The sequence below is a fragment of the Engystomops pustulosus genome, chromosome 2 (assembly GCF_040894005.1).
Source record: "Engystomops pustulosus chromosome 2, aEngPut4.maternal, whole genome shotgun sequence".
NCBI classification, from domain to species: domain Eukaryota; kingdom Metazoa; phylum Chordata; class Amphibia; order Anura; family Leptodactylidae; genus Engystomops; species Engystomops pustulosus.
In genome coordinates, this window is record NC_092412.1 from 212,282,717 (window position 1) to 212,388,074 (window position 105,358).

The 105,358-nt window shown below is 42.1% G+C and overlaps 2 protein-coding genes across 3 annotated transcripts; both read right to left on the bottom strand.

The window, feature by feature from the left end:
* Window positions 1–12,646: 12,646 nt before the first annotated feature.
* Window positions 12,647–51,772, bottom strand: RNF43 (ring finger protein 43). 2 transcript variants are annotated; one of them, XM_072138034.1, is made up of 10 exons: window positions 51,070–51,772; window positions 22,043–22,165; window positions 19,285–19,359; window positions 17,986–18,117; window positions 17,781–17,882; window positions 16,441–16,614; window positions 16,241–16,343; window positions 14,950–16,014; window positions 14,454–14,686; window positions 12,647–13,363 (listed from the first exon to the last, which is right to left on the bottom strand). In XM_072138034.1, exons 1-9 carry the CDS (start codon window positions 51,295–51,297, stop codon window positions 14,640–14,642), a joined length of 2,049 nt encoding a protein of 682 aa, XP_071994135.1. In that variant the 5' UTR covers window positions 51,298–51,772; the 3' UTR covers window positions 12,647–13,363; window positions 14,454–14,639. The 2 variants fall into 2 exon arrangements, with proteins under 2 accessions (XP_071994135.1, XP_071994134.1); XM_072138033.1 differs by having other exon boundaries at window positions 14,950–16,017; window positions 51,070–51,771.
* A 35,309-nt stretch (window positions 51,773–87,081) lies between these two features.
* HSF5 (heat shock transcription factor 5) lies at window positions 87,082–99,309 on the bottom strand. Its single transcript, XM_072133161.1, has 6 exons — window positions 98,710–99,309; window positions 93,941–94,318; window positions 92,733–92,821; window positions 90,161–90,532; window positions 89,799–89,949; window positions 87,082–87,345 (listed from the first exon to the last, which is right to left on the bottom strand). Exons 1-6 carry the CDS (start codon window positions 99,224–99,226, stop codon window positions 87,278–87,280), a joined length of 1,575 nt encoding a protein of 524 aa, XP_071989262.1. The 5' UTR covers window positions 99,227–99,309; the 3' UTR covers window positions 87,082–87,277.
* Window positions 99,310–105,358: the final 6,049 nt, after the last annotated feature.

Sequence of the window (105,358 nt, forward strand, 5' to 3'; positions counted from 1 at the left end):
GCCAAGATTTCTGATCTAAACCCAAAAGAAAACCTTTGGAATATCCTTGGGGACAAAGTAATGGCCAAGAAACCCATAACAGCCCAAAAAGAACTGTGGAAGAGACTGGAAGAAGAGTGACTCAAAATCCCAGCAGAGCAGTGTGAGAGACTAGTGATGTCCTGTGGCTGCAGATCTGCTTGTACTTCCTACTGATTGGTGACTGTTCTAACCTTCAGAAAATGTACTTATATATTTGTGCTACATTTACTACTCTTCTCTGATTATGATCATCACATTTTTGCAAAATAAAGGTTATATGTTAGGTAATTTTGTTAAACGTTGCTCTAGTGGCATGATGTATCCCTTACAGAAAACCCTTCAAATGTTGATCAATGGAGATTACATTATTTCTGAAAAAAACATGTTATCATACATTAGCCCAGATATATCATTATGTGTGCCATGGCCGGCGCCAGCACCCGGCTTACCCGGGCAAGTGCCGGGGCCCCAGGGGTCCCAGAGGGGCCCACGGCACAAAATGGCAGCATAAGTAAGCTCAATTACATCAGCATACTTCGCCGATGTAATTGAGAGAAGCGCCGTACTCACACGGCTGACAGGGGGTGGCACCGCAAGTGGACCCTCACACAATATAAGTGCATCGGCGCAGCCGATGTATTTCTGCCGCGGAGCGTCTAATACTGTGCAGGACGCTGCCGACGTGATGACGTCACGCCGCCAGCGTCCCTGCTGCTGCACGGTAGACACTGCTGTCACTTGGAAGATGTTGAAGATGTGTGCAACGCTTCAGGTAAGTTAGCATTTATTATTTTTATCTGGTCACTTTTAATGTGTTTTTTATTAATTCATGGAGCCTGTCTGTGGGGTATATTAATTAATGGAGGGTGGTGTGTGTGTGTGTGTGTGGGGGGGGGGGGTGTATATTAATTTATGGAGGCCTGGGGGGGGGGGAATATTAATTAATGGAGCCTGGGTGTGGGGGTGTATAATAACTAATGGAGCCTGGGGGGGTATATTAATAATTGAGCCTGGAGGGTATATTTATTACTGTATTCTGGCTGGGGAGGGGTGTATATTAATTAATGGAGCCTGACTGGGGGGTGTATATTAATATTGGTATCTTAAGGTTCTGCGTTTTTAATGCCACGACATGAGTTCACTGCTAAGGGGCCCAGTGAGGCACTGTCGCCCAGGGGCCCACTGAAACCTGGAGCCGGCCCTGATGTGTGCGCCAGTTTTTTGTCTATATTTGCACTAAATACTTTGGACCTTGCACATGTATTTAGAAAGTGTTTGCTCCACTTCTGTCTTGCGGTTGTATTTTGTCCAACATTTTAGAAAACTTACATCTGCTTAGTAGGAGTTTGCGCCACATTTATTACTGAGCTGCGTCATAATTGCACCAAAAAAAAGTGCAATTGTGTGCACATCCTGAAAACAGACCAATTTAACCAAGCGCTGCGCCACAATTAAATAATGTGGTGCAAAGTGCACATTAGTGAAGCACACTGCACAAAGGCAGATTGCACCAGTTCTCAGAAATCTGGGCCAGTGTTCTCTAATTTTGATCTCCAGTGTATATGAAGCCACAATGTAGTAATCAGATATCCTAATCGAAAGATGAAGGCGGAACATTACCATGTATCTGCTTACAGAATAGTGTGTTCTAGTGATGCAGGTACATAATCTCTATCTGTAGAACGGTAAATAAGGGTGGATGGATTGCCATCACCTGGTACTTATATGATGTATTTTTAGATCTTATTCAAAGTGGATATGTTTAGATAGAGCAGCGTTTTCCTTCATGTCAGTCAGCTACCTACGGAATAGATGCTTTAGTAGCTGTAATGATAAGTGATTTTAATCCATTCATTTCTATGGAATTCTATCCGAAACAAAATATCATCTTTCCGTGAGTTCTGCCAGGATGCTCCATCTGGTGGTCATGTCATAAAATAAATCTGTCACAATTATTATTTCTCATAAGTTTGCATAATTATAGCAAATTGCTTTTCAGTATGATGCTGAATCAATTTAAATGAATAAAAAATATAATGATTTGGTTAACTCCTTTCTGGAACCAGGTGTTCAAGGTGACGTCCGATATGACAGGTATACCTGCTCCTGAAACCCCAGAAGTGGCTCTTAATTCTATCCTTCCGGCTACTATAAAGAAGCAGAAAAATTGCCTTCAGAGATTCGCCCTTATAGCAGCTCGCACAGTCATCCCCCATAGATAGCGCTCTACCTTACCTCCTTCCATCTCTGACTGGGCGCAGGGACTAATGTGCATCTACCGAGAATCTCAGAGCTTCAAGGATCTCTTGAGCTTAGATACGTGTGCAGCAACCGATACATAGCCTCCACCCCAGACCCCATGCTTCTTATACTCCTCTATTTTCCCCCTTCCCCGTCTCCTTCCCACTTTGTCCCCGTGTTCATCATCTTGTATCCCCCTGTGTCTTATATATAACGTACGTTTTGTATTCTGGGTCTATCCATGGTACCAGAAGTCCCATAGCCGGGGCGGCCTCTCTCTTCCCCATAGTTAGAACGCCAGGACTCGGGGAGAATGTCTATATGCCAGCCTTGACACATCAGTACTCCATCCCCGTGTGTTAGAAGTTCATGGCCCTCTCGTGGGCTCTCACAGCATACAGTCCTCAACCAGACACAGACTTTTAGATGGCTCCTTGAACGATATACACTCACCGGCCACTATATTAGGTACACCTGTCCAACTGCTCGTTAACACTTAATTTCTAATCAGCCAATCACATAGGGGCAACTCAGTGCATTTAGGCATGTAGACATGGTCAAGACAATCTCCTGCAGTTCAAACCGAGCATCAGTATGGGGAAGAAAGGTGATTTGAGTGCCTTTGAACGTGGCATGGTTGTTGGTGCTAGAAGGGCTGGTCTGAGTATTTCAGAAACTGCTGATCTACTGGGATTTTCGCGCACAACCATCTCTAGGGTTTACAGAGGTCAGAGGAGAATGGGCAGATTGGTTCGAGCTGATAGAAAGGCAACAGTGACTCAAATCGCCACCCGTTACAACCAAGGTAGGCAGAAGAGCATCTCTGAACGCACTGTACGTCGAACTTTGTGGCAGCAGAAGACCACACCGGGTGCCACTCCTTTCAGCTAAGAACAGGAAACTGAGGCTACAATTTGCACAAGCTCATAGAAATTGGACAGTAGAAGATTGGAAAAACCATGCCTGGTCTGATGAGCCTCGATTTCTGCTGCGACATTCGGATGGTAGGGTCAGAATTTAACGTCAACAACATGAAAGCATGGATCCATCCTGCCTTGTATCAACGGTTCAGGCTGGTGGTGGTGGTGTCATGGTGTGGGGAATATTTTCTTGGCACTCTTTGGGCCCTTTGGTACCAATTGAGCATCGTTGCAACGCCACAGCCTACCTGAGTATTGTTGCTGACCATGTCCATCCCTTTATGACCACAATGTACCCAACATCTGATGGCTACTTTCAGCAGGATAATGCGCCATGTCATAAAGCTGGAATCATCTCAGACTGGTTTCTTGAACATGACAATGAGTTCACTGTACTCAAATGGCCTCCACAGTCACCAGATCTCAATCCAATAGAGCATCTTTGGGATGTGGTGGAACGGGAGATTCGCATCATGGATGTGCAGCTGACAAATCTGCGGCAACTGTGTGATGCCATCATGTCAATATGGACCAAAATCTCTGAGGAATACTTGCAGCACCTTGTTGAATCTATGCCACGAAGAATTGAGGCAGTTCTGAAGGCAAAAGGGGTCCAACCCGTTACTAGCATGGTGTACCTAATAAAGTGGCCGGTGAGTGTATGTTCTTGTCTTTTTCTCCCCTTACAGGTTGCACCTGAACATGATATGTCACATACTACCTTAAAACTAAGGATGCCTATATCTATTTGGACATACAAGCTAATGGCTTCCTTGAACCTCCCTTCTGTTTCTGGGGGCCACCGCGGTTCTGGTGGTCTGCATCTCTGACGTCAATGGATTACCTGCACCCGCACACCCACCTTCTCCCCCCTGCTTCTCATACATTGGTTACTGGTACCTCGCTTATATGTAAAGCTCCACTTCCATCCCAGAGATTACTGTGAATGTAATATATCTGTGTTGCTTCTCCTTTTCTGAAATTTGCCCCTTTTTTATTGTTACATGTTTCTTGTTTCAAGTTTATTGAGACTCAATAAAATGATTGAAATATAATAAATTGGTTGTACAGCTTAACATCCATTACAGTGTATAAGGTGACAAGTGCTTGATGCAGACTCCAATTCTGTACTGTGAACATGCATCCTCCATGACATAACAATTCTGGACCATCTTTTATTACAGATTTTTTTTTGTTCTTGTTCTTCTTCCTAGAAAGTTATAACAACAATTGAGATTGACCGGTATGGGATGGGTACATCCAATCAGTGCTGCCATTGTCAGTCTGTAAAGGGAAACATCCTTTTGAGGATGTGAGATTGGTAACATAAATTATACAAAAAGAAAAGAGGATGTTCAAAAAAGAAAATGTAACACAAAAATCTTTATTAGTTAAGTAACAAAATGTTAAAAACACTTAAAATACACCAAACTGGGTAAATGGATCAAATATACACCCCTAGACAATGGCCCTCATTTATCAAAACTAGTGTAGTCTGTACAATGTGCAGTTTGCTTGTGGAGTGTGCAGAGTGCTCCGGATTCATAAAAACTGAGGCACGGTCATGAATCTGGCGCACCCTGTTTTGATACACTTTGTGCATGCTGCAGAATTGTGGTACATGTCAGTAATAAATGTTGTCAGACACAGAGCAGCCACGACACAAAACTGGCTCAGACACTTTATAAATACATGTACAAGCAGTTTGCACGTTCTTTTCAGTGCAAAGTCAGACTGAAAACTGGCGCAAAATAAAATATATAATAGTCATGAGGTTATTAGTGATTATTATTAGAAGAGGACTAGGGTTAGAAGGGAAAAGATGTGAACGTGTATTAAAATATAACTTTTCTTTTCCCTCCCACACTCCTGACACTATGCAGATTCTAAAACAGTTTGCTGATGTCACCTTAGGGGAGGATGAATGGCTGGTAACAGTCAATGTAGGAAGCCTGTACACAAGCATTGGTCACACTGATGGCTGTAGGGCAGTGACATATGTCCTGCAAAAGTACAACAACAAAAGTCACATGCGACAATCTTTTATATTTGAGGCTCTAAAACTTGTCCTCAAGCATAATTTCTTTGTATTTGATGCTCGCTTCTTCCTCCTCAATGGGGGCAGCCTGCGCACCCACCTTCACCAATCTATTCCTTGGGTGGTGGGAGGAGGAGCGGGTATTTTATGAGTATCTCCAGGAATATACAGACTCCATCATAAAGGTACATTGATGATATTGTATTTGTCTGGAAGTGAACTCGAGAAAAGTTAGAAGAATTCATGTCATGTCTCAAAAATAATGATATCAAAATCAAGTTGACCATGACATGCAGTAAGTCATCCGTTCCCTTCCTAGATATCAAACTCATCAAAGAAAATGATGGCAAATTATGGAAAATGAGTAGCAACTGGTTTTTATCGCATGCAGACAGTGGCCATCTCCATAGGATGATCAAGGCCATCCCCAAAGGGGAATTCCTTAGGTTGAGACTAAATTGCTCTACTCTGGAGCGTTTTAAAACCGGAGCAATATACGTGCACATTACTATACAGGAAGACAGATCAAAATTGCCTACAATACAGCTCTTCGCAATGTCAGAGATAAATTGCTACAGGATAAAGCCAGAAAGGAATATAATAAAATATGCTTCATTACAACTCTCCATGAAAGGTGGCCCGAGATGAATGAGATCTTGAATCGGCACTGACATGTACTGTTGCTGGTCCCAGAGATGGGAAAATATCTGGGAGAAAGAGCATCTAGTGGCTACTAAAAGGGCTGGACCATAGGTAACAATCTTGTGAGAAGTCATCTTGATCGCCAAGTACACAAAAGATCAGTGACGTATCCCGGATTCTATCCCTGTGACATTTGCCAAGCCTGTAGGTTCCTGACTAAGAAGACATCATTTGACTCTAGAGGCAATAAATTCCCCATTTATTGCCGAATCCTCGTCGGACAACGCACCGCGGGATCGCGACAGGACCGGGTAAGTAAATCTGCCCCAATGTGTAGATTTGATACATTTTACAAAGATTTGTTTATTTTAACTGTTATTAATATTTTGCTGTTTAACTATGAAAGATTTTACAAAACATGTTTATAGAGTTTTGCACATCCTCTTTTTTTAAATATTTTGATTGCTTATTCATTTAGTTACATACAAAATGGGTAATGTAGGTTAGTTCTTAATTTGAATTTGTATGCAAGTCGAAACTAATATATATTGTGTACTTATATTTTAACTCCACACAATGTATTTCTTTTGTACCTGTGACAATAGGATTTTCATAATGTTGGGTTGTCATGGGAACAAGGACTAACAATAAAGCTTCATTGCAGACACCTTTGATAACTCTTATGTTGATCATTGCAGCCTGGGGTTGAAGTACAGTAAATTATCATCATCCAGACAGCTTATACAGAGGTCACAGTGTCCACAGAGGTTCGTTTGTAACCATGGGTGGTCTGTAAGTTGGATGTTCGTAAGTCGATTGCACGTATGGATGTGCTGTCCTTGGACATTATGACCCTTCCTTGTGAGAATAACAGCCAATTTTCTATTTCTTTATACATTTCTAGAAAAAATAACAAAGGGGTAGTATAACACGGAATTATAATGTCTAAATTGGACATGTCAGGAGATTAAAGCGGTATTCCCATTTCAGACAATTAATGTGATTGTATGTACAGTTTCTCATCTCTGCTTGCTGTCATTTTATAGAAAGCTTCCAGTGGATAGAAATCTGACCATGGTCACACAGGTGCACAGCTTGTTATATCACAGAGAGTAATCAGATCTGTGTATTATAATGAGCCGCACACCTGTGTGATCATGGTCAGATTTCTGTCCACTGGAAGTAAACATAGAAGCTTTCTACAGAATTACAGCAAGCAGAGACCTAGAAAACCGTGAGGATTTAATACAGAAAGTATAGTGAAAAATTGTATATATTTTCATCATACAAACAATCCCATTAATTGGCTGAAATGGGAATACCCCGTTAACGTTAAAATATGCAATGCCTAGAACTGACTTTACAAAGACTATAAAATGAAATAAACATTGATTAAGATCCATTTTTTTTTATTATCATGGGTCCAGTTCCTTATAAGCTTTCTGTTATATAAAATAAAATAATCTTACAACAAAACTGACATATTCAATGGTTTGGGATGTATGAAAAAGTTATCTAAGGTGAACCTGGTATTAAAACATAAAATACTCTTGAGTGAGGTCAAGGTTTAGCAGCAGTGATATATGTATATTATAAAAGATGTACTATTCGTCCCACATACAATCATGTTACTGTGTACTTATTAACAGCACGGTGTTCTATTGCAATGAGAAAAAAAATCCTACAGTCAATAAATCTAACAGAGAAAAAAAAATCTAAATGTAATAGCAGAATCATACCACCCTGCCCTTGCACCTAAGCCAGAAAATCCCCAGGCCCCAGGGGTCACACGGCACACGTGGTGAAAGCCCCAAGCCAAGATCAAAAGAACAGTCTCCAAACAGTGTGCGCTGTGTAATGTGTGCTGGGGAACCTTAGTTAAACCATAATCTCCGGTTTAAAGTCCCAAGTTAAAACGAGATAAAAGGAGATAGGCAAACATTTAATTGTGGAGGATTATTTGTTGTGATAAGAGAAGGAAAATGTACTTTAAGAATGGTAGGAAATCATGAGAGTTCAAATACACCAACCTGTTCATTGCACGGCAAAGAGAAGGCGGCTCCTATATCCAGAACTGAATTATGGGTTATCCAATACTGTACCCAAGGTATCTGTTTGTGGTGATCAATTCAACAAACTGTGGGGCCTCAATCATGGCCTTTACTCATCACAGTCAAGGTCATACCCTACAACTGGACAGGCCAACACCCAGGTGCAAGCCGGGAGCATTTTGGCTTTTCCCCAAGGGAAGCCATTGATCCCTAAACCTTGCATTGCCTTGTGGCTCGGAGGACAGAGAATGTTTGGTCTCTTTTTAGAGTAGGGCTTGCGATAGACCCCATCCATGTTCCTTATTTTGTAAATGGGGTTTTGATGGGGCAATTTTAAACATAAAGCTTTTCTTTTTCAGCACAAGTTTGTTGAGTGCAGCTGGGCTGTGATGTTAGGTTCAGGAGGTTGAGACAAAGCAAAAGGACCATGTAATAAGTGAGATGGGGCATTGGTATTTACCAGTGCAGCAAGAGGGGCTCCAGAGACAACCCTCGCAGCGCATGCTCATTAGCATATTTTTACAATTGGCTTTTTGAGACAAAGGAGCCCCTAGAAACAGTTTTCAGGATTAGATCCTGCATCAGAATGGGAGGATTCTTCTAGTGGACCTGCTTTTGTAAGTAGAAAATAGAGGTAGATTTCCTTTAAGAACAATCGCAATAAATTCTTCCCATAGCGTATAAAAGTCACCAACACTCCACAACTCCTTTGTCCAAACACCAGTTCATTTATTGTGTGCTAGGAGCCTCATGGTATGGGTATTCAAGCCTTGCCAAACACTGCTTGGTATGTGAATCACCACTACTGGACTCTAGAGTAGTGGAGGTATTGTAAGTGGATTGGCCAATCACAGATCTCTAATAAGCCTTGGTCTACGACTTTCAGACAAATATCACCTAACTCACTGCATTGTGCCAATGGTAATTCTGTTCTTAAAGGGACTCCACCACCTCCTGACCATGCCACAATTTCAAGCAGCATTGCAAAGGGATCATAAACTTTCCAGACATCCCCTCCAGTCTTCTAGTGAGAAAATTCTTTATTTTATTTTAATGCAAATTAGCTGCTGGACGCATGGTGGACAGGTTTTCTTAGTGCCTTCTTTCTGCAAAATATGTCAGTCCTGGTGCAAATGTGTAGTGTTGGTTGCTACTGGGACACACAGAAAGAAGACGACAGGTGGTTCTGCCTCTAGTGCAACAAGAAGTTCATTTTTCTCAGAAAATACATTTTGAGAAAAGGAAAATCAGGAAAGCAATGTCTGGAAAATGTTTAACGTGCTCTATGTAATGTTATCTTCACTTGTTGAGGTTGGAGTTGCTAACTCTATTTGCAGTGTCAGCCTAAACTCTGCTGTTGCAGTGAAGTGAGATGTTATAGCTCCTCTATGGCATATTAGGTACTTGGCTACTTAGTTTTTTAAGAAGTTTAAAAAAAATATATATTTTTTTTGTTCCAGCATGACTGTGCCTCAGTTCACAAAGTGGGTTGGTGAGGAAGAACTTGACTGTTCTGGACAGAGCCCTGACCACTTCCCTTTTGTACACCTTTAGGAGAAATTAGACCAGAGATTACGAGCCAGGCCCTCGCATCCAACATCAAGATCTGACTGCAAAATTCTGGATGAATGGGCAAATATAGTCTAAAATCTTACAAAAAGTAAATTGTTTAAGCTTCAAAGAAATGGGGGGCAAGGGGGGAATGAATATTAATTAATATGGATTTAGAATATGTCATTACAGCTCCTGTAGATGTACCTATACACTTGTCTATATGTGTATGTACGTAAGGCATACTGCTCCTTGTAGAGTAGAAAAGTGAAATTCAGGTCCAGAACTGTAGATATAGTCTTTCCCAGAAGTGACACTGGTGGAGGTCTGGCAGTGGGCAACTGCATTGATGTCACTGTGACTAAGGAATTTTCCATTCTCTAATTGGAACATTTATTTTGGCTAATTCCTAGCTAAAACAGAACTTTGGGGCCAACTTTGTGCAGGTATCAGATGATCTCTTTTTGGAGATTATTACATTTATTATGCACCAAAATGCTTTTTACAAGAATGACATTTTTTTTGTAAATTGTCTTGTTACATGGTTTTAGTCATAAAGCTTATTGTGTATGGTACTATACCTGGAGTATTGGTCTAAAATTGTAATTAAAGTCAGTTTTGCAAATAGAAATATGTTCTCCTTTATACAGTGGGTTTGGAAAATATTCAGACCCCTTTAAATTTCTCACTCTGCTTCATTGCAGCCAATAGGCAAGATAAAAAGTTTTTTTTTCTGCTCATTAATGTACACTCTGCACCCCACCTTGACACAAAAAAATGAAATGTAGATATTTTTGCTAATTTATAAGGAAGGCACACACCTGTCTATATAAGACCTCACAGCGCATGCCAGAGCACACGTGACTCATGAGGTCTAAGGAACTGCCCAAGAAGCTCAGAGACAAAATTGTGGCAAGGCACAGATCTGGCCAAAGTTACGAAAGAATTTTTGCAGCACTCAAGGTTCCTAAGAGCACAGTGGCCTCCATAATCCTTAAGTTTGGAACGACCATGGCTCTTCCTCAACCTAGACGTCCAGCAAAGTTAAGGACTCATGGGAGAAGAACCTTGGTGAGAAGAATCCCAAGATTACTGTAGCTGAGCTCCCAAGATGCAGAAAGAAAGTTCCATAAAGTCAACTGTCACTGCAGCCCTCCACTAGTCAGGGCTTTATGGCAGAATGTGCCAACGGAAGCCTCTCCTCAGTGCAAGATAATGAAAGCAGCAGACAGTTTGCAAAAAAAGCACATGAAGGACTCCTTGACCATGAGAAATAAAATTATCTGGTCTGAGAAAACAATGATTGAACTAAGCGTATGTGTGGAGAAAACCAGGCACTGCCATACAGTCCCAATTCCTATTCTCAGGGCCGGATTAAAGGAGGGGCTCCTGGGGCTCGAGCCCCGGGGCCCCCACCACTTTTACTTTTTAAGGGGCCCCCACCAGTTTCCGTCAGTCAGCGACTCAGCTCAGCTCAGTTGCAGCCCGTGGCTGCCTGCAACGAACATAGAGGTCTAGGATGTTAGCTGTGTCAGTGAGACACAGCTGCCTTCGCTGGGGGGAGATCGCCATTTTCTACAGCGGACTGGCAACTAAAGTCTACATCGAGCTGGTGGTTGTATACTAAAGGGGTCTGGCAGGCAATATACTACAGGGGTCTGGCAGGCTACATGCTACAGGGGGCTGGCAAGCTACATACTACAGGGGGCTGGCAGGCTATATACCTCCAAAAACATTGTTGGAAGGGCCCCCACCAGTTTGCGCCCAGGGGCCCCCACCACCCTTAATCCGGCCCTGCCTATTCTGTATATATGGACACAGCACAGTACCACTACTCCTATTCTGTTTATATGGACTAAGCACAGTACTTCAATTCATATCCTGTGTATATGGTCACAGCATTGTACTACAATTTCTATCCTGTTTATATGGACTAAGTAAAGAACTGCAATTCCAATCATGTAAATATGGACACAGCTTAGTACTACAACTCTTAGCCTGTATATATGGGCACAGTACAGTACTACTACTCATTTCCTGTGTTTATGGACTAAACACAGTACTACAATTCATATCCTGTGTATATGCATGCAGAACAGTACTACTACTCCTATCCTGTATATATGGACACAGCTTACTACTACTACTCTAATCCTGTATTATATGGGCACAGTACGGTACTACTATCCTCTATGTATGGACATAGCACAGTATTACTACTCCTATCCTCCATATATGGACATAACACAGTACTACTAGTCCTATCTTGTATATATAGACACAGCTCAGTACTATTACTCTTATGTATATGGACACAGCACAGTACTACAATCCCCTGTATGATTTGCATGTATGGGCACAGCACAGTACTACTCCTCCTACACTAAACCACCCACAGGTCCTTATGGACCGATGCTTTACAAATAGCCCCATATGGCAGCGGTTGGTGGCCGCATTAAAAAACCAAAAGATTTATACTCATCTCAGTCTGCATACGCGATGCTGCCAGTAAACCTGGGTAGTACACCCCGACTACGCATCTGCGGTAGGTACGCAGCATACACTATGCGGACAGGGTGTTATTCCAGCTTCATTGAAGGACAGAGAAAAGGCACCAAGAGATCCAGATGCAAATCCGGATTGCCTCATAGGATTCATACCTAGGCAAGTATAGATCTAGCAGGTGGTTCCACCTGACAGGTTCTCTTTAACAAATCCAAGATGTCCCTGGTAGATGTCAGAATGGCACTGGTCAGATCGAAAAGACAGGACATGTGTATAGAGTACAGAGATCAGGGGCGTAACTTGAGGTGGTGCAGAGGGTGCGGTCGCAAAGAGGCTTTGGGGGCCCAAAAGGTCTCACTTTCCCATACGAGAAGATTAGTACTATAAATCATACATTATAGGAGCCCTGGCACAGACTTTGCACTGGTGCCCATCGGCTTCAAGTTACGCCACTGGCAGAGATATCTCCTGTAAGTCGCAACATTGTTATATCCTGTGATTAATAATAAGGATCTATCACTGTATGGTGGAATACTGGTACACCTGGGCTGGAGGCTGATCCCCTTAGCTACACCTCATCAAATGTATCAGCGAGAATTCCCACCTTCTACAGTAGTTGCAATGTGCAGCACAGCCGTGTCCTCTTTGCAATACTTTTGAGTAAATGAAGAGCAAGACATAAATCCATAGGAAAATTAGCTTCATTAGTTCTTCAAAGAACCACATTCTGTCTCATAAATATAAAACTTTTACAAATATACAAAGCATATTTTTTATACAATTTTTACAAGGCACAAGAGCTTACAATCAGTTCTTTTGGGACATGAGGCACAGAAAGTAGAATTTAAGTCATGAGACGTAGAGCTGGGATTCAGTACCTGAGCAATGTCTTTTGCTGTGAAGTTCCCATTTAGGTACCATATTTCTAGAATCTCAGACTACAAACACAAAAGCTGCCATATCACAGATAAGGTTTCAGTTATGGTTTAAGGCCAAAACTGGTTTTCAGTTTATAATTATAAAAGTGAATCAATAAGTGCAATTTTCTATCATCGTTAACACCTTGTGTCCAGTGAATTGGTTAGAATACAGTATATATTGCGCAGGCAATGCGGCCATTGGCCTTATGTTCTTGACATTCTACTTCCAATGGAATGGTTCAGTCCTGGAGAATAACCACGTATGGTATGCCCCGAAATCTCCAAGAAGGGTCTGCTCCGATTCAGCTTGACAAATGCAGTCACACATCAGTCCTGGTTAGGTTCTCCCTGCAGATAAGATTCTCCTTTACAAGGACGTGAAGAATGGGGCTGGTGGATCAATGTGTGATAAGTGGAAGAGGTGGTCTGTGAGGGTGAGGAACAGAGCTCTGTAGGGTCTTATCACAGGAAACTCTACAAAAATAAGACAAACATTAGGATAGCAACATACAAGCCTTATCTATACAGAAGACGGTGTTGATCTGCAATAACAGATACAGTCCTTCAACAAAAGTTTTGGGTTAAAAAAAACTTTTTTTTAACTTTTTTTGTTTGTTGCCTATATAGTACAGGATAGGGGATAAATGTCTGATTGTATTGGGTCTGACTGCCAGCCCCCCCCCAACCCTATAGATCCGTAGAATATTGGACCACAAGTCATCTTCTGCTATCCCCTATTGAAGACTACGGTCATCCTGTAAATTGTAGAGAAATAAATGGAGCGATGTGGATAAAAACTGATCAGTCCTGCGCTCATGCTCACAGCAGCCCAGATTTTTGTCCGCTATTAATAACTCAATGTGTAATAGGATTTTACAAATTGTCCAATAAAATCAATGTGGAACTGAAGATTCACATTTCAATTCCACTCTCCTTATATGGAGGCTGTAACAGAGAGCACAGACGCAAATGTGAACTGGGGCTAAGACTAGAGATTAGCTGACTTGCCGTTTGGCTGCATGACCGGGACATATTGCCTGATTGCATATTGCAGATCAGCCATTCCGGAAAATTGACACCCCCTAGCAACTAGCCATGGCTATTGTCAGTGTCCAGCATACACTCATCTCTACCCTAGACTGTAATTCACTTCTGGTCTCGTCACAGGGGAATAATGCCTGTCAATGGGATGCATTTATCAGAACTTGTATGCCAGATTTTTAGCGTACAAGCCCTGAACAAATCATAATTACTAGCAAACCGCCAATAATTGCAACTCCGGTGGCGGATTGGGAACAGGGACTTCATCATATATGATACATGTCCCTGAATGTGCTCAGTTATTGTTCGATTATTACACATCAATGACATCTCTAATACTTCTATTATCAATCACATTACCATCAGCCTTCTTTTAGGAACGTATCTATCACTTTTACCACTAACATGATTTTCATAGCTGCTTAACCCCATGAAGCTTCTGGCAAAGCAGCAAGGCATGAAATGAATATACAAGTTTTCAAAACTTTCTCATCAGGCTTAAGAACCGGAAGTGTAAACTCACATGCACAGATGTTCTCGGCTTGGTCAGCAGCTGCACAGACTCTGCGGAGATGAAACGGGTGTAGAATGACCTTGGAGACTAAGGGAAAATCTGGAAGCTTGGATGTGAAGGCAGCCAGCTGAGGACTAGCAGTCCACATACTGGAGCCTGTAGGGGTCCTGCCAAATGGTTGTAATGCCTGAAGTTTTACACTGCGTGTTCACATACAGCTTCAATCTCTTCAGTACCAGCACCTAGAAGAAAATAAAGTGTCTACTTATCACCATATTTCAAGAAATTTCAGAAAATAAAAGCACAAAACCATCCATCATATAAATAAGAATTGGAAACAAAGTCTCGACGCCAGGGAACCTAACAACCAGAAGTTTTCTCTTTGATTTGGTATGACTGCTATCTCTAGAAAGATGGAACAGGGTAGCCTTACAAGCCAATTTAGATGAAATAATGACAGCCCCCAAGGAGTAGAGCCATTTGCCATGTGAGCTTGCAATCTTACCTTGGTTATGATTAGTGTGATGGGGAGGGTGATACAAGTGCATCATTGCCGTGTTCTCTCGATTAGTGTTCACTCTTGTATGTGGTAGTCTGCCTCCATCTGTCCAATGCTGAACACCATGGCTTGTGTTGAAGTGGCGGGCGCTATAAGGTGGTACATGCACCTGTGTAGATGACCTTTTTTTTCGATGACTTCTACTTGGAGGTTCGCTCCTGTGCCCCCTAACAGCCAATGGGGCTTCCACTTCATTTGTCTCAAGCGCTGGTGATGGAGATTGCGGTGAGGACTGGTTATGCCTCATAGCCTCCCTGTTAGTCCTTGAATCAAGGTAGTGCCTAGCAGAATGAGTCCTTGGCTCTTTACGAGTCAACAGAGATCTCGATTCCCCACTATGACCATTAGCTGACCTGTGCTCCCTATGACTCCCGAGATCTGTCCTTACCTCCCCCCTAGAGGGCCGAGGTCTCCGTTTAGGTCTGTGGTTGTGGGATGAATTGGGCTGTTGCCGTCTATAGTGGTGATGCCTGTGCTGGTGGTAGTGGACATGGCTGGCATAGGAATTTTGGGTAGGCACAACAGTGTTAAATCCTGGGAGATCATTTTGAGGTAGAAGAATAGAGGCAAGTGCTGGAGGTGGTGAGTCTCCGGGATTGCTCTGAGAGCTGTGGCAACGAGAAGAGGATGAGGATCCTTGTAAGCAACGAAGACTGACATCTGTACAGTTCTCACTGGAGGAGCCATTAAAAGGTCCAGAGCTGCTATCGCTACCTGGGTCATCAGGTAAATATCCACTCGACACCGGGCAGAGGGGAGAAATGCCAACTTCCCTGGGTCCTTCAGGTGTACGACGGTGAGAGCGAGGCACAGCTGCTTCCCATTGAAGTCCAGTACCAAGAGTATAAGGGGATCGGGACAAGAACAGATTATTATTTAGTGGGGGATATATTAAAGGTGTTGTATGGGGATGAGGAGGATACTGGAAGTGAGCAGTTCCTGGGTGTCGTCTCCACAACTGAGGATGTGAGGGAGGTCGTACAGGAGCAGGACGTGAAGTTGTGTTTGGTTCTGCTGGAAAACGAAAAAGACTAAATTATACCTGCAACTATATAATTGGTTTAATGGACTTAACCCTATGGCTGTATCTGAAGTAATATAACACAAACAGCCCTAAAATAACCCTTTGACTTTTTGGATGAAGCTAGAGCATATTCTATACCATAGATATAGTGCAAGCTTAGACCCCATTCACAGTGCCGCAAGTCATCGAGTAATATAATACATGTTCACTTACCCAAGATGTCAAACATGCAGAGGGGGCAGGTGCGATTATCCCTCAGCCACGGATCCACACAAATCAGGTGGTATTCATGGGAGCAAGGTAAAATCCTTATTTCCTACAACAACAGGAAAGTCCAAAAATGTTATAATACACCCAAACATAAGAGAAGTACTGCAATGCTGACATTATATAAGACCTAGAATAATAATCACCTGGCCGTCTGAAAACTCATCCAGACATATGGCGCACATAGGTAAAGAGCTGCTGGTGCTGGCGTTTTCAACTTGACAACCATTTACAGTCCTCGGATCTCTTACTATTCGAGACTGATATTTTCTTGTGGCAAGGCGACTTATGGCCAGCGCAGTCTGTTGCTGCACAGAGTCCTATAATGAAAGTCAAAAGAACATAGATAAATACACAGTAAAATTCGTAGCTTCCATTGTACCCTAGAAACAGTCCTTCCCTAGATCATACTAACAAGATTTTCAGTGAACCCTCAACAGAGAGAGTAAGGGTGACTTTACACATAACGTACTACAGTTTTAGTTCCGCGCTGTCCATAAGGCAAGGTGAGGCCTTTGCCTCATGCGGCAACTTCCTCCTACCAGCAAGGTCGGCAGAATTTACTGACTCAGACAAATCAGCACTACAGAGACTGAAGTCAGGTCGCCACTTCAAAAGCTACATCACTACTGACCAAACAGTAAAAAGTTATAGGGTGAATCTAATAGGCTGTCAGAATCATACAAACATTCATAATACCCTATAAGCTCTCCTGCACACGAACACGTGCTGTGGTGACATAGCACATGCCTTCGTTAGAGGCTCCTTCTCACTGCGGTTGAATTGAGTTTCTAAATGCAATTCAAGCGCACTATGTGAACGCAGCCTCGTGGTCCAATTGGGACAAAAAAGCAGCCCTGGCAAACAGACCGTACCAGCCCACATACATTACAGTGTCCTACACGAAAAAAAGTGAGAGGGGGCATCATTTTAATGCTGGCAGCAGAATATCTTGGTGCACCCCTGGTTGTAGTGTAGATATGACAACAACATATGCACATTGTGGAGAAAAATCTGCAGCAGAAACACCTTTTCTATCCACAGTAATAGGTATCATGTCATTTAACGTTATGGATCCCAGGACGAAATTTGCCCCCCTGGCCATGGCGATAACATGGCATGAATCCAGGCGATTTTTTGCAATGGCTTCGGGATTACCACAGAGGTAGATCCCACAACCATTCTGCGACGTGTGCAGATACCCTGAAGAGCATACCAAGAATTATACTGATGGCTTTGTGGTGTAGAACAATGAAGAACTTTATTCCATAATCCTGATAAGGATTTGGGGGAAGTGGACACTGAAAAGCAGGAAAGATTGATATATTATCTGCAAATGTGTAGTCAAACTACTTAGGCAATGCGCTATAACGTGTATCACATACTCTATGGCATAATACACAAGATCTTTTTTCAGGACCGTGTTCCCCTTCATCCAGTAAATTGCCAATGAATGTACACAACAAAGTGTCCAGAAGCCAGTTACCTGTGTTGTAGTGCGCTTGCAATGAAGCCGGATCACAGAGTATATCACAATGATGGACACTGTTCCAACCACTGTGGCCAGAATCCAGACGTCATGGACAAACTGTAAGAACAAAAAGAATTATGAAACTTTCTGGAAATGATTTACTATGAACAAGTTCAGCCGTGTCCGCTGCCCCATACAACACCATATCTGTGGGCCTCACCAGCTTCGGTGCCTCCTGAACCTCAATTCTCACATAGGCTTCAGTGTTGTTGTGGACAAGGGACATAAGCGCCTCTGCATTTTGGTCGTCTACCAGCACCACAGGTAGGTTTAGATCGGAAGGTTTTTCCAACTAAAAATGAAAAAAACAAAACAAAAAACAAACAAACAATTCAACATTACATTTTTAGTGATGCAGCTGCTTTTCAAAGTGATACAAGAGATTCTATTAAACTGGAAGGATTAAAGGGAATTGGTCATCAGTTTGAATCAAACAAAGCTGCAGACAATGTTAGGTTGAAGCCTTATCTTTGTAACCATACCTTTTGGTAGCAGCAGAACTGTAAAAAAGTATTTATATTCCAGGATTGTAGCTGGATTCGGAGCACTCTGGTGCACAGGCATGAGATCTCATCACTGTACTGCTGCACAGCCGCTCTCCTTGTGTAACTGTTTCTGCATTCAAATAGAAGCTGCTACAGCAGGGGGTTCCACTACACAGCAGTATAGTAAAGAGAGATCATGGGATAGAAATGCATTTTTCACAGTCCTGCTTCTACTAACAACTCACACAAATGTATGGTTACATGAATCAGTAGGGCTGCTACGGATTCTCTTTAATTGCAGCTTTGTAGCATTGTCTGATGAGATTGAGAATTGCCCCAAACACTCTTCCCGTCTTATTTGAGTTTAAAGGGAACCTGTCAGAGTGATTCGGAGCACTAAACCATCCACTCACGGGTCCTTATGGTTTAGTTCCCCGAATCACCCTTTATGAAGTTTCTGACTTGGGTGCAATTTAAAAAAATTATACTTTACCGGGGCTTCTTGAAGCTGGAGAGGTATACCCTGGCTTCACTGCACATGCGTTGTGGCTATGACGCATGCGCAATGGAGCCGGGTACTCGTCTCGACATCACACAGCATTGCACGGCAGACAAAGCTGCATTTTTTTTGCATGGGGCCCACTTAGAGACCAGATACGGTCCAATTTGGGACCCTAAACCACAAGTCTATTTGTGGTCCTCTTTGTCCTTCCTCCATGCTTTATACTGCAGCTGAGCACATACAGAGCAGATTTCAATTGCATCAAGCACTGAATTATTATAATCTACCATAAACGCGAGGTATACAGAGGATTATATTATTGGCACACATATAGTGGGAGAATTGAGCCTCCATGAGGAAGGGAGGGGACTGGATATCTACTTTACACGTAGAAGAACTGAACACTTTTCAATAGCCCACAGATACGAAAAGTTGGTATCCAGATTTCACAAAGCAGTAAGGCTCCAATTACCTGGTGCACAGCATCCTTGTAGTCACTAATATCGAAGATTACAGCTTGAGAACCCCTGTCCCCTGCAAGCCGAACCTGAAATAAGAGCCATGAGATTACTGGAGGGCAGATACCACAGTACAAAGGAAGACAAAGGGACCGGGGAGAGAGGAGGGTGAGGAGTCAGAGCAGAGCGGCACACTTTTACGTATCAGATTATTCTATAGGGAAATCTGCTAGGGAAACTTTACTAAGCCTGCAAAATTTGCTATTAGATTTCATAGCACAAATCTCTATGCACATCATTTCTTTCGGTAAGCACTCAATATGCACCAAGCACATGGAAGGCGCACATTTCCAGGGAGGAGCCATTGTTCAGGCTACACACGGATGTGCAAGAAACTAGTGGCTTACACATCAACTATGTCACCGGCTCCAAGTATATGAGTTTAACCTCATTCACCGCCTTCAATGTGAAAAGATGCTTTACTCTAGCTGACTTCTACATTATGGTAACGCATATTTAAGAGGACATCAGTAACCTAAGGGTATCTAAACACTTTGCGTATTATTAGCGGATTTTCCATGCAGTAAATCAGCCGTGTGGTACAGTAGCACTGTGGTTAATGGGGTTTAGGACAATCTCATACAAACAAGGCATGAAAAATCCACAGCACAAACACCTTTATGCCATGGATTTAGGACCCAGTAGTAAGATAGTCCCACTAGTATGGTTCAAAAAGGTATATTTATTGTTGCAAATAACTATGACCTTTCCGCCTTTTATCTCAGACCAATTTGCTATGTGAGGACTGTAACGCTGCATATAGCGCGCCTCTGCTAGTAGCACCATACTACTGCACTATATACAGTCCTCACATAGCAAGTCAAGTTTATTTGCAACAATAAAGATACCTATTACCGGAGTGATGGGCTCACTATCTTACTACTGAATATGGGATTGGGTCTCTTCCCGGAGCACCTACCTCTTACGCAAAGTGTGCATCAGAATTCTTCCTTAAGGGAAGTTATTAGGATCTGACCTGCAATTTATTTCTGTGGAAATCAACCATTGCAATGCTAAGTTTGTGCTCCGCCACTCTTACTGCAGAAAAATCACGGCTTTATACACATATACACACGATCTTGGCAGGTTTCCGATTGATGTGTAATGGCTGCAGACTTACTGCTGGGGTAGATCCCGCAGCCATTACACAATGTCTGCAGATATCCCTTATAGATGATGTTGGGGCCTTTGTTTTAGTCCTACTTGATGATCCACTACAGGGAGACTGCAAGCAGGTAAAACCAAAATAGGAATTGTCTTTTTTGCTATATTTTCAGTTGTACCCTTAAAAACCTTTCTGAAAAAACTCAATAAAAAAGGGGTTATCCAGGTATACAAATTTCCTTATGGCCGGGCTGGGGCGGGCTATTTAAAAATAACAAACGTGTACTTACCTCCTCCGGCGCCGAGGTCCGTCTTAACTGTGCGCCGGTTTGATTACAAGGGAGCACAGGGAGCTTTCCTGACGGCCGGAATCTCCCATCCGACACCATCTCCCAGTGCTTATAACGCTGAGAGATGAGGACGGATGGGAGGAGCCGGCCACATCGCCGGCCGGAAGCTCCCTGTGCGCGGCTTCTGTGCCCCTGTAAAACAGGAGCACGGATCAAACAGACCGGGGCACAGGACATCAGCGGCGCCGGGGTAGGTAAGTACTTGTTTATTATTTTTAAATAGCCCGACACCAGCCCGGCCATAAGTAAATTTGTATACCCGGATAACCCCTTTAAGGATGACATTTTTATTGAGATTTTTCAATAAGGTTTTTAAGCGTACAACTGAAAATATAGCAAAAGAGACAATAATTACTATTTTGGTTTTACCTGCTTTCAGTTTCCCTGTAGTGGATCAGCAAGTAGGACTGAAACAAAGGCCCCAACATCATCTATAAGGGATATCTGCAGACATTGTGTAATGGCTGCGGGATCTACCCCAGCAGTAAGTCTGCAGCCATTACGCATCAATCGGAAACCTGCCAAGATCGTGTGTATATGTGTATAAAGCCGTGATTTTTCTTCTGCAGCAAGAGTGGCAGAGCACAAACTTAGCATTGCAATGGTTAATTTCCCTCAAAAAGAAAGCAGATATGGAACAAAATGGGAATATTATATTTTAGGAACAGTGTCAATCTTTTTAACATACTCATTAAGATCAGCGTCATCTCGGGTTATCTTTTCTACATCTTTGTTAGAATAGCCTTGGCATTTATTGTCTGGTGCAGGCAGCTAACCTAAATTTCCATCTGTGTGCAGTGTACAGTACAGTACAAATGACAGGGGATAACAGATGGTTTCTGACTACTACAACCCCCCTCTGCATTCCTCGGCTTCAGGTGCACAGTCAGAGGTCAGTAGCCAGCTGTTTGATCAAAAGCTGGATGAAAAAAAGGCACCCAGAACAATCGAGCCCCATGCACCATCATTACCTAGTTCACTAATTCATCATAGTGGTGATATTAAAGGGGTACTCCATGTAACAACATGGGAGGGAGGATAGTAGGAGAAGGCACCCACAGATCAAGAAATGGGGGTCCCGAGTCTTCTGTGTACAGTGTACTTGGCTATCTCTAGCCTTATATTTTTTTTGTGTTTTATAAAAAAAAAATGTCACCATACATCATGGTGATGGTAATGATGGTCCATGTGAAGGAATATACACACACAAATGTAGTCATTTATCTCTGCTGTTGTATCATACATTAATAGGACTTACCTTGTTAGCCAGGGATAGGCACGGTTGAGGAGAACGTTCTGGGCTCTCCAGTTTAACAATGGAAATGAATTCCTGCTTTGGCGGGTCATCGTCACTGGCATTGCACAGAGACAGTGGGTGAAACTAAAGAGAGAATGAGACACTTGTAAGAATTCAGCCATTGAACGATGTACAAGAAAGAAATTATCACACTAATGAGAATATGGACCAAGGATGACGGCCACAAATGCTTAAATATATGCCTTAAGTATTTTCGGTGAAGTCTGCCGTTTTTGGCGGGTGACTGCAAACATCCAATGCAGGATTGTAGACTCTTGTTTGTTTGCCTTCCATTGAATATGCGCTCAGAGGAGGCCAAGGGAGGTGACAAACGTTCTGCTCCCTTGCCGAAGTGTTCTTTTATGCGATTCAATAGAAAGACGTGGTAAGTGATGGACAATCAATCTTATTTAGAGATTCACAAGCCTGTCAGAGCATTCACAGTGTTAACAGACAAGAACTGGAGATATTTACATCTAGTAATACAAGAGTAGGAGATCTTCCGTATTCAACAGAAGGAACCTGAACATCTTTCGTCTAGCAAGATCTTGCAACTTTTTTCAATTACTTGTCACAAGTACATAGTTGAGGTATGCAGACTGAGATACATGAGAAGCAGCCACTTTGTAAGACAGATGATTATTTAGGAGAAGGCAGCTTATAAGCGGTCATGGATATCATTACTTTTCACCACCTCCATCTGTTCATCCTTTAGGTGCAACCATGTTGAGTCTAGTGTGGTAGGAATTTTTCTCAAAACTCCACCAGTTCCAAGTAGGAATATGATGACCTGAAGGTCCTCTTTTGCCTCTCAGTGTTCCATGTGAATAATATGTGAATGTCCATACTCAACCATGCTCTATAACAAGGGATTTGCTGGGTTGGCCATCTCATGCAGTTCCAAAAAAGGTAATAGTATATCATCCTGACCATTGCCCCAACACTCCGTGAAGAACTTATAGTCCTCCAAACAAGTGCCAATCATAAATTTGTGACATGGACTGCATGCCATTTATAAAACTAATTCTAAAGGTGTAATTTCCAATGGTCAGAAAGGGAGTAAAAGTACCAGACTAAAGAACTTTACTTGATCAAAGTGTTAACCACAGTGATTGTAGAAGTTGATAATGTTGCCATGGTTCAGTCAACGAAAAGTGCCTATGTATCGTCCCATGAGCAGAGTTGGCTCTTATGTGGTGTCTGACTAAAAGCACATACATGCTAGGTTCAGCTGTTGGTAGAACAAGCTCTATTGAAGGTAACTGGACAGCGTTATGGTGGCCTATGTTGAGAGCCTGGGATTTGGGTGGAATTTAAAGGGGTTGTCCGTTTTCAGCAAATTATTGATATTGTTTAAGGAAAAGTTATACAATTTTCCAATATACTTTCTGTATCAATTTCTCACCGTTTTCTAGATCTCTGCTTGCTTTGCTTCTATAGAAAGCTACTAAATTTACTTGCAGTGAATATGATCTGTCCAGGGTGAGGTGATGGACAGGCATGTGCACGAGCTGTTATTATCACTCAACTCCTATTAGTATAGGTGATAATGGCTCAAGTACCTGCGTGTCCATCAGATCACCATGGACAGATTATATCCACTAGAAGTAAATAGAGAAGCTTTCTATAGTAGTACAATTTCTAGCACATTTCTAGAAAACCATGAGGAATTGATACAGAAGGTATATTGAAAAACTGTATCAAACTTTTCATTACACAAAATAATATCAATTATTTTCCTTTATATTAACTTTTGCCAGAACCAACTTTGAAGTCCTACTTTTGTACGTTAATCCCAATATTTATCAGCTAAGGGGTCAGTTGGCATGATTGTATATTTACAAAAAAAGAATACAAAAAGTCATCTTTCTAAAAGCCGTTTCAGAAAAAAAAAAATGTTGTCTAATACCAAATAGCCTGAAAGCTACAAAAGAAAAAAAAAAAGTGACAGTGAAATGAGATAGGTGGGCAAACAAGGAGAGAGTGCAAGGTAAATGTTTGCAGATAGATGAACAATATCAGGTATCTAGGTTGAGGGGCTCCATGGAGGAAATGAAGGAGATAGAATGAGATAGGAATGTCCCCAGACGTTCTAAACATCAAGAACCTGCTTATGAGAATATAATAATTGTGCTCCTGGCTCCAGCGCTCACTCCAATCCAGCCACAAGGAATGTCTGTGTACTTGGAGCAGGATAACAATATTTAGTCTGAAGATAGAAGGACACAGATGCACAGATAAACACACCATCTCCGCAGCCCGCCTCGCTAAAGTCTTCTCTCTGTATATAGCATAAAGAACACGGACTGACAATAATGTTTCTATCTCTACATTTTTAAGTCTACAGTCCAGTTTTATAGATTGCAAGCTCTTGCGAACGGGACCCTCTTTCCTATCAATGTCATCTGTTTTGCTCTGTAATGTCTAATTTTGTTTGTAGATGTGCCCTATATTCTGTAAAGAGCTGTGGAATATGATAAAAAAGAGTAAGTATCATTATCAAGACCCAAAAAAAAGCAGGTGACCACATCAGAGACAGAACTGTCGATACATTGGACGTGCAGGAACGTGTTTATATTCCATGCAGAGTGACGAAAACACCCAACATTGGGTGTTTTTTGTCGCCATTCACCTACACCGGACCCACTACGGTCCCAGCCTGCAAAACTATTTCAGTGTATTGGCACTATATGGGGGTATTATGTGGGCTATTTATCACAGAATGTTTTGACACTATATGGAGTTTTTTTTGCACTAAAGTAACAAGAATGTACTCTAGAAATAGTGAGACTATTTTTCTAGTCCCCAGAACCCAATTTTTTACAAAAAATCTTTGACGTGGTGGTTGGTCCATGAAATCCAGCCAGCACACAGTCCACGATTCACAGCCGTCAGCTTCTAGCCTAAAGGAAAACTCCAGTTAGGCTTGTGTAAATATTACTTGCTTGTAGTTCCCCGAATCATTTTTGGGTGGCCCAAAAATTAAATGTTGATCAAGTGATGCTCTCTCATTCATTCATTAGCCCTCATAACAAGAGTGCGCAGGTAGCGTGCATGATGGAGCCTCCCATGTACATGACCAAGTCTGTACACATTAATCAAAAAGGGGAATAAAATACACACCTGAAAACTAGCTGTAAAAATGAGTAAGTCCACCAAAAATTTCATGTTCACAAATTCAGGAAGCAATTATTTTAAATTAAAAAGCAGTGACGTATCTGCTGAATCTGGAATAACCTTTAGGGCATTTTCTAACATTAGATGGCAAAAAATACAGTCTACAACAAGACCGGGCTAAATTCTTCCTGTCTGACACACAAGATCTATTACTAAAAAAGAACAGACTTATGTACATTGACAAAACTATTCTGGTTATTGGGTTTTTTTGGGGGGGTTTTAAATATAAAAATAAGGCATATTTGAATTGACAGCTGTAAAAGGGGCGAAACGATTTCACATTTTTAAAATTATTATAATTACTTTAATACATTGCTTCTGCCAGGATACAGACCGCACCAAAAGTTGTTTTAATCACCAATCTGGGCAGTTTTTGAAAACACATACCCTAAAAAAAAATAATTGTTTTTACTACCTGCAGAGGCTAGCATTCATTTTATACACCATATGGATTTTGTGGTGAACAAACCTAATCTTTAACAAGATCATGTGCTTCAGCGGTCCCCAACATATACTATAAAAGACATATGCGCATGTGTTATTATGAAGATGGAACAATAAAGCAGAAAAAATATTTTTTGTCTGTTTGTTGCTGGATCATCGTAGTCCAAGTGAGTCAATATGCACACTGCAATAACGATATGTGATGATCGCTGTTGAAAAGCTTTCATATCCTTGATATATATTTATATATACGCACGCAAATATATATACACATACGTACATAACTCCCCCCCCCAATGTAATTCCTGTAGTAAGACTAAATCCCTGAAACCCTTCCAACCCATTGTGGAGGACATGGCTTCTGGATACATTCAGCAGAACAGGACTTCTCTATGCCATCCGCCAAGCATCACTAGAGTGAAGAGCTACCATCTAACTAATATCAAGACAAAAACAACCTATAAAAATTATTTTTATAATACTGTTCTCTAGCTGGCCCAGTTTCCTTAAGGTCATTTAACGACTCCATTAAATATTTATTTGCGTTAATAAGACTATGAGGAGATAATATATTGAGCATTAGATCTTATTGGAAACTGTAAGACAAGGTTTATACATTGAAGCTTTGTTTTCATTTTCAAAAAGGATTACTCCAGTAATGTTTGTTGATAACCTATCCTTGTCGGGTGTTCGTCATCCGCCTCCCCCCCCCCCACACACACACACTGCATAGCTGTCAGGTGCTAGGTGAGGGAAACCACTGCTATACCAATATTGATGATCGCCAGTGATGGCGAACCTTTTAGAGACCGAGTGCCCAAACTACAACCAAGTCCCACTTATTTATCACAAAGTGCCAACACAGAAATTTAATTTGTGATTTATACTCCCTGTTCTATCACAGCCTTCATTCATATCAGCACCCTGAGGACAACAATTAAGCAGAAGCTAGAAGAAATTTGGAGGATCATTGAAGCTTCCCTCCAGGGTCCCATAAACAGGAAGAATTGTCAGGGCCGGAGCAGGAGCTACATAATGGTAATCCAGATCTGTTCACACCATCCAACTCCTCCAGTAGTCCCAGGTAGCTCTGTGCACAGCAAGTCCTGAGCTGTTTGGGACTGTAGGTAGATTCCTGGAGTCCTCTCTGGTGATGACCTGGGTGCCCACAGAAAGGGCTCCGAGTGCCACCTCTGGCACCCGTGCCATAGGTTCGCCACCACTGATCTAAAGTATAGGCCACTTAAAACACAGTCTGTTTTAAGGCAGGCACACGTTGCAAGTTTGTCGGAATAAAACATGCTTATTTACAACCAGCTTCAAAGCAGACTTTTTTTTTTGATCACCTATACTTTGGACAGGTCATCAACATGGCCTTAGCTAAAGGAAGAACATAAAAAGACATCCTGACCATGCCAAAAAACCTCTGCAACTGAAAAGTTGGTAGGGGCTACTTATACATGAATGTTTTACAGAGCCCTTTCCCTGGTATGGGACCTTCAATTATGCTCCATGTTTAGCATTAAGATCTCTAAAGAAAAGATTGGTCTCATGCAAACCCATCCTTATCTTAGCATTGTGATAAGGTGGGAAGGATATTGGGGATTGAATGTGGTTACACCTGAAACCATCAGCTCCTATATGGGGATTGGGGAGGGGCGGGGGCTAGGAACTGAGGGATACAAATTTTGTAATTTTGTTTAACCCTTAGCCCAATACCAACAATTTTATAATGAATGCGAAGTTTATTGCACAATGATTTAAAAAAAAAGAAAAAAGCCACTTGATTATAAATGAATAAGTTGGAGGGATGTGTGTGTGACAGGGCAGGGGCTGAGATTTTGCAGTGACCTGCCTCCCGCTCTCTTTCCATCTTGTATTAACTGTCGGCCCCTTTAGTGCTGTTTGAACTCTTTGCAGAGCAGAGTTAACGATTGCAGGCAGTGTGTGTCTTGGCTGCGAGCCGAAATTCTTACACACCCGTGGCACATTCTCACAGAAGCCAACATGCTGATAAAAGGAGTGAGCAGGGGCAGCCGCAGAAAAAAGCAAAGGGAGGATTCTTCACCCTGTAAACATGTGCTCAGCTAGGCTTCTAATATCTTACTTCTTCTACAACTACTACAAGCATAAAAGATACAATCGCGCCAACACAACAGTCAAAGAGGTAACACCAAGATCTGGACTATAAAAATCTAATTTTCGGGGGGTTGGTTCCTTCTGCAAGTTATCTGTTTGTTCATCTGCAAGAAGTTGGTAATGGCACAGCTCATGTTTTTGTGTCCCCGCCGACTTGAATGGACATGTGTAGAATGAAAAAAATACATTAGATTGTGGAGGATTTTTCTTTTTTTTACACTGGTTATACGATGAGGATAAGTGAATACCCTCATTAACTACATTGACAAGGACAGAGATAGCAAAATAAAGTAAATTATTATGATTTTCTGAATTTTTTACCCTGAAACATACATTGTTAATATTCCCAAAGGTAAAATTGACTCAAAGGATAACTGGCAAGAGTTATAGAGTGGAGACACTACCCCTAGCTCATCCTCATTATCCAGTGTCTGGAGCCTGTCAATTTCTTACATCTGCTCTGAATTTCACTGAAATAACTATTCTCGCAACATGCCTGAAAAGGTTCTCCAACCTGGTGTAGTTTTGTCTGCCAGCACAGCCGCCCGATGGATATGTCATGAGGGCCAAGCCTCACGGAGCGCTAGCATATGTTAAATCGCCCCCATAAACTTTGGCTTCTTTGGAGAACTACTGTATCCTAATCAAAGTTATTGATATGTGAATGGTATCAGTCCAACACTTGGACTTTGCACCCATAATTTGGACCGAGCCAGAAGAGGGACTAGAGATTTGCAGCCGATATTCAAGTAAAGTAATTGAGTTATCTCAGAGCGGACGTACTTGATAATGGTCAGGCTTGAGCTAAACTACCTCTACATGAGGATTCTGGCTTCAGCGTCTTCAGACCTGCTGATAGAGCGGTTGTGAAAACTAAGACAACCCTCATCCCTATCGCCAGACACACACAATCATTTTTCTAAATACAAATGGACTAAAACTTATGTAAGTTGTAAAACTAGTTAAAGTAATTACAGATAAGCGCATCAAATGAAATGAAATGTAATGTGACACAAATTTCATTAAAAAATTTGATATGATTCAGCATGAATCTGAATTTCCCGATGATTTGTGGTGACGAACCTCATGCCAAAATTGGGAGGCTCTCAAAAAGTAACTGCCCTACTGGTGCTGTGCCGCAGTGGAGAACCAGAGCTACAGTTCACAGTTCTTGTACTTCAGTCTGTGAACAAGAGGACCCAGTCATCCAAGGCGAGACTGGGAGGTTATTAAATCCCTATATGACCTCCTGGAGCAATTTGCGGCATTGTCTAGCGCCTGACTTGGTCGTGACAGAATTTCTGCTAAGGCTATGAGGCTCTTAAAAAGTACCTGCCTCCCGGAACCTTAACTTGGAGCATGGTCTTGGAAAGAGAAATGATGCGATTCCAGGGCTCCCTGGTGAGACTGGGACGTCGTGGAAACCCATACTCCTAGAGCCCTTTCAGGCATGGCCTAGTGCTTTCCCCCACTCTAGGTATTAAAAATGTGACTATATACACATATTATATATATAAAATTAGGAAAGTGAAGAGTCAACAGTGTTCACAAAGGCAATTCATGTGACAGGCTACTCTTAGTTTTTGCATTTCCCTGGCTAATATTCCAAATATCTGCCTTTTGGGGGAGCGGAGTACCTGCAGTGGTCTTCAGGAATACTTGGTTCACAGGCCGCTGCCTCATAAATCAGTAATGTGGTTCCTAGGTGCAAGTTTAACAATGCCTGTTATATAGTATTAATTACGATCCGTTCCGTTTAATAAATGCCTGTTCTAAACGTGTGATCTTATGTAACTACTCCCACACATGGAAAATGGAGGCAAAGTAATCTGATGTTCCATACTTCATGGCTTTTGAAGGCTTTGCTGTAGCATATGAAACTTGAAAGAAAAAAAAAAAAAAGGCTCCACTTTGTATGGCTACATGAGCTCTGGCATTGTGTAATGGGGATCCAAGCCGAGTCAGGTTTACTTCTTTGAAAACGGTGCCAAGCAAGCAAACACAAATTAGCTCCACCAGTCTGTTCTCACTTCAGTAATTTTCCCAGTGTACAGTTATGAGGATCCAGAATAATCCTCGACTAAAAGTGCGTTTAACCATTAATATTCAGAGGAATATTTCTCATAGTCTTGCAATGAACTGTATTCAAATAGTGAACACACACAAAAATTAAAGGACATCTACCACCAGGACGAAAGATTGAAAACCAAGCACACCGACATACTGGTGTGACCAGGACGAAAGATTGAAAACCAAGCACACCGACATACTGGTGTGTGCCCCCTCTGGCAGGATCCACTCTTCTTTTAGCTTCTTATAGCCTTTTAAGAATAAAAGGCTTTACAAATTATGCAAATGAGCCTAAGGGGCTCCAGGCTCCATTTACACTCCATTTAATTACCAAGAAAGAAAATTGCCCTAGAAACTTTCATTAAGTTCATGAATGTTTGTATTAAATACATGAATGGCAGACACTACCTGACGTGGCTTATTTTCTTATAAGAACAACAGGATTTTACATATTGAAATCCAACATGCCTGACCCTTCTTTTTCACATCATCTGCCACGGTAGGAATGTAACAAGCCCCCGTAGACATTCAATGGCCCTGCTAATATTAGTGGGTTGGAACAATGTTTGTCTAATGTTATGGCCACTTTTATCCCAAGAGCAGTAGAAGACATTTTGGTTAGATTAGGGGAGTCTCTTTATCAAAGGATTAAAAAAAAAAAAAAAACTAATTTAGCCATGTTGTGCCTCTTCATGTAGATTTGTGAACAGAGTAAAAGCACACAGAATTCCTCCGTGGCTACATATCCCAACATGCCTTCCCACATGTCTGCATGGATCTAGTAGCTACAACGCAGCTCCAGCATTTCTTCACCTTGGAGTACAGTTCAATGAACAAAGTCCTGCAGGTCTCTACTATGAAGTAAGGAATTATCTCAAGTCTCCCTCTCGTTCCCCCAACCCACACGCTCCCTTTTATCATTCCTGCCAGCAGCTGCACGTAGCATGGTTATAAAACTATTTCTTTTGTTCCACTTGTAATAAAAAAAAAAAAAAGTTGTTCCCAGGGCGTGTTTTGAAGGCAAAATGAGCGGTGCCTCTGAAGTATATTATCCTTCCATTATAGCAGGAGAGTGATAATGCAGAGAAAGGTCATGTCCTGCCTCGCAGCTTCTAAGTGTTCCTATTTATTAACAGTTCCTCACGCTGAAGTGAGGGAGAAAACAGACTGACGGATAAAAACATCTCCATGACGTTTCCTACCGTGTTATATTCAGACACCAGAACAGCTGAGCTTTGGACGTATTAAAAGACAAAGCAGATGAAGCTGAAATTTATAAGAAAAACAAACTAATTTTTTTCTGACAGGACCATTGTCAAGAGGAATTCTAGAAGAACTTTTTAAGAATAAACATCATAAAAGCAAACCAAAAAAAAATGAAATTCCACTCTCTTTTAGGCTTCATCAGCTTCTTATTTCTAATCCAGTTGAAATCATGTGACCATAAAACTTTTTTTTTTGTTTTGAATTTATTTGGTAGATAACAGAACAGTTTTTACATTTTTGTTAGCTTTCCTAGAATTTTTGTAAAATCTATATAAAAAAAGTGAGGCTAGAAATACCTTTTCACGAAAAGAACTATTCAAAGCCAAACCCACTGTCCTGCTGTGATCAGATATGAACCCACCACATAAAATCATTCAGAATTTAAGAAATTCTGACTCATCCTTATGTTATACCTCTGGGACCCTTGTGAAAAAAGTCTCACCAGCACTAACGGACAGTGGAATAAAAAACTTCTTTATATAGGCATATAAAAATCTGTAGTGCATACAAAACAGGCAGCCCTTAAACTGACGCATTTCGACTAAACAGTTTTAATCATAGTATGGGGAAGGCAGACGGTTTTCTTTATGTGCAATTTTTGGTACCTGCTTTGGGGTGGAGATCTGTGCACACTCCATGGACTTCCTGTCTAGGACCCTTGTGGTCCCCAATAAATTTAAGGAAATCACCACCAGATTTAGGTATGTTAAATTAAACATTTTACCCCTTGGTCAGTGTCTGGTCTTGTTTTAAAATTCTTTTGCCCTTGTTTTCTATATGAGCCAGAGGGGCTCTGAGGGGCGTTACCAGAGCTCCTGTGGGCTGTGTCATCTGCTAATGTTGTATACTTCTGTGTGACCTTACTTCCCACCTCCTTCCTCTCACCCAGACATCCGGTGATGTCACCCGGTTTTCTGCAATTCCACAACATTCACAGTGCACAGCCAAAATTGCCAAGGGCTGGCTGTGCATGGTGCAGAGACCACTGCACATGCTCAGGAATAGCGGGGAGCAGGAGTGTGGGGATTGTTATATGCCCGGTGACGTCAGGCTGGGAAGGAGGAAGAGGTGGGCAGTAAGCGTGCATAGAGATGTGCATAATAAACAGACAATGGAGCCCGTAAGGGGCTCTTGTAACGCCTCCCATGCTCCTCAGGCAATTTGCATATTATCTAAAGCCTTTTTTCTTTTTTTGAGAAAATAAGACAAGACCAGATGCTGACTGAGGAGGAACGTGACTGTGTTTGGTTTACAATACCTGAATGTGGTGGTAGATTTCCTTTGAAATTTCTTGGAAACAAACCCGCCTAGTCCAAAGCGGCTTAACCTTTGTGAGAAGAAATAAAAACTGCACAGCCAAAGGATCATACAGATAGAAACCTTTAGATGTGTCTGGTTCTCAGAAAAAACCCTCAACAGTCATAGATAGAAGCATCCAATGCCATCTCTTGACATTTACAGAAGGTCCTATAGTACGGGAAGAAGACTATCAATGTGTCCGACTGTTTACTCTTCTACAAGAATATTACATACGTGGAACGTTATTGGTTTTAATGTACATATACAACAACTCAAGTCACTAAAGGAAATGACACCTCTATTGCCCCAGTTCTCCTGACCATACAACCCAGGTTGTAAGTCAACTTTCCTATGACAGCTGCGATAAGGCTATCAGCTCAGTCTTTCATGAAAAGGCAAGGGGCATAAAAAGATTACCTATTAGCTGACACAGAAAACTACAGAGCACTCCAAAGTAACGCTCCGAGACAAAGGAACCATTGTGGCTACAGAACTTACAACTATTTATGGCCCGATTATCAAAAGAAGAACATATTCTGTCCAGTGATTTGATTTTTACAACTGGAGTGTTATTGTACACACATCTAAGAAGATTACGGGGAGAACTGTACTTCAGAATTCTGGCGCCAAAAATTCAATATACAGTAAAGGGTGTTGGGCTGATTAAAAACAGTTAGTTAATATAGTCCAAATATACAACAGATTTATGAAATAGGATTTTAAATGTTAATATTATTGCGTGCTAATAGTAGGTTGGTGTTGAAATTGGAGTCGCATTAGAGAAGCATTATACTCATTGAACATGATGCGAAGATCGATCGGGGATAAAAACGTGCAGTGTGGTAAAACTTTCCAATGCTTGAGTTGTACTTGTGAACATATCTTACATCCATATTGTCAGATAGGCGGGTGAGGATGCCTGCTCCAGCTCAGGACCACCCATCTGACAGAACAGAGACACATTAGCATATTGGATGTGTCAAATAAAGGATGCAAAGAGTTTAGGTTGAACAAGTTGAAACGTCCTCTTTAAAAGGGAATCTGCCTAAAGTTTTGACCAGCAATTAAATCCTACTACTGTTATTACTACTGGATGTTAGTAGCAGCAGGACTATGAATATAGATTTATATACTAGGATTAAGCATCTGCAACTGCATTGGGGGCATGTCCTCACACTGCACTGCTGTTCTCTTACCTGTCTACACTGAACTGATCCGCTGCCCCTTTCCTATACATGACGACTGTAGTAACCAACCAGTATTCAGATGTCACTTACAAGAAAGGGAAGGTGCAATAGAGCACCTCTATGCAGAGAGCTCAGAGCACAGCAGTGCACTTGGAAAATACTCCTGGAATATAAATGTTATATTATTTATTTATTAATTATTATACTTTTATTAAGGAGACCCCTTAGTAATTCTGACCTATTAATTTACAATGCTCTGTAAAGTCTTTTAAAATGAAGCTCTACGGCACATTACTCTGCATAGTTATAGGAGATACACTGTGTACAGTGTAATCCGCAGGAGGAAACAGCTGTGCAGGGCTCTAGTGCAGCTGTTCTGGGTCACCTGCATGACAAAAAACAAGAAAGCGGATCCCTTGAATTGTTCTCATCACTGGTGCCATAAATCAGCAATGGCTGAATCCCGAGTTCATGTCTAGTTCTGGTTATGCCCTGAGTGATGAAGTTGTGACCCATTACGTTCCCCCTTCTCTCTATTGCCAAAGTCTGTGTTCTGTGAGGAGGCTACAGGTCCAAAATAGCCCAAGAAGACTAGCAACAAGTGTCCCCATTTCTATATGCAGAGAACACGTTTTACATTCACAACTAGCTTTGGTTAGGAAAACCATTTTTGCTGCTTTCTGCCCTTCATTGACCCTTATTAGCACTGAACCGAAACACAATTTCATGGATTTTACGCCTTCCAGTCATTAAACTGCAGGCAGCACTGGGAGACCAAGAGTTAATATTCTGGGTGCAGCACCACCCTCTTCCGCCCCCTTTATAACATAGGGTTCTGTACAATATAAATCATCAGAGGACGGTGTAAAACAAGTCCGTATCAATTACAGGTTATTTGATTCGCAGGAAACAGAGCTATGAATTAGAGGAGATGCCTTTCTCCAGTATCAAAGGCTACAAGAGGCCCTGAAATATTTGTCCAGACTTTGAAAGCATGATTAATCCAATTACTACAGCAGGGTAAAGGGATCCACCACCCCAAAACAAACAGCACAGTCTTCTAAGTCTTAGGACATATACATATTGTAGACTATCTATTCATTCTCAGGCTGCTCCATCCGTTTGGAAGTTAAATGTGGTAAATATGTGGTAAATGAAGTGAGTGCTTTTGGGGTGTTAGCAGAGCACCTCTAGGCTCGGATCCCGCCACTTTATAAACATCTGCTTATTGACCGCTTTATGAGATTCCCCCCTCAAGGACGTCACAGTTGGCACACAAATTGCACATGTGTAGAAGATGTTGCCCATCGATGCCTGCGCTTCTCCCGTGCACCTAGCCAAGATGACCTCCACTTAGTGAGATGTGAAGGGGTTCATGGATGTTGTACCTAAAGCCACTTCCAGGTGTACCAGAGGTTGGGTTGCAATGGCGCACAGGAGAGACACAGGCACCTACACTTTGCACTAATGTGCAAGATGAAGGAACAGAGAGTGACATCACTGAAGGAGGAATCATTAGTGAAGCGGGGAGGCTGCAGGGAGCGATTGGGAGGTTCTCGTTTAAAGAGGACCTTTCTCCACCTCTCACACGTGGAGATGAACATACCATTCTACAGGAGCTGCTAAACAAATTCATCAGCACTTTTTCTTTGTAGAGCCCACATTTACTGAGATATCAGTCACAATATCTGATGATTATAATCCTCTTCACTGTCAGAGAGGAGGTGCTGGGAGGGGCATGGGTTATGATAATCTTCTCTGAGCAGTAGGAGATTATCGTTAACATGGGCCCCTACCTCTGCTCCAGCTCCTCCTCTCCGACACTGGAGAGGATTATAATGGTCACATATCTTTACGGATATCTCATTAAATATGGAGGCTAGAAAGAAGAAACAAATCTCTGTAGCAGCCCCTACAGAATGGCATGCTCATCTCCACATGTGTGACGATGGAGCAGTTGTTCATGGATAGAAAAATATGTCTGCAATATGTATATCAAGACCACAAGACCGTGCTTTTGTTTTGGGTTGGTGGAAATGAACGGCAGATTCCCTTTAAGTCACATTTCCTTACACTTGGTCGAGATATAGTTTGAGTCATTTGCAGTAATTTTCTCCACGAAGAAAAATCCATAATTCGGACTCTAAACTTGAAAAGTGACCGTGAGCAAACTAATAACAGCAATAACTAATATTTCGATAGAAGTGTCTGCTATCATTCCCATTGATGTAACAATACGAGGCTGTTCAGCAGGACAATCTGCACTTATACACGAGAGATCTATCATGTGCCTGGTCATTCACTAGCTACATGATGACTAGTTGCTATGGATTTACACATGTGAAATGTTAGTAATAATCTCTTGCTGTGAAGGAATTGGATATGCTATGCAGGCATTTTCTCCAGCGAGATCAAAGACCTGCCTGGGTTTCCTGCCATGACCCAGGTTTAGTATTTACAGTTATTGGTTGTAAAACTTAATGACATTGTGAAAGGAGTGAGTAATAGAAATAGAAGAGTGGAAGAAATGGGGTGCAAATTATACCACTTCTGTATGCCCTACGCTAACAGATGGGATGTAGGGTCTGTTAAAATATCAACCGTGGGCACTTATTATAAAGTATTGAATTTATTACACCCACGTGCCAACCATACTAAAAAAGGACAACATACACATGAGTTTCACCGAAAACCATATAGAAAGTATAGTAGTATAAAAAGTAGATAACAACATTTCCTAAAAAACTTCTTTAACAAAATATTGATTTGATGTAAACGAGTCCACCAATGGCTTCCATCTTTAGCGGAGTACCTGAATGCCGATTACAAACAAGTTGCCTACTAATATTAATCTCTCGACGTGTAGTGACATTTTTATTTACTTTACTCTGGGTTTTATAAGATTCTTGTGTTCTGCCCTTACTTTAACCCCGCTCATGCTCCATGTGTACAATGCAGCTGTGTCAGAGCGGGCCTTCTATTTAATAGTTACAGAATTGTAGAAGCGAGAATAATCAACCATGTTATGTTACAGCATTCTGCAAGCCGTACAATGTTCCCCCAAGTCTCCTACTAAAGCTACTAAACTAATTACTGTAAAAAGCACCAGAAAAAAAAGGTGCAATTTCATTTACTTCTAAGAGATCAGATTTCCCATTTGTAGTAATTATTAAAATATTTTATAGGTTAAACTTAAAACCTGTTTATATACTCATATTACCCATAAGCCAACACAACACTGAAGGATCTTTAACAATTACAATTTATGAGTATGGACAACTGGGCGTCGCCATTCTCCTTGTCCAAAGGGTGTGTCCCTATTCATATGGGCAGCACTGATGTCAGGACAATGTCAGACTGTGCAGGGACACAGCAACTCGTGAGACCTTAAAGAGGTATTCCCATAAAGCGGTGCAGAATTATCAATAAATGTATATTTGTCAATTACCTCCTATTACACATACATTACAAAAAAAAAAAGAAAAAAAAAAAGTGACCAACCGTTTAAAGATGATTTCCCCATATCACCTATTTATGACATATCCTAACTGTGGGCACTGAGGTACGCTGACCCCTTCTTGCTGCGGAGGTTAAACAACTCTCCATACAACTCCATGGGAATGCAGACAATAGCCGAGACGCCGCACAGCTCTATGCAGAGGTGCCGTACAGACCTCAGTGCCTGCGATAGGTTCAGGTCCCTAAGGTAGGACCTGCATTTGTCATCTATTTATGACATATACTGTGGATATGTCATTAAAGAGCTCCTTGGGAAAAACGTGTTATGTAATGTATACGGGAACTTCAGCGCAGATTATATGCTAAATTCAGAAAAAGTGGAGTTGACCACAGACCACATGGGAAATGTATGCAACGCCACTGGTGCTTGACATTGGAAGCCGCCCAACCAAATGTCTCAAACTGATCATTATTATTCTAATTATTCTAAGCATAGGCGACCAATTTTTAAAAAACAGACAATCCCTTTAATCAGCCCGATTTTGGTGCTATTCCCATAAATAAGCAATCAGGCCATAAGGAGAAACCCTGAAATTCCATGCTCAAATACAAAGTAACACATAGCCCCCATTGTCTTGGTGATACGTCGGCCTGTTTACAGCCACAATAATACACAAACTGTCACATGAATACATCATTTATAAAAGGTTTATAAATTAAAGAATTAAAAGTATCCACACCTTGACAAAACCGAAGGTAATTATTATATTACCATATATATGCTGTGCAAATGAGCACTAAATATTGTTCCCAACACGTGGGGCGTGGTGACCTTCTCTAAGGTGAAATACTCAGCCGCTCTGTGACTGTGCGAGTATCACAAGCTGCCAGGAGAAGGGGAAGTAATATGCTCCACTGCCTAAAGCTTTGCTTTACTACTAGGTCCTGACATACACTGTATACATAGATCCCTAAAAGTTATGCCCTAGATGTATACACGCTGTGTCAGCAAGGAGAGACAAATCATATATATTTTGTAGGGATCAGTGTGAAGAAAGCTCCGACCTTCATTGCACATCAGCATTTCCAGCCACATTTAAAAACAGTCCAAATGACATCATAGAATAGTCTGAATCATAATGATTTATGGGGCAGTGTTTCTGAAACCAGGGTCAGTGGATGATCATTTACTTGTCATTGCCCAGGATCACTGTCTGCAGCTTAACCACTGTATAACTGGAAGCAGAATGCAAACAGATTGTCCTGTGTCCATTGTACCCATTATTTTCTACATTAGAAATCATGGCAATAACAGACATTCACATGGCATCACCTTGGTTCAATGTAGTATAAAACTGAGACCCCTTGGGACCACTAGAGAAATTAGTTTGAAAATCACATCTCCGTGGAGATCTAGGTGTTCCTATATTTTTGTTTACATGCCGGGACTACTATTTCCATAAAGACTTGCATAGCAGGCTGTGTGTAGTAAGCTCCTCCTCCCCTTCATCTCTTGCAGTGTAGTCCAGTCAATAAAGGAGACACTTTTCCCTACAACCTAATCATTCTATGTATGGTTTACCAGCTCAATTACCTGCTCTCTAACATGGCCACCAAATCCAACTATAGTACAACACTTTTTTCCTCACATCACATCCATCCCCTGTGTGGCTTCCCAGCCAGTTCACCCTGCCTGTGGCAGAACAGTATCACTAAAGTACTCCGCTTTGGAGTACAGTTTCCAGCCAACAACTGTTTATCTCTGTACCTCATCTGTAAACCAAGATCATAGTGCCACTGATAAATATCACTTAATCTACCCGTTTTTAAATTGAACCATGTAAGAAAAGCTTTTCATGAATGTTATTCATCATGTGGGCAGGCAGGGGGCAGAGCTCACCTGCCTCTTGTACCGGGTCACCCCTACACACACTGTAATGTCGGTAGTCAGTTCAAGAAGGAGCTGTCTGATTGTTCTGACACCAATTTTGGGTTTTGTTCAAAAAACCTCTTTAAAGGGAACCTGTCAAAAGGGACCTAATTTTCACAGAAGACAGATTGTAAAAGCCCATGACATCTGCAGTGCAAAAATGCCTCTCTGCATTTTCTAAGCATTTGCATTTCAATATAATTGTGTACACAGAGGGTGGACCAATTCACTGAATCAGAGAAAAGAAGGAGAGAACCAAAGTGCGCGACAGTGGTATAAAAGACTTATGTGGTGCTCACCTTGCAGCTACCTTGTAGCCTAGCATGTAGTATATTGATGTGATGCGCTGCCTGTGGGTCCACGAGGATTAGGCGTCCAATGTTCTATCCCGCGGCCGAAACAGGTGAGTGGCAAGGCTGAAGAATCCACATCAACGCCGCGTCATCACTTAGAAGGCTCTTTATTGTTATTATTGGTAAATATAATATATAATTTATGATTTTGTGTTAGAACTTACTCTTGCATCCTGACAAAATCCTGATGCAGTCACAGGGGCTGGACTTTGGTTTGGATGCATTTCAAAAAACAACATGCGACTTGTCTGAGCTGCAGGCTGCCTCCATCTTTGTGCTCCTGGCTGTGACCTCTGAGAAGGAGCAAGAGGTGGAGCTGTATAGGAGCACACAGGTGGGGGCTAAGATCTGAGGAGTGAGTAACAGAGACAAGGAATATGTTTTTTTAAATGCATGCAAACCAAAGTCCAACCCCTGTGGCTACCCCAGGATTTTGTCAGGGTGCAGGGTAAGTTATAATGCAAAATGCTTAGAAATGGTGGAAAGGCAGATTTGCACTGCAGGTGTAATAAGCTTCTGCAACCTGTCTTTAGTGAAAATTAGGTCCCTGGGGACAGGTTCCCGTTAAACGTACAATTTGATTTGATGCTTTATGAAGCAAATAAAACAGATATAACATTATGATAATGAAGTTCTGTCGCTTCTATGGCTGGTTCAGTGCTTCTCCTAACACATGAGTTTTTTTACTGCAGCAGGGGATGATGTATTTCCTGTGTTGTGCGTGAAGGCGGAATAATCAATTGCTATACCATCCCCCAGCTACTGTGTATGTGTGATCCAGCACAGGTTGAGTAGTCATGTCTTGACTAACCCCCTTTTGTAATTACAAGCTCCGTGTCTAATGTGTTTATTGAGGCAGCCAGCCTGACCCAGCTTTCCCAAATGTTATAATTGTTTTTTCAGCAAAACTGCTCAGCTCAAGGATTAACCGTTCGTTTTGTTCACTAGAAGAATCTCCTCTCCAAGGTCAGTACACAAGTACTCATTTGGGCGGTGCCATAGTGGTTCGAAAAACTAGAAAACTGTTGGCCAAACAACTACCAGTCAGGGTTGCTGTACAAGTAATAATCATTTTCTATTTGCAATGACTGGCAAAAATCATTCTGAAAATCTCATGGAAACTTTCCTTGAATGCAGCCGGCTTGGGCTGCGCAAGGACTGTCAGTGCGCATTCGTGAGATTTCCAGACTGCCGGCTGACGTCACAGACAGTCTGATCGATTGGAAGGCGGGACCCGGCTATGTTAGGAGGAATGGGGGCGTGAATATATCATCCCTGAAGTGAGGAGGTGCTCAGGTGACGCAAGCCTGAGCACCTCCGGCTCATTAGCATATTTTATAAAACTCTTTTAGAGAAAATCTGCATGTCCCAAGATTTTAAAAAATAAGATCAGACAGAAAACATCTTGGAGATTTGCAATTGTGACACATGATCTCTCCATTCAAGAGTTGAGTTTTTTGGTTGCTTTTATCCCACCATCTGACCATACTGGTTATCCTGTCTGTTTTCCCCACGAAACAGAAGTAGAATTAATATTTTCCTATTGATGTGGAAAATCCTGCTGACCGCAGCTGCTACACACACACACCGCAGAATAGACATTTTGATATTTTTTGCAGATTTTTCATAATTTGAAGATCCAAAGGAAACAAAAGTTAAGCATTTTAGGGGAATCCATAATCAAGGAATACATTACTTAGGGGTATCTGTATTTCACATCCCCCCAAATGACTGATCTCCTTGCTTCTAAGAGGACTGGGCAAAGGGTTTGGTTAAAAGCCATCCACAACAAAATATGCAACTAGATTGAAATAACTCAACATATGGCGGGATCAAAATCTACTGGATTAGCATATTTTTTTAAGCAAACTTTTTCAGTAACAGAAGCAAAATATTAATATTCTCCACTGAAATGCTAATGGCAATAAACACAAGGGTTGTGAGATCACGTTGCTGGATGATTACAGAGCACATTCACTCACTGCACATCATGTGTCTGGGGTCATTTCCACAGATGTCCTACAAATGGCACAGCTCTTCTGTTACCAGAGGAAACGTCAATTTCACAGTTCTCTAAGGAAAACTTTGACAATTTAAATGATATTTTACTAATATTAATAAACTGCAGTGAAAGTAAAGTCCTTGAATATAGGCCGTCCCTTCTATTCATGGAAATCTACCATCAAAGTCAAGCATGGATAAACCAGGCACCGTGAATGTGGTAATCTACTTATATTACTTATCCATGGCGTACGAATGAGCCTGAAGGGCTCTGCTGGGCAGTTTTCAAAAGCCCTCAGTGCTGTAGACTCACAGGCTGTTACAATAAGCACACACACATACATACACACATACATATATACTGTGATGGTTCCATGTGTTCATCTTTTTATTCCGATGTAGCCGTTTTATGGCATAGGTGGACATGTTTAAATCTATATATATCTATATATAATCTTATATCTACGTGGTGTAGTAGGTTACTGCATGAGCACTTCTTACTATGAGGCAGAGCTCCAGTGCTCTGTGTCTTCCCTGCCTTGCTCTGCACTATATTATGTGCCCTGATTGAGCCGCTTGTGCACCAAGCCCCCAATGCTCTGACCTTACTGCCCTTAGCTCAAGTCGCAACCTGGAAGTACGACCCACTTCAGGAGAAGCGGAGAGGATTTTGCAGTTAGGGCTGATAGATATATGAGGCTATATCTCAGGATATGAAAACACCTGCAGCATGATATAGGTATTGTTGGAATTGTCAAAAGCTCTCTCCAGCTCTGCTAAAACTATTTTTTTGTCAAGTAACTTTACAAAACCTCCTTCTACATACATACATACGTGTTACTCATATGTGCATTGAAGTACCGTAAACACCCAGTTTGTGTATTAAAATGCAAAGAAAGTCTATATAATATTTTTTTAGTCTAAGTGTCATTTTCTGTAGTGAAGTAGTGTCACGTATAGAAATGGTGGAAACACATGGATTTACTACCAGAACATTAACATAAGCGTTGTTCTTCATTTCCACATACTTTTGCTGCTTCTGTGTTTTGTGACAAGTCCTTAAAATGTCGGAACAAATGTCGGCTTTGCTTTGATGTTGTGACCTGTCTTCCTAGAAGATACTTTGTAATTATCTCTATGCTAGAGGGTATATAGGAGACGTTGTTGTAACATTGGGTGGAATAACCCAAAACCATGGTTAGTTGTTCCTATAAATAGATATCATGAAGGGGGCCCAACATGGTTTCAATTTAACACACATAGAAGGCAATGACATCTCCTACACCTTTTGACTCATTCTGAAGTTTATTACAATTGCACTATTCCTGCACATGCATCATACTACTTTATGGGTGTTTGTATAGCTAGGTTTAAGAAAATCTGAACAAACAGCTTTTTAATAATTCGTGGAAATATTGTGCAAGGTCCCCATTCCACCCAAATACATTACCAAGGTAACACCCTTATTACAAATATGATTCACATTAAAATAGGCCATATAGTGCAGAACATTTTTTTTTTAAATTCTAGATAGGGAATTCTGGAGAGTGGCGGCCATGGTAACGTTTCTTATGTCTGCAGCATTGCATAAACCAAGAGCACAAAGAGCAAATCATTGATTAGAGTGAACCATGTGTAATGTTTAATTGCCCCTGTGGAGGCGCTGCAGGAAAAGGAAGAGCGCATTTACGGCCAGTCTTCCCCACAAATCATAACTGGTTTACTATACATAATAGGTATCGCTGCATCAGTAACAACTGACATGTTGCTCTACTTGTCTAGTGCAGTGAACAGCGTAAAAATAAAAATCTAAAATAAATAAATTGCTGTAAGATTCACAAATTGGTTATTAAAGGGATTGTCCACTTATACCAGGGCAAGAACAAGATCCTAATAGGGTGACCCATATTATACGTACCCTGTTTAAGTTGGCTCCTGGCATCAAGCAGCAACCAGACACATGAGCCCCGAGCAGCAGGACCCAAGACTCCCTGTAGATGGTACAGTGTACCCTCCACCCACTAATATGGGAGTGAATATGATGGAGGGGCAGACAGTAATAGCCCCCTATGTGGCAAACACCAAATTAACTTGGCAAGTATAATATAGGTGATCCTATTAGGTTCTTATCCTTTAAAGCTTGGCATAAGTGGAAAACCTGTTATTGCACGGGACATGCGACAAGGGGACATTGCAATAAATGGTCTAAAATAGTATGCTCTCTTAGGGGTTAAACAAGATCAATTCCAAAAAGTCAAAAGTATGTTAACCAAGTAGCCAAAATGAATAAGGAAACATATTCAACTAGCAAGAGTTAGCTACTTACATTTATACAACTCCAATACAGAGATGACCCCAAACACCCATTCCGTTAACCATTTATAGACTTCTTGTCTATGACCCATTTATTGTGGGAGTGGACGATTCTAAAAATTGAAGCAGCATGAGTGACATCCATGAGCAATGCATTAAACAGATGAGAAGAGGCATCTATAAGATACAACTTAGAGTTTATAAGTTTCCTATATACTGGATGGGATGGTGAAAAAAGCAAATGGACATGGAATGCAATTCATATTAATGTAAAGCCCCAGAAGAGGTCAGGCAGAAGGCAAGACTAGGGATGAATACAGCAAGCCATAAATAAATCTGCATAAAAATACATACAGTCAACGTTAAAGACCTCAGATCATCTATGTCCATACACCAATCATATGACCAGACTACACTGCACATCACTCACAAAGACCCCATTGTCTTGCTGGGTGTTTTTGTGTTTGGGAAATGAGTATTATCTACTTGTATTGACCTTTATGTCTTCCAATTCTCAGATGACCACAAAATAAACAAAAAAATTCTAAAAGGACCAAAAAAGTAGAAATGAAGGATTTAGAAGGCTAAAAGGTCCGAAAATAAGAGGTCAAGGCACTCTGTAAAAAGGGTTATACCCATCATGGAGAGCCCTGATGATGTAGCATTCTGAGATCTTTCTATAAATATAACCGCCAACAGCACACAACAGTGAAAATCGGATGTGCTGTACCAAACGCAATACTTATTAATGGATCGGTGCCCTTGGGCATTATTTTAACAAACTGTGCGACCGAATAGAGTATGTCCTTGTCAGAACAGATTACTAAAACTATAGTTTATGAGGATCCATGAAAAACGAACGCCAGATTGATGTAAATCAGCCGTGAAAACTAGAGTTTGATGTCCGATTTTGGCCATTGTTTGTTTGCACGTAGCATTTTAGGACTTTTTTTATGATCTTCCTTATTGGGAACCCAACACCCCCCCCCCCCCCCACACACACACACACACCCCAGTCAGCTTTTTGAAGTCCGATGCTTTTTAGAGAAGGGGCCAAGATACAATACCAACTTTGACCACTATACAACATACGGCAGAGGGCAGAGTATGAGGAGGCCACAGCACTCATCCAAACACTGCAATCTCTTCTAACAGCTTATCAGTAGGGATGGTGGGCGTCAGGCACCCACGTATCTAACATTAATCCCCTACTCTAAGGAAATCCTACAACACTCCTTTATATTCAGTTTCCGACTACATGACCTTCTATATTTTGTCATATCCAGTATAGTTCTGAGTAGGGTATTCAACTTTTGAAATAACACGAGAACTATAGAGAAAGTAACACATGTCCTTACAAAGTTCCCTTTATTTGGTATACACTTAAAAATCACATAAAAAAATTGTCTGCCTGAAATAACAGCTTGCTGAGTGAACAGATCTGTTTTCCTTGGCATTGGCGCTGATCGGAAGCCTTGAGTTGGATAATGAGAAGTTCCTCGCTTCTTGTATGTTGTAACATTAATGACATAATAAAAAGCGTTGCATTTCAATAACAGAGCCATCTCTCTCTTCCTCACAACCCACCTGCTCCCTCTCCCACAGCCAAGTCCTCGCACCGAGCAGAAATATTCACCCGCTGCCAGGAACAATCCCAGCGTGCGCGCTACACAAGGTTTACAAGTAATTACGGTGCCCACAAAACCTCATCACGTGGAAAATTCGGATGGAATCTGACAAATGCAATGTCTCTTTTCTGGAAGGTGCGTTCCTTGTATGATGTTAAGCAATTATCTACTACACGACTGATAAGCCCAACGCAATTCATCGATTCGTCTCTAAGGCCTTGTTCATACCTCGGTTATAAAAGGCTGCAGTGGCCATGAACAGCATCCGAGAAAACACTGCAGCCCTGATTACTTAGCTTTATTAAACAATATTCCTCAATGCATTTTTCTTATTTAGACTACCTGCACATGAACAAAGAATCCAAAGTTCATCTTTACGGTCCATGTTTCATCAGTACGCAGTCCGCTGCTAAACCGTACATCCGTAAATATATCGACTGATTTTGCAGATTTGCAAAAAAATCCCTGTAAGGCTGGCAAATAATGTAACATAGTTGTGTTATCTAGAAACCCATCCGCCATCCATGTTTTTCACATTCCCACCTTCGATGGATAGGTCCATGCCTGTTTTGTTGGACCAGCATAAAATGCCGACAAATGACGTCACTAGCTTGTCTCAATTTAAGGGTCACATTGTGTTACCTATGAACCTATTTGTACCTCCCATACAAATACAGACATGGATGACACCTAGTCCATGTAGACTTGCTCTGGACATATTTCATAGAGTGAAATCTGCTGCAAAACATAAAATCTGCTGCAACATAAAAGACATCCTACAAGATTGGAAACGTTTGCCAACTCTACTTCGCTGTAGAGAATTATTAAAAGTGTCAGAGAGGAAAACCGTTCTAGTCAACAGAAAAAACATCCAGTCGTTTGATGGCACAAATAAAATCGTTTATGTTCACCACAGCATTCAGCAGGTTTTCTTTCACATTTCAGCTATGCATAAGGGATGTGTAACAGAAAGCCCATTACATCCTACAGGGAAAGAAAGATAAACGGAAGAACTTCGGTATCATTTTTGGTTTCGGTTTCCAATATGTTCACCTTAAACTGAGAATCTAACTCATCCCTCCTTGGTGTCACATAACTTAAATTATAAGGTCATGGTTCATGTAATCCCAGCCCCTAAATCATCGTGTGAACAGAACTATACACAACCCCTGGCACAATCCTGCATAGTGGTTGGCATATACACTTTGGTTTTGAACTTTATAAAATGTGTTATACATAAAAGGGTTACCATACAAATATTTGGTGTACAAAGTGCTGTTGGCAGATGTCGAGCCATTTTCATTCCTAGTGACAAAAAAGAAGCTACGACATATTTCCTTTTAGGGATTGTGAACATTATAAAGGGGTTTTCTACTTGGGGCACCCCTCTATGAGCCAGAACCAAGAACTATTTTGGCAAACTCATACTAACCTAATGGATGACTCCCCCCCCTCCCCCCCCCCACATTGCTGCTGCAAGGTGTATATGTGGTATGCCACAAACTATACTAATAGGAACAAATGTTTTCTGGGGGTTGCATGAGTGGGACCTGAGAAAAATAGTTTGTAAAATAGTTTGAGTAGTAACAAGTTTGCAGGTTATCTCCAACTGCCAAGACCCCAACCGCTCACGAGAAGGTTGTCCCCAGCAAGCCAGAAAATAGGGGTCCTGTCCTCCATTTAACAGCATGGGATTGTCGGAGATTGCTGATCACAGCGCCCTCATAGAAGTGCTTGGTAATTGCCGCGGCTCCCATACATTTGAATGGAGCAGCAATACATGTGCAACCTACCCCACCACCCATAGAATCAGAACCCGGATTCACTGAACTGATGAGAATCCTGTTCTCGTGATCAGTGGAGGTCCCAGAAGTCGGACCTACACCGATTCCCCCACAGGTACAGCTTCTTTAAGTCAATTACCAGGCACTTGAATAAGTTTAATAGGGAGAAAGAAGTTGACTTTCATGTAAACATGCCTTTTTAATGCCATTCTTTCCAATGGTGGTGGTCATGTCTCCATACAGAGCTGTCACTATGAATAAATTTTTATCAATAATATAGTAATATTTTTCCCGTGAAGCGGTATACGAATATATTTTATGGCACTGGCATTGCCCCAGAGATGGAATATAAACATGAGATAAAGTCAGCATCACATCCTAAAGTTATACGTGAAAATATAGAATCAGCAAACTGGAACAAAGAGGCACTTGTATGGCACGATAAAGCTGGCATTCAGTGGGCAATTTTATTTAGTAATCTGTATAATCAGTTATTCTGTGCCTCATTATAGGAATGATAGGATTACAGGGGGTTCTGCTGCTTATTACAGAGCGCTGGAGAGGTCATGTGTATGGGATCCTAAGGAAACTATACTTACTGCATGTAAATGTACAGTATTGTTCTGACAGTGGCAGGAAACGTCTTTAAAGATGATGCCCATACCTGCCTAGACACACACAAAATCTCCCTCCAAAAACATTCAGACGTTCTGATTTCGGATATATCACAGATCGGTAAAATAAGAGACGAAAAATGGTCAGCGAGACAAATTCCTCTTTCGTCAAGACACTTTTATGGATGTGTCTCCAAGACTTTTACCAAGACTAACCAAGTAACTTGTTTTTCCTTCATTAGCCATAAATAATTAACCATGAATGTGCATGAGAGCAGGTCATTTCCTGGAGCCAAGTAGCCATTGCCTCCTAAAACAATACCTGCTGGCGCCCAATTCATAGGGGTAAGATATGAATGATCTAAAGACTTGTGAAAGGTCAGTAACCTGTCAAACCTACAGCTGACCAGATAGGCGATTATTAACTATTCTGGATTAACGGGTAATTACCATCTATTAATTTGGAAGACATGAGGGTGTGATCACACATTGCAGTTAAAACTGCATCATGAATCAGTTTTGAGGTGGTTTTAGGTGCAGTTGAAAAACATTTTTTTAACACGTTTCCCCTTCAAAATCAAATTCACCCGTTCAGTTCTTGTCTTTCATCTGTTCAATTAATAAAACTGCACCTAAAACCACCTCAAAGCTTATTGCAATACAGTTAACTGCAACCTGTGTGGCTGCACCCTCATAAAGCTTGAGGCCATGGGGCACATATAACGGAATTATTGTAGAATATCCGCAGCAATTAGCGATCCTGGCGTAAACAAAAACCTGCAAGATAAAGTGGTTTGGTCCACAGTTTCCAACCATAATTTACCGTCAAAGGAGAAGTTATGGGTTTCTATGCAGCATGTGGATTGGATATGTAAAACCCCATTGCACACGAGTAAGTTTGATCCGAGGATCTCGCTCAATGAACTTGCACGATTTGTATGTGCAAACTGCTTGCACGTTTATATAAGAACATATCTGCACATAAAGGGGTGTTCTGGTGTATAGTTGGACCGTGCGCCACATTTATCATGCAGAGTCCGACAGAATTGTATTGCACAACCTATGTTAAAGGTGCACCAAAACAAAGGTTGGTGCGCTCTGTCAGAGCAGCGCAAAGGGTGCCGGATTCTTGAAGAACGTGCGCCAGAATTCATGAATCTGTCGCACCCTGCAAACTCCACAATGCAGTTTGTACTGTTTTTGAGAAATGTCGGCCACTGAGTCCAATTAAGTAATTCAAGGTTTCTTTCATGGTAACCCTACAAGTGCACCGAGCGAGATTCTCAGATCATTACTTGCCCGCGGGCAATGGCTAAAAACGCATCCATTGTGCTGCCGTGGTTTAGCCGCAGTAATTTTGTCTCAAAAGTCCTGACCTTTAAAGGTATTCCAGCAAGAGACGTGCATTACCCAAATCACCAGAGGTGATGCTCACTTAAAAAAGATCACACACCTCCAATCAAACCGCTCCCATCTGTGGTTTTACATTTGGGGGCCAGTAAAGGGATCAGTGGGGCCCAGTAGTCTATAGGTGAGAATCATGGGATCACTACAAATGCCTGAACCCATCACCCCTCCTAATGTATAGAAGACATGTAAAAATAGGGAAAAAAAAATCCTAGACGTTTAATCTCTTAATTTGCTTCCAAACAACTAGATATTGTTTCTGGAGAGAGAAAGCTTGAAGCAAATACGCCTAGAAATTTGCTGCTGGTGCTTTGGGTTACTATAACACGCCAGCACCTTGCATCACGACATGTAAACTAAAACCGGGAGCGGATCCAAAATATCCATGAGGCACAAATCTTTCCACTAAAGTAGCTTCCGCTCCTGATTTTGGCTAAGAAATATTGATACAAAATACTGTCCATGCGATGCAGGTGGCCTAAGGTTTTTGTTCACGTGACTGGGACACTTGGCGGCTATGGAAAACGTAAAGTCGATTTGCATCCGTTTGGAATAAGGCTTTTTTCTGTCCATGAAGAAAACGGATGATTTTTTTAAAATGAACAGTCGGATTATGGTGGAAACTTAAAAGAGACTTAACCCAACTTTGAGATCTGCCTGTAGTAGCCCAATCCTGCAGCAATGATGTGCTGACTGTGTACAGGTAACCTAATTGGCTGCGGCAGTGACCTGAACACACACATCCCATCTGGTGGAAGGGACCAGGTACAGGAAGAGGACACATCACATACGATAACTATATACAATTTAGTATGTACTGGAGGTTAACACTGGACACTAGGCTCATACATCCAACCTGAAAACTTTTATGTGTTGCTTCTGAAGACTGGATAAAACGGCAGCTTTCCCTCCTAAGTAAAAATGGACGTATTTATGGGTTCAAAATGAAGAATTCCCAATTACAAACACTTAAAATCTGAGCTGCCTTTAGGCACAAATGTCACAAGTTTGTCCCAACCAAATGAAGCCTCATAAGATTGTGTTACCTATAAACTGATCCGCAAATACGGACGGCACAAGAATGACACCTGTGCACCATCCGTATTTTTCACATGCCCTTAAGACTTCTATGGGAAGGCTGAGCCACATACACGGACATAATAGGAGCTGCTACAAGTCTTCTGCAGCCTCCACTATGAAAATCACATTCATGTAAACGGAGTCTGTGTCATCCGCAAAAAAAAACAATGGAAAGCACTCGGACAAAAACAACATTTGTGGACATGAAGTCTGTACCCAAAATCTTGGACAGGAGTCAGCAACATGTGGCGCTCCAGGTGTTGTGAAACTACAACTCCCACTTGCTAGGTAGTTCTCATACAAGTCAATGTAGCACGCTGGGAGTTGTAGTTCTACAATAGCCGAATGCCAGAGGATGCTGAGCCCTAAGCCATGACAATCGTCTAATGAAGTTTGTTTTTGCTTTTTAAAACAGAGATCCTAGTAGGAAGCATATGACTTGCGTCAACTAGACGAGAATTTTAATTTTTTTTGACGTGCAATACGTACAAAGTGTCAGCGCCACGTTCTGAGGTCGCACAGATTATTGGGGGTCAAATCAAAAGTCTAGAGACACATAAAGCGTATAGCAATGTGCGAGGAACGTGCCCCAGGAGGCGGCTTATTATCAGTCGCTGTGTGAAGGTTATTAATAACCAAGTCCTTATCTCCCCATCACAAAAAAACGTAGCGACAAACGCAATGGGAACGATAATTATAATGTCTTAGGCGCCAAACCCATCGGGTGAGATCAAAGGAAACTTTATGGGTTCTTAGAAAATTTGAACTAGATGATATAATGAATAAAGTTAATGCAGCATGTGCCCCATGCTGGGTGCCCCTGGTGATAACACTCACCTGGAACAGGGTGCCCCCGGCCGGCCGCACCTCGGCCACCTTGGCGAATACCCCGTGCACGGTGAAGTTGCGGCTCTCCATCCCGGCAGGGAAGACCCTGAGCAGCGCTTTCTGCATGTGATCCGCCTGACTGAGCGCCTCGCCCGCCTGTACAGTGACCACAAGCAGCAGCCAGAGGGATGCCAGCTGCGGCCGGGCTCTAGTCATACTGCAGCCAGCAGCAGGCATCCATAGCCAGTCCCGTGCCAGCAGTGCCAGCCGCTACCCCCAGGGCAGGGGCCCCCCATCCATGGCCTGGGCTGTCACGTAATCCTGCGCACTAGCCGCTCACAGCACAGCCGTCACTTCCATTCATTGAGGCTCCTCGTCTCCTAGTGGCACCAGGGCGGCGCAGCCCCGGGCATGTCCAGCATCCTGCCAGGTAGATGAGGCCGTGCGTGCAGCCGGGCAGTGCCCCCTCCTCAGGCCCCGGCACCCTCCTCTCTCATCCCCGCAGCAGCGCAGCAGTGTGAGGAGCCGGCTCCTGCCGCCCGCTCTGCAGCTTGTGTGCCCCGGCTCCGAGCAGTGAGTGCGGCCGCTTCCCAGGACACTGAGCCTCCCCGGGGCCGGAGCTGCTGTGCTCCTACCTGCTGACACAAAGTGAGGGTGGAGCAGCTGCAGGCGATCCCCTCCCCTCCCCCAGCGCTGGAGAATGTGGTTCTGCTGGCTCCCAGACTCCCTCTGCAGCCGGGACGGCACATGGCAGCTCCTGCCTCCTCTCTGCCTGCTCCCTGCATGGGGCTCTGCACAGCACGGAGCAGCCTGCATCCAGGACACACACTGCGGGGGCACAGCCTGTACTCATACCATCCACCTATAGACATAGAGGAGTATAACCTACAGACATAAACTGCGGGGGCACAGGCTGTACTCATACCATCCACCTATAGACATAGAGGAGTATAACCTACAGACATACAGTGCAGGGGCACAGCCTGTACTCATACCATCCACCTATAGACATAGAGGAGTATAACCTACAGACATACAGTGCAGGGGCACAGCCTGTACTCATACCATCCACCTATAGACATAGAGGAGTATAACCTACAGACATACAGTGCAGGGGCACAGCCTGTACTCATACCATCCACCTATAGATATAGAGGAATATAACATACAGACATACACTGCAGGGGCACAGCCTGTACTCATACCATCCACCTATAGACATAGAGGAGTATAACCTACAGACATACAGTGCAGGGGCACAGCCTGTACTCATACCATCCACCTATAGACATAGAGGAGTATAACCTACAGACACACACTACAGGGGCACAGCCTGTACTCATACCATCCACCTATAGACATAGAGGAGTATAACCTACAGACATACAGTGCAGGGGCACAGCCTGTACTCATACCATCCACCTATAGACATAGAGGAGTATAACCTACAGACACACACTACAGGGGCACAGCCTGTACTCATACCATCCACCTATAGACATAGAGGAGTATAACCTATATACATACACTACAGGGGCACAGCCTGTACTCATACCTTCCACCTATAGACATAGAGGAGTATAACCTACAGACATACACTACAGGGGCACAGCCTGTACTCATACCATCCACCTATAGACATAGAGGAATATAACATACAGACATACACTACAGGGGCACAGCCTGTACTCATACCATCCACCTATAGACATAGAGGAGTATAACCTACAGACATACACTACAGGGGCACAGCCTGTACTCATACCATCCACCTATAGACATAGAGGAATATAACATACAGACATACACTACAGGGGCACAGCCTGTATTCATACCATCCACCTATAGACATAGAGGAGTATAACCTACAGACATACACTACAGGGGCACAGCCTGTACTCATACCATCCACCTATAGATATAGAGGAGTATAACCTACAGACATACACTGCGGGGGCACAGCCTGTACTCATACCATCCACCTATAGATATAGAGGAGTATAACATGCAGACATATACTACAGGGGCACAGCCTGTACTCATACCATCCACCTATAGACATAGAGGAGTATAACCTATATACATACACTACAGGGGCACAGCCTGTACTCATACCATCCACCTATAGACATAGAGGAGTATAACCTACAGACATACACTACAGGGGCACAGCCTGTATTCATACCATCCACCTATAGACATAGAGGAGTATAACCTACAGACATACACTACAGGGGCACAGCCTGTACTCATACCATCCTCCTATAGACATAGAGGAGTATAACCTACAGACATACACTACAGGGGCACAGCCTGTACTCATACCATCCACCTATAGACATAGAGGAGTATAACCTACAGACATACACTACAGGGGCACAGCCTGTACTCATACCATCCACCTATAGACATAGAGGAGTATAACATACAGACATACACTACAGGGGCACAGCCTGTACTCATACCATACACCTATAGACATAGAGGAGTATAACCTACAGACACACACTGCGGGGGCACAGCCTGTACTCATACCATCCACCTATAGACATAGAGGAGTATAACCTACAGACATACACTGCAGGGGCACAGCCTGTACTCATACCATCCACCTATAGATATAGAGGAGTATAACCTATATACATACACTACAGGGGCACAGCCTGTACTCATACCATCCACCTATAGACATAGAGGAGTATAACCTACAGACACACACTGCAGGGGCACAGCCTGTATTCATACCATCCACCTATAGATATAGAGGAGTATAACCTATATACATACACTACAGGGGCACAGCCTGTACTCATACCATCCACCTATAGACATAGAGGAGTATAACCTACAGACATACACTACAGGGGCACAGCCTGTACTCATACCATCCACCTATAGATATAGAGGAGTATAACCTACAGACATACACTACAGGGGCACAGCCTGTACTCATACCATCCACCTATAGATATAGAGGAGTATAACCTACAGACATACACTGCGGGGGCACAGCCTGTACTCATACCATCCACCTATAGATATAGAGGAGTATAACATGCAGACATATACTACAGGGGCACAGCCTGTACTCATACCATCCACCTATAGACATAGAGGAGTATAACCTATATACATACACTACAGGGGCACAGCCTGTACTCATACCATCCACCTATAGACATAGAGGAGTATAACCTACAGACATACACTACAGGGGCACAGCCTGTATTCATACCATCCACCTATAGACATAGAGGAGTATAACCTACAGACATACACTACAGGGGCACAGCCTGTACTCATACCATCCTCCTATAGACATAGAGGAGTATAACCTACAGACATACACTACAGGGGCACAGCCTGTACTCATACCATCCACCTATAGACATAGAGGAGTATAACCTACAGACATACACTACAGGGGCACAGCCTGTACTCATACCATCCACCTATAGACATAGAGGAGTATAACATACAGACATACACTACAGGGGCACAGCCTGTACTCATACCATACACCTATAGACATAGAGGAGTATAACCTACAGACACACACTGCGGGGGCACAGCCTGTACTCATACCATCCACCTATAGACATAGAGGAGTATAACCTACAGACATACACTGCAGGGGCACAGCCTGTACTCATACCATCCACCTATAGATATAGAGGAGTATAACCTATATACATACACTACAGGGGCACAGCCTGTACTCATACCATCCACCTATAGACATAGAGGAGTATAACCTACAGACACACACTGCAGGGGCACAGCCTGTATTCATACCATCCACCTATAGATATAGAGGAGTATAACCTATATACATACACTACAGGGGCACAGCCTGTACTCATACCATCCACCTATAGACATAGAGGAGTATAACCTACAGACACACACTGCAGGGGCACAGCCTGTATTCATACCATCCATCTATAGATATAGAGGAGTATAACCTATATACATACACTACAGGGGCACAGCCTGTACTCATACCATCCACCTATAGACATAGAGGAGTATAACCTACAGACATACACTACAGGGGCACAGCCTGTACTCATACCATCCACCTATAGATATAGAGGAGTATAACCTATATACATACACTACAGGGGCACAGCCTGTACTCATACCATCCACCTATAGACATAGAGGAGTATAACCTACAGACATACACTGTAGGGGCACAGCCTGTACTCATACCATCCACCTATAGATATAGAGGAGTATAACCTATATACATACACTACAGGGGCACAGCCTGTACTCATACCATCCACCTATAGACATAGAGGAGTATAACATACAGACATACACTACAGGGGCACAGCCTGTATTCATACCATCCACCTATAGACATAGAGGAGTATAACCTACAGACATACACTACAGGGGCACAGCATGTACTCATACCATCCACCTATAGACATAGAGGAGTATAACCTACAGACATACACTACAGGGGCACAGCCTGTACTCATACCATCCACCTATAGACATAGAGGAGTATAACCTACAGACATACACTACAGGGGCACAGCCTGTACTCATACCATCCACCTATAGACATAGAGGAGTATAACCTATATACATACACTACAGGGGCACAGCCTGTACTCATACCATACACCTATAGACATAGAGGAGTATAACCTACAGACACACACTACAGGGGCACAGCCTGTACTCATACCATCCACCTATAGACATAGAGGAGTATAACCTACAGACATACACTGCGGGGGCACAGCCTGTACTCATACCATCCACCTATAGACATAGAGGAGTATAACCTACAGACATACACTGCAGGGGCACAGCCTGTACTCATACCATCCACCTATAGACATAGAGGAGTATAACATACAGACATACACTACAGGGGCACAGCCTGTACTCATACCATCCACCTATAGACATAGAGGAGTATAACCTACAGACATACACTGCAGGGGCACAGCCTGTACTCATACCATCCACCTATAGACATAGAGGAGTATAACCTTCAGACATACACTACAGGGGCACAGCCTGTACTCATACCATCCACCTATAGACATAGAGGAGTATAACCTACAGACATACACTACAGGGGCACAGCCTGTACTCATACCATCCACCTATAGACATAGAGGAGTATAACATACAGACATACACTACAGGGGCACAGCCTGTATTCATACCATCCACCTATAGACATAGAGGAGTATAACCTACAGACATACACTACAGGGGCACAGCATGTACTCATACCATCCACCTATAGACATAGAGGAGTATAACCTACAGACATACACTACAGGGGCACAGCCTGTACTCATACCATCCACCTATAGACATAGAGGAGTATAACCTACAGACATACACTACAGGGGCACAGCCTGTACTCATACCATCCACCTATAGACATAGAGGAGTATAACCTATATACATACACTACAGGGGCACAGCCTGTACTCATACCATACACCTATAGACATAGAGGAGTATAACCTACAGACACACACTACAGGGGCACAGCCTGTACTCATACCATCCACCTATAGACATAGAGGAGTATAACCTACAGACATACACTGCGGGGGCACAGCCTGTACTCATACCATCCACCTATAGACATAGAGGAGTATAACCTACAGACATACACTGCAGGGGCACAGCCTGTACTCATACCATCCACCTATAGACATAGAGGAGTATAACATACAGACATACACTACAGGGGCACAGCCTGTACTCATACCATCCACCTATAGACATAGAGGAGTATAACCTACAGACATACACTGCAGGGGCACAGCCTGTACTCATACCATCCACCTATAGACATAGAGGAGTATAACCTTCAGACATACACTACAGGGGCACAGCCTGTACTCATACCATCCACCTATAGACATAGAGGAGTATAACCTACAGACATACACTACAGGGGCACAGCCTGTACTCATACCATCCACCTATAGACATAGAGGAGTATAACATACAGACATACACTGCAGGGGCACAGCCTGTACTCATGCCATCCACCTATAGACATAGAGGACTATAACCTACAGACATACATTACAGGGGCACAGCCTGTACTCATACCATCCACCTATAGACATAGAGGAGTATAACCTACAGACATACACCACAGGGGCACAGCCTGTACTCCTACCATACACCTATAGACATAGAGGAATATAACCTATATACATACACTACAGGGGGCACAGCCAGTACTCATACCATCCACCTATAGACATAGAGGAGTATAACCTACAGACATACACTACAGGGGCACAGCCTGTATTCATACCATCCACCTATAGACATAGAGGAGTATAACCTACAGACACACACTACAGGGGCACAGCATGTACTCATACCATCCACCTATAGACATAGAGGAGTATAACCTACAGACATACACTACAGGGGCACAACCTGTACTCATACCATCCACCTATAGACATAGAGGAGTATAACCTACAGACATACACTACAGGGGCACAGCCTGTACTCATACCATCCACCTATAGACATAGAGGAGTATAACCTACAGACATACACTACAGGGGCACAGCCTGTACTCCTACCATACACCTATAGACATAGAGGAGTATAACATACAGACATACACTACAGGGCCACAGCCTGTACTCATACCATCCACCTATAGACATAGAGGAGTATAACCTACACACACACACTGCAGGGGCACAGCCTGTACTCATACCATCCACCTATAGACATAGAGGAGTATAACCTACAGACATACACTACAGGGGCACAGCCTGTACTCATACCATCCACCTATAGACATAGAGGAGTATAACCTAGATACCATCCAAGGAGAGACATGATAGAGGAGTATAACATACAGACTTACACTACAGGGGCATAACCTATAGAAAGAGTCATACAGTCTCCATCCAGATAGAGATATGGTGGAAGGGCATAACCTATACAGATACCATTCAGATAGAGACATAGAGGAGTATAACATACAAGCATACAGTCATGGCCATAAGTTTTGAGAATTATACAAATGTTAATTTTTACAAAGTCTAATGCATCAGGCTTTATAATGGCAATTTGCATATACTCCAGAATGCTATAGAGTGATCAGCTTAATAGCATTTAATTGCAAAGTCAATATTTGCCTAGAAAATGAAATTTTTCCACCAAAACACATTTTAACTTCATTGCAGGCCTGTCTTAAAAGGAGCAGCTAACATCGTTTCAGTGATTGCTCCAGTAACACAGGTGTGGGTGTCGATGAGGACAGGGCTGGAGATCAATCTGTCATGATTAAGTAAGTATCACACCACTGGACACTTTAGAAGGAGGCTGGTGCTTGGCATCGTTGTTTCTCTTCTGTTAACCATGGTTATCTCTAAAGAAACACCTGCAGTCATCATTGCACTGCACAAAACTGGCCTAACAGGGAAGAGTATCGCAGCTAGAAAGATTGCACCTCAGTCAATAATCTATCGCATCATCAAGGAATTCAAGGAGAGAGGTGCCATTGTTGCGAAAAAGGCTCCAGGGCACTCAAGAAGGACCAGCAAGCGCCAGCACCGTCTCTTAAAAGTTGTGATCGGGCTACTAGCAGTACAGAGCTTATTCAGGAATGGCAGCAGGCAGGTGTGAGGGCATCTGCACGCACTGTGAGGCAGAGACTTTTGGAGCAAGGCCTGGTGTCAAGGAGGGCAGCAAAGAAACCACTTCTCTCCAGAAAAAACATCAGGGACATACTGATATTCTGCAAAAGGTACAGGGAGTGGACTGCTGAGGACTGGGGTAAAGCCATTTTCTCTGATGAATCCCCTTTCCGTTTGTTTGGAACATCTGGAAAACAGCTTCTTGGGAGAAGACAAGGTGAGCGATACCACCAGTCATGTCTTGTGTGGGGTTGCTTCTCCGCCAAGGGAATCGGCTCTCTCACAATCTAAAAACACAATGGTATCAGAATGTCCTCCGAGAGCAACTTCTCCCAACCGTCCAAGAGCAGTTTGGTGATCAACAATTCGTTTTCCAGCATGATGGAGCACCTTGCCATAAAGCAAAGGTGATAACTAAATGGCTCAGGGAACAAAACATAGAGATTTTGGGTCCATGGCCTTGAAACTCCCTAGAACTTAATCCCATTGAGAACTTGTGGTCAATCATCAAGAGACGGGTGGACAAACAAACACAACAAATTGTGACAAAATGCAAGCATTGATTGTGTAAGAATGGACGGCTATCAGTCAGGATTTGGTCCAGAAGTTGATTGAGAGCTGCCAGGGAGAATTGCAGAGGTCCTGAAGAAGAAGGGGCAACACTGCAAATATTGACTTGCTGCAGTAACTCATTGTAACTGTCAATAAAAGCTTTTGTTACTAATAATATGATTGTACTTGTATTTCTGTGTGTGATAACAACATCTGACAAACACACATAAAAACCAGAGGGCAACAGACCATGTGAAAATATAATATTTGTGTCATTCTCAAAACTTATGGCCATGACTGTGCACTACAGGGGCATAACCTATAGAGACCTACAGATATCATCCAAGCAGAGACATGATAGAGGAGTATTACCTACAGACATACACTGCAGGTGCATAACCTATAGAAAGTCTTACAAATACCATTGAAAGAGAGACATGGTGGAGAGGTACAACCTAAAGACATATACTACACAGGGGCATAACTTATAGAAAGTCATACAGATGCCATCAAGACATGTGAAGGGGCCCAACCTATAGACATAAACTGCAGGGGCATGACATATAGAAACAACTCGAAAGACACCAACCAGATACAGAAACGTCGAGGAGTATAACATACAGACATACACTACAAGGATATAACCTATAGAGTCCTACAGTCTCCATCCAGATAGAGACATGGTGGAAGGGCATAACCTATAGAAACAACCCAACAGATACCAGATAAAGACATTGTAGGGGAGTGTAAAATACAAACATACACTACAGGGTTATAGAAGGAGTCCTACAGACTCCATCAAGATACAAAGAAGAAGGTCTTGCAAATGATTCCTAAAGACCCCATACAGATAAAGACATGGTGGAGGAACTGGAGTTTAATCTACAGAGACATACCCTACAGGGACATAACCAAGGAAACAATAGCAAAGATCCAGATGGAGAATAATCTACAGAGAAGAAGGACTCTCTAATAATTCCTAAGCACCATCCAGCTAGAGACATGGAGGATGCTACCACACACATCAGCAAATTGAAAACTTGTGCACAAAATAATGCAAATGTATCAAAACATGGCCACATTAACAAAACCGCACAACCATGCAAATACTTAGGAGCCCAAAACAAGAGTGAGTGCAGCCAATTCTCCCAGAGCAGGTGTTACAAAAAAAAGCATCTTGGGGAAACCAGAGAGAGGTGGGTGGCTGACCCACATCGTCCTCTTGTACTTCAATCTGTATCAGCATCTATAGGATGCCAATAGAGCGGGGAGCTATAGACTTGCTATTTTTGCTATGCAATAGAGCAGGGGGTCTCAAACTCGCGGCCCGCGGGCCAACTGCGGCCCGCGGGACAATATTTTGCGGCCCCCACCTGCATGGAGAGGGCAGGTCGCGCTGCATGGAGAGGGCTCACGGGCCGAGCCCTCTCCATAGCCGGTAAGTCTTTGCTGCATATTGCAGCAAAGGCTTACCGGTAACACCCGCGATCGCGGGTGTTTTGACAGCGATGGCTGCCGGCAAAGCTGCCGGCACCTCAAAAAGATAGCGGCGCATGGGCGCCGCCATCTTACCTGGGATCGCCGCTCCCCGTGACGTCATCGGGGGACGGCGATCCGTCTCCATGGTAGCCTTGGGTCTTCCGAAGACCCGAGGCTATTTCGTTTTAACCCCTTCATTACAATGTGCTGATAGCACATTGTAATGAATGAGGAGGAAAATCCCCATATACTGCCATACTGTAGTATGGCAGTATATGATAGGATCAATCAGACAACCTGGGGTTAAAGTACCCTAGGGAGTCTGAAAAATAGTATAAATAAAAATACAAAAAAGTTAAAAAAAAAAAAATTATAATAAAAAAACCTAAAATTTCAAATCACCCCCCTTTCCCTAGAACTGACATAAATATAAATAAACAGTAAAAATCATAAACACATCAGATATTGACGCGTCCGAAAATGCCCAATCTATCAAAATATGATAACGTTTTTTCAATGCTTTTAACCCCGTAACAGAAAATAGCGCCCAAAGTCGAAAATGGCACTTTTTTGCCATTTTGAAAAATATAAAAAATCTATCAAAAGTGATCAAAAGGTCGTACAGTCCTAAAAATGATATCATTGAAAATATTATCAAATTTCGCAAAAAATGACACCACCCACAGCTCCGTACACCAACGTATAAAAAAGTTATTAGCGCCAGAAGTTGGCAAAATCAAAAAAATAATTGTTGTACAGGAGGTTTTAATTTTTGTAAAAAACATTATAAACCTATAACAAATTTGGTATCCCCTTAATCGTAACGACCCATAGAATAAAGTAGACATGTCATTTGGGGCGCTCAGTGAAAGACGTAATATCCAAGCCCACAAGAAAATGGCGCAAATGCGTTTTTTCACCATTTTCATTGCATTTGGAATTTTTTTCCCGCTTCCAAGTACATGGCATGGAATATTTAATACCATTACTATGAAGTGCAATTTTTTATGCAGAAAACAAGCCGTCACACAGCTCTTTACGTGTAAAAATAAAAAAGTTATAGATTTTTGAAGGTGGGGAGTGAAAAATGGACATGAAAAAACAGGAAAGGGCCCGTAACCGGTTAATCCCCTTCCCTCCGGTACTTGAAGAAGATGAAGTCGCCGCTCTGAACGCACTTGGTGCAGGTCAGAGCGGCGACTTCATCTTCTTTGATGGGAGGCAAGTACCGGGGGGGAGGGGGGGATGGAGTGTCCCTGACTGGGCTCAGTGCGGTAGGAGCTTGGGACCCCTCGGTGCACAGGACGCGTTCATAGAGAAAACATGTCTCCCAGCTTGGGGCTTTCCTTGCGCCGGGAGACGCCATGACATTTGAATCTGAATAATGATATTTTGTAAGCGCATTTTGTGCGGAAAACTTGATGCGGCCCAGCCTTACCCAGAATCTACCTCCAGCGGCCCCCAGGTAAATTGAGTTTGAGACCCCTGCAATAGAGGGTTCCCCCAAAATCATTTTATATTGGACCCCAGAAATGCTAAATCCACGACAGCAGAGGTATATTTATACACTATTTACAAGACTGGGGATAAGTGTCTGATCACTGACGGTCAAATCACTGGGACGCTAAAGCTGACGCTAAAAATTGTGTGTCACACCCCCACCGATTAACTATCTTATGGTTAGGTTATCAGTCAGTACAGTGACCAGGAATTGCATTACTGGAGTTCACAGCTGTCTTTGTTGAAATGCCTTCAATAATCAGTACAGCTACTGATGGTCTTTAAAGGGAACCTATCATCAGGAGCCCTTTTTCTGTCTCCTCCACGTTTTCATAGAAAATGGTGTACACATTGCCAAGTTTTTTCATCATAAACTATGGCTTTACATCCAACCATCGGGAAACCACCCTGTCATGTGTTAATATTAAATTTAAAAAAAAAACACCCATATCCCTCCTATTTGCAATAGGCGCATGACGGAGTGGTTTCCTGAGGGTGGTGGGAAAACCAATCCTCACTTTCCTGAGGTTTGGGAGGGGGGACTCCTCACTGGCCACTCCCACGGGACACTGCTCTGCAGAGAGAAAGGTAAACTTTCATCTAATTTTTCTTTTTCCGGAAAAAGGCAGTATTATTATACAAGAACTACTAATGCTAGATTACACGGGCAAAGGGGTGAGGGAGAGAGCTGGAGGAGGGAGAGACATGTTCTGCTCATTGTAAGTAACAGCCTGTGAATTTGCAGCACTGAGGGGCTCTGGTAACGCCCACAGAGCCCTTCAGGTTCACTAGCATAATTTTAAAATATGAGAAGGAAGGAGGCAATGAATAACAGATATAAGATGATTGTCACAGTCACAGTGCCTGGATCTATGAGTAAGTGTCCCTGGTTTATCAGGCTTGTTTTTGAGGGCTAAATGGCTGGGATCAGAGGCCCTTCCAATGCTAGAGCTAATGAGGTTGTGCAACTAGAAATTGCTAAGATGTATGAACATATCCAGCTGAATTAAGGGGCTGTTTCTTAGGACCCCCATTGGACATCAGAATGGGGTTCATATAAATGGAGCAGCAGTGGTGCAGGTGCCATTCAAAGTTAATAGGTGAACACTTCAGGTTGTCCTATCTGTAGAAGCCAAAATAGTCTCATGATCGGTGTGGGCCCCAGCAGATAGCTTATCACCTATATGTAGAATGTGGACTGGAGACATGTTGCTCATTTAAGATAACCTAATTAATTAATATGGTCGGTTCTTGCCTGTGAGTATTTATGAAACATATGAAACAAGGTCAGCTGGTTTATGTTTTGTGCTTTGATCTAATGAAAAGAAATATGTTTTTGCAATGTCTCTTAAGGGTAATTATCGCCTTGCTACATCTTATGTTAATCAGGGAACTACACCCAAAAAGTAATTTACACTGACATGTAAATCATGTAGTTCTCATGCAATACGGAATCTGTTTGATGTATACAGTTTCACTGTCACTTCCCAGACTTGTTAATCATAAAAAAAGATTTCTCAGTTTTACAAATATAATGTTTTATTAATTAAAGGGAACCTGTCATGAGGTCTCTGAATGTTGTATTCAGATGACCTTTAGGCAAGGGTGGGGAAAAGTGATGCTGGTTGTCCCATCTTGGCTTGAATAATGTTCCACATGACTAGTACATCATAATTTAAGCTACCTTCAGCAGCTTCCACCCAGTATTTGACTTGTACTTGGCCTATATTGGCGATCTTTTTCAGAATCTCAAAGAACACAGAAGGACATCTCTGTGAACTTGTACCCATCCTGGGTAACAGGTTTGTGAGGCTAAGTGCTTATGACAGGTTCCCTTTAAATTGTCTCAATAATGGCAGATGGGTGTCTATGGCGAGTCCTTTACTCAATTCTCCACCTTTATGTCATGTTTATGTACATGTGAACTTATGAACCAATCCCTGACCTCGGCAGTCAAGGCTGAATGAAGGGTATCATGTGCATAATGAATGAGCACTTCCGGTCTGATAAGACCAAGTGCCACCAGGGAGCTATGGGGGCCCTCCATAGAGAGGTAAGTGTGGCTTTTCATCAGAACAATATATACATATGTTATTCTTTTAATTTGGTGTAGAGGTCCACAACTATAAACAGTATATTTACATCTTGTGCAAAAGGCGAGGATAAAGGCAATTGATGCCCTAACACTTACACCTCTGGAGCCTCCTTATAATTCCTGGACCATAAACTGCTGCTTTAAATGAATCAGCACCTTTATCGTTTTTAGATTTTTTTGTGTAATATGGTTTGGCCAATAAGGCCATATAAAATAAGAAAAAGGCAATATAACAAGAAAACAGAACAAAAGAAAAGCGTAAGGCCCGTTCCACACTTGCGAGTGTGATGCGATGAACTCGCATCACACTCGCAACGCATGCTGCCTGGAACGCACGGCCCGAACGCTGCACCGCGGGAGTGAACTCAGCATGTCAGTTCACTCCCGCGGTGCAGCGTTCGGGCTGCGCGTTCCCGGCAGCTTGCATTGCGAGTGTGATGCGAGTTCATTGCATCACACTCGCAAGTGTGGAACGGGCCTAAGGGAAAGAAAAGCTAAACAATCCTCAACAATGCTCTTTTTAAAATGAAAAACAAAATGATGGAATTTGTGCATATTCCCAGTCACTGCCCTACAGAGGTGTAACTAAAAGTGGCTGGTGCTTTTTATGTCCAGCCATCAGCTTTGGTAAAATGATCAAAAAATAGCTTATAGCTTAAAAGGGTTGTCCACTATATCAGAGTGAGTATACGAAAGTTTGTGTTAAAGTAAAGTTTGTAAAAATTTGTCTAGTTACATTATTTTCAACATTGCGTTTACAAAATGCATGTGTTAATGCTTTGTTAACAGGGCCGATTCTAGCCTTTTTGCTGCCTGAGGCGAAACTTGAAAATGCTGCCCCCCCCCCCAAAATAAACCTCTGTTTACATTCCCACACAGCCCAATAGCAGATTTATACAGATTTGTAAAATCACACTCATTCAAACTCATACATTCACATTTATGTACATTTACATAAAGTTCTATAGTCATACACACATTAATACACTCACACAAATGTATAAACTTATACGCACACTTTTATGTAGTCATATATATATATTTATACACATTCATATATACATTATATATAAACTCATAAAATATATGCACACAAAATATGTACACATACATTTATACACACACAATATATAGGCATTATATACACACATTCTGTACATATATATGGCAATTTACAATATATACACACACACACACAGCATACACACACAGCATACACACACACAGCATACACACACACACACACAGCATACACACACAGACAGCATACACACACACAGCATATACACACACAGCATATACACACACACACAGCATACACACACAGACAGCATACACACACAGCATATACACACACAGCATATACACACACAGCATACACACACACACACAGCATACACACACAGACAGCATACACACACAGCATATACACACACAGCATATACACACACAGCATACACACACAGACAGCATACACACACATACTGAGGAGACCCAAACAGGTCGAAACAGTGCTGTCTACAGTTGGGAGTCTGTTCCTTTTGGAATAGATATACTGGTTTGGCTTAATCCCACATCATATTTTTAGACTTCTTGTAAGTCATACTTGATGTTAAGGGGGCTGCCTTTCAAGGTAGCAAAAGGAGGTATTGTTTTCCATTTAACACCTTGGAAAACTGATTTGCATTCTTCCCAGAATTCCCTAGTGGAGCATTATGGCTTTAAGTCTCCACACGCCTTTAAGGTGGCCTTAATTGGCATTGTCTCCTTAAGGAGAACACCTACTGTCTGTCCCTACACACACAGACAGCATACACACACAGACAGCATACACACACAGCATATACACACACAGCATATAACACAGACAGCATATATACACACACAGCATATATACACACACAGCTGCTGTGCTACCTGGTGCATGATCTAAGCCTTCTCCGCCGCTCCCTGCAAGTCTGGAGGGGATCGTTATCAGAAGCTGCTGGGGGCAGCACGGAGACCCGAGCCTGCACACTGCCATTTCCTCTACTACCCCCGAACGATCTGTGCCGGGATGCAGGCGGCGTGACATCATCACAAGCCGCCTGGGTCCTCCAGAACAACAGAGTGGCGCAGCCAAACAGGCCTGCGCCGTTCTGTATAATTATCGCGTCTGTGTTCTTAAAGAAACAGACGCGATTAATTTCATGATGGGTGATTCGGGAGGCAATGGGCGCCCGAATCACCCTAATTGCATTCACCCAAGATGCCGCTCTCATCATCTGCCGCCTGAGGCGAGATTTTCATCTCGCCTCATGGCAGGTGCGGCCCTGTTTGTTAACAAATGTGTTAGTGTGATGTTAACATACACGTTTATTAAGATATGTGCTAACATTGCATTAACGCTGCGTTTTGTAAATGGAACATTGACACCAATGTAATTAGGCAAATCTCTTCAGCTGTTTGAATCTCCTGTTAAACGCAAACAAAATGTAACATCAAACTAACTGGACTGATAAATCACACGATTTAAAGTAAGGATGGAAGACAGCTTGCACTTACGTTTTTAGGCCGTTTTTGGGCCATTTTTAGTAGTGTGTTTTTGACTAGTTTGTATTAAGATAATTGGTCAAACCTGTCAGAAACGCATGCGTTTTCAAAAAACGTGTGCATTTTTTACGATCTGAAAAAGCACTAACTAAAAACGGCCCAAAAACGGCCTAAAAACGTCATGTGTGTCACCACCCTAAGGGTGATGCCACACATGGCGTTTTAGGTCCATTTTTAAGCTGCGTTATGTCCCCAGGTAGACTGCACTTCACTTCCTTGCATGTGTCAGCTTATAAAGATAACATAAAAGGCTGAAATCATTGAAGTCACTGCTCTTTACTATTCTAGTAACAATAAATGCATTGTATATCAACTCACATTACTATGACATCAAATTAACCATATCTATAGGAAATAAAGAAGCCCATCATTCATCATTGATATGCTTTGTTCCAGCTTGGGACAAAATTATGTTCCTCTCTTTTTCTCTATGTTAACTTTAATCAGGATAGGGATCAAGCAGATGTCAAGGGTCAGGAATTCAGCTGTTCCAATCCTTTGACACAGCTAGGATGATGGGGCTAATGCTTTGCAAGTGGCCTTTGACCTCACAGTGAGTCTACAAAGGTCAGTGTTTGTCTTCAGCAGCACAGGGAGCCACCCTATAAACCACACACTATCCCTTTCGACCTCACTAAAGTGGTTCAACACTTCACAACTGCATGTCTGGAAAGAAAAGTAGCCCATCCATGACAGGGCTACATAAACAAGTGCAATGTGGCATGATAGCTCAGCTTGTCCAGGACCATCAAGAGTTTACCTTGTAAGATATATTATGTCATGAATATTGAGATATGAAAATAATTAACTAATAACTTTTTATACAACCCAATGACCTCAATACATAATAATAATTTAGTCAATAAGATAAAAAATAACACCAAGCAAATATAAATGTTAAAAAATACTATTTAGTGAACACAAGTTGAAACTATGACTGACTATTCAAGATAATAACATTTGGCTAAAGAAAAAGAATTTGCCCCTATGGGATATAAACTATGTGAAAAACACGTGTAAGATCTATCAATTACTTTCTCAGGCCCCACATTAAACTCACAACTATCTACAAGTTCATGCCTTTGAAGGAGTTTTCCACCTTTACCATATTGATGACCAATCCATAGAATAGGTCATCATTATCAGAATCATGGGGGTCCACCAAGCACCTGTCCCAGCACATGGACAATAGAGTAGAAAGTAACACCCTGTTCCACGCTATTCACTTTTTTCCCATTCCTGATATGATATTGATGACCTATCCAATACTAAAGGACATATTACTGATAACTTTAATGTTAGAATGTTCTTTTGCACTGGATGTTAAATCCAACGGGAATCAATGGAGTCAAAATATCCCATTTACTATAATAGGGTCTACTGGTCTTCTGTACAGACATCCTCTCCTTTACAGGATAAAAAAAAATCCAGCATGAATGGATTGTTTTATCTGTAATTTAAAAAAACAATGTGAACATAGCTTCTGGAAGTATTCAGCAATACTGGCAGTCCCCCCTACTTAAGAACACCCGACTTACCGATGACCCCTAGTTACAGACGGACCCCTCTGCCCCCTGTGAGCTCTGGTGAAGCTCTCTGAATGCTTTACTATTGTCCCAGACTTCAATGATCAGCTGTAAAGTGACTGTAATGAATCTTTATTGATAATCCTTGGTCCAATCACAATTTTGATACTCCAATTGTCACTGGGGCAAAAAAATGTTTTGTCTCGATCTACAATAATAAATTACTGTATACTGTTTCGACATAAGAACAAACCTATGGAATCTATCTTTTACGTTTCTCGGGGACTGCCTATTTGGACTGAAGCAGTAGCATAAGAGCAGATGCGCGTGATAATGAAAATTGTACTTTTTATTTTCTAAATGCTTGGCAGACAACTTCACTGAATTCTAAACGTATTATACTAAATGCTAAATGTTATTTTAACACTGCAACCAATCAGTTAAAGAGTAGAACATGTCCCAATCAGAATCTTCTTTCACTGATCTCTCATAGGCTACCATTCATGTAGATCCTTGAAAAACGGATGCCAGACTGATTTTTTTTTTTTAAATTAACATTTGTGTGAAGGTAATTTAATAGTTAAAGTCAATTCGTAGCACTCCAAAAAGTTGCTGCATAGTCCTGGCCTAAAATATAGAAGGCAATTAGATTCCTGGTGTTTTTCAGTTTTTTTTTTCTGCAATGATTTTAATGGGGACATTAAAAACGGTTCAGGAGGCAATTATCACAGAATTAAAAAAAGCCCCAAAAAACTCATGAACATTTGCACTTAAAATGCTTTAAACTGCAAATGGCAATTGTAAATGGCTTGGCATTGTGTGAATATTATCCAAATAAAGGATAAGTCATTTGATAGGCTTAGACAAAGCGCAATAATCTTAAAGAAATGGGAAATTCTCAAGCAGGTTTCATGGGCTCAATAAAATTCATCAAAATGCGGGTGTGAATAGGATCTAATTCTGTATCATGAACATCAAAAGAGCTGGGCATCAATCCTGTGGCTTTTAGCAGCTGTTCAGGAGCTTTTGTACCACACACAAACACTGAGCCTTTGTAGGATTCCTACAATCCCTAAGAATCAGTATTATTTATAAGAATGGGATGGATTGAAGCTTCTTTACATAGACCCTTCTCTGCTTTCTGATAGCGGATAGTTAACAGACCTGAACCAAAGGTAGAGATAGTTTAATAATGGAACTGTATCCAGTAATTTCACAGCAAGACTCTGAGGAATGTTAAGATTCCTGCAATTACATCAGTGGAAGCCTCAACAATAGGATCCCTATGACTTACAATACTGCAGCAGTTCAAATATAATAAAAAAACGTGTGCGGGCTAGAAGAGTGTTTAAACATCAGCAGCTTCTGATTTTTCTTAAAGATTTTTCTCCTTATGTAAACAATGTAGCAGTTCATTAAATCCTTGCCTAACGCACATACCTGCACAATAGGATTTCTCCTTGTGGGGGTGATGGAAGACAGGATGCTGTTCAAATAAGTTTCTCATCTGTCTTTTTAATAAAGTAACACTAAAGTGAAACTTTGCATTGGAGCTGCATGAAAGGGATAGTCTCAGTATAGGCATTGGTGGCATCGATAAGGTGACAACCACTGTGGTCCATAAACAACTCATCAAATTATTGAGACTGACCTATACAGTATTTTTCGGACTATAAGGCGCACCGGAGTATAAGGCTCACCTGATTTTAAGAATGAATGACCAGCAGGTGGCAGACCTGTGCACTGTTCAAGGCAGCTGTTGTCTGTAAGTAAGGTTCATATATAAGGCGCACTGGACTATAAGGCGCACCTTTGATTTCTGAGAAAATCAAAGGATTTTTTGTGCGCCTTATAGTTCAAAAAATACGGTACTCCTAGAAATAAACAATCATCACATGCAATCAAGTTAACTTGACATTGATAATTATCTAGGTATCTATCAGGGGCGAAATGGGTATGGGGGCATCCAGTAAGGGGTCTCCTCCCATTAAAGGAAGCCATAATTCTGGTAATATAGCATGTGACCATTATTTGGCTGCAGTGTTGACATGACTTACCCATATACAGAACACCTGACTTACAGACCACTCCTAGGAACAGACGGACCTCTCTGCCTACCGTGACCTCTGGTGAAGTTCTCTGGATGCTGATGTTTGTATACAAGGGACTGCCTGTAAAGCAACAGGGCCCCAACCAAAATGCTATATATCCAGGGTCCCAGCCAAATGTTCTACGCACCAAAACTCTCAGCTAAAACATTAAGAATTCAAGGCCCTAGTGAAAATGTTAAAGAAAACCTACCGTTAGGGATCAACCGAACAAGGTAGATCCAATGGTAGGTTCCTACTATCGAGCTTATACCCATACTGTATGTGGCTAATATAAGAGTTTAGTCGAAAAAAACTTATATTTATGCAAATTATCAGCTGCAACTGTTGGGCATGGAGTAGGTTACTCTTCACCCCTGTAGCCGCAGCTGCTTCCGGCTTCACAACGAGAGAGCTTGATATGAGGGCGCTGGTAGGCGGGATGATATTCTGGTTGTGAAGCATATAAGGTAGGAATTGGTGGGGATGCATTGATGGGATCGGCTGCGGCTACAGGGGCGTGGAGTAGCCTTTAATCCCGCTCCATGGCGCAGCTACTCCATGACCAAGTAGCCGCAGCTGATAATTTGCATATATATACGTTTTCAAAGAATATGCTAAACTGTTTTATTGGCCACATGCAGTATGGGGATGAGATCGATAGTAGGAACCCACCATTGGATCTACCTTGTTAGGTAGATCCTTGATGGTAGGTTTCCATTAAGCAGGAAGAAATCAACATTGCTTGGATCTTGTAAAAAATGCAAAGCAGCTAAGAGTCCTTGCACATTCCTAAAGAGTAAAATACTTAAATGATAAGCAGCCAAGACCTTGGACAAAATTCTAAGATGACCAAAACCCTGGATGTCATTGGATCTCAACCAAGCTAAACAACCAAGTCACTGAAATGACTGAGCAGTTAAGACCAGGGATAGGATACATTCATGGCAAAGAATCCCCCACCCTAAGCACTTTATATTAAGTAATGGAACAGAGAGAGATGTACTAATTTACTTGTTATTTGCTATGCCATGCAATATCCATGTGTATTATGAAGACATGAACTGTACCCTTGCCTGCCTGTTCCCATACACAGAACACTGGACAATTTAATTTTAGAGATCCGTACTTTATCGATTTAAAGAACGAAGTTGGGAAGGGCAGGCCTGGACAGGTTGAGTTGCTGGCAGGTTAAGTTAGGCAAGCATCATGGGCTGTGATAATGATGTCCACCAGTGATTTCTAATTCCAAAATAGGAATCGGAACAGACTGGAAATGGACAAATAGTTTGTGCCTAAATGTACATTGGTGTCAACTGATTTCTCAAGAAGAGCTGGGGATTGGATCCAGACAGGAGGATCAGAGTGAGCCATGTCATTTGGCATATCCACCGATACCTTTACATATAGACAGGTAAGAAAGGGAAGAGTAGGGTAAGTAGTGCCTTGCCAGATATCAGTGGCAGTAATCCAACAAGGGGATCTGAGATTGGACTGAGAGAGAATGGGGCAGGGTGTGCCTTGCATAACTAGAGTGTGACCTAAGAGTGGTAGCAATTTAAAATTGAAACAAATTCCTTCCAGTTGACCTGAATTTCTATCATTAAGCTATAGTTTACCATTTACAACAGTCTTTGTTGTGCAAATTGGACAATAAACCAGCCATAGCACGTCGATGGGCTCCTAGCGATACCATCCAAAAATGTTATGTTTCACTAATGGCTGTTCTTTGACAAGTTCATTAATAACAAGATTGGTAATGGCCTATATAATATTGTATCAGGAATCGTTATTTATGTCAATATTTGGTAAACCTGTGCCCACAAACCAAGAAACAGTAAGAGGACTACATCCCATGACATGTCAGGTGGGAGAGTTATTTACTGAGTGTATAATAAAACACAGGAAAAGATAACAACAAATAAATCTTCAAAGCATTTTGTTACCGTGGACAATTTACGAAACCTGTTTGTTGTTCTCCACTCCCTCTGGCAATGGGACAGTCGTAATTTACACAACATACAAAAACACTTGCTGCTCCAAAGAGATTTTTTATTATGGCTGTCTGTGAGCCTGCTTTCCAACATACTGCATTCAATTTACTGTACATGTGCTCCCTGTCTACATCTCATAGGTCCTTGATAAGAAACATGATTACCGGTAGTTTAGCAAATCAAGACCCAAAAAATGGGAATCATGTAAAACACAAATGACAAACACAATAAAATACACAATACAAATTTCTGTTTGCTCAGTAACTTGTGCCCAAGGGCATCTGCAGCAGCAATTGCTGGTTTCTAAAGATCAAAGGTTTTTACGGACAGATTTGTTGACTTCTGTATGTCCCCAAACGTTAACCATCTGCACCTAGCATGTAAGGTTCTGTCATTAAATGCGGCCTTAATGTGTTTTGTCTTTAACATCTGTAGGAAATAATTTAACTGGTTAACGGTTCTTTAGAGATGCCTTTTTTGTAACTTAGTATTCTGCCATGGGTGATGGTAGCCCCTGAGATATCCTTGATAGCCCATCATAGTAAAGATAAAGTCAGCATCAGACAGCCCAATGGTAAGGACAAGCTAAGTGGAGTGGTATGTGTTATTGTGAGGAAAGATTCAATACAACTTGTAATTTATTCAATCTAATACACTTACTTATGGGCCCGCTGTCCTAGACTCTGGGACATATCTTGAATAGCGGTGAAATGCCTTAACTCAGTTTTAGAATATGCTAATTAGCACCTGGCGCTAATTAGCATATTTTCCAACTAGATTTTTCTGCAGAATAAAGACATTTCAGCACTATTGAAGATATGTCCCAGAATCCGGGAGAGCATATTAGTCACTAAGGAGGTCCCTCTACTAGACCCTGCAGCCCATAGATTGAAAAACAGTTCCCATAAATAATGGCTCTACTGGGTTAATGGGATTTTGCAGCTTATGTTTTATGATGTCCTAAGTTTAGGAAAAGCATAAAGTTTAGGAGGCCTCACACAGTGGTTAGATGCAGCCGGTTCCCAGACTAATAGTTGAAATAATTGGGATGCTTACTGGCGTTCTCGCTGTGCAATTTACACTGTTCTCTATAGCAGCAATCTGAACCACCAAGCATGGTCCAAGACTGGGCCGTGACCAAAGAATTCTGATACTCGCTTTTCTCTGAAGCAACAGTTCTGTTCTCCTCCATGGAGCAGCTGTACACCGCACTGAAGCCGGCAGGAGGAATAGTGTCATCAAATCACGCCTGTCGGCTTCATAGTCGTGTATAGCGACCAGGTGAGTTTCAGATTATTTTTTACAGTGAAAACAAGGAGTGAGGGTGGGTGGCAGTCTGCAGTTAGGAGACCATACATCAAGCATATATCAGCGGACAATATAAGAGGGCTACAGAAAAGGGGACATCATAAGTGAGAGGTATTAGATATTGTTAGAATACAAAGGGGTGGTTCCTGGAAAGAAAACTTGCGTTGGTTAGAGAAAATATACTATCAAAATAAAGCCTTATAAACCAGGGGAACTTGCTCATAGATCTAGGCAATGTGACTGTGTTAATGTGACTTCTCATACTTGTTGTCAATGAACTTTCACAATTATGCTAATGAGCTTCAAGGGCTCCTGGGGGTTTTACCAGAGCACCTCCAAGCTGCAGATTCACAGGCTGTTACAGTGAGCAAAAAGTACTTCCCCCTCCACTGTGCGCTAAGGCCGGCGCCACACGTAACGCTTTGTCTGCGCAGACAAAGCGCTACGTGTGGCACCAGCCTTAAACTTCCTCTGCTGAAATAAGATTACATCAGGGAAGTGCTGAAGGAGGAGGGGGGAGGGTAGAGAGTATAACAGCCTGTGAAGCACTATAGGGCACGTTGCTCTAATTTTTAAGGTATTATAAGACAATATTATTTTCTTGGTGGTGGAAAGTCAGACATCACCTCCAGAGACTGACAACTTTTAATCTTTCTTGCCAGCATGCATCAGATATACGTGTATACATTGGACCATAATTCCCTGTAGGGACACTGTTACAACATCTGTGTAATACTTGATATAGTACACAATACTGTATGTAGTGTTTTTTTTCTACATGGTGGTCTGTAATCCAACAGTATGGGTGCATAAGGCCATAATTTAGACCATAATTTAGACCTTAACCCTTTGACGACCCATAACTTTTTCATTTTTGCGTTTCCGTTATTCACTCCCCACCTTCAAAAATCTATAACTATTTTTCCTTGTAAAGGGCAGTATGTGGGATTGTTTTCTGGGAAACAAATTGCGCTTCATAGTGACGGTTTTTAATATTCCATTCCATGCGGGAAAAAGTTCCAAATACAGTGAAATTGGTGAAAAAATTTATTTGCTCCATATTTTTTGTGGGTTTAGATTTTACGGCTTTCACTGTGCAACATCAAATGACATAGCTACTTTATTCTTTGGGTCGGTGCAATCACAGGGATACCAAATTTATGTGTTATAGATGTTTTGTAATGTGTTCATACATTTACAAAAATTAAAACCTCCTGTCAAAATGAAGACTTTTCTTTTGTACAACTTTTTCATACGTTGAAAATGGCAAAAAAAAGCGGCATTTCTTTTTTGGGGCTATTTTCTGTTACGGGGTTAAACACCAGGAATAACCATTCTATTTTGATAGATGAGACATATTGGGACGTGGTATGATTTTTACTGTTTATATGTATTTCAATTCTCGGGAAAGGAGGGGGTGATTTGAATTTTTAGGTTTTTTAAATGTCATTTTTTTTTTCAAAACTTTTTAAAATGTTTTTTTTTTTTACTATTTTTCAGACCCAATAGGGAACTTTAACACTAGGTTATCTGATTGATCCTACCATAACTGCCATTCTACAGTATGGCAGTATATGGGGATTTTATTCATCATATATGATTATGTGCAAATCGCACATTGTAATAAATGGGTTAAAATAAGACAGCATCAGATTTTTTTATGACCCAAGGCTGTCATGCTAAACAATTGCCGCCCCTCAGAAGACATCACAGGGGACATTGATCAAATCCAATATGGCGGAGCACAAGCGCTACCTGGATTTAAATGCCTTCGACAGCTGTGTCAGAGGCATTTACATAGTTGACACTCAAGATCAGTTCCAGCACCGACCGCAGCTGTTATCAGTGGTTGTTTTCTGCAATATGCAGCAAACACTCACCTTATATGGAGAGGGCTCAGCCCGTGAGCCCTTTCCATACAGCGGGAGCCGACTTGTGATGTACTGTTATATCACACATCGGCAAAGGTTTAAAAACCTTCCAATGGTCATTGGTGCCTGAATATCCAGGTCAATTTTTGACGTTCTGCTATGCACTTCTTTAAATGATGATATTTCTGTTAAAGCTTTACATATAACAATTTTTACTTTGCTTTTTAAAATTTGCCAATAATTAACTACAGATGTGAAAAGATAAGCTTTGTTGTCATTTTTCCAAGTGGTAACTTTCACCAAAATTTGTTATAAATATATTTCGAGCATATTCCATCACCTTTTCCTAGGTTCAGATATAGGTGCAGAGGTTGCATGTAGAGGAGGGTACACTTCAAATACCAATATCTCCTGAACCCTTCCTAGAAACACCATTCTGGTACAATATTGTGTCTGGATGCTTAACAGATATCGTTAAGGTATATATCCACTCCTAAAGGTACAATTGGGAATAGAAAGCTGTTTGAATTTGGTCACTATCGTGACAGTATAAATGTCCTTTCTGCACAGGACATGTGCAAATGGGATGTATAAAGCGATATGGCAGTCGTGAAGGGGTTAACAGAAACCTGTCATCAAGAAAAGGTATAATGAATCTTGCTCAACTACCCACTGTGCCTTTGAAAAGCTCAGAGCAGGTGCCCCAGCTTAAATTTGCCTCTTCCCACCAGTAATATCATTCCCCACCATTGTGGGGTGCCTGAAATGGTGAGAAGATCTGCAGTTTCCCACACAGTGCTCACTGCTAGATTCACCATGCAGCAAGAGGGGTCAGTATTCTGGTCTGCTCCTGTCTGCTCAGGCTGAGATATACACTGGCAGGCTGGAGAAAACATGACTCTTCTATTCAGAAATTGACTCTTTATCTACCGTATTTTCTGGACTATAAGACGCACTTTTTAGCAAGAAAAATTCTTGCTAAAAAGTGGCTGCGTCTTATAGACTGGAGGTCACGAGGATCCAGCACTGCCAAACCCTCCTGACCGCTGTAATGGAGATGGGGTGATGCCCTGATGTAGAGCTGCACTTGATCTCCCAGAGAGGAGAGGCTCCGTATTAGTCTCACCTCTCCCCAATGTCCTACAAGTCCAGGACCTGCGGTGATGTCAGAATCATGTGACTGATCACATGCTTCTTACATTACCATAGGTCTCATACTGCCATGCTGCACTGGTACAGGGTAAGAAGAAGGGGAATGGGGGAAGTATGTGTGTGTATGTATATGTGTGTGTGGTTCTGTGTGAGTGTGTATAGGTGAGTTGAGTGTGTATAGGTGAGTTGAGTGTGTATAGGTGAATGAGAGTTGAGTGTGTATAGGTGATGCAGAGTTGAGTGTGTATAGGTGATGCAAAGTTGAGTGTGTATAGGTGATGCAAAGTTGAGTGTGTATAGGTGAGCTGAGTGTATAGGTTGGCTGAGTGTGTATAGGTGACCTGAGTGTGTATAGGTATGGATGATGCAGAGTTGAATGCGTATGTGGAGGGATGATGCAGAGTTGAGTGTGTAAATGTATGTCTGTGTGTGCTGTGCTTTAGTGCGACCAACAGGGATATTTTAATTGGTGTAAAATATATTTTTCCTTTTTTTGGAAGCCTAAATCTGGGGTGCGTCCTATAGTAAGAAGCGTCTTAGAGTCCGAAAAATATGTGCATTTCAGAAAAACAGCTGTAATTAAGGTACAAGGCCTCAGTGGAAGATCATTTTAGGTGACACGGGAAGGGCTTTTAACCCTTTACCAGCAGGTATTACTGGTGTTATTTATAATAATATATGATAACCAAAAGCGTAATATAATGAACATGGAATATTCGGAGTCTCATGGTTACAGTCATTAGGATTTTTTTCATTAACTCACAGACTGTTTAATATAAGCTTCTGCAGAACAATAAACACACACCTTGGCACATCTTCTGTCCTGTTCCAGGTTTGTATGAGCAGGATCTATTTAATTATGTAATTTCATGATTCACAATGCCTATTGTAAAATGGCTCATAATGAATTTAAGTTGTGACTATTTTTTTTGTAACATACTTTTTAATTAAATTTTTGCATCCACTGTCACGGCTTTCAATGATGTGATGTGTACTATTAGTATATAACATGTAATAAAAGCCATATTGAAGAGAATAAGTGCATATATCATAGATGGAAGTGGGCATAGCTAAGGCACAGAATATACTGAGCCCACTTAAGTGTGCCTGGAGTCTGGTTGGCCCTTCTTCGATCCAGATGTGACTATATCAATCCAGCCACAGTACAAGCAATGGCACTATGATACACAAAGATGAACACAGACCCAGGAACAAAGTGTACCCTTCTCTGGTTTCCAGACGGCATTGATACTTCCAGTATTCAGCTCATGTGTCCATCTAGAGGTTCCAGCTGGTCCACTGGACTCACTTTTCCAAATTTGTGGTCTCCTTGCACCACACAACGTCGCTCTCCTCTGACAAAGGCAATGGGCTAAGTACTCTTCTTGGCATCCATGCCCTGGCTCCCAAGAAGTTTTCCCCCTTATCTCCTTCTACAAGCTATAACTTTTTTATTTGTCTCTCATTATAGTTGTATTGGGTATTGTTTTCTCAGGGCAAAATGTTTAAATTGATGCAGTCTTATGTCAGGCCTTCAGGAGTCGTTTGTGCAGACATATGCACATTTGTGGCTTCTGGAGGTCAATTTGCAGGGCTCTGGCAGTGCTCCTCCTGTTCCCCCTTGCACAAAGGCAGAGATACCAGTACTGCTACTGGGTTGTTGCCCTACTATGGCCCTCTGACCTGTCTACACTAAACACACTAACAGACACATCAAACCTTATTGCAACAGCTCACATTGATGTACCATCCTGAATGAGCTGCACTACCTGAGCCACTTATGTGGGTTGTAGAATCATCTCATGCTACCACGAGTGTGAAAGCAGCATCAACATGCAAAATTTACCAAAACACCAGCCAGAAGGCAAGGGTACTGAGAAGTGGTCTGTGGTCCCCACCTGCAGAACCACTTCTTTATTGAGTGTGACTTGCTAATTGCCTGTGAAATTGATTGTCAATCAGTGTTGCTTCCTAAATGGACAGTTTCATTTCACAGAAGTTTGATTTACTTGGAGTTATATTGTGTTGTTTAAGTGTTTCCTTTATTTTTTTGAGCAGTATATATAATAAAACTATAGGCAGTCTAAGCCTCCTGTTGTATCCCCCATGGTGCCGAGGGGTGGGGCTTCATCATGCACTGGCGTATGATAATTCTCCCACTGTGTGTTTTAGGAATAAGTGATTTCCATAGAGAAGTTATGCACGACTAACCGAAAAATAAAATGATAAACCTAGGTTAATATGATGACTGTATGAACAATACTGAGCAGCACAGTGAAAGCAACCTGTTTTATTACATTTCATTATGGGAGCAAAGACTTAAAAGTCATATATTTTCAAAGCATCTCTAATTTCCCCTAAGGAAAGGGGTTAATTAAGATCCTTTATAGATTCTGTACGCTTCAGGCGATGGTGTGTATGTATTACACCCTTCCCATGGACTGATTTGATTAATGTCTGATTATAGATTACATTTATTTTTCTTTTATCTCTGTGATTTTTTTTGCCATTATTAAAGCAATCTTTTTCCTTTATTCAAGTCTTTGTTACTTGATGTAGTTGAATTTTTTTTTAATATGATGTATCTGAGGGGGAGCTTCAGTCAAGTTATGTACACATCTGCAAATGGAGCCTCTGGCACCATTGAATCATCTGGCACTATCTGGCACCATCTGAATATGTGCAACTTTTCTTGGTATGTTTAAAGGAAATCTCCCATCAAAATCAAGCATCATAAATAATGGGCACTTACTCCTATATCCAGACACGGTAAGTGTGGTAATCTTAAATTTGTTATTCATGGCCTCCTTTCTTTTAAAATCAACTTTTAAAATTATGATAATATGCCAGAAGGGCTCTGGAGGCCATTACCAGAGCCCCTCTGTGCTGCAGATTCACAGGTTGTTACAGTGTTCAAGGAGCACTTCCCCCTTCCACTGAGTATTGAAACTTCCTCTGCTGTAGTGACACCACATCACTCAGAGAAAGGGGGAAGGTCCCGAGGGAGCAGGTGGGAGGGTGAGATGGTGTAACAGCCTGTGATGCTACAGCATGGAGGGGCTCTGGTAACATGAAGGAAGCCATGCATAACAAATATAAGAAGATTACCACAGGTTTTGCCCGAATCTATGAGTAAGTGTTTTTAGTTTATCATGCTTGTTTTTGATTGTAGATTTCCTTTGAGTATAAAATTTATTTTAAGTAGGTTATTGCTTTTTCAAAATTTCCATGTTATTATCTGTCTATATTCATAAATAATCACTGAGGCCTATAATAGAATGACACTTGCTGTTTTGTAGAGATCAATTTTATCCAATCAGCCTATTTTTACCATTACAGATTGGGTCACAATAAAAGGTAACTCCCATTGCTGATTCTGGCCTTTTTGCCACTGGAGGTGAAAATTGAAATGACGATTCCCCTTCCCTCCAAATATAATTGGCTCAGCAAAAAAGCAGTACAGCTATAAAAAAAAGACATTTACAACCTGATCATAAAATCCTTACAATTACTAACAATTGAGAACATCCTCATGCTGCATCAACAGATCAATCTACACGCTGATGCCGTCTCATACACTAGTAGGTCAGACACCGATAATTCGATGATATATACAGGCAACCCCACCCACCAGTACTATATACAGGCAGCCCCCAGCCCCCACTGGTGCTATATACAGGCAGTTCCCTCTTCACCACTAGGACTATATATGGGCTTTCCCCCCAACCCTGATAGGTACTATATATAGGCCGGGCCCCATAGATAGTATATACTGGCAGTACTGCGACAGGATATATATAGGCAGCCCCTCTATAGATATTATATACAGGAACCAACCCCCATGGATAGTAAGTACAGTCAGGCCCCTTGTAAAAACCAATAACAAAACTAATACTTATCCTTATGCTACAGCCCCAGCACTCTCCACTGGGTATTAATGCCTACTTCTGGTTTATCGTCCATTAATATTAGGAAGGGGAACAGAGAAAAATAGCTATGCTGTCTGTAACAACCATGCTGGCATCATCTCATGTCCATAGAATGAGACTGATGATGCATTAATTCTCTCTTTATGTATTACGCCGACTTTCCTAGTGTGAACAATGGTTTATGTTTAGAGAGTGTATTTATTTAATTGCACAACACCCATTAGAAATGGTTAACCCACTATGATGTAGAGAGCCCTCATCCTATCAGCAGTGTAACAGGACTCTGACATCACAAACTCCTGGGAGCGTTTCCTCGCTACTAGTTATAGTCCTCACTTTACCTAGCGTGTCATTTCTCTGCTTATATCACCGGACCCTTTTCGCTTGTCTCCTGGTTTCTCTTTTAGTCTTTAAAATTGGTACTTTGCTCTCTCTGTTGTGATCCGGCTCTGATGACCATTTTTGTTGTGTCTGTGTCACTTTGTCCTTGTGTCTGTGTTTTGCACTTTAACACAGGGAGGATATGATGCCCAGTTAATTGACCCTATTTAGAGTGGTTTCTAGTAAATAGGTAGGACCAGTCTGGCTGGTAGTGATTTTTGGCTCACTGCCCACATTTTTTCGGCAATCCGTCATTGTTATTTTGGGAATTGTTTTTGACATTGATTGTGCTGTAAAAAATATTAAGAAACTGAAAAAAAGTGAAAAATAAGCTTTTTAATGTTTGCAGTTTTTTGGTTTGCTTGAGAATAGGCAGTAAAGTTAAAGCTTGAGGATTACGAAACTTCCTCGCATCTGCCCTGCTCTTACCTCAGTGCCAATGTACCCTGGAGCTGAAGTGCTGAGTAATCTACAGAAGACTAGTTGCTAGGGAAGCGGCGTCTGACAGGTCAATGTCTGTATAAAACACTGTGGTTGCTATGGGGTCTGCATCATATTACTCATCACTAGTGGAAGACTAGAGTCATGCCATGTCATTCCCCATTATCCTGGTAATACTGAAGCATATCTTAGAGCTCTATGCTGTACCATCCCTCAGAATTATCATTATGAACAAATTAACAGCTGGAGGTTTCCAGGGTTGTGTTTTTTTTTTTAATCAGAAAAAATATTATTTTCAAACATAAGTCTTTGACGACTGTAGTGTAGAAAACATCATACACGGTATAGTAACTAGGGTCGTATTCTTAGTTTGACACTATTCCATCAAAGCAGATTTAAAGGGGTAATCTCGTCTCGGCATTCATATTTAATTTAACTAATCTGCAATTTTAGATGTTATTAAAGAAAAATTACCTGTGTGAAGATAATTTATCACAAATGTAGTCATATGGTCCCTTAGAAACAAGACTGTGGATACGGCCACCTCTGCTGGAGGGATTGCGCAAAGAAACAAAAAGTTTTTGTATATGAAATGTCCGGGAGTAAATGCAGGTCCTACAGCCGTCCTGTGGTAATGAGCGCTGATCCAGGAGGTCAGGAAAGACTTAGTAATGCATCTCTGGCCACTGCTGCCAAAATGTGAAGTGGTCGTATCTGAGGAAGCTATCTGGGACAATTTATGAGAAATTATCTTCACACAGGAACATTTTTTTAATAACATCCAACTCAAGAAATGTTTATATATGTCAAATGAATTTAACTAAATGTTAATGCCCAGATGGGAATGCCACTTTAAGGAAGGTTAAGGGCTAAAACACATGGCCATGATTGATGAATCAAGAACCGTACTGTGTCCTGTGTTAGGGACCGTCCACACTGCTGGGAAAGGACTCCAAGCATCACAGTAATAAAGAGTCCCTTCTTCCCCCCCTAAAAAGCAGTGATCAGTATGAACCTGTTTTTATTACATTATACAGAGGAGTGATCTATAAATGAATGACTAATAACTATATTAATGAAACTACTTACAGAACCATGTTGTAGTCTACCTACTTAATAGAACCTTGTTACAAGCTACTATACATTCCCACTCATAGTCTCCCTAGTCTAGAAACAAGTTATATGCTGTCAATAACTTCCTGGACCTGTCTGCACAGGTAATAACCACAGTAGCCACCACTGGTTATTATGAACATCACAATAGACTGTCAATAATAGAGGTAGGCACAAGATGTTTCCCAAATATGACATGGGTGGATCATTGCCATAAGTAGAGTAAAACAAACCTGTGCCGGCAACACCAATGGTAGCGGTAACTGTCTGGTGTATATAATACAGTAGACACCCGCACTGAATGAAGTGGGCTTGGGCCATGACTCCCTGACCGCACCATAAAGTACAGTAAGGTCCTGGTTTGGGAAATAGTTAATAATACATTTTGAGTGTCACCCTATTTCGTAGCACTTTGCAAATCAAGTTCTGCAAGCAGCTGAGTCATGGGAGTGCTTAGTTTTGCACAAATGGCTGAGATTTTTTTTTAAAAAAATGTTTGATATCTAAATAATGACACGGTGGAATCTGTTCTATGTTGTTCATCTAAGGTTCTATTGACCTAATTTTAAGGACTTCTAAAGGCAGATGCAAACGTCAAGAATTTCAAATGTAAAGTCTATGGTTAAGGTGAATATTTTCTTTTTTTTGTATAAAGTCGGTGGTATAAAAGTAATTTCCTTTTCCAGCATGCAGTGTAACTAGTGCAGATGTTCCTCTGATAAGGGGGTGGGTGATGAATCAACACAACATATTAGTACATGAAAAAGCTTTTTCGGAAATGTTTACATATCCACCAGTCCGGACATGCTAAATGTGATCTGTCTTACTAACGACTCCAAGTCATTTCATCTATATTTTGGGATAACAATAACTCCCACTTAGTTTATGGATGAGACTTCCTAGTAACAACACACAAATGTAATGAGGAGTCTTGGAGACACTGATGTTATATTGACTCACACCTGGTCGTGCTAATGTATTAGACAACAGTGAAATGTAAAGTACATACATGTGTCATTTATTTTGCACAAAAGAAAATTAACCAGGGCCATCAGTTAATTTACATGGAGGGTTCTGGAAAATGGTCAAGACATGTATTCAACAGATTGGTACTTGACTCTATTTGAGTTTTTTTACTTAAATGTTTATTTTAAATGGGTTTTCTAAGACATTAAAAACATTATTTCATGTCATGTATTGTGACAAAATAAAAAAAGATGCTATATTCACCTGTCCCTGCCCACAATGCAGCTGCTCCAGGCCTCTCTGCTGGGCTTTGTATACCTGGCTGCAGCAATGACGTCCAGATAAAGTCACATTTCGTAAGGAGTAGGCAGAGAAGTGTGAATGTTGGTAATTTGGGGTTATGTAGGAATACAGAAGATGTCTATAGGAACACTGAGGCCAGAGGCAAACGGCTGCAGTGAATGAAATACTACTGTTAAAGATCTTTATCTAGCCCCTATCCGTTGTAAGGTGACTTTCTAATTAACTGCTATAACCAAAATGGCTACCAGGATGAGAGCAGACAGCAAGACACACTTCAGTCTCTTAGAAAATGCAGACTCACAACCTTTATTAGCACAGGACCGGATATATAAAACACAGAAAATGATCTGCATAGGGGCGTGAAAAGGTGATAAAATACTGCAATGCTGTAGGCGAGCTGAATATACCAGAACCTCCCCTTTAAGACATTTTCTCAAAATGTTGATGAACTATCCACTGTTTCTTCCAGAGGCCTTATTCTCATATAAACAAAATGTTTATATTATAGCAACTACAAAATGTACTGAGAACAGCTCCTTAGTAACCCAAAATAAGATGACAGGCTGAAGGACAACTATCTCTGACAAGAGTCAAGGAGAAGCAGGCAAACAAGCAAACAAGACTGCTGAATCATGACATGGCTGGACGGTGGACAACATGACCCCTGGCTAAGACAAGATGGCGTCTGTAGAGAAATATATCTCTCACACTACTTAATGGATCAGTGCACACATCCGTTATTTAAAGTGACCGTCATGTTTTTTCACGGATCACTCATAGACTCTATGGGGAGATTTATCAGTGCTTGTATGCCAGTTTTTTGTCGTAGAAGGACTAAAATAATTCTACTGCACTGCTAGAATTTGCTATCATTATAGTGACTACGCCACTCCACGGCAGGTGGGTATGGAGTTGGTGTAGAGGGTTGCAGCGACCAGCAGAGGGCATGGGGCTGACCTACCGTAGTTTTGCCCTGACAATCACGCTGACTACATTGCATTGGCTTTATATGCTGGCATATGATACATTTTTTCCTATATTTTTGGAGGATCTATGAAATCAGAAGCCAAGGGATGCATATCGGCTGGTAAAAATGGATGTTAACATTGAATCTTCGTGGCTGAGAATTGTCTAGTTTGTGAGAAACTAGTCTTAAAGGGGTTGTCCCACGAACCACATTAGGCCCTATCCACAGGAGGGCCTGCTGGTGGGGATCTCAGTGATGAGACCCCACAGATCACGGGAACGAGGGATCGGATGGAGTCCAAGCTACCTTAGTCAAACCCCTCGTGGCTCCCGGAAGATTAATGGAGCAGACGGCCACGCATGGCCGTTCTGCTCCATACATTTCAATGGAGCTGATGTAAACCGCTGAGCGCCACACTCGGCGATATCTGTCAGCTCCATAGAGATGAATGGAGCAAAACGGTCATGTGCGGCTGTCTGCTCCATTAATCTCCAGGAGTGACGAGGGGTCTGACTGAGGTACCTGGGACCCCATTGGACCCCTCGTTCTTGTGATCTGTGGGGGTCTCATCACTGAGACCACCACCGAACAGCAAGTTAGGTATTTTCTTGTGGATAGGGCCTAACTAGATTTCCTTTAACATGCCATTTTTCTCATTCACACAACTAGTATCACTATTTACCTCTGTATGCAGGGCCGGCGCCAGCACTGGGCATACCTGGGCAAGTGCCAGGGCCCAGAGCTGCTGGAGGGGCCTACATAAGGCTGTACATAAGGGGTAGAGGGGGGCTGTATCTAATAAATCCATAGGAGGTGAGGAGTGCTTTATATAAAATAACCATGAGGGGGCTGTTTGGTATGATAAACTAGCAAATATGTTAGAGAACAGGAGAGAGTTTTAGTTTCAGAATTTTTAATGCCACCACCAGAGTTCACTGCAAAGTAGCCCACTGACGCTCTGTCACCCAGGGGCCTATTGACACCTGGAGCAGGCGCTGTCTGTATGTTTTATTTGCTTTACACCTCACAGGATAACAAAATAATACATTCTCTAAGCTAAATGTAAGTGTAGCTAAACCCTGTACCCTAATAATCTAAGCACATTGTCAGCACACAGCATCTTACAGCAATAGAGGGATCATAAAGTGTATGCTTAGAGAGTACCCGCCCACACCCTTGAATTTTACACTGATCATCACTGAGTTATAGGAGCTAAAACATCAATAAAACTGAGTAAAATAGTAAACTAAAGTAACTAACAAGTCATCAAGAGAGCTCTCATCTATTAGGCTGTGTTGAAAAAAAAGAGCTCATGTCATTTTTTCCCCCACAAAATTACTGCAAAAATGCTATATGATGCAATATTCAATGTGACTTTCCTGCCTCTGATGCATTAATGGCCTGTGGATTGGCAAGGGTACATGTTCCACAACCATGTTATCTTCATGCATGTTCCAATCTAGTGTTGTATTAAATCATTTCTACACCTTGCTGTTGTGTAGTTTTTTTAGAGCAGTAAATTTAGCGTGTTGCACGTGACTTGCGTTGAAGCCTGTTACTGCAAGTTTTGTGCGACTTGCAGTGATTCGTTTGAGTGTTGTGCAGTATTCACATGAGGTCTCCAGCTGCAGTCAGACAACATAGACATAATTATTTTTAATGCCACCCTGCAAGGTTCAGGTTATGCAGATATACCTGGATCAAGTCAGGAATGAAGTCTGAATAATGGAATGCACACCGACATCCGGCCAAGAGTATACCATGAGGAAGGTTTGGATATACCGTATTTTTCGGACTATAAGACGCACAACAAATCCTTTGATTTTCTCAGAAATCAAAGGTGCGCCTTATAGTCCAGTGCGTCTTATATATGAACCGTACTTACAGACAACAGATGCCTTGAACTGTGCACAGGTCTGCCACCTGCTGGTCATTCATCCTTATAATCAGGTGCGCCTTATATATGAACCTGGACGTTTTAGCAGGCATTTGTTGATGGTGTGCCTTATAATCCGGTGCACCTTATAGTCCGAAAAATACGGTAAGCTGAAACACATAAGTTCTCTTCTTACACCAACCACACATAATCTTATGTCTTTTTAATGCTCAAATAATTTTTATTGTTATCTAGCAAACAAACCTATAAAACCTAAATATATATTTTTTTCTGGTACAATGTAAACTTCTTTTAAAAATAAATAGATATTTCCTAAACAATATTGAAATATATTAAAATTGCTCATAAAAACATCTCATCGGGTCATTACGACTGAACAGCTTGCCATATTGTATATATGCTATATTTCATTCTTCTTCTTTGCAGGCGGCTCAAGCTTGCAGGCTTCCTCTAGCGGGGGATTAAGACCTGTGAATAGACTTATCCGTTACACATTTGGTAAATAAATGAAACCTAATGCAAAGTTGCAAACAAGATGTACAAATAAGTGAATAAATTCAAGAGGAGGAAATCTTCTACCAAAGTTTGTCAGGCCACATAATTTTGTGAATGCACCTGATCTGTTTAAACTTAAAATTTTGGCTTGGCCAAAGAATATACCGTATGCAAAGAACGGATCATCAATGTATGATTAATGGAGGTCTGACATTAGGGACCACCACCGATTAGCTGATTTTATGGTCTGTCCTCAGGATAAGCCATCAATAGTTGATCATGGGGATTGACAGTGGGCAGTCACACCAAAGAGGTGTGTCACCCCAGCTACAACACCCATTGATTGCCTTGGCTGTAATTAAAGCTTCCAGTCGCTACATGGACACGGTTCTCTCTGATAACAGTGTGGGGCAACGCATTGGTCCCTGACAATCAATTATTGATGGTTTTCATTTGCATTCCTCAATTTGTTTGTGTCCTTCAATGTCCCCTGTTCTTGGGAATGGGTGTCTCCATATGTAATTTGCAACCCTATGTAACCAGATTTCCACAATAAAAAAATATGTCTGATTATTAAAATTAATTACACATATTACTAGTGTGGAACATCAGTGAGTCATGGGATTACTGAACTGAGTATATACACTCACCGTCCACTTTATTAGGTACACCTGTCCAACTGCTCGTTAACACTTAATTTCTAATCAGCCAATCACATGGCGGCAACTCAGTGCATTTAGGCATGTAGACATGGTCAAGACTATCTCCTGCAGTTCAAACCGAGCATCAGTATGGGGAAGAAAGGTGATTTGAGTGCCTTTGAACGTGGCATGGTTGTTGGTGCCAGAAGGGCTGGTCTGAGTATTTCAGAAACTGCTGATCTACTGGGATTTTCACGCACAACCATCTCTGGGGTTTACAGAGAATGGTCCGAAAAAGAAAAAAACATCCAGTGAGCGGCAGTTCTGTGGGCGGAAATGCCTTGTTGATGCCAGAGGTCAGAGGAGATTGGGCAGACTAGTTCGAGCTGATAGAAAGGCAACAGTGACTCAAATCGCCACCCGTTACAACCCGCACAGTACGTCGAACTTTGAGGCAGATGGGCTACAGCAGCAGAAGACCACACCGGGTGCCACTCCTTTCAGCTAAGAGCAGGAAACTGAGCCTACAATTTGCACAAGCTCATCAAAATTGGACAGTAGAAGATTGGAAAAACGTTGCCTGGTCTGATGAGTCTCGATTTCTGCTGCGACATTCGGATGGTAGGGTCAGAATTTGGCATCAACAACATGAAAGCATGGATCCATCCTGCCTTGTATCAACGGATCAGGCTGGTGGTGGTGGTGTCATGGTGTGGGGAATATTTTCTTGGCACTCTTTGGGCCCCTTGGTACCAATTGAGCATCGTTGCAACGCCACAGCCTACCTGAGTATTGTTGCTGACCATGTCCATCCCTTTATGACCACAATGTACCCCACATCTGATGGCTACTTTCAGCAGGATAATGCGCCATGTCATAAAGCTGGAATCATCTCAGACTGGTTTCTTCAACATGAAAATGAATTCACTGTACTCTGAGGAATGCTTCGAGCACCTTGTTGAATCTATGCCACGAAGAATTGAGGCAGTTCTGAAGGCAAAAGGGGGTCCAACCCGTTACTAGCATGGTGTACCTAATAAAGTGGCCGGTGAGTGTATATAGACCAATGTTCACTGGGCAGGGATTGGCTAAGGCTATATGCACACCTAACGTATGCTCGCCAGGCTGTAAACACAGGGAAAGATAGAGCATGCTGTATCGTTTCCTCGTGCATGGTACAGTATGTGTGGCACTATACTGCCACCGGGCGCCTATAGCCAACTATGGGGAAGTAAATCCAGCCTCAAACTTGCGGCCAGATATACGTCCCCACACGGTATGTGGGAAAGGGGCCTATATTTTAGCTATCAATCCTTGTCCCACATTTACCTGTTTAGCAGCTGAATGACAAATTGACTGAAGCTTTTTTGTCATTCATCTTTTTTGGTTGGGATAAAAATGTATAATTTGTTAGCCACACACACTTAAATAGGAGATGTGCTACCAACAAAACCGAGAACGAAACTATGATAAAATGGTAAAATATCTATAGTATAGGTCCAGCACCTCCATAGATGAGCTGTTCATATTAGCTAATAACCACAGAATAGAACAGGAAGCACGCAGCTCCATTCTCTGTGTAGTGGTCGGACCTGGTTACTGCAGGTTAACTTCCTTTTACTTGAACGGGAGCTGAGCTGTAGTGACCCCTTAATAAAATGTAAAAATGAGTGATCTGTGGTTGTTTTAGGGAAAGCCCTGATTCAATGACTTTGTTATTTTTACTTTATTACAAGAGGCTTATCACATTCTTACATTTTTATCACTGGCTTGACCAATAACTACCTGCTGAATCTTTTGCTGTGGATGTCTCTCCAGTATAATATTTGTATTCTTGTTGAGCCAGTGGACCCTGAGATGTAATATTACAAGCAAGCGAGTCCCCTTTATCACCACACAAGGCTTCATCAGCATCTGAAAATGTTGTAACGTCAACCTACAGAAGCAAAAGGGAAATCTGTATTTATCATCATATCTACAAAATCCAGTGATGTAAATGTTATCATTGTAATATTTTGAAATGATCCCTTTAATTAATATACTGTATGTATAACCCCTTGGTAATTGCTTTTACATGTCTAAAAGTAATCATTGTTGTAAGTTTTTCATTCTGAAGACACATTAGTTTAAAGTAACTTGCTACTTACCTCTGTGTGATCATTGCAGGAAGGATACACGTAAGATACAGTCAATGGGCTTTGGCAATGGACGGGCAGGTCTGCTAGTAAAGCTTCATTGGTGATATCTGGGTTCACAGGCAGTAAGGATTCCAGCCGGCTTGTCTGAGTACAATAGGTGGCTTCATTTCCCGGGATGACACCCACTGTGGTAGGTAATGCTGTTGGCTCCACAAGATTTTGTGCTGTATCCAGCTTCACAATTTCCAATTGAGAAGAAGACTGCAGCTCATCCGCAAACTGGAAAACTGACTCCAGGTTCATCTCATCGTTTCTCAATTCATCTGAAGACCAATTGGTATGAATGAACTCCATAGGAAAAGAACGGTGCATTGGAGGACTCTGCAAATAATGCACATTGTTACACTGTGCTATAAAGTATAAAAGTGTTATAACTAACTCATATCTTATCACTTTATGATTTAGGGGTTAGACCTGAGTGGCCTGACCGCGGTTCTGACCCTTCACTGCTCCATCCACATGAATGGGGCCCTGCCAGCCTGGTGGTCAGTAGCTTATTGTTGGCAAACCTTTGGACTACTGTTACATATAAGAAGTGGAAAGGTTCAAAAGCATTGATCTATAGTTGAGTTCACATCTAATTTTTCTTCCATTTTAAGAATACGGATTCCCAATGTATCCCTGCAGCGAAGGGTAGCAGCATATCCCACTGTATGCTTATACAGTGGGTGCAGAAAGTATTTACCCCATTAAATGTTTTACTCTTTGTTTCATCTGAGCCAATTGGTAAGATCAAAAAAGTTCTTTTTTTACCTTATTAATGTACACTCTGCAGCCCATCTTCACAGTTAAAAACAGAAATGTAGATATTTTTGCTTATTTATTAAACAAGAAAAACTAAAGTAAAAAAATATAAGTATTCGGCCCCTTTGCTCAGTAGTGAGTAGAAACACCGTTTGAGCTAGAACAGCCATGAGTCTCCTTGGGAATAATGCAACAAGTTTTTAGACATCTTGTTCTTTTCTTCCTTTCAGATCCTATCCAGTTCAATCAGTTGGATAATGAACGCTTGTGGAAGATATTTTCAAGTCTCTCCAGAGATGCTCAGTTGGGTTTAGGTCAGGGCCTCTGGCTGGGCCAGACCAGTCAGGAATGGTCACAGAGTTGTCCTGAAGCCACTGCTTTGTTATTTAGCTGTGTGCTTAGGGTTATTGTCTTGTTAGAAGGTGAACCTTCGGCCCAGTCTGAGGTCCAGAGCGCTCTGCAAGAAGTTTTCATCCAGGATATCTCTGTACTTGGCTACATTCATATTTCCTTCAATTGGAACCAGTCTTCCTGTTCCAGCACTCCCATAGTATGATGCCACCCCACATGTGTCACTGTTGGGATTGTATTTGGCAGGTGATGAGCAGTGCCTGGTTTTCTCTGCGCAAGCACTTAGAATTAACACCAGAAACCGGAGAATCTTATTTCTCATAGTCTGAGAGTCCTTAATGTATGCCTGTATGCAGCTCTCATATGTCTTGCACTGCTGGCTTCTATTGGCACATTCTGCCATAAAGCCCTGACAGGTGCAGTGATAGGTGACTTTCTCCCATCTCCCTAGTGCATCCCTGGAGCTCAGCCACAGTAATCTTGGTCTTCTTATTTACCTCTAGCATCAGGGCTCTTCCCCCACGATTGTTTAGTTTGGCTGGACAGCCAGGTCAAGGAAGAGTTGTTGTTGTCCAAAACTTTTTCCATATAAGGATTATGGAGGCCACTGTACTTTTAGGATCCTTGAGTGATGCAGACCTTCTTTGTAACCTTGGCCAGATCTGTGCCAAGCTCCTTGGGCAGTACCTTAGACCTCATGATTCTCTTGTGCTCTGACATGAAGCTGTGAGGTCTTATATACACAGGTGTGTCCCTGTGTATATTTCAGTTTTTGTTGTTTAATAATTTAGTAAAAATATCTACATTTCTGTTTTTTCTGGATGAATTTCAAGATGGCGTGCAGAGTGTAGACTATTGGGCAAAAACAAACAGTGAAAAATTAAGAAGGGGTCTGAATACTTTCGGAATCCGCTGTACAGAAGGATATGTCCTGTGGTTCAGCTCCTTTACCCTGAAAGCAAGAGAAAAAGCAAACATCTGCAGCAACCAGTGATTTGTTAGTGCCGATGTTTAGGATGTCTCCACGTATGGACAGCTACATCGCTGGGGAATGTGTATGTTCAGTGTAGGTCGGGGATAGATGCCATACAGTGGCAAGTGTTCACCAAAGCCTGTAATGACACCCCCTAAACTTATACTGTTATTCCAGGAGGAAGCAGGGTGAAAGAAAGCAGTCTACACTTTTTCATCCAGTATTTCCCACTGGACGTGATCTATGCTGAGCAGACATTGGTATGCCAGTACAAGTGTATGGACTTGTTCAATGTACAGGTCTGGAACTTTCTTGGCCTACATGTTGAACATGCTTACAAAACACAATGTGAACATAGCCTAATAAAAGCGTAATCAAAATACAAAACACAGACTTAGAGTAAACGTTGAGACAAACTGGTAGAGAACAGATGTTACATTTTATTGTACTAACCTGAAAGTAGCTGTAGTGTTGGTATGGAGAGACTGAAGGACCATTCAGATGATGCAGATGAGCTGGAGTTGGGTAGCATGGAATAATGGCTAGAAGAGAACAAAGAGAACTGGAGTTAACTAAATACATAGTTGAATAGGTAGTACAGTTAGAATAGACACACAATGGTTGAGATTTATCAAGCTGTCAGAACCAGAGCTCTTAACTCAAGGCAGAATCCTTTTCACCAACAGGAAACCCCATTCCATTCATACATTTTGGTGACTGTGGTAATCTTCTTATATTATCTGTCTATGTATATTTCCTTACTTCTTAAATAAACTTTTAAAATGATGCTGAGCTAGAAGGGGTATGGGGGTGTTACCGAAGCCCCTCTGTGCTGTATCCTGAAATGTGCAGGATAGCACCTCCACATCCCACTGTGTGCTGAAACTTCACCTGCTGCGAGTAACAGCACGGAGGGGCTCTGGTAACGCCCCCGGAGCCCTACTGGTTCAATAGCATAATTTGAAAAGTTGATTTTAGAATGAAGGAGGCCATGGATAACAAACATAAAAAGATTACCACAGCCACTCTAGTATATACTACCATGTGAATTGCACATAGAGAACTGGTTTACTACTAGCAGTTGTCATGCACTTTTGAGACTACCAATAAGGGGAAAGTGCAATATACATATATGCAGGTACCGGGATGTGCAATATGCACACAATTTAAGTTGTATTTCAGCTATTACTATCATATTACGTATTTTTCTTTGCCAGTACATTTGAGTCATATTTTTGCCCTGGTGCCAAATTGAATTATATCACTTTACCCTGGCAATGCCCACGTGCACTAGATGTTTTTGTATTGTCCCTTCAGCACAGGCTGTTCAATTCTGTAAAAATGTGTTCCTCTTTTTATATTTTTCATGTGTATCTATATGCTTTAATAAAAGGATGAATTTATTGTAAATATCAGTTGTGGAATTCTGGCTTTTTCTTGATAGGTGTAGTATAATTAGCTTTCATCTAATGTGTGTGCCACAACTTACACTTTTATCTGCAGTTAAATTAGGAAAGTAAGTGGAGGAAATGAACAGATAATGTAGTCTGCACTTCTAGGGTTGTCTCGTACAACTATTGCTGTATAAAGTATTCTGTACAAAGTAAAACGGTCACTAAGGAAAATCATATATACAAGTAAGTATGTTACATAGGACTCACCTGATGGATAATATGCTTGGGCATACTGTGCAGGGTGTGGCATATAGCTGCTATACCTCTGCACGGATCCTGGCATGGCGGCACAACCTTGTTGCACATGTACAGAGGTGGCAGTAGACTGCATTGTGTAAGTGATGTCTGCTGGAAAGTGTTGCAGAAGAGGATAATACATCCCTTTCTCTGGAAATGATGAATGAGGGGCTACATGTCTTTGGTGAAGGCCAAATGAGTTTGACCATGTCCTTGGAGGGACCGGAGCGTGATCCAGCTCTTTTCCAGGAAACGTAATATGGTTGTGGGATGGAGGGTTGACATAAGGATAAGGAGAAATGTTTTCACTTCTGCAAGTTCTCTGAATCTCTTCGATAGGCATCAGACCTACAGATTAGAAATAAAGTATTTTACATGTTGCCCTGATACTGAGTTCTACATTTGGATTTACATTTAGATTGTTTGTAAAACAATGCATTATTATGTCTCTTTAAGGGAAAGATCTGGGCAATACACACGCATTGATGCATGAACGGAATTATGAGATATGTAAAACTTTACAGTAGTTGAACGAAAGTAAAGTGTATTAGGCACATTTTGTACAAATAAGAGGAGGCTCTGAGACCCTGATGGGCCACTACTAGCCTGGTTACTAGATGTGGTATGGTTGGGCAGGTTCTTTATGCAGAAACACACGATCCGGCTCCAAGATCAAGATATCTACTTTAGTATAAAATCACCAAATCTTTATTTGCAGGCTTCTAAAATACAAGTATATTCACACAGTCACAGCAAAAGTCAAGGCTGATTTGCCTATGCGTTTCGGATAGACACTCTATCCTTATTCATGGCTGTAAGCCATCTCAGGTAATAGTTTAGTCTAGTATATACTACCATGCAAACTGCACATAGAGATCTGGTTTACTACTAACACTTGTCATGCACTTTTGATACTACCAATAAGGGGAAAGTGCAATATACATACAGGTGGTTCCCTACTTAAGGACACCTGACTTACAGACAACCCATAGTTACAGACAGACCCCTCTGAATGCTTTACTATAGTCCCAGATTGCAATAATCAGCTGTAAGGTGTCTGTAATGAAGCTTTATGGATAATTCTTGGTCCCATTACAGCAAAAAATGTTTACAATTCAACTGTCACTGGGGCCAAATTTTTTTTGTCTGGATCTACAATTTTAAAATATACAGTTTCCACTTATATACAAATTCAACTTAAGAACAAACCTCCGGACCCTATCCTGTATGTAACCCGGGGACTGCCTGTATATGCAGGTACCGGGATGTGCAATATACACACAATTTAAGGTGTATTTCAGCTATTACTATGAAAGCCATGAATAAGGATAGAGTGTCTATCCGAAACGCGTAGGCGTAGTCAGCCTTGACTTTTGCTATGTCTCTGTCATTTCAGAAGCCTACAAATAAAGATTTGCTGATTTTATACTAAAGTGGATGTTTTGATCTTGGAGCCAAATCGTGTGTTTCTGCATTGAATTTACTCCAAAAGAAGCTGGAGAGGTCGTGCTGAATTCTTATTTAAAAAAAAGCTGTGGGAACCTGTCCTTAGGTGACAACATGTGATCCAGAGGACAGTTTTCCTTTAAGTAGTGTGTTGTATTATATAACACTGTATACAGATACTAATTGCACCAGGTATATGCCTAATACAGCAGGCAAAATATGCAAAGTTTTCCAGGATGGGATAAAAAAAAACTGCCTCTTTTAGCTACCTTGTAAGGCAGCTCCCTTGACATCAAGCATGACCTACAAGAGGCCTTGTGACATGATGCGAGATTAAAACCCAACCAGTACTAGGGTGGGGAAGTAAGAGCTCTCCTTACGGAGACTGCCAATAAAGGCCATCATGTAGGCGTGTGGAGTCTTATAGCCATGGATGCTCCACTAGGGGGATTCTGGGAATATACACAAAGTTTTCCAGGATGGGATAATAATACAGCAGGCATTTAGCCATGAATGAAAGAATGTAGTGTTGTAGAAGTGACCCATAATTTTTGGACTGTTGTTGACATGCCACAACATCACATCTAGAAATACTGGTAGAATTGTATTCTCTAAAATACTCTTACTAGCAGCATCCAGCGCAGCAAAGCCACAGGGATATCACATTCCCTGTGGTTGCCCCTGGAGGTTTCTTGTGTGCCTATGGGGAGCTTTAGTGCCTGCTGACGGATGCAGAAGACCCACAAGTTATGTCGTTTCCCCACAAAATGACTTCATTCCTTTTTCTTTAAAACAAAAAAACTAAATGACCAAACCTAAGTCATGTCTGGTGCATTAAAGTGTGATGAACTTTTTATAATTCTTCCATAATCAATAAGATTTATAACTCTCATAGGAGCAGGATGCCTCTTTCCCCACTTTCTTAGTTCCTCTCCCTTCCTGAGAAAATGAGTTTCAGGAATTTTCACATTTTCTTTTTTTCAAAAGCAAGAACTTTTTCATTTTTCAGTTTACAGAGATTGAGGCATTGTTTTATGCTTCCAAGTGGCTCCATGTAATATTCCCTTCAATGTACCGTATTGGGAAGTCCAAATGCTGTGAAATTGATGAAAAAAACAGCTTTCACTGTGCAGTCCAAATGACAAATTTTTCTTTATTCTTTTGGTCAATACATTTAAATGATTGTAAACCTGTCATACAAAAAACTCTCTGTTTTGTCATTTACTGATGCCAATAACTTTAGCCCCCAACCACTTTGCCCTTTTTGATTTTTGTTTTTTAACTTTTTGCTCCCCACCTTCAAAAACCCATAACTTTTTTCTGTGTACATAGCTGTATGAGTACCGGTACTTGTTTTCTGTGTAAAATATTGTACTTGTGATGGTATTAAATATTCCATGCTGTGTACTGGGAAGCAGGAAAAAAAATCCCAATGTTGTGAAATTGGCAAAAAAAAAACGCTTTTGCACCATTTTCTGGCAGGCTTGGTATTTACACCTGTCAGGATCGGTGGTATTGGATTCTCTGTACCACCGCGGACGATGACGTAAGCCGAAACCTGGGACTAGAGTCTAAGTGGTACCCAGTTTTCACCAGAACCCCCGCAAAGCAGGTTGGACTTATTGTGGTGTGGTACCACCAGGGCGCGGTTTTGTCCGCGGTGGCTGCCAAGATGTAGTACAGAAACATAAGGCAAACTCGTGGTCGGGGACAGGCAGGAGGTCGAGACAGGCAGAACAGGATCAGAGTCGGGGATGTAGCAGTAGGTCGGGACAGGCAGCACGGAATCAGAGGCAGGAACGGAATCGAGGTCACAACGAGAAATCAGGATAATCGCAGAGGGCTTGGAATACAGCTTTCTCTCAGGCACAGAAGCACAAAGATCTGCCAGGGGACATAGGAAGGGGCTGGAATCTATCAGGGAAGGCAGATTGCCAGCGGCAATTAGCGCAGCGCTGGCCCTTTAAAATTTACAAAGCTGATGCGCACGAGTCCGGGGCACAGGGAGGTACACAGGTGCGCCTGTGACCCGGGATATGGGTCGCAGGGGCACCCGTGACAACGCCTTTTATTTTTAGCTCCAAATGATACCTCAACTTTATGTCTTGAGTTGGTACGATCACAGGAATACCAAATTTCTATAGGTTTTATTATGTTTTTATAGCTTTAAAAAAAAATGTAAACCGTTTGAAATTTTCTTCATTTGCCATGTTCTGATGCCAATATCTTTTTCTTACTACACCATACGGAGCTGAGTACAATCTCATTTTATGCGGGTCCAGACAACGTTTTCAAGGCTGCCATTTTGCGGACTGTACAACCTTTTGGCAGTTTTTTATTCAAATTGTTATGAGTTGTGAAATGCCAAAAAAGGGAGGCTTTTACTTTAACCCTTGGGGGTCTGATCGCTTCTTCCATATTCTGCCACACAGAAGTATTGTCAGACCTGGGAGTCTAGCATACACGCCCAGCTGTTATAACAACTAATCACTTATGAGGGGAAGGGGGCTCAACTATCGATTCCAAAATGGCTTTGCATCTGAATGCCTGCATCAGCTCTGCCGGCTGCATTTAAATGGTTGAAACCCACAATTGTTGCCAATATGCAGCAAAAAATTACCCTGTATGTTGAGGGCTCTGCCCAGGAGCTCTCTCCATTCCCGCCTCTTGACACTGTGCCACAAAAGTATTTCACACATTGGGAAGGGGTTAGAAGCAGATATCTGATGTATAATATGACAATCACCCATCACGCAGGTAGAGTCCTCTCCATTCAGCCTTAGTATGGTGCTTGTCCTTAAGGTGTTAAATAAAAGTTTGATGCATAGGAGAGGAGGGAGTCACCAGGCTAGGTCTCCACCTATGAGCATAGAGTGGACTGCAAATTTACAGACTCAGACTACAGAGGGGAAATAAGTCAGAAAAGTTAAATCATAAGTCATATTCTGCCCAGAAACTGTGTTACTCCTCATCTACTTACACTGGGATACTAATTTGTAAAGTATACCCATGGCCTCCTGTCTTCTAAAAACTGTGCCGGAGCACTTACCCCTTCCCACTGTGTGCTGCAACTTCCTGTGCTGCTGTGAGATTACATCAGGTGGTGGGAGGGGGAAGTGCTGAGCTGGAGGGAGAGAGAGAAAGTGTAACAGCCTGTGAAACTGCAGCATAAGGAGGCTCTGGTAACGCCCCCAGTGCCCTTCAGACTCATTAGCCATGGATAACAAATATAAGAAGATTCTGGATCTATCCTGCTTGATTTTCATAGTGATTGCCGGGTATGATAGTATTACCTTGACTATCTTCTTTACTCTCCTCTGGCAGGGAGCTGGTTAGTGATCTCTGAAAGCGGTTTGGTGGCCGAGTGTTCACTTCGAGGCCAGCCGCCAGCTTGGCTTTGTTAGTACTTGTCAGTCTCTTCAGTTTGACAAGCAGATCAGGTTGCCCTTTCCGAAAATTGTCATTGTAGTAATGATGAACGTTGCCATCTCCAGCTCCCAGTTCTGGACTGGGACAATGGAGATCAGCGTTACCGCCAGATCCTATCATTAATTTCTTAAAACCATAGAGATTGAGCTGGCGGATAAAACTGGTGAAGTTAGAGGTCTTAAATAATTCATTGGACTCGGTTACAGTCTTCGATGGGCAAAGCAGCTCGGACTCAAAGAGCTGCTGGTTGATGACAATACCGCCGCCGGTGGAGTCCCAGCAGATGGACTGGTAGCGCGGGTTATTAACAAGACGCCATAGCTTTGCCGGGAAATTATTAGGATTGATTGGAGGGGACATTAAAAACTCATCTGATTCCATTGGATGCAATGTAGGGTTATAAGTATGGTAAAATATAATGGGGGCCCACTACACACCTATTTATCCCAACAACCAGGTATATATATATACCTGTGTCCAATATGATCTAAGGGCGATCTATATGTAATTATGAGTTATTTCATATATAATATTTATTACACTATGATCCCAGCTGTGAACTGTATTATCACTTATGTAAATAAATATGTGATTTATTTATGATCTGTATTGGATTAGATAACAGGAGACCCAGATTATCTCCCCTCTGAAGTATCATGTGATGCCAGCACTTGTGTATGGTGGTCTAGATGACGTCAGAACTGTCTACTTCTAGTGATCTGGATGACGTCGGCTACCTAGTGATAGTGATCTGGATGGCGTGAGCTCTGACTGCTTGTAGTGATCTAAATGACGTCAAAGCTACCTTTTTTATAGTAATCTTGATGACGTCAGAGCTACCTAGTTATAGTGATCTGGATGACGTTAGATCTGACTGGGTATAGGGATCTAGGTGACGTCAGAGCTGTCTAGTTATACGGATCTTATCTCTCCTCCTCCCCTAATCGCGGTACAGTAAGATGGAGGCTCGGTGCTGCCCCCTGTAGGCCCGGATTTGCCCGCTCCCCGGCTTTTCCCGTTCTCAGCGCTCCATAGAACCGTTATTACTGACGCTCCCGAACTGCGCGTTTACAATTCCAAACTCCGACCAATCAGGCCTCGAGTTCGAGCGCGGTCCTTCACGCGCGGAGCCCGCAGCGGCGTCAGGCGCGGGGCCGAGGAGGCGGCGGCCCTCATGTGAAGACTGATAACAGACTGTACCCTGCATGTCTGCTGATGGCTGCCCGCACCACGAAGACTCCCTGCCGCATAACTTAAGAGGCAAGTAGCGGACTAGCCAACCAATAAGAACGCAGCTTTCATTTTCTACTACGCCTTAAATGAAGAAAAGCTGCGATATAATTGGTTGTTAGTGAGCGCGTCCCTGGTGCACTGTTATTGCTGATGTGCTGCTTATAGTCCATTGGAGTGAATGGTGGTGACAGCAGGAGGGTCCAAGGTTACTCTGGGGCAGTTTTCTGAACCAGATAATGTACAGGGGCATCGGTGGCAGGTGTGCATACTGTTATGTGGATATATGACTGGCACACACTGTAATGGAGGACTGTGACAAGTGGAAGGATGGCAAAGCTATTTAAAGGAAATCTACCATCAAAATCCAGCATGATAAGCCAAGGTCACTATAGATCCAGGCAATGTGACTGTAGTAATCTTCTTATTTTTGTTATCCATGGCCTCCTTCCTTCTAAAATCAAATTATGCTAATGAGTCAGAAGGTCTCAGGGGCATTACCAGAGCCCCTCCATGCTATAGCTTCACAGGCTCTTACACTGTTTCCCCCTCCCCCTGCTCCATCTGGACTTTCTCCCTCCCTCAGCTGATGTCATTGTTGTACTATAGATGTAGCTGGCTTCACTCACTTCCGTCCATAAGTATTTTGGCTGCTGCTGACACCACATGCAAAAATATGGTTACACCGATCTCCAAGGCTTATACCTAACACTTTCTGCAGCTTTATATGGTCGTGCTATGTCTAGATTTGTCCTAAGGGTGAATTTACATATTGCAGATTTATTGCGAAATGTTCTGCAATGTTTCACTTCTTACCCAGTACTGTGCAAAAATTAGAGGGACAAAATTTTTGTATTTTTAATATCCAGCCCATACCATTCAGGGTCTGACGTAGTGCTGGCTGTGATAAAATACCCTCCTGGGGGACTCCCCCTCCGAAAGAAGTAACCCGCAGGGATATTTCCCAGTGCTTATAAACATGTACAGTTTCTGTCTTAGAAGTTGGGTGAATTTTTTTCTTCTCACGTTCCGAGTAATCCCTAACACATTCAGTGATGTTGAAGTCTGGTCTCCGGGGTGGTCAGTCCATTGTGCTGAGAACAGCAGCCGCTTCTTTGTTGGATAAGTACGTCTGATCTTCACAGCAGTGTACTTGGGGTCATAAGCTTGCTGTACAATCATTTTTCCCTGTCACTTGTATTCCAGAGGGCATTGCAGGATAACCATTTACTTGTTAGCCTCTAATAATTTCACGTTTGTTGTTTGTTGTAGTTTTTTAAAGTGGTGACGAAAAAATCGGGTTTCGTTGACATAAATAAATGCTGATTCAAGAGTTTTTCTTTTCGAAGATTTTTTAAATTCTCTTTCATATGTTCTTTTCTGGTCTGTGAAGCCTTACCAAATCCACTATATAATTCTGGAATGGGGGGTGGCAGATCTCAAGACTGCAACGGATGTATTTCAAGTACCCCTTTAACAAAACTTATGGGCCTATTCAGATGGCTGTGTGTGGTCTGGGAAAATGGTATGTACGACAGCTAAATTTCCCAGAAGGCCTGCGGTCCAGCTGAGCAAAGCTTGCTGTTTTATAGTGATTTATGATGCTCAAGGATGAGAGCGGCTCCAATGTCCAGTACCTAGGAGAAAATTTGGTATTTCTGGAGCCCGGATAAAAGTCATGTATAGGGGTCCCTCTAATCCATCTTGGATTCTTACAAGAAAGGGAAAAGGCAGCAGCACTCACCAAAACTCTTCTTTATTCAAAACATCAGCTAAAAGACAGGGAGGACAAACCAGACATGCACCGTCAGCTAAATGGCTCGTTGCGTGTCTGATTTGTCCTCCCTGTCCTTTAGCTGATGTTTTGAATAAAGAAGAGTTTTGGTGAGTGCTGCTGCCTTTTCCTTTCTTGAATGCTTGCAATAATGTATAAGTTTCAAACCGAGCACCTCCGTATCTCTTGCATCACGATACCTCCATCAGATCCAATTATGTGGCATTGCATTTTATACCTGTGGTAGTGCCAACCTAGTCTTCAGGAACATACCCATGTTTTCTCTATTTTTCTCTATTTATCTTGGAATCTATTGCTCCTTTCTCCTTGGTCTTTAAAATTGATCAGTGTCCTTTCCCTTGTGATCTCAAGGGGCCTAGCCCACTGCGTGGGTTGTGGTATGGATAAATCCACCCTTTTCTGTACTCACCCAGTGCTATGAGTGTAAACTCAAAGTTGGGATGAAGCACACATTAAAGGGGTTATCCGGGTATAAAAAATTTCTTATGGCCGGGCTGGGGAGGGCTATTTAAACACAATAAACATGTACTTACCTCCTCCGGTGCTGCCGATGTCCCACGCCGCGGCCGGTCTTCTCTGTGCGCCGGTTTCATTACAAGTGCACACAGAGAGCTTCCGGCCGCCCGGAAGCTCCCATGCGCACCATCTCCCAGCGCTTACAACGCTGAGAGATAGGGACGGATGGGAGGAGCCGGCCACATCCCGGACCGGAAGTACCCTGTGCGCGGCTTCCGTGCCCCTGTAAACAAACAGGGGCACGGATCGAAGGGACCGCGGCGCGGGACATCAGCAGCGCCGGACAAGGTAAGTACATGTTTATTATGTTTAACTAGCCCTACCCAGCCCGGCCCTACGTAATTTTTAAAACCCGGATAACCCCTTTAATACAATTCAACAGAGCCAGAATTGGCCAACAAATGTTGCTGACTCCATGGCCATCTAATTTGCCCTTGCAACCAGTCATTTCTGCAGATCTAGATCATTCAAGACCAGAGATATATCCAATGTGCCTTATTGGACACATTTTTAGGTAATTATAAAGTTATCTTTTATAGTGGGCACAGACAGACTTGCTTAAGGGCTATTTGGGACACTAAACCACCAGTCCATAAGGACCTAGGGGATTATAATATAATAGCTTTTCACTGTAGCCCGAGGCCCAAGGCTTCTACTGGGACCATAGACACCCAAACAACCTCCCAAACTTTATACTGAGAATTCAGCTATGAAATCCTCATACATCCATTGCTGCTCTTAGTAAATATGTACACTAGAGCCATTGCAGGTCCTCCAAGGGTCCTGAAACTGCAGATTGCAACCAGACAAAAGGAAATATTGGGGCACATAATACTAAGGGTCCGCAGAACGCATTTCCATCTGAATTTTTCCGTTTTGCACCACATTTAGCTGGGGTTTTTGGCGCACGCGACCGGATATTGGCGCCAGCTTGCACGCGACACAAATCGGAGGGCGGGCCGTCGGGCGATCCAACGGATTCAGACAACGCGTGGGATTTAATAGAAATCAATAGTGCAGTTGATAATAATATATTGTTACTGGTGCTTCCGTGATCCCTGTCTCGGATCGCGGGCACACCCGTGTTCCACCATGTGCCCCCACTCCGGGCCACGCTGAGGACTCACCTCTCCCGGCTCTGGTCCCCCAGCAGAATGCTGTGCGCGCCGGCTGCAGGAAATTTAAAGGGCCAGCGCACCGCTGATTGGTGCGCTGGCTGCTCATTCTCCTTATAATGCAGCACCTCCCTTCCTGCCTTGCCGGATCTTTGTTCGCCTGCGCCATTGTGAAAGCTCCCCTGCAATATTCCTGCGTTCCTGTGTGTTCCTGCATTCCCATGTGTTCCCGCTCCTGAGTTCCCGTGTCCAGCGTTCCTGTGTGCCTGTGTTCCCATTCCCATCTTCCTGGAAATCCTGTCGCTGACCCATGATTGGACTTGACTTTGCATCTCTGCCGCCTGCCCTGACCCTGTGCTTGGACCTGACTACGAGACTGTCTCCTACTAAGGTACCTCCACCTCGTGCTGCCACCGTGGGCTATTCGCACCTGTGGAACGACCTGGTGGTATCCTGCTGCAGCAAAACCATTCCGCTATGCGGCGGGCTCTGGTGAAGACCAGGTGCCACTTAGACTCCGGTCCCGGGTTTCGGCTAGTACCATCTCCCGCGGTGGTCCAGAGGATCCACTGTCCCTGAACCCTGACATATACTCTGTAATATACTTTATTAAATAAATCAGTTCCTTTGACCTTTTTATATCGGGTTGCCCACTTTTGGCTAGTTTTGGGCAATTGCTTGGCAGGCTGCTGTTTCAATGTCTAACCTTTTTCTTCTTTCTTCTTCCTTCCCTTGTCCGTCCATGCCTTGTCACGACTCCTCTCTCCGTCTGTCGAGTATGGCGATCAGAGTCGGCTCCGCCCGCGGGTGTTAGCGAGCGGTGTCAGCTGTGATAGATAGCTGACAGCCGCTGCTTCTGGTGCCGGCTCCGTTTGTGAGCCGGTGCCAGAAGCAGGACATTATAGCACGTCCCACTGCGGGAACTATCTACCCGCAGGGATGTACTATTACGTCCTGGTGCGCCTAGGGGTTAAGAAATAACATTTAGGATTAAAATATAAACTTGGAGGGTACCATGAATTTGTTCCGTTGACAAGGCAGAATTGTACAGAACACTAATAGTTATTATAGGGACACTGGGGGGAATTTGTTATAAGTTGATTATATTTTTGAGTTCTCTGTAGAATTCCCAGTTTTTCACTTTAGTAAAACTCTCTCTAAGACTCATTGTTAGTATCCTTTGAAAGCAGTTAAACCTTGGCATTGACTTTCACCAACTTTTTCCTGTTGTCTAAAGGAGAGAGGACACAATACACATATTTTCCAGACCACAACCCACACCCTGCTATTTACAAAGCCGATTAAAGGCAGCTGTTATTTCAGTGTTAACATTTGCAGAATAAAATAGTACTTCTCAATTATCCTTTGTGGTTTACTGTCTTCAGCTTCCAAACATGCTTCTTGTATAACGTATAGCTTCTATAATCTGAGACTGTGTCGACAGCCCAGCACCACACAATAATGGGTTGGAGTGAATACACAGTGGTAAGTAAGATGCACTTAAGATGAAATGTTAACTATTCTGGTACAGCTCTAAGGCAAGAATAGAGCTGCAGACAAGGGGGAGCTGTCTGGGAGACAATGGGGCTTATTTTCATCGGTTTTCCAGACTTTTCGGGGATCGCACTGGGGGGCGGGCCGTCGGACGATCCGACGGATTCGGACTATGCACAGGATTTAACATTTAAATTTGTGTCGCAAGCCAAGCACTTACATGCACCAGGAAGAAGATGGTGAACTCCGGCAGACCTGAGCGGGGAAGTGACATATGCAGGATATCGGGCGCATGATCTTCATGAATCGTCGGACAGTCCGGATCGCGCAGGGACCGGGTAAGTAAATGTGCCCCAATGTTGT

Excerpts from the sequence above, each read along its gene's own strand:
- RNF43 (XM_072138033.1), bottom strand. The coding sequence starts at position 51,297 with ATGCCTGCTGCTGGCTGCAGTATGACTAGAGCCCGGCCGCAGCTGGCA. Across the intron at positions 19,360-22,042 it reads GCCTATCCCTGGCTAACAAG|GTTCGGCTTGCAGGGGACAG; the intron begins GTAAGTCCTATT and ends CTCTTATTTCAG. Across the intron at positions 17,883-17,985 it reads TTCAGGAGGCACCGAAGCTG|TTTGTCCATGACGTCTGGAT; the intron begins GTGAGGCCCACA and ends TTGTTCTTACAG.
- HSF5 (XM_072133161.1), bottom strand. The coding sequence starts at position 99,226 with ATGGAATCAGATGAGTTTTTAATGTCCCCTCCAATCAATCCTAATAAT. Across the intron at positions 92,822-93,940 it reads CCAAGCATATTATCCATCAG|CCATTATTCCATGCTACCCA; the intron begins GTGAGTCCTATG and ends GTTCTCTTCTAG. Across the intron at positions 90,533-92,732 it reads AACACTACAGCTACTTTCAG|AGTCCTCCAATGCACCGTTC; the intron begins GTTAGTACAATA and ends CATTATTTGCAG.